At 47.9% G+C, this 137,685-nt stretch overlaps 1 protein-coding gene and 1 long non-coding RNA gene across 7 annotated transcripts; both read right to left on the bottom strand.

Annotated features, from left to right (window-relative positions):
• Positions 1–16,640: 16,640 nt before the first annotated feature.
• On the bottom strand, positions 16,641–50,989 carry LOC128345377 (rap1 GTPase-activating protein 1-like). Of its 4 annotated transcripts, none has more exons than XM_053297245.1 (10): positions 50,848–50,989; positions 46,916–47,045; positions 46,513–46,668; positions 34,040–34,143; positions 27,764–27,878; positions 26,790–26,919; positions 26,556–26,636; positions 25,525–25,610; positions 20,142–20,210; positions 16,641–18,302 (listed from the first exon to the last, which is right to left on the bottom strand). In XM_053297245.1, exons 3-9 carry the CDS (start codon positions 46,536–46,538, stop codon positions 20,183–20,185), a joined length of 570 nt encoding a protein of 189 aa, XP_053153220.1. In that variant the 5' UTR covers positions 46,539–46,668; positions 46,916–47,045; positions 50,848–50,989; the 3' UTR covers positions 16,641–18,302; positions 20,142–20,182. The 4 variants fall into 4 exon arrangements, with proteins under 4 accessions (XP_053153220.1, XP_053153221.1, XP_053153222.1 ...); XM_053297246.1 differs by having other exon boundaries at positions 16,641–17,810; XM_053297247.1 differs by lacking the exon at positions 25,525–25,610 and having other exon boundaries at positions 16,641–16,796.
• A 10,177-nt stretch (positions 50,990–61,166) lies between these two features.
• On the bottom strand, positions 61,167–82,179 carry LOC128345381 (uncharacterized). Of its 3 annotated transcripts, XR_008316412.1 has the most exons (4): positions 81,935–82,179; positions 80,172–80,331; positions 68,953–70,937; positions 61,167–62,094 (listed from the first exon to the last, which is right to left on the bottom strand). It is a non-coding gene; the product is annotated as an uncharacterized LOC128345381 (long non-coding RNA). The 3 variants fall into 3 exon arrangements; XR_008316410.1 differs by lacking the exon at positions 81,935–82,179 and having other exon boundaries at positions 80,172–80,492; XR_008316411.1 differs by lacking the exon at positions 81,935–82,179 and having other exon boundaries at positions 70,813–70,937; positions 80,172–80,475.
• Positions 82,180–137,685: the final 55,506 nt, after the last annotated feature.

Raw genomic sequence — 137,685 nt, 5'->3', positions numbered from 1 at the left:
AATTTTTTTAAATCGTGAACTCCCTGAACCGTCGGTGGGGTTTGGTCCAAGGTCGGACCAAACCAGGGAGAAGGGGGGTTTGATTTGACCACAGAACCATTGGACCGAAGCCCTTTCGAACTGTTCGCACATCCCTAAACTAGATCTGGACTGGACATAACCTTCTGAAATTTGACCACGGAACCATTGGACCGAAGCCCTTTCGAACTGTTCGCACATCTCTAAACTAGATATGGACTGGACATAACCTTCTGAAACTAGATATGAAATGGACATAACCTTCTGAAATTTCTTGCAAAAATCTGATGGTAACTCATCCCTACTTTGCTAAGCTTTGTATTTGAGAGCCAGCATGGTATAGTGGTTAGAGTGCTGGACTAGAACCGGGGAGACCCGAGTTCAAATCCCCATTCAGCCATGAAACTAGCTGGGTGACTCTGGGCCAGTCACTTCTCTCTCAGCCTAACCTACTTCACAGGGATGTTGTGAAAGAGAAACTTAAGTATGTAGTACATCGCTCTGGGCTCCTTGGAGGAAGAGCGGGATATAAATGTAAAATAATAATAATAAGCTGATTCAGAAAAACTACTAGAAGAATATAAATGTTCATGATAAGTAGCAAATTGATTGGAAATATCATCTGACAGACAAAATATTTGATTTCATTCTTGCAATCTTGAGTCCATTTCTGTATTTAATCCTCTAACTAACTGTGATTAATTTGTGGGATTTATGTATGAGAGCTCTTTTATATGTTTCATATGTTGTAGAACTATATATTTGTATATATATATTTGAAAAGTCAATGATTTATAAAAAATATATAAAAACCTTCATTAGGCTCTGTTCCTATTCACCATAACATGCCATGTGCTCACAAAAGCCTCCATTGTCTGAGTGCAGAATTTGAGGTTTTCTCCTAAATGTTTGCAACATTAACAATATTTGCATGTGTTTACTGATATCAGTGTGAGTTGTTTCAAGGGGAATATTTCTCTCTTTTTCCTTGCATTTGGAAAAAGTCGATCCGATTCCCTTTGCTTTCACACCGCATATGTATGCATATGCATAGATTGTACAATGCAGGTGTCGGTTTTTAGGCCTCTGACTAAAGCCTCTTTCTCCAGCTGAGATATAGCTTGGGAGTTGTCTTGATGACCTCATCTTCTGTGCCACAGCTTTGATAACTCTCTCTGTATGAGCACAGTCTTGCAGCTTTGCTTTTTTCTTTCTCACAGTCTACTTCAAATAGGCCATTCACCCAAAGAGATTGTGAGGTGCTCCAAAAGGCTCTCTCCAGACTGTGGGAGTCGGTGACAAAATGGCCAATGTGGTTCAGTGTAAGCAAGTGAAAAGTGATGCATATTGGGGCAAAAAACCCAAACTTCACATATATGCGGACAGGGTCTGAGCATTCGGTGTCTGACCAGGATTGAGATCTGGGTTTTTGGTGGACAGCTAATTGAAAGTGTCGACTTAGTGTGCGGCAGCTGTGAAAAAGGCAAATTCCATGCTAGGGATCATTGGGAAGGGGACTAAAAATTAAAATGCTAATATTATAATGCCCTTATACAAATCTATATAATGCCCTTATACCATAGTACATACAGTTCTGGTCACTGTATCTTAAGAAGGACATTGTAGAACTGGAAAAGGTGCAGAAAAGGGCAACCAAGATGATCAGGGGCCTGGAGCATCTTCTCTCTGAGGCATGACTACAATATCTGGGGCTTTTTAGTTTGGAAAAGAGCAGCTATGGGATGATATGGTAGAGGTTTATCAAATTATGCATGGAGTAGAGAGAGTGAAAGTTTTATCCCTCTCTCACAACACTAGGGGCCATCCTGTGAAACTGAGGGCCAGGAAGATGAAAGGACGTATTTTTCCGCACATAGCACATAATTAACCTATGGAATTCTCTGCCACTGGATGTAGTGACGGCCACCAGCTAGGATGGCTTTAAAAGGGACTTAGAGAAAATCATGGAGGACATGTCTATCAATGACTACTAATCTGGTGGCTATAGGCCACCTCCAGCCTCAAAGGCAGGATGCCTCCAAATATCACTCTCAGAGGAGTAACAAGAAGAGACAGGGCATGCACATACCTCTTGCCTGTGGGCTTTTTGGAGGCATCTGGTGGGCTACTGTGTGAAACAAGATGCTGGTGTAGACAGACCTTGGCCTGATCCAGCGGGGCTGTTCTTCTGGAGTCCATTCATAAGCAATTCCTTTCCAGTTATAACAAAACAATGCTTTCCCTTGAACATTTCAGAGCCTTTCTCAGTAGCATAAGTACTGTCAAGTGACTGACATTAAACTGGCTTCAGGTATGGTACCATATAAGCGTCTTCAACTCTTAGTTTAATGGTTTCTCCATTTCTCCCAGTTCCCAGTGCAACTTTGCAGGCCCTCTGCCTTCTGCAAATACTTGTGTTCCCTTTTCTAGATCAGGGGTTCCGAACCAGTGGTACTTCACATGTTGCTGAACTACAGATCCCATCATCCCCAGCTGCAATTTATTGTGGCTAAGAATGATGGGAGTTGTAGTTCAGCAACATCTGGAGTATGTTGAGATATGGTGAAACTCCACCTTTTTCTGGCTCCAGCGCCTACAGAAGCAAGAGGTGGACACATCCATGCCCTGGCAAGGAACTGGGCTTGGGAGTATGCCAACAGTCCAACGCAGACAGGAAGCTCATTTCCGAGCTTGTCATGACACTTGAGCCGTTCCTTCTTGCGATGAGCAGCTTGTGTGACGAGGTGGCTGCTCTTCTCCTGGAGAAGATGATGAGTGTGCTCCAGCCCTCCCTGACCACTGGGGAAGCACCTGCCCCCCTGGCAGGTCCGTTGAGGACTGGAGTGGTGGCATGGCTCAGCAGCAAGTTGGGTCAATTGGCAGAGCATGGTTTGGCCTGCCGATGTGACCCAACTGTGAAGGGCAACACCCAGGTGGAGGGCCCTCCGGGTTCAAGAAGTTAGGCAGGCAGAGGAGAGGAGGCTGGGTCTGAACCAGGAGGAGGGTGCTGGAGTGCCTACTTCTAGTGTGCAGTCCATACCCAGCAGCAGTGTCATCTCCACTTCCTAGTCCAGCAGCATGGTGTCCCTGGCTGCGCCAATGCAGCCAGCACATCAGTAGTAGTTGGAAGTGAAAAGCGACTCCTGTTTAAGTTACTGTTCTTCACTTCATCTTGTGGCAGCATACTCCAAAAACCCATCCCAAACATGATGCACGATGGTGCACCTCTCTCATGCCCCCCATTCTTTCTAAACGAAAAGGTCCCAGTTGCCTCCACCTTTTCCCTTCCAGGAAGGAGCTACACCCCTGAGCTCTTTCATGGTCCTTTCCTATACCTGTCCAAGCTCTAACATAAGCTTGGTGAGTTGGGTTGAGCAGAACTGCACACAATGTTCCAAAGGTCTCTGCACCAATGTATTTTGGCGGCTGTCTCTACTTAATTCCTCAGCCAGAAAGAAGACAATGCGATACCTGGAAACCTATTAGGCTGCCCCGGCTGTTCTGCAACCCTTCCCTGTCCCATTGGCTCCCTCTCCTCCAAATGTGTGCTTAAAGGTCTCTTTTTCACCTTCTCCCTGCTCTCTTCTAGGCTGCGAAGGGTCTGCAGTTGCTGCAGGGAACTGTGGAAAGCCTCCCCCACAGGTGACTCCAAGCCCCCCAGACAGAGGTTCTGGAAGAGGAGGAACTGGATTGAGCCCACTCCGGCTCCTCCTCCAACTGTGGCTCCTCCACCAACTCCAAAGGGGGCCAGACATCTTCGGGAGTCACCATCGGTGAGGAGGTGCCCCAGGCTCCTGGGGAATGGTTGGGACTGGGGGTGACACTTTGGGGGGGATGGGACAGCTAGTGCTTAGCAGACTGGCAGATTTGTGGGCCTTAATTTAAAATGTGTGGGCCTGAATTTCTTCTTCCCTTCCAGACTTGAGCACTGCAGCGCAGAAAAGAGATAGAGCTAAGGTAAGCTATCATTGAGTAAAGGGCCTTCCTCCACAGAGCCCAGGTCATTGCTGTGAGAGGCATTTGCCCCACAGGGGATCTGGGAGCACCCACCCTCTGCTCTGATCCCTTTCCCAGTTCTGCAATCTCCCTGAGAAGCAGCAGAATAACCCATGGAGGGGGTGGGGTCCCAAGAACTTGAAGCAACCCACGCAGTAAGGGTGTCTGGTCCATTTCCAGGAAGCCACAGAGAAGTCCTTCCATCACTAACAGCTCAATGCTTCTAATTTTCAGATCATCCGCTGGTGGAAATATTTGCTGGATTCCATAGTGGAGAAAGTACAAGATGCTGAATCAAGGGGCATTGATACATTGGAATTCAGCAAGGCGGAGGCTGTTGATGCCATTTTGGTGAGTGAGATGCAGCAGAGAATGACCAAGAGCAGGCTCAGTCTAAACCTGACTTCCAAGACTGTGTGTTTGGGGCATCATCTTGTTTGTTTGTTGTTCTATTTATTTTTTCTCTAAGTAAACTTTTGTTGAAAAACAGTGTGAAAATGTTTTTGTGGGATCTGTCCCAATGAAGTCCATGGGTACTGATCAACTCTTTTCTGCTCTTTACCTTCTCCCAGGAGCTAATGGAGAACATAACAATACATCCGGACCCTGGCTCCCTCTTACGAAGAGCCATGGACACGGTCACGTTGCTCAGGTAGACACATAGTCATCAGGGATTAAATAGGAGGGGGTTGTATCAGAAAAGGGCAGTGACAAACTAGACGAGATCTGTAACTGGATCTGCCCTTTTAAAAAAGATGGCAATTAATTCTAACGGGTTGGGTAAAATCTTGTTAAGTTATAAGGCTAGAGGCAGATAAGGCTAGAAGTAGCCTTATCTGCATCAGGGCCTCCCCAGGCCTGGATTTGTCATTTTTGAAAAAAGAGGAGAAACCATCACAGACCAACCGTTTTGACGCTTGCTTAGTTGCCCTGTTCCTCTTCTCGACATGAGCTTCCCTTGACTGAGTCACCAGCCTTGCTCACACTATGCAATCTTATATTTCCCCCCCTTCCAGCAAAATCAAGCCGGCTTTACCACAAAAACTCAAGTTGGCAGTGCTGCACGTGGCGGTGTCCGGGGCCAACTACCTGGAGCCAGGGACCCAGGTAAATTCTCACTGAGCTTTTTCCTCCTGCAGCACAGACTCCTGCTGCTTCTACTCCTGGGGTCCTTGAAATGGTTTGACTGCCTGCAGAGGTTCTTCCTTACATTTCTGAGATATAATGTGTAAGCTCTTCTTCCGGGATAATTGTGAGTGGCCTTTCCTACTTCCAAATATCCTGGTTCTTTCTCGGTCCAACTGGAATCAAACATGATACTGCCGTAAGCATGAGTGCTTTTCAGTATTGTGTTCTTAAGACAGGTTGTCTCTCCTACTCATGACTGATCTTCTCTTTACCCCCTAGAATGAGACCTTTGAAAGTCTCCTGAGGATGATCCGGGGGTTTCTGGAGGAGGCCCCCACAGTCTCCAACTTAAACAGCATCTTGAAGGTAAGTGCAATTTAATGTGCAATGTGCAATTTAATGTGTAATGTGCCCTATTCGGACATTAGGCAGTACATGTGTATAGGTGTCTGGACACTTGGACGTGATTTTGTGTACATGACTGTAGTTGCATTCCTTTAAAAAGTGAACCTGGATAGAGGCCCCTCCAAGGCATGGTCCAGATGGGAAGTGTCTAGCAGTGCCTGTCTTCCACAGCCTGTATGTATAGCTGTCCCTGTGTACACTTCTGCACCTGTGCACTGTCCACTCGTTGTCCGAGTGTTGAACATCAGGTGTCAATGGGGCTTCTGTCTTCATCCTTTCAGACATCTGCACCTGGTCTGACAGAAGGAAGCAGCAGACCCCATTCTCTTTGTTGATTTAGAGTATTTCTAGGCCACTTCCCAATTAGAAGCAAACTGCCTGAGAAGAAGGAGAAAAACATCAATCCAATAAACAACCCTTCACAAATATTTAAGATCTTTTAAACTTAATTTTGGGGGATGTTTGTACAGGAATAGATCACCCTTAAACTTGTTTGGGCCATCAGTCAATGGATATTCCTGTAATGGGGCAAATTCCTTCCGGGCTTAGCTCTCAGTAGCATGGCAAGGTATTATTTAGGCCAGTGCAGTGACTGAGCTGCTCTTTCAACCCACAGGAGCTCTCGAGGTACATCAGTGCCAAGGAGCCCCAACTGAAGGCTCTGGGCCAGGAAGCCTGCAGGTGCATTTTGAGCCATGCTGCCAGCCTGCCAGGTTTTGATGTAAGTACCCCTCTGTGGACATGGTTTGGCTCTTCTTCAAAATCCTCCGGGACCCCTGTCAGGTTCCAGGTTCAGAAGAAGACCTCCGATTGGTCTTTGGTCACACGGGGGCTGCCTGGCAGCACACCTGCTGCAGAAGGGCTGTTTCCATTGGGGCTCACCCAATGCCCCTTGGGACAGCAGCAGTGGCAGGAGGAACAGCAGAGAGCTGGGTTCCCCCTGTGTCTCTTCTGGCTGCCCAGTGCCCCAAAGAGCCACACTCCAGCTTTGGTAATCCTCAACTTTGCACCCAACTGTATCATCTTTTTGGTACTCATAGACACGGAAAAAGAAGTCCACATATTTAATAAATAAAATGCATCTCTATTTCTACAGCTCAAGACACTGAAGTATCCTTTCGCCATAAAGATAAAGAGCAGCATCCAAGGTAACTTGGGCTATTTCCAGGGAAGGGGGGGGCAGAACTGTATCCCTGTAGACCCTCCTTCATTGATTCAACATGCATGAGTCCCTCCTTACCTCTTATCAAAGTCAATTCAAATAAGAAAATCAAGTCTTTTCTCTTCTCTTCAGATGACCTTGTCTTGGAAGACTTTAACGAGGAAGAGGAGTTTGGTAAATATATGAGAATCAGAAAGGAGAGAGTGGGAATGATTGAATAGCCATTGGATATAAGCCAGAGACTTCATGTTTTGTTTTCTGTTTTGTTTTGTAGGATGAGAGATATGTTTTTCAAATGAGATGTGCAGAAGAAAAAGAAATTGTGTCCACAGCACAACAGCTAAACAAAGGTTGGTGCAGGGAATTGTCCAAGATGTGTTCTCCAGTTGACTGTATCATGTAAATGTGGTTTTTACAACTTTTACAACCCTTCCAGAGAGTTTCAAAAATCAAAATCTATCACAGAGAGGTAGAAAGAAGCAGCTTTTTAAAGGGAATCTCTTCCCCTCCAGATTCGTTTAGCCCCTTCCTTACTGATCTTCAAATCTCTATTGAAGACTTTTCTTTTTCACCAGGCTTTTGCCCTGCTTTTTGTTAGTTACTTTAGTTTTTAATTCAGGATGTAATTTTTAATGTTGTCTTGCTTGCATAGTTTTGTGCACCACCTGGAGTCTTCGGAGTGGGCGGTATATCAAATGTTTCTAATAAATAAATAAATAACAAATAGACAGAAATCTTCCCCTGTCTTTCAGATGTACCCTGATGAGGTCTCTCTCGATGCTGCCAAATTCAAGGAAAAAGCCACGACACGGCTGCATCAAGTGATGAATATCTGTATGTGAAATAGCCTTTAAAATTGCTTGCTGTTGGGGACAGGGGGGTCGACATTTTTCTAATTGGTTCTTGCATCTCTTCAAATCCACTAGAGACTTCTCTCTCAAACTGGTACAGAGGATACATGTGCAGAGGTGACAAATTCAGATGTAGCATCTTCAAGATCTAATAATAACACCAGAATTAATAAGTGAAAGAGCAAAGAAAATTAAAAATTGGACTGCTCCAGGCGACGATGAACTGCATGGCTTTTGGCTTAAACACCTAACAAGCCTTCATAAACCACCATCAAAACAGTTCAATCACATTTTGCAGGTGGTGATATTGAACAATGGCTAACAACTGGGAAAACTCATCTCATAATGAAAGACCCAGCAAAAGGTACAGTCCCAAGTAATTATAGACCGATAACCTGCCTGCCAACCATGTTCAAATTATTAACTGGAATAATAGCAGATGAAGTGATGCAACACTTATTAACTGACAAACAGCTTCCAGTTGAACAGAAAGGAAATTGCCCGAACACCAGAGGCACAAAAGACCAGCTGCTGATTGACAAAATGATTTTAGAAAATTGCAAGAGAAGAAAAACAAATCTAAGTGTTGCATAGATTGACTACAAGAAAGCCTTCGACTCCTTGCCTCACACATGGGTACTAAAATGTTTAGAAACAACTGGTGTCAGCCTAAACAATCAGATATTTATTTAAAAAGCAATGAGCATGTGGAGTACACAGTTAACAATCAATAGAATTAGAAGAGGCATTTTCCAAGGGGATTCACTATCCCCTCTCTTGTTTGTAATCGCCATGACCCTACTTTCACAAATACTAAACAAAACAGGCCTTGGATACCAAACATCTAAAACATCAAGTCAAATCAACCATCTGCTGTACATCGATGATCTGAAGTTGTATGGAAAGTCCCAGTCAGAAATCAAATCACTGCTAAATACTGTCTGTATATTCAGTAGCAATATAGCATTGGAGTTTGGACTAGACAAGTGTGCTGCATTAATAATGAACAGAGGAAAAATAAGAAAAACAGAAGGAATAGAACTGCCCAATGGAAGCAACATCAAGAACCTGGAAGAGAAAGAACATTACAAATACTTGGGCATTTTCCAGGCTGAAAACATTGCACACACTGAAGTTAAAAGAAAAATTGGAACTGAACACATCAGGAGAGTTAGAAAAATCCTCAAGTCTAAACTCAATGGCGGGAACACCATACAAACCATACACTCCTGGGCTTTACCTGTTATCAGATACACTGCAGGAATAATAGACTGGACCCAGGCAGAGCTAGAGACGCTAGATCGTAAGACCAGGAAAATCATGACCATCAATCATGCTCTGCACCCCCGCAGTGATGTTGATAGGTTATACCTCCCTCGCAGCTCAGGTGGAAGAGGAATTCTGCAAGTCCATCAAACAGTAGAGGAGGAGAAAAGAGGCCTTGAAGAATATATCAAGGACAGTGAAGAAGATGCACTTCAAATGGTCAATAATGAGAAACTATTCAATACCAATGAAACAAAGCAGGCCTACAAGAAAGAACAAGTCAAGAACTGAGCAGAAAAATGGAGAAATAAGCCCCTGCATGGCCAATATGTGCACAATATAAGTGGAAAATCAGACATCACCAAGACCTGGCAATGGCTTAAGAATGGCAACTTGAAGAAAGAAACAGAGGGTTTAATACTGGCTGCACAGGAACAGGTACTAAGAACAAATGCAATAAGAGCAAAAGTAGAAAAATCAACAACAAACAGCAAGTGCCACCTTTGTAAAGAAGCAGATGCAACAGTGGACCACCTAATCAGCTGTTGTAAAAAGATCGCACAGACTGACTACAAACAAAGGCATGACAAGGTAGCAGGCATGATACACTGGAACATCTGCAAAAAATACAAGCTACCTGTAGCCAAAGATTGATGGGACCATAAAATTGAAAAAGTTGTAGAAAATGAAGATGCAAAAAAAAAATTATGGGACTTCCAACTACAAACAGACAAACATCTGCCACACAATACACCAGATATAACTGTAGTCGAGAAGAAAGAAAAACAAGTCAAAATAATCGACATAGCTATACCAGGGGATAGCAGAATAGAAGAAAAAGAAATAGAAAAAAATAACCAAATACAAAGATCTACAAATTGAAATTGAAAGGCTGTGGCAGAAAAAGACCAAAATAATCCCAGTGGCAATTGGCACCCTGGGTGCAGTTCCAAAAGACCTTGAAGAGCACCTCAACATCATAGGGGCCACAGAAATCACCACCAGCCAGTTACAAAAAGCAGCTTTATTGGGAACAGCCTACTGTATATACTTGAGTATAAGCCGATCTGAATATAAGCCGAGGTACCTAATTTTACCTAAGAAACCAAAAAAACTGATTGACTTGAGTATAAGTCTAGGGTGGGAAATGCAGCAGCTACTGGTGAGTTTCAATAATCAAAACAAATGCCAATAAAATTACATTAATCGAGACATCAGTGGGGTATATTGTGACCAGTATCTACTTTATTTCAGGGGGACATTTTAGCATGGACAGATAGATGACTCGAGTATAAGCCGATGCTGATTTTTTCAGCACATTTTGTGACGATATCTATAAAAACAGCAACAACATTGACAATAAAATTCAGCCATCCCAGGTCCTTGGGAAGGACTCGATGTCTGGATAAAACAAACCAGTTAATAACAACTGTCTGACTGTGTAAATAAATAAATAAATAAATAAATAAATAAATAAATATTTCAGCCCTTTTATTGCACCTATTAACTGAACATTAAAATTAAAACAGGGACAGGGATCCAGGCACGGCTTTCTCACTTCCCTACTGCTATTCATCATCATTTCTAGCTCCACACTAGATCTTAAGTCAAGAAGAAGAAGAAGAAGAAGAAGAAGAAGAACAACAACAACTCTTAACTCACTGGCCAGCACTGACTTGTCTCTGACAACACTGAAAAGTCAGCAACTTTTCTCTCAGCCTAACCCGCCTCACAGGCTTGTTGTGAGGATAAATAAGGTTACCATATACACTGCCCCTTGGAGGAAGAGTGGGATATAAATTTACACATCTACGAAAAGACATATCAAATCACATGTCATGAACATTGATGTTGAGTTTCATTATTAATAATATGAATGTTTCATTGCTCTCCTTTTCACAAATGTTCCATCTGTGAGAATCCATCTGGCCATTTGTCTTTCAAACTACAAATTTCCACCATGGTTCTATTTCCCTGGTACACCACTGCAATGAGGATTGTATTTCTACATAAAAACATAAGAACCGCCCTGCTGGGTCAGGCCCAAGGAGGCCCATCTAGTCCAGCATCCTGTTTCACACAGTGGCCACAATCCTACAAAGCTATGTGTGGGAAATTATTTGTTTCTGCAGCTGAACACAGCTTTGAATTTCCTCCCACTTCCCCACAGCAACAACCCCCTATGCTCCACAAATCATCTTCTGAGCAGCAGGAGCAAACAGAACAGTCCACTTATTTTGCTTGGGCTAACTCTCTGCCTCCCCACATCCAACAATCCTCTTGCTTCCCTGAACACAATAGAAAAAAACAGTCCACTGGTGTTGCTGACTCCCCCCCCCCCGCCACACTCCTCCCAACTCCCCACAATATGAATATGTCACATATTTATATACTGCTTTTCAGCAAAAGTTCCCAAAGCGGTTTACATAGATATATAAATAAATAAGATGGCTCACAAAAAGACACCCCCCTTTTTGAGTAGCAGCAAACAGAAAGAAGCGTCCACTTAAGTTGCTTTAGCTGCCCCCCTTTCCCAAGTCCATTGCCTTTCCACTTCCCCACATCCAGCAAACCTCCCCACCCCCACCCCATCGCCCCTGCAATTGCCTGAGAGCAGCAGCAGAAAACATAAAGAGACAAGTCCACTGTCCAGAAGATCACTGAAAATCGGGCTGGGCTCCTCTAGCCCGGTTTTCAGTGATCGTCAGAATAGCTTCAAAGGAGTGTGCATGTAGTCATATTATATTTATAATTTAGTTGATGCTAAAGCATTACATTCCTCTTTGAAAGCTAAGGATTAATCTGTGGCTCAAAAACTGACAGATATGAAAGCTGCTGTGATCACGTACATCCCTCAAACATACACATGAAGTGCCGTTTGAGAATGGATCCCTTAACCTGGGCTGGGGCTCCCACTCACTGAAGGTCTTTGAGCAGAGACTGGACCGTCAGCTGTGCTGGGGATTCTCTAGCTCCGGATTCCCTGCATCATGCAGGAGATTGGCCTAGGTGGCCCAGGCCGACAAGGCCCCCTCAAACGCCCCCATTCTACACTCACTCCAGACAGAATCGATGCTTCTCCTTTGGTTTCGAATATCTGAAGGCAGGTCTCCTGGTCTTCTTCTGTGTGCCTGATTGGTCTCTTTGTATTATGATACCTCTTCCTTTAGTAGGATGCTTTTTGAATTTTCGGTTCCAAGTCAACCTCATTGCTAAACTGCTGTTTTTTCAAAATGTACCTTCTCATTTATTCTTCAGAGGAATCGTAAACGTAGACCCAACCTTTTTCCGGCAAGCTCAGGTTTCAGGGCAGGGTGCCCCCTCTCCTCCTGTGCCAAGGACACAGCTGCTGGATGGAACAAATCCTGCTGGATGGAACTTCTGATAAAACAAATGCAGACATCGACAGGTTGACCCATGGAAGTCTACAGCATCATCAGGCCCAGATCTGTCACTTGTTTTGAGGCTCTAGGCCCCATTGTGTGCAATCCAAGGTCAGCATCAGGACCAGATCAGGCACTGGGTGGAAGAAGGAGGAGCTACCACTGAAGATTTTACCCCATTTACTGATGGGGAGGATGGAAGGAGCTCCTGGCTGCCACCCATTGGGAGCCCAGAGAGCCATCGCGGTCAGTACAGGGCTTTGCCTCAGGATCCACTCCAACCTGGCGCTGGCACTGTTGCAATCCCATTATGCTTTAGCACTTTGATGTGCTAAAGCATAATGGAACCCTGCTGGATGGAACAAACCATTCCTGCTGGATGGAACAAAGTGTGGAACTGGCAGCAGCGTTGCCAGTGACATATAATACAGCTAGTATAATTATTTGATTAAAAGTGATTGTCCATGTAGTTCTGTAGTATAACTGAATGAAGTATTGATGTTGATAAGGGGAATTGGTCCCACTTGAAAGGTTGTTGGTATGATTTACTTCTGTCCAAAACAAAAGGTAAAAGGAATTGGGGGGGGTGTATGTGAAAGAATGCATGAGTGAGCAAAATACATACCAGCCCCAAAGACAGAATAAATGTTGGGGAGAAATGCAGATGACCCCAAGAAGGGCCAGGGAAGACCGGAATGAAATGCCGAAGGCAGCAGGAAAGGAGTTGCTCAAACAAGGACTATGGTCAGTCCAAGAGATAAGAACGGAGGCCAATACAGAACATCATATAGCTTCAAAGACAGGTAACCCTTGCTTCAAGGACAGGCAACCCTTTTTAAAGCCAGGCATCAACAGATGCTTCCCCAGAGAAGCATCGAAGATCGTGGGGCCCACAGCTTCTTCCAACACCCCATTTTAAAGACTGAACACCTTTTAAATGGGGCTGGTGAGTATGTATGTATGTGTGTGTGTGTGAGTGAATGGACTATACTTTAGCTAATGTTTAGGATGTAACAATAAACTGATGAACTAAATCCAGCTGTTGTCCGGGATCTGTTTTCTTTTTGGGACTTGTATTAGCCTTATCCGAAGCAATACTCCTAATTAAAGGTGACCCCCTTAAATATTGGTCACACCAGGGATGCCACGCTGTTGGACTGGGAAGAGGAGGGGGCGACGACCTACCTATACTGGTGCTCGGTGTGGAACATGCACTAGATGTAGGTGCATCAGCACCCTCCCCCTGGTTATTTAGCCTCCTCTGCTTTGCTTCACTAATGCACTCAACCAGGGTTGATGGCATTGCCCGTCATAGTTGGGTCAACACAGGCAGGCCAAAGTATGGTCTTCTGAGTCACTCAGTTTGTTGCATAGCTACTCCACCCACCCAGTGCTCAGCCAACCTGCCAGGGCTTTGCCCTCCCTAATGGTCAGGGAGGTCTGGAGTTCTCTCATCACGTTCTTAAGGAGAAGTGTGGTGGGCAGAGCCTGTCTAAGTGGTATTGCCTCAGTACACTCTTTGTGGCAAACAGTCAGGAGTGCCAAGACTGGCCCAGACATGAGTTTCCACTCCAAGTTGGAAAGGTCTCTCTCACACACACACCCCACGATTCTTTGCCAGGTTGTGGATGGCCACCTCTTGCTTTACCATGTGCTGGAGCAAGAGAAGGGTGGAGATCCCCCAGTTCTGAAGATCCCCAGGGATGAGGTGTCAAGGGAGGTCAAGCTCACGCTGCTGCTCACAGAGTATGCGCCTGCCCTTCTCACTCCAGTGATAATAGGTTGCAATCTTGCAGCACTTCTCCACAAGTGCAGCTGTGGAAGCAGAAGGACCACTAGGCTTGCTTCCCTGTTCCTTGGCCTCCTTGACCTCCTTGAGGCCCAGGGCATCTGATACCACCAAGTGCGGAGTGTGGGCCATACAGTGTATGGACACAGACTGCAGCTGGGAGACTGCCTTGGAGCCACTGTGAGTGACAATGAAGACGCGCCCAAGGTTTGGCTTCCCGGTTAGCCATTCCTCAGTGTGTTGACTGATGATGGCCACCAGCTTATCAGCCCTGTGTGTCATACCCATTGCCTGCACATGCAGCACAGCCCACCTGGGCCATGCTGTATGCGAGGGGCTGGCCACAGCAGCCGCACCAGATGTCCCTAGCGAGCAGTGAGGAACAGGAAACCAGTCTGCATTCCACTGAGGCTAGTCCAGGTCAGTTGTAAAATGCACACTGGGGCTGGGCCCTCTTGCCTCCAGTAGCCCCGACAAGAGCTCCCTGCATGCTCGGTACAGGGACAGGACTGAAGATGGTTCTTGAGGGGATCTGATCATCTGGGGCGAGTAGCTAGCGTGAGCTGACATTCTCCACAATCCTCAATGGTCTGGGTGATGAGACCTGGGTCTGGATGACCAGGAAGCTTGCCCGATCATGAGTGTGCCCACTGCTTGGCAGGCAATGTCCCCTGCTTCTCAGCAACTGGGGCACAGCCCTTGGCAGAGCTCATCAAAGGCACACAAATAGGTTGCTAGCACTGTCAGTAGCAGAAAGGACACCAGGGTGATGCCACAAGATGTGTCGCCGTGTCGAGGACGTCCCCAGATGCTTGACCACCTCCCCACTGCTGACTTGTGCCTTGTAGTGGACACAAGAAGCACGGTTTGGGGCACTTGGAGAGATGTCAAAGTGCTTCCACACAATGCTGGCAGCAGTCATCTTGAAGCCCTCCGTGATGGCAGTTTTACTGGGTCTGCCGGCTGCCCAGAAAACTTCTTGGAAAATGTTCTGTGGTTGCAGAACTTGATCTAAATCTTCTTTATTATCACAACCCAATGAAAATAGTTGAAGGCCTCTCTGCTTGTCTTTAGAATATCAGATTTGATCCGGGAAATGGGAAAGGAATGGTGAGATGCAAATGATCTATGAGGACTTACCCTCTTTATCTTCTTGAACCATGCATCTTGAAGATGTTGATTAGAAATGAGGTTATCAGTAAAAATAAGAGAGGGGGCTGTGGGGATTGGGGGTCGCGCAGCCCCTGGGAGTTCCAGGATGACCCACACAAGTGTGGGAGGTTTCTTTCAGCCTCCTGGCGGGGGTCTCCTCATGTGTTGCCGTGGCGCAGAGCCGTGCCGTGGCAACACACAATCCAATAGATGGGCTTAGCGGAGCACTTGCTCCACTAACCTTGTCTAAGGGGAGGGCTCCGTCAGCGGGTTACCCGCTTTGAGGACACTGGGCTCGCCTGGTGGTTCTCACGCTCGCCAAAAGTTGGGCTAGGCTCCCTTAGCCCACTTTTTTTGCAATCGTAAGAATCACCTCATTGTCTTAGAAGTAGAGGGTTAATCACTGGAGGTTGTGTGTTAGGTTCCCACACACCAAAAAAGACTAATAATGGGGGGGGGGCATAAATAAGAGAAATAAAGTACTCTACCTTGCTCTCCAGGTCTCCAGCAATGCCCACCCAAACCCCCCATTTCCACACACAAAATAGCTCTGCCGTGTAAAATAGTGGCCGGAAATGCCATCGGAAGTAATTTCTGGGTCATTTCTTGCCCCTCAAAATGACGAATTGGTGGATTTTAGTCTATTTTTGTACTACAGTTAAAGAAACCTTGTCTCTAAGACCCGTTCGCAGATATGTGGATCTGGGGTTGTTGAAACCGCGGATCATGAGGACCATCTGGGAACTCTTTTTTTTAGTCCTATGTGAAACTGTGCTGAGTTCTTAGGTCTTATCATTGTGAGGTATTCTGCAGCTGCAGTTCACAAAATGAGAGTGTAAAAGATTTTGAAGTTATTTGGGAGGTACTGAAACTAGTGGTTGACTTTCTTTTGCTATCCATGCCCCAAGTACTTCCTCAGTACTTCCTCAGCAGGGACACGAGCTACTTTGTGTTGGTGTTTGAGTTAAAATCAGGGATTGGGTGGTTGAGCACCTTCCTTTAGGTTTAGGAGATCCCCAGTTTTACTCCTCACCTACAGTCAACCCCACAGAGGTCTGCAGACCTTATCTCAACCAATTTCTAGCTGGATGGTTCAGATTATGAAGTTAGGTTTGAGGATTGCAACAAGTAGTATGAAGTTGGATTGCAACAATTATTGGGGTTAGAAGGTGCCTATTCTGGAAGGACGGGGGAAATTCCCCTTCAGATTCAAATGCCTGCCTCAGATTCAAATGATTGAAGTGAGCATTAGGAGCTCCCAGGGCCCATATTTCTGAAGGAAATATGAACTGCAGCAACACCTCTAGATGAAAAGCATCTTTTGGTTGTGACAACTCTGCTTTGACTGAACTCCCATATTTTGTTTGCATCTTGATGACAGTTTGAAGCAGCAGACAATCTGAATGGAATCTGTTAAATCTTTCAGACGCACAGATAATCCAGGTACTTGCTTAATTTTTATTCAATGCACAGCTTTTATTTTTATAGACAAAGTCCACATACTTTTCTCCAGCAAACATCGATTGAGAAAATATCTCTCTCTCTCTCTCTCTCTCTCTCTCTCTCTCTCTCGGATAGGTATGTTGCTTTTAATTGTAATGGAATGTACAAACTAACAACATTTCTTAACTGACATTTTCTTCAACCTATAAAAGAATGGATTTATCGTATAAGTTGAAATTAGGTCATATGGTACATCACAAGTGTTGTTTTCCTGGTTTTCTTGCTTTTAAAATTTTATTGGTTTTTGCAATATCTTAAATATTGACTTCCCACTCACCAGTCTGTGCGATTCAGTATACAAGTCAACCATTGCTATAATAATTGAAAACATATATCCTAAACATTACAAACTCAATTTTACTCTACCCGACCTGCTATTATTACTACATTTCAAACCCTGCTGAAAAATCAATATTAGAGAAATAGTTCTTTAAGTATAGTAAGAATGGTTTCCAATCTTCTTTAAAACATTCCAGGTTTTCATCCCTTATCAGTACTGTAAGTTTTGCCATCTCAGCATATTCCAAAATTTTTATCAGCCAATCTTCTTTGGAGGGCATTTCATTGTTCTTCCATTTCTGCGCATATACTATTCTAGCCGCCGTGGTTGCATACATAACAATTGTTAAATTTCTTCTGGAAAACTCTCCTTGCGTTATTCCCAGCAGGAAGGATTTTGGTTTCTTAGGAAATGTCATTTAAAAAATTTCCTTCAACTCATTATATATTATATCCCAGAAAGCCTTTGCCTTCCCACAAGACCACCACATATGAAAAAAGGTTCTTTCACAGTGTCCACATTTCCAGCATTTGTTTGGAACATTTTTATACATTAATGCTAATTTTGGGGGTGTTAAATACCACCTGTACATCATCTTATAATAATTTTCTTTTAAAGTATAACATGCGGTAAACTTTAAATCCATTTTCCATAATTTCCCCCAAGCTGCCATATCTATATTATGACCCGCATCTTGAGCCCATTTTATCATAGTCGTTTTAACCACTTCATCTCTTGTCTCCTCCAGAAGCAGCAGCTTGTACATCTTAGAAACTAATTTTTCATCATTTTCACACAGCTCCTTCTCAAATCTCGACATTTGATCCTCAAATCCAACTTTAAGATCCTTCTTATCGATTTCATTTAACTGATGATACTGAAACCAGATTTTGTACTTCAGTTAGGGTTTTTTTTTACTTACAGCCCTTTTCTTGGAAACATAACAAATCCCTATAGGTACCCCATTCAGGTTGCATATTGATCTCTTTACGTGCTAAAGCTTCAATTGGAGATAGCCATCATGGAGTTTTACATTCCAACCATTTTTTATATTTTACCCACACTCTCATTAGACTCCTTCTCACATAGTGATTAAGAAAATCTTTATGCACTTTACTTTTATCATGCCACAGATATGAATGCCATCCAAACCTTCTATCAAATCCTTTGATTGAGAAAATCTCATTCATCCCATTCATATAGCAGTCATTTGGAACACAGTCTTGAACACAGACATGGATAACATGGAATAAATAGTTAGCAGCTCAAGTTTCTCTTCTTTGGAGTAAAGACTTGGCAAACCTCTCCAAAAACATGCTAGTTATACTTTCGTTTATGCTCATGTTCCACGACATCTGTGCTTTGCTTCCTGTTTTTAAAAAGAGAAAAAACTCATTTTCTCAAAGAAAATGTTTAATTTTTCCTTCTTTATTTCTCATACTGATAGCCTGCTCTTCCTCTAAGGACTTCAGTGCAGAATACAGGGTTATTCAACTTTATCCTCACAACAATGCTGCAAGAGAAATTAGACTGCAAGGAAGAGAAATTGACCAGGGTGCTTTCCAGATGACACACTACAACAGTGTCACTACTGTCTGTTAAGTGTGCTTCCGTACTGCCTGTGTTTCAACACTGCAAACCCTGTGCTGTCAGAAAGGTGCCATTCACGTTTCTCATGACATCTTTAGGATTTTATCCTTCTGTTTTAGTCCTACAATGTTGCATGCGCATCACAAATAAATAGCTGTATTTTCCCGTTGTAGGAGGGTTGCGCAAGCTATTTTCATTTTTAAAATGATCCTGAAGCTGAAGCATTTTACTGCTGAACAGAGTGTCATCTGGAAAGCTCCCAGGGCATTTTCCAGATTACCCACTGAACAGCGGTAGTTGACTTCAGCTTAGCAAAATCGTTTTGAACTCGTAAATAGAGGTTGTTGTGCAAACTCAACACCAGGGGGAGCAGTCTTTTCTAGCTTGCATGAAACTTTTGCATCGGGAAAATACAGCTATCTATTTACAAGGTTGTAGCGCTGTATTGCAAAGAGAAAACCTGAAAGAAAGCATTGGAAATGTGGACGGCACCGTGCTGACGTGCAGGGACTGCGATGTAGAAACCCAGGCAGTGCGGAAGGACAATTAATGGCCATGGAGTTACACTGTTGTAGTGTCCAGTCTGGAAAGCATCCGGGAGGCTTTTTAGACAGCAGGCCTTACCACGAGGCTTTACTGCAAGTTTGGGGCATAACGGATATGCCGATGCAAGAAGAGGATTTTTTCACCCTGGACATAAACCGGGCTAGGTTCCAATATGAAGGGAAACCCCTGAATGGTGTGTGAAGTGCTCTCTGAAATTTTTCAGGCACTTTGGGTTAATTGGGCCGATATGTGGCCACACACTAACCCTCCCAAAGTGAAGATGCTCCCTGAAAAAGCTCTTGCTGAAGCTGACTCAGCAAGCAACTTGATAGAGCAGCAACTTAAACCAGGTCAATTTGATCCAGGTTAATCACTCTTGCCACTATACCTGACACCAACCCGATGGCATACATTCCATTAATATATATTTTAGGGGCATAATTGGATTGTCTGTGGATTGTTGCTTCATTTTCTGAATCTAGCTAACTCCGTTTGTGCTGTTTGTAAATATATGGCAGTGCCAGGAGTATTTCCTGCATTCCCAAGAGTAGAATGCAGTAGTTCAGGAATGTCGGCCCAGTAATGCGATGAAATGAAGATGCAGAGACAGTCACAAGCTTTGCAGGCTCGCACGCATAGCTGGCTCAAAATTCACCAAATACTTTAAAATTGCTTCCCTTGTAAACACAAAACATTCTTATGTAGATTTAACTAAGTCTTTATTCAGAAACAACTCCATTTTCTCCTTCTCCTTTCCCTCCTTTTTGTTCCTGAGGGCCCCCCCCCCAACACTCCCGCAGGATCCCCACTTGGACAAACGTCTAGTTAACAAAACATAACCATGACTAGATAGAATCCAAAAGATAGTGAGCGTTCTTATTCCACTAGATTCTAAACATCAAGTATTGGGCCATTAGGATTAACTGGGAAGAAAACAAGAGGTACAGATTATTTTTCTTTTGCTTGTGACAGCTAGGAGTTTAGGAGCTCAATGCTGGAAACAAAAAGCAACTCCAATTATTAAATAATGGGAAAATAATGGCTAGGGTATTATCAACTTCTTGAAATTTACCTCTTATGTAGAAGGGTGGATAAGAAGGAATAACAATAATCTCAATGTGTTGAATAGATTTCTCTTGAACTGTAATATAAGCAGAAATATGATGAATTATAGATAGAAAGAAAGGATGACATATTAAGTGGGGTAGTCATATATTTCTGGTAGTAGAATATTGAGACCTATATTGTTTCAATTTTGTAATGTTTTCTATTCTTTTCTATTTCACAATAATGTAACACATGAAATTAATCAAGCTGACATACACAGCAAGGAGTCACCAGTGCTGTTGGGAATTCCCTCTGGTAGGAGAAACCCTTATTCATGATAGCAGAGTGCACAGAGGCACAACACAGCGGAATTTGCTTAGGCATGCATGTATGCTGAGAGTAAAATAACTTGGAGCTAGTTCATAGTTTCAACCAATATCAGGAGTATTTATTAGAGAACTCAAGTTAGGAAAGTGAAGAGATAGGATCTCTATCTCTCTAGCTGGAAGCAGATGGATTCTGCATCTCTGCACACATGGTGCAGGGAGAGAGGAGTTTGCATGTTGCAAGGGAGAAGGAAGGGCGAGAAGAAGTGACAAGGGAGGCAGGTAGGAAGTGTCCCTGAGAGTAGCAATCTCAGTTCCAAAGGGATAGTGTCAGAGCAGTAGAATAGAACAATATCGGACCTCTGAAAAGTATACAGTGTACTGTGCTTGATTGGCCAGCAAACTCGCCTGACCTGACCCCATAGAGAATCTATGGGGCATTGCCAAGAGAAGGATGAGAGACATGAGACCAAAGAATGCAGAAGAGCTGAAGGCCGCTAATGAAGCATCCTGGTCTTCCATAACACCTCATCAGTGCCACAGGCTGATAGCATCCATGCCACGCCGCATTGAGGCAGTAATTGCTGCAAAAGGGGCCCAAACCAAGTACTGAATACATATGCATGCTTATACTTTTCAGAGGTCCGATATTGTTCTGTTCTACAATCCTTGTCTTCTTGGTTCCATGTAATATTCTAATTTTCTGGGATTGTGGATTTGGGGTTTTCATGAGCTGTACGCCATGATCATCACAATTATAACAAATTAAGGCTTGACTTATCTCGCTTTGCATGTAATGCGTCTGTCTCATATATCAGTTTCACCTTTTAATTTGCATTACTGAAATTAGTGGACTTTTGCACGATATTCTAATTTTCTGAGTTTCACCTGTATATATGTATGTACAGTGAAATTCCATAGATCTGAGGAGTCCCATGAATTATGAAATGGAACACACACCCCTTCTGCTATCATATGCTGGGCAGTGTATGGGTGACATTGTGTGCTCTTGACCCTTGTCCTTCATGGCTAATGAAGCTGCCAGGGAGGGGTAGGTAGATGGTTGGAGGTGATTATCAATGCCTCATTAAGGGAGGGCAAGATGCCATCATGCCTCAAGGAGACGATGGTGAGACCATTATTAAAAAAGCCCTCCCTTGATTCCTCCAACCTGAACAACTATAGACTGGTCTCTAATCTGCCCTTTTTGGGCAAGGTGATAGAGTGTGTGGTGGTGTTCCAGCTGCAGAGGGTCTTAGATGATACGGATTATCTGGACCCTTTTCAATCTGGCTTTCGCCCCGGATATGGGACTGATACTGCCTTGGTCGCTCTAGTGGATAACCTACGCCGGGAACTAGACAGGGGGAGTGCGTCCCTGTTGGTTCTGCTGGACCTCTCGGCGGCATTCGATACCATCTACCATGGTATCCTTCTGGGCCGCTTCTCGAGTATGGGAATCGGAGGTACTGTGTTGCAGTGGTTCCGGTCCTTTCTTGGGGGGAGGGTCCAGAAGGTGGTGATGGGGGACTACTGCTCGGCCCCGTGGCCGTTGGCCTGTGGGGTCCCGCAGGGTTCAGTCTTATCCCCCATGCTGTTTAACATCTACATAAACCCACTGGGAGAGGTCATCCGGGGACTTGGACGGAGTTGTCAGCAATATGCGGATGACACTCAGCAATATCTCTCCTTGTCACCTGATCCTAGGGAGGCGGTGGATGTCCTGAATCAGGGTCTGGAGGCCATGTTGGGTTGGATGTGGGCTAATAAACTGAAATTGAATCCAGATAAGACGGAGGTAATGTTGGTCATTAGGAGAGCCAATCGGGATGAGGAGATTTTACCGGTTCTGGATGGAGTTGTCCTCCCCTTGAATGGAACAAGTACGCAGCTTGGGGGTATTACTGGACCTGGCTCTGCTTTTGGAAGCTCAAGTGGAGGCGGTGGCCAGGGGTTCCTTTGCACGGCTTCGGCTAGTGCACTAGCTGCGTCCCTTTCTCGAGAAGGCAGATCTGGCCACAGTTACCCATGCCTTAGTCACGTCAAGGCTGGATTACTGTAACGTGCTCTACGTGGGGCTGCCTTGAAGAACATCCGGAAACTGCAGCTAGTGCAAAATGCGGCAGCTAGGGTTTTATCCGGAGCTGCCCGGTGGGAGCACATCACACCCATTTTGAAAGAGCTGCCCTGGCTACCAGTTTGTTTCCGGGTCCAATTCAAGGTGCTGGTTTTGACTTTTAAAGCCCTAAATGGTTTGGGCCCGGGATACCTGAGGGACCGCCTGCTCCCAAGGGTTGCTGCCCGCTTGACGAGATCATCTGAGGGGGCTCTGCTCCGGGTGCCGACAATGAGGGAGACACTGTTGTCGTGCACGCTGGACAGGGCCTTCTCTGTTGCTGCCCCCAGACTCTGGAATGCTCTCCCTGTGGCTATTCGCTCCTCAGTTTCCATCACAGCTTTTAGAAAAAAAAAGTCAAATCTTGCCTTTTTGCCCAGGCATTTATTTGATTCTCTGCTGCTGCTCCTTATAATCCTTATTGCTTTTATGCTTTTTGTTTAAATTTTTTAATTGGATTTAATATCTTGTGTTAAAAATTTTTTTGCTGTAAACTGCCTTGGGATTGCTTTAATGAAAGGCAGTATATAAATTTAACAATAACATAAAATAAATAAATATGCACATGTATTTATACTGCATAATGCAGCACCTGTTGGAGCAGGCCTTCTTACAAATCGGGTATAATCTTTGGAGTGATAAGGTTTTCAGTACTCAGTTTTTGAGGCCTGGAGTCTGAAGAGTGAATTTGGGACACAGACATTGCCTTCCTGAGAAGGCTTAGTTGGGTACAAGAGTCCTTCCATGTTGGATCATGGACACTTACTTTAGCTGTAATAAGGTTAGACAGAAAAAGCCCTCCCCTCTTGGAGATTACACCAGACAGCACTGCAGCAGAGAAGCCAGAAAGTGACCTCTCAGTTACCAGCAGCCTCCGTAAAGAATCCAGACTTGTCAACGTGTGTGGCGGGAGTAAAAAAGCACTCAGGTGACCAGCTGAGGAAGCTATACATGAATCATTTTTAAAATTTATTTTAAGCCCAAAATAGATTCATTATTTATTCATTATTATTTATTTATTTGATTTCTATACCGCCCTTCCAAAAATGGCTCAGGGCAGTTTACACAGAGAAATAACAACTCAATAAGATGGATCCCTGTCCCCAAAGGGCTCACAATCTAAAAAGAAACATAAGAGAGACAGCAGCAACAGTCACTGGAAGTACTGTGCTGGGGGGTGGATAGGGCCAGTTACTCTCCCCCTGCTAAATAAAGAGAATCACCATGTTAAAAGGTGCCTCTTTGCCAAGTTAGCAGGGGTAACAAGTGGGGCAAGTGGTTTCTGTAGAGATCTGTGTGGGCTTTTTAGCCAGGCTGAAAGAATCCCCTTCCACGGGGTTTTTCCTACAAGGAAAATGACGTTGCTCAGAGGCTCCCCAGAATGCTCATCCCATTGGAGGGAACACCCTTTGGTGCTGGAGGAGGAGGAGGAAGAGACTGTGGGTAGAAAGTAAGGAAGAACAACAACATGGCACTTACTATGAATGCAGCTGGGAGGCCAATTCACACACTCACTCTGGGCTGATACACAAGTCAGCAATAAACACTGAGGTCATTTGGACTGTTTGCAGGGATGCACCAATCCCATCACATGGCAAGTTTGGTCACCAGGGCCAAACTAGACGTGATTTTAAGCATCTTGTTTGCGTGGTGGTTTGTTTACTGAATAGCAGTTGCGCAAGCCTGCAACTTGGATTGGGATCATGATAAAAGGTAAAATCCCAATCCCTGCATACCACAACCCCATTCTGGACACCGGCCCCTGTGACTGCTATTTACCAAATGTCATGCAGAGCCAAGCAGCCTGTTAGCTGCATGTGGGCATATGAATCAATTGCTTGATATTCAGAGAGTAGAAAGATGGTGGAAGGATTTCAGAATCAACACTGTGGGTTCAATTGGGGCTGATCCTGCAAAGAAGAAAGCACTGCCTGTTAGGGCACAAGCAGCTAAGTGATGAGGTAAGTGATGGACTAAGTGATGGACCCTAAGTGATGAGGGTCCAGTGGGCTGGGTTTCCTGTATCCTCCTGATCTATGGAGCCCACACAATAGCCTGGCATCCATTGTGCTGCAAGACGCTCTGCTTGTCTCTTGCAAAGCCAGACCGAAAAATCAATATTGTGCCAGATCAGGAAGTATTCGGGGGTCAAAGAGCACATTGCCTGGAAAATGAGTTACAGATCAAAGAAGCTGCAGAGGCCATTCGAAAGCCTCCCTAGCCTTGGCTGCCCCTCTCTTGACCTCAACGTCTTACACTTCCCTAAACACACTGGGAAACTGACAAAAGGGTGCAACCAACCTTAATGACAGGAGACAGAAAGCAGCAAAGGCAGACACACACAAAACTAGCCAGTGAGCAGAGAGATGATTCAGAAAAGCGGCAAGCCACAGCAACACAGAGAGACGGAGCGGGGAAGGGCATCGTAAGGAACAGAGAGTTGGGGGAGAATTTAGCCAAGAGGTTCACCGAGCCTGTTAGAAGGATGCAGGAGACACCGTGAGAGAATGGTGCTGGGTAGGGATCAGAGCATATTCATCTTCTCGAGATATGGCCCACACAGTGTGGCAAGAGGGCCAAAAAAAAGGGATTGGGAAGTGCTGTGGGGCAAAGGAGAACACAGACCCAAAGAAGTTTTACTTTGGATTCCAGCCCACATTTTCCTACCAGGTTGTGTAGGAACGGCAGAGTCCCTTTCCCTTCCGTCATCTTTTCCCCACATGCCCTTATTCCCTTACCCTAGGGCACCAAGGCCCCCTAGGGTGTGGATTACCTGTGCATTACCCAGCATGCACTGAGACACCCCTCCAGTGATGATATCACACACAGCACAAAATGGAGGCCTGTGGAACAAGGAAGTGGCAGTTTCTTAAAAATTCTTCCCCTTGCCCCTGGTTTCCTAGATATGAAGAACCCACGAATCACCTCCCTGCCTCCTGAATGTCATGGAAAAAACGGAAACATACTGGGCTGTAATGCTGAGCATCCACTTTGCCACCTTTCCCCTTCTCCATGGAGCCTGCACCGCTGCCAGAAGGGAGCAGACGAGTAACTGAAAAGGAACCAAGGGTTTAAAAAAAGCAGGTTTTTAAATCAACCTATTTTGGGAGCTTTAGATTCATCCTTTTCCCCACTGTGACACTGAATCATAATCACCTGCTAACTAAATTTGCCCAAGACAGTCCCAATCTTCTGGTACTAGTCCCTGGAAAATTGCTGACCCTATTTATCTTTTATGGGGTAATTCAAGAGGTGTTGCTATTTTAAGGTTTCAGTCGCCTCCCTAAATGTCGGAGGTTGAAGGGAGAATCGGGATTACATCATGCCAATAGGCCAGGACACCCATGGGTCTTTCCCAGGCTGGTATCCTCCTTCCATCAGGGCAGCAAGGTTCCCATATGATTCAAATCTTCTTGTGCAATATAAAGATTCCTGTCATCATTGTAGTGTCATGAGGCCTGCCATGACTTTGCACATCAACAACACTGCCAGAGTAATGTATGAGTTGACCTGAACAATCTGTTGAAGTTTGTTTAAATTGAAATATCAAAATTATTCAATTAACAAATCATAGCATTGATAACCATTCATAAGCATGTACAGAATCTTGGACTTTCCCATTCCAATGTTGGACAAACAATGTCCATTTAGACACAAATGTATCCATTGTATCTGGATGGCTTTAAGAGGGGTTTGGATAACTTCATGGAGGAGAGGTCTATCAATGGCTACTAGTCAGAGGGCTATGGGCCACCTCCAGCCTCAAAGGCAGGATGCCTCTGAGTACCAGTTGCATGGGAGTAACAGCAAGAGACAGGGCATGCCCTCAACTCCTGCCTGTGGCTTCCAGCGGCATCTGGTGGGCCACTGTGTGAAACAGGATGCTGGACTAGATGGGCCTTGGGCCTGATCCAGCAGGGCTGTTCTTATGTTCTTATCCTTGCCCCTGGAATGTACAGTCTGACCAAGAACACACAAGAATTCCTGCTGTCTTTACCTGGTGAGCTGGTACTGCTGGGTGTACAGACATTATCGTCCAACCACGCACTCTGAGCCAGCGTGTCCTGCTTCTGGGGACCTTCAAGGGAACACATCAACTCTTGCACAAAAGAAATGGGAAAGAGGCCCCCATCACTAGATGTTAAGAGGGAGCTTTTAGGGTTGCTGTATCTACTCAGTTGAGACAGGGGAATTACTAGAGTGAAAGGGGCTCAGAAGACCCCACACTGACCGCCTCAATCTCCTCCTCCTCAGACGTTCCATTTTCACTCACTCTTCTGCAACAGCTCCTCACATTGGATGAGGAGTGGGACAGGGGCTGCATCACACAATATTCGGATGTCTGGCTGGAGGGGATTCTGCTGAAAGAACAGGAGCCCCAGTCACCCCCCTTGTAATAACACAGGATCAAAAAATGTTACATTCCCTTATAACAACGTAGGGATATGCAGAATGGATCATGGTCGGAACATTCTGACTGGGAACCAGCCATTTCAAGTGTTCCGAGCTCAGAGCAGAGTGCCTTCAAATGAGCTCAGAACAGAAGAACTCGAGCTCAAAACATTCAAGCAAAATGGCACTCTTCTGGCCTCTGCACACACATGGCAGCCATTTTTGTGGTCAGCACCACCATTTTGGAGTCGAAAATGGTGCTCGGAGCGTTCTGACTCAAAACAGGGTCATTCTGTCGGAACAACTGACACGACTGGTTGTTCTGACAGAACTTTCCAGGAATTTTGCATTCCATTCCGAGCTTGGGACAGAATGCAAAATCCATTTCACGCACATCCCTACAACAAAGCTTTCCTGTTGTATATAGATCTTAAAGTCTATTCTGTGAGAACAGAACTGCTCAAGCCTCTAGCTACTATGCTCAATGGCTGACATGGTGCGCAGCTTACCACCTCCATAAGGAGGATCCACTGTGGGGCTCTGCAGCCTTGAGAGGAAGTGCCAACTGGGGAAACCTGTGGAAACATAGCTTCTGCAGTTGCTGCCTCAGGGCAACCTTGGAGCTTCCTTTGAAGTCTGCGACTGCAAGAGCCCCACAACGCATCCTTACAGAGGTTGGTGGGCTGCACATCATGTCAGCCAATGTCTTCTGTATTGGTAGGTAGCAACACGGTAGGGATGACCAATTTTTCTATGCTCTACTGAAACCTTTTCCAGCCTCTCCCTTCACAGCAATATTTTGTCGGAACTCACTTGCACTTCCTGTTAGGGAATTCTGGGGAACTGGGACTGGAGGAACCATCTGACTTGAGGTCAAAGAAGGGTCCTGGACTCTCCAGTACCTTCTGTATTCTTTCAGCAACGTCTGCTAAGGAGAAATGAGAAAGAGTTTACTACACAGAGCCAGGAGTCCTTCCAAAAGAGCTAACAATTTCTATAAGGCTCATCAGCAGACGCTCCTCCAGCCCAGGCTGTGTAGGGACCATTTAGATTCTCCAGAAGCTCAAGGCCAGAGAAATTACTCCCCTTTTCACTAGTTTGACTAGTAATCTCAAGGATTCTTGACCCTTTTCTGTAGCAAACAGCACAATTTTCTATCATTATTCCTTGCACTACAAACATCGCAGCACTTTCCAGTTCTCTGCTTGTGAGACACCACAATTTTGATACGGGCTAATCTGTCAGAAGAGCCACATAGTCGGACTTCCGGTTGGATAGCTAACGAGGCTGCACGCTTCCCGACAGGGGAGACCGAGGAGGAGCAATTTAAGGGGGGTTTGAGGCTTCATAACCACCCCCCCCCCATGCCACCCTGGATTAAAGGGTTTGGATCAAGATCTCCCACAGATTCCCCCTGAGCCAGCTCCTTAATTTAGAGCTGTGTTGAAGAGCGCAGTTCTGTTTTAAGTAGAGCGGTGGGGGCTGGGAGACATCAAGCTCACTCCTCCATCGGAAATCCTTTCGACTGAAGCTGGTTGGCATCTAATCTCTACGGTTTGGATTTAATTAATTACTTAAAGTTCAAGAAGCTCACCTCTCAGCGTGATTAAGGATAACTTGCTGGAATCGCACCTGCTTTTGTTGGAAGGACTTCACAGAACTCAAGCCGTTGCTGTAAGTGTTCTGACTATAAATCAAGGAGGGAAATTCAATCTTCTTACTAAATGCTGGAATTCAAGAACTGAACTGATGTCTAAAAGCTTTAAAGCTTTTAAAAAAACCTATATTAGTGGGAATTACTATTGCTTTTCCCCCCCACTGCTGTTTGAGAAAGTCTATGAAAGAAGCGTTTTGCTGTTTGCTATTGAATATGTCTATCATCAAGTCAGCCAATTAAAGGAAGAAGGCGTTCCACTCTACCGTGAGAAAATTAAACTGGCAGTGATAAGATATATGAGTTGTGGTGTGGAGCTTACAAGGCCCGAAAATTGGGAAACAAGAATATAAACTAAGAGCCTTTGAGGATGATGCTGTGTTCTTTTTAGAAAACCCATTGGACAAGATTGGAAGACTCTTGGAAAAAATACAACAATTTGGCCAATTGGCTGGGTTTTATATAAATAAGACTAAAACGAAGGTCTTGACTAAAAATATGGATCAGAAATCTAAGGATAGATTCTCTGAAATAAGTGAGTTGAAATTGGAGAAGAAAATTAAATGTCTGGGGGTTTGGCTGACAAATAATAATTCTTTGTTGTTCTCAAATAATTATATTAAAATATGGAATACAGTGAAAACTGATTTACAAAGATGGTCTAATATGAATTTGTCTTTAATGGGAAGAATTGCAGTGGTGAAAATGAATGTCTTGCCTAAAATGTTATTTCTTTTTCAGACTATTCCTATAATCAAAACTTTAACTTGTTTTAAGCAATGGCAGAAGGACATAACTAAATTTGTTTGGCAAGGGAAAAGACCAAGAATTAATTTTAAGAATTTAACAGATGCAAAGGAAAGAGGTGGTCTTACCCTACCAGACATAAGGTTGTATTTTGATGCTGTTTGTTTGACCTGGTTGAAAAAATGGATAACATTAAGAAATCCTAGAATACTTGATTTGGAAGGATTTGATAGAAGGTTTGGATGGCATTCATATTTGTGGTATGAAAAAAGTAAAATACATAAAGACTTTCTGAATCACTATGTAAGAAGGAGTCTAATGAGGGTATGGGTAAAATATAAAATATGGCTGGAACCTAAAACTCCGCTATGGGTATCTCTGATTGAAGCTTTAGCACGTAAAGAGGTAAATATCCAATCACAATGGGGTACTTAGAGGGATCTGTTATATTTTCAAGGAAAGGGCTGTAAGTTAAAAAGTATAATTGAAGTACAAAATTTGGTTAGTGATTGGTTTCAGTACCATCAGCTAAACGAAGTTTATAAGAAGGATCTTAAAGTTGGATTTGAGGATCAGATGTCGAGATTTGAGAAGGAGCTGTGTGAAAATGATGAAAAATTAGTTTCTAAAATGTATAAGCTCTTGCTTTTGGAGGAGACAAGAGATGAAGTGGTTAAAATGACTATGGTAAAATGGGCCCAAGATGTGGGGTGCAATATAGAAATGGCAGCCTGGGAAAAATTATGGAAAACTGATTTAAAGTTCACTGCATGTTATGTTTTAAAAGAAAATTATTATAAAATGATGTATAGGTGGTATTTGATACCTAAAAAACTGGCATTAATGTATAAAAATGTTTCAAACAAATGTTGGAAATGTGGACACTCTGAAGGAACCTTTTTTCATATGTGGTGGTCTTGTAGGAAGGCTAAGGCCTTTTGGGACATGATATATAATGAATTAAAGAAAATATTTAAAATGACATTTCCTAAGAAGCCAGAATCCTTCCTGCTGGGAATAACACGAGGAGTGTTTTCTACAACTAACTTAACATTCTTTATGTACGCTACCACGGCGGCCAGAATAATATATGCACAGAAATGGAAGAGCAATGAACTGCCTTCAAAAGAAGATTGGCTGATACAAATTTTGGAATATGCGGAGATGGCAAAACTTACAGTATTGATAAGAGACCAAAATTTGGAATGCTTTAAAGAAGATTGGAAACCATTTTTATTGTATTTAAAGAACTATTTTGTAAAATATTGATTTTACAACAGGGTTTGAAATTTAGTAATATTAGCAGGTTGAGTAGATCAAAATTGTGTTTGTAAAGTTTAAATCTATGTTTTGAATTATTATTATAGCAAGGGTTAACTCTATAGTTGGTGATTCACGAGGAGGTGTGAGCGGGAAGTCCATATTTGTTTAATGTGTTGTGATTGATTATTGTTAAAATTAATAAAAATTTAATTTTTAAAAAAAAGAAGAAGAAGAGCCACATAGTCACATTTCCTCTCTGCAATTATGTGTTTAGTGGTACCATAGAGAGAGGAAACCTGACTGGTAGAGAAGAGGGTTGTTGTTGTTTTGTTTAAAGGTCATTTAAATCTCTCTTGGCTTTGTCCGTTTGTTCTTTCCAATTAAGCTGAAGAAGGGCAAATGCACTCTAGTCGTTAGGAGTATGCCAGAAATTGTTACATGTAGCCAGAAATTTGGCTTTGTACTGCTCCCCATTCTCATGGACAGTCAGACAAGACACAAGTTTGACATAATACAAGGTGGATCCGATTTAGATATTCCAGCCCTCATGACTGTAAGGAGAAGGGACACACACACACACACACACACACACACACAGAGAGAGACGTACTTTCTTTGCAACTAAAACTGAGCATTACTCTTGGAGAGCAAGGCAGGCCAGCTGCTGCAACTTTGGTTTGTAGACTCCACTGTCACAGTGGAGGGTCAAATGAGAAGTGATGCAAGAGAAATCTCTGTTACTTTAATGCTGCCGAGTGGGGAAGCTGGTCTTGTGGTAGCAAGCAAGACTTCTCCCCTTAGCCAAGCAGGGTCCGCCCTGGTTGCATCTGAATGGGAGACTTGATGTGTGAGCACTGCAAGATATTCCCCTCCGGGGATGGAGCCACTCTGGGAAGAGGAGAAGGTTTCAAGTTCCCTCCCTGGCTTCTCCAAGACAGGGCTGAGAGAGATTCCTGCCTGCAACCTTGGAGGAGCCACTGCCAGTCTGTGAAGACACTACTGAGTAAGCTAGATAGGCCAATGGTCTGACTCAGTATATGGCAGCTTCCTATGTTCCTAATTTAAATTTGACCAGAGCAGTAGCATTGAGGGAGCGGGAGGTGATTAACGCCTTCCCTACAGGCCCTTTGCTTGATCAAAAACATTCTATCCAGTTGGTTTTCTTCTGGCTGGGCAAGATACAGTGGCCGACATCCCCACTAATGAAGTACGCACACTTCAAGAGACTGTGGGGCCATGACGGGAGCCCTTACACAAGTCCCAGCCAGCAATGCGTTTCCAATCTTGCAGAGCCCTTCTGGAGTGCGGGGAGTGCTCTGGATTCTAAGGGCTCTGGATCAACAGGGTGCGTGCAGGAGGAAAGGGGGGAACTCTTCAAGGGCTCCCAACGTGCCCTTCAGTCCCTTGAAGCACACACACACTTTGTTAGTCAGGATGTCCGCTGGTGATCTGAGATGCTGGGAAAAAGTAAGCAGGGGCAGAATTAAGAATGGGGAAATAGCCCACGGGGAAAGGGCTAAACACCCCTTCTTCCCCCTGCTGCTGCTCTCATCAAACTTGGGAGTTTACACTTAGTTCAAAATAAAAAACTGAAACAGATGCTGCATGTGTCTTCAATGTCTTATCTAGTTTGCTCCACAGACTCTAGCTATTCTTATGTGTTGTTCACACTATGTGTTGTTCACATAATGAAAATAAATATGTGGTGGTGGTTGGACTTGGAAGGCCATATAATGCCTGAATTTTGCTATTTTGTTACTGCCCATGTAACAGGAATCTTAATTTACTTCTGTCGCTCTTGGAGCAAATGAAAAAACCTCCATTTTTGCCCATAGGTGGGGCAAAGGGATGACAACACACTTTTGGGAAGGGACTGTGAGTAAAATAAGGGTCATTCTGCCCCTGCTTACTATTACTGAGTATACTCTTAAACCCTAATCCATGAGATGACAGACGTATGACAGAGAAAGGGGGCAAGTTTCAGGAGCACAGTGTGGTGTTGAACTGCTGTACAAGTTCTTTCTAAAAACTCCTGAGACCCTTCCAAAGCTGTTTGCAGTGCAGCAAATGGGGCTATTATTAAGTCAGAATATCACTTTTCCCTGGCACACACACAAAAGACTCTTACAATCGCAGCTGCAAACTTTGGAAAAGCCTCTTTACTTAGCATAGCGTGCTTCAATCTCACCAGAAACTTTTGTTATTGTATAATTTGAAAGTAACAATCCCATTCTGGTCAGCTGCAAAAAGGAAAGGTCAAACTTTGCCACAAATTATAATACAGATTATCTATGTCCTTCCCGTCATAAAACTCAAAATCCCTTCACCATTTGAGAAAATTTGATTCTTTGGACTTATCTTCCACTTCTGCATCATTTTCCATCTCCTAGGATGAAAACATGTAATAGGCGGTTGTTTTTCATCCAAAAAGAAGGTGGTACAATCGTTATGATTGCCCATGACATGCACTGTCATTTTGCCACTGTTTGACCAGAGAAGACAGTGGGATAAAAGAGAAGAGCATGGAAGATTATGGGGAATGATCTTCTATTGGTACCACCTTCACCTCTCTTACGAACTATTCAGTGTTCCCTCTAACAGGGATTCCCAGAGGTTGTTGACTACAACTCCCATAATCCCCAAGCAGAAACTGTCACAGCTGGGGATTCTGGGAGTTGTACTCAACAACCGCTGGGAATCCCTGTTAGAAGGAACACTGGAACCATTGCCTTCTCTTCAGCCCCAGCCATTTGTTCCCCTCTCTCTCCCCCAAATCCAGACTCTCAGTTCCACCTGGTGCCATCTTATCCTATTTTATCTAGAACTGGTTTTCTAGGGGTTTTTTTTTCATGTCATCAATTTGGAAACAAGATCACACAATACTAACAACTCTCTCCGGTTATTGCTCTATTCCCCCCGCCCCCATTTTAATATACAGAAAAGCTAGCCAAGTCAGAGAACTCCTAAACATGTAAATAGCAAAAACCTGCACAAAAGTGCCACATGCAAGTTTTAAATAATTGACTACAGAAATTAAAACTGGACACATCACCTCCCCCAAATGCCCAGTGATTAAGATGCATACAAAGGGGGAGAGACCCGTTTCCCAGGGGTGACGTGTCACCAGCGAGTGGCAATCGGGAGCTGGTGCCTCTTCCGGTTGGCCTGAAGCTCTTGGGGGAAAGAGGGGGCCGACAGAGCCCACAGCTCACAACAGTGAGTGAAGGTTATGACTAAAAAGGATGAAGCCCCTCAGTTTAAAAAATGTCACCTCACTTCGGGCTCTGCAATGGTAAGCACCGATGACCACTCATTCTAGTAACAGCTCTCACAGAAAGAGGTTCGCACAACCCAGAGAGCTGCCATCATCACCCCCCGCCCAGCAGCCCCCGTTCTAGCCTTCCCTTTCCCTCGCACAGCCATACCTCTTCTCCTCTTGGATGTTCTCAATGCCAATGGCACTACTGCGTCTCCCATTGAAGCGGCTGCCCCGGTTGCGCGACGGGCTTCTCCCAGGCAGGGCAAAGGACTAGAGGGAGGAAAGGAAGGGAAGGAAACAAAGACAAGAGCTGGAAGAGGAAGACTAGGGGGAGGCCTGGAGTCCAGGCTCTGTCCTTGTACTGCTGTTCAGTGCCAACAGATCCAGCCCTGTCCAGTCTCACAAGGTACCGGGTGAGCAGGATGAGGGAGCGGCCAAGGGTTGACAGAACAGGAAAGGAGAAAGGGAAGAATCTCGAGAAAGAGGAGCACACTAAGGACAGAATGGAACAAACATCAGTAGTCAGAACTCCATAAGTATGGGGGTGGGAGAGTGACAGTAGCACAAACAAGGGGAGATATAGATCCAGGGAAGAGAACACACAGAAAGGTAGATGCACAGATCCCCAGAGGGCCAAGTGGGACACTCTGAGAGATGTGTAGTTGTGGCTGAAAATGGCACCCTGGTGTCAAGCTCCACCTTCCTGCCTAAAATTCACGAGAACTTCCTGAGACACGTCTCCTTCTCTGCCATAGCCAGAAGCCAATGAAGTGAAGCAGGGATGCGGAACGTGGGATGTCATGATGTAATGGCAGGAACAGTTCTACTCGGCAAGACTAAGGTGGGGGTGGAACTAGGTGTGTGAGGGCCAGTGTGTGTGGAGTACCTGAACATTTACTATAATCGTCTAGTTTGGTCCAGAGGATAAGAAAAAAGAAAAGGCGCAGCACATCCCATTGCCTTAAATCAATGTTAATCAAGGATGGCTGCAGACTGCTAGATGTTGGTGTAATCTGTATGAGGGTACACTTAAGCGTATGGTTTGGTTCTATCCAGTTATTGTGCCATTTTGGCTTGAAATTAATACGGTAGTTAATATGACATTGCAATTATCATTGCCTTTAAGGATGTTCACATATTGTTGGGGTACATCCCCAGCATATAGAATCTAGAACTATATCAAGAACTGTGGATTCTTTGCACTTGGGGTGTTGCCAAAAGGATTATAATACAACACTGGAAGGACAAATTCACTCCTGAATTGCTACTTTGGATTACTGGTATGTGTTCTCTGTCAGCATTTGAACGGGTCTTTCTTCATCGGCAAGGTAAAGGAGAATTTTCAGCGACCTGGCTGAACTTTAATTAACTGTTTATGCTTTGAAATATAAGATATATATTCTTGAAGAAGGCGATCCCCCCTCCCCCTCCCCCACTTTTCTCCTGCATTGGTTGTATCTTACTACGTTTAAGCTATGTTTATGGGTTTTTTCTCCCCGACCCCTTCCCCCCCCATTATATTCACATGCATTATTATCATCATCCTTGACCATGTTTATGTACTATAATCTCATTGCAAGAAAAGAAAGGAAAAGAAAATCAACTTGCCATTTCTCCTTTGGCTACTGCCCTTCTTGCACACGTGATATCGGCAACATAGAGGTCAGATGTGATTGAATGTTCTGGAGCCCTGAGGGCAGTGGTATCATGGCTTAAGACTAACTGTAAGCCACAGCCTCCGACCTAAGGAAAAGGTATTCTACAGCATGCACTCTACTACTAAAGGGAGGGACATGGTTCAGTGACAGAACACCGGTTTTGACTACAGTTCTCGGAGTCTTCAGGGACCATGCCTTGCTCAAATTAAGCCCTGTCTGAGAACAAATCCACACAGACAGGCTTTTCACATTCTGGTTGCTACTAAAGCCTCAAGCTGACTGGACTATCTCCAGAACAGCTTTTTCTTCACATGTAATTCAAGGCCAAAGTAGACGTGTTGCAGGAGTTCTGCAACTGGAACTCCAGATGACTTTTTCTCTTTCAAAAAGCAACTGCCAAGAGAGTGATTTGGAGCAGAGCTGTGGCAAGGTGGGACAAACTGTTAGGCGACCCCTTGTGCAGTTCTGTTCCAAATCACGCCACCCACCCAATTGTGGCTTTTTGAAAAAGATGTTAGGATTCCTGTCCTTCCAAAGCCTTGCCTGTGCAAGAGAGGAAATGCTCACTTGTCTCATTAGAAGCCATCCCAAACAAGCTCAGCCCAAATCTGATCAAGCAACAGTTACATGAATGCCAAGTGAAAGAACAGCTGCCAATGTAGCATCTCCAGCTAGTCTAGCTTCTAGACAGACACCACTTCATCACACTCAGCAGTCAGTGAGTCATTGAACAGACTGGCCCTGCTATGCAAACAATACCCATTGCAGATACAATATCCTCAGCAAATTGCCTGCTGTAAGTGGGGAAAACCCTGAGAAATTTTGCTACTCTTATAGAAATGTTTACTTCCCTCAGAACTCCTCAGACAGTTTCTCCCAGAAAATTTCACTTTCAAGAAATACGGTGGCCAAGGTCAACTCCAGGTCTGGGGGTGGCCTCAACACGTCAGCACTGAAGGGAGTGGGGTGGGGGGAGATTGGGGGTGGCAGCAAACATCCCTATTCTTCTCAAGTTTGCTCATTGCATGGGAGACTTCTTTACCAATTCTGGACTCTTAACAGGACAATTTAATGCTGCTGAAAGGCAGCTATACCCACAACCTGATGAAGCACTGACATTACATTTTTAATGCAGGTATTTTGTCTACCTGGATTCCGGGTGTCATTTCTTACTCAGCAGCACTAAATATTCTGAGCTATATGTTTTATGCAGGGGCCCATGTAAGAACAGATAGCCCTAAAATTCTAGAAACATTATCAAAACTCTTACTTCTCTCAAAATTCTTCAGATATTAGGTTTGGTAGGGGGGTTTTGCCCAAGCGCAAGCCTCCAAATGAGTTTCAAAATTTCACTTTACTATGTAAGATATATATGGGGGCTTAATCAATCGTCAATATATATTCAGAACCACCAAGCCTACAGCAAGCATCATTAGTTAGCATGGGTAGCCCTTCATAAGCTTTAAGCATAGGATATCTTGGCTGTAGGAAAAGGGGAATTAAGCAAAGCCATTGATATCGATGTGCTACTAGTAGTTACAGGGCGTAAATGGGAGAAAGAATGACAGACCTATCAGCAAAAACAATTGGTTGTCAGCACAAAAATATAGAGGGTGCTTGATTCATGTTGGGAGAGGATATATTGTAATGTTGAATAAAGGTAAAATGTGCCGTCAAGTCAATTTCGACTCCTGGCGCCCACAGAGCCCTGTGGTTTTCTTTGGTAGAATACAGAAGAGGTTTACCATTGCCACCTCCCACGCAGTATGAGATGATGCCTTTCAGCATTTTTCCTATATCGCTGCTGCCTGATATAGTGGAGATTCGAACCAGCAACCTTCGGCTTGTTAGTCAAGCATTTCCCCACTGCACCACTTAAGGTAGACGAATATCTATTTGTAATAGCCTATCACAGACTAAAATGGATTCTGTTTCCTACAGAAAGGAGGATTTTCTGAAAGTGGGTGGAGTATACAAGTACTGTCCACTGTAACCTACCACAGGCAACGGTCAATTGACTCTGGGTGTACTGTCTGTCTGAATTATGTTTGCGATTTTTATGGTTGTCTAATCTACATTTGCAATTGCTGTTTTGAAGTTGATAAGATAGAAATAAACTTTTAAACTTGATTTCTTGAGTTTGTATTCCATTCCTGAAGCAGTGGACAATTCCAACCCAACAGCCAAGGTCTGGTCAGGCAAGGCTGAGATGGAAAATTAACTTCAATAAATATATTAAACTAAATTCCTACATCTGCATTTAGGGAAAGAATTACTTTGGATAGATTGAATGTGAAGAATCAATGCCCCAAAAGGTTCCCAAGCAGCCGAGAGAGTCCTTGCTCGCCATGCTCAAGGAGGGAGGGGTCTCTAAAGTTTACAATATTCAACCCCATAGAAGTGAAGCATTCCCCATTCCTCAAGTTGTGTGTCAAAGTCAGAATCAGCACATAAATGATTCGGGTCCAGACAGAGGGGAAATAAGATGGGGAAATGAACACAGAGATGAACCCTGCTGCACTTAACGCAAACATGGAGCAACCAAGAGCTGATAATGTCAACAGAGTAGCAGGTCCAGGGGAATGAGGGGAGGGGACACTGAAGACCTGGTACTCTCCACACTGTGACCCCCACCTCCCCAATACCTTACCGCAGCAATGGCCTGGGGGCCCTCGGCGACACTCTGGTTGAGAGCAAGACCAGCAGTAGCCGGGCGGCTGGGCGGAGTGGATGGCGGCGGCTGCTGCTGCTTCCTCATGGCTATCCCCATGGTATCCAGGCTCTGGCTACGGCCCCGGATCACCCGCTGGAGAGAGGGCAACAGGGAGACAGACACAGACAGGTTCACAGACACACAGAAGGACATCATGAAGAGCACCACAAGACAGCGGAGGGTAGTGGGGAGGGAGGCCGAGGGAACTAAGGTTACATCGCCAAGACTCTAAGGTTACATCGCCAAGACTAAGGTTACATCGCCGAGGGAACTAAGGTTACATCGCCAAGACTCAGGCAGAGAAGGTACTGCTTTCTGAACCTCCTTGGACAGAAGCTACTTGGACTGATCTAATCCAGATCATCCTTAGCAGTGTTGCCAAAGTCTTTGTTCTCAGTCTCCTGCAAATAAGAGATACTCACCAACATAATTCCAATTCTCCAAAAACCCAACATCTTCCACTGCTATCTAGAGCCACCAGCACCAGTTGAGAGAGTAGGCTCTCATTACTGTAATGAAGATATTCCATCAAAAATAGAATCAAGGTTTTCCATCTAGAGTCAAAAAGGTGATGACTTCCCAGGGCATCCTTCACACAGCAAGCTTGACTGCAAACTCCAAGTTGTTCCAAAAAACTGATACAAAAAGTGGATTTTTTAACCTGGGATATAAATTGGGCTACGCTCTAATACACAGTGAAAACCCCGAATTGTGTGTGAAGTGCTCCCTGATAGCTTGTAGGGACTTCGGGATAAATCTGCCCGATATGTGAACGCACACCCTCCATTCCGGAGGAGATGTGCGTTCAGCTACAGGGCTTTAAAAGCCCTGTGTGAAAAATGCCCAGGCCCCTCAGAATCGTTCTACATGACCTGGTCTGCACATAAAGCAGAATGAGGAAGTGGGCTGCAGATGGAGCAATCACATTGTTGAATGCGCAGTGTAGCAGAGAGTGCTTTTTACTTGCAGAAAGTTTGTTTAAGGTGAAGGAGGATTCAAAAATCGCATCTTGCAGCCTCAAGTTATACAGGCCCAAGTCTTTCAGCCTTCTAAGTAGAGAGAACCCCTACCTTCTGAGAAATTTAAGTAGAACCTCAATTTTCCAGTTGATTTTATATTCACAATAACGGGTGCCATATGATGGAAGAAGGGTTGTGTGTATAAGGCTGTGAGAAAGCGAGACTAATTCTAGGCAAAAAACAGCAGCAAAGACTGAGCAGCAAAGGCAACTGGGCCCTCTCCTCTCTACCCTCCTTCTTGAGCTTCTTCCCCGCTCTCCTCGTCCCATACCCCTGCCTGTGTTTTGCGTACCTCCAGGGGTGTTGAGAAACAGGCAACTCTGTCATCTCAGGATTCTATATTCTGCTGGTTGTGGAAACCAGGCCCACACCATGCAAAATAAGGTGACAGAACTGATGTGGCAGAATTATGCCACTTTAAACTGCAGGTGGAGGATTGCATGTCTGAATGCGGCCCACCCCACAGCAAACAAAACAAAACCCGAACCATGCATGCGCACTTATAGGATATAGGGCAGTAAAAGTAAAGTTCAGCACAACCCTTGCCCTGTGACTCTAGTATACTAGATAGAGGGAGGTGGTTCTGTTTTGTTAAGTGAAAAGTCATTCAAAAGTTCACCTGCCACAGAAGTCATGCAGTCCAGAATCTTACCAGCTCTAGAGCCCTTTCCTGCTTGTACCCCAGTTCTAAGCACATTTGTGGTTCAGTCTCCTTGCTTTGAATGGAATCTGCTTTCGAGTGAAAATGCCCTTAGGACTGAAACTTTAGCCATGGACTATCATGTACAGCACAAGCAGAAAGCAGAGTCAGTGATTATACATATGGGCCATCAATAAGCACCAGACCTGAGTGGGACAGATCTTCTACAAAGGAGAGAAGAATTCAGGATGTGTCTATATTGCAAAAAGCCCCAAGACGGAGAACACTAAACAGCGGCAGGTTACAGGATGTGCTGTCGACGGCAGCACCTATATCACAAGAGCAGATGTCACGAAGAGCTTGTGGCCAGCCTCCTTGGTTTTTGTCAGCCCTGAGTTTCGCTAAACAGGGTGGCCAGCTCGGGAACTAATTTGGTGCCATTGGGAAGAGGTGCCTCTTTCCTCATATAGACATTTCACATGTTACAGGATCAATAATCTCATGCACTGGACAGGTTCCATTCTCACTCCAGGGGGGAAACAATGACATTTCTAAGGGTTCCCTGGGGAAATGAATATCAAACCCATTTAAGTCAGTGGCGTTGATATGGTCTGCCACTAGATTCAGTGCCCCCGCATTCCCCACACTCTACAGTGGTGCATCCCAACAATTGATACCCTGAATGAGGGTATTGATTATGCTTTTTTTTCTCTCCAGATCAGAGGCAGGGAAAGAGTCCATCATAGAAACAGACCCTTTGCCCTGAGCTGCTTCCCATCCTCATTTTCTTAGTGAAAAGCCAGTAATGCAGATTGCCTCATTGATTCTTGCCTGATCCCTTTCCCTAGCTAGAGCTAAGCGGAAATATCAGCATCTCCTGCAGAAGTACCACAGGGTCTGATGGAGCTTGTTGAGGGGTTTAAAATGTACTCTCTAGATTAGGGCTGCAGCCTTCCAGCTGTTGGAGTACAACTCTCATCATCCCTGACTACTGGCCACTGTGGCTAGGGATGATGGGAATTGTAGTCCAACAGCAGCTGGAGGGCAGGAAGTTGTCTGGCCCTGGTCTAGATATGTGCTATGGACACACCTGCAGTAGGAGGGCCTACTCAGAGCGCCACAATTCTGTGCAAGTACAGACAAGCTGCTAAGATCTGGTACTGGCAGGAATTCAGCATCCTGATCATCTCTGTGAACAGAAAAGCAGGTTTCAGAGCCTTAGAGCTGGCCAGATCAGTCAAGCAGGCAATGCCTACTCATGAGATACCCAAAGCCAGGCTAGGTAGAGGGAACGGGGGCAGAGTTGTCAGTAGAATGCTCGTGGGCTAGGAAAGGGGGCTCCAATGCCTTGCATGGCTCAGTGCTTCTAGCAAAATCAGAACAAAATTGTGCAGAATACGGGAATACATACTTCACCTTTGTAATGTACACATATTGCATAGGATGGGTTTCCTTAGGATAGGACATTTTTTGGCTTTTCTATTGCAAAGTATCTGCATTCCTTCCTACATCACTGTTTTCGGGATGATTATAACATTGTGGGAAACATAGCCATTGGGTGACTGGGCTACAAGTCTTGCTGTAAGTTTGGTCATCTTGATTACTGTGTATGTGTCTATCCAAATAAGAACATAAGAACAGCCCTGCTGGATCAAGCCCAAGGCCCCTATCTAGTCCAGCATCCTGTTTGGCCCACCAAATGCCTCTGAGAGGTCCACAGGCAAGAGATGAAGGCATGCCCTTTCTCCTTCTGTGGCTCCCCTGCAACTGGTATTTAGAGGCATTTCGCCTCTGAGGCTAGAGGTGGCTTATAGCGCTCAGACCAGTAGCCGTCGATAGCCCTCACCTCCCTGGATTTATCTAAGCCCCTTTTAAAGCCATCTAAGCTAGTGGCCATCACCACGTCCCATGGCAGAGGATTCCATAGATTAATTATGTGCTGTGTAAAAAAAGTACCTCCTTTTGTTGGTCCTAAATTTATCAGCATTCAGTTTCATGGGATGACCCCTCATTCTAGTGCAGTGAGAGAGGGATAATTATTATTGTGTCTAACCAAGGAGTCGGGGATCTAAACAGCAGAAGGATGTTTAATGTTCCATCTGTAAGTCTCTCTCCAGTCCATGGAATGCAATAGCCATCAGAATTGGAAAGGCGATACCTTCTAACTGTTGCCAGGGCACAGAGAAAACAATTTGGAACCAGTTTACAGTTTGAATCCCGGGCACTTTCCAGATTAGACCCTGCAACGGGGTCACGGCGTATCTCTGAAGTGTGCTTCCACACTTCCTGCGTTGTGACACGGCAGTCCCTATGCGGACAGGAGGGTGCCTGCCGTTCACATTTCCAGTGACTTGTTTTGAATTTAATCACTGCGATATAGTGCTATGACGTCGCATATCTGGTTCAAGAAAGTTGCTGTTTTTTCAGGTTGTTAATTTCTGCAAGACTGCTCTCCCTGCTGTTTACATTCCAAATACAACTTGCTGAACAGAGGCATTTTGCTGCTGTTGAGCAGCTAGTTTGGAAAGCGCCCAGGAGAAACAGGACGATAAATTGGCTGAAGCATTTTGGGACACACAGGCTCTCTCTAAGGTTCTGGCTGAGGGTTACTGGATCTGCTGTTGCTATAAGAACATTTGTTTGCTTTCATAATACTCTGCTTGCATTTTTGTAAATGAAGCAATTACTACCAAGACAAGAGAAGTCTCCTGTGTTCTTTTTCATCCAAAGGAAATTAAACCCTTTAGTGCTGCCCCTGAAACTCTGCACCTTTTGGGGGAGTGCCAAATGATTGCCAACCATCATGAAAAAGCAGGAGTTGCATGCTTCAGGGCATTACATCATTTCCTGTCCAATATTCTCATTTATTTCAAGCTCCTGCCTTTTACACTCCAGAAATCATCAAGAATAACAGATATGTGATCCCATCCCCGAGGCAAGGCACTCAGACGGTAGTGGCATCTGACCTCATCATGACTAGCAGGTAGGCTGCTTCCTGCCAAAACAATGGAGCCGATTTCTTCTTCCCCCATGCTGCTATTTAGAAGACTTGGCTGCTATCTCCTCTTAAAGTAAAGTTGTGCCATCGAGTCAGTGTCGACTCTTGGCAACCACAGAGCCCTGCGGTTTTCTTTGGTAGAATACAGGAGGGGTTTACCATTGCCTTCTCCCGCGCAGTATGAGATGATCCCTTTCAGCATCTTCCTATATCGCTGCTGCCCAGTATAGGAGTTTCCCATTATCTGGGAAATATACCAGCAGGGATTCAACCCAACAACCTCTTGCTCCCTAGGCAAGTTACTTCCCCACTGGACCATTAGGTTACTCCCTACTTGATTCTTTTCCTGGCTCAGTTAGCTCCCTCAGCTCCATCACCCTTGCATTGCAGTCTGGCTCACAGCGCTCTCAAGTCCAGGTGGAGCAGCAGGACTAGCAGGAGAGGTAGCGAGAGAAGGAGGAGCAGACCAGAACACGCTTGTAAGAACAGCATCCCTCCTCCCACTGATGCTCCCCCTCCCTCCCTTTAATCTAGATCCGTGGTTCCCAGCCTGGGTTCTTCCAGATGTTGCTGAACTACAACTCCCATCATTCCCAGCTACGCCCATGCTGGGAGTTTAGTTCAGCAACATCTGGAGGGACCCAGGTTGGGAACCACTGATCTAGTTCCTAATTTTTTGGTGTTGGTCTTGCAAAACCATTGTGTGCCTCCCTGTGCCAAGGGCAGCTGGGGCCTCCAAAATGTGGAGGTGCTACAAGCCACTCCCACACCTCCATCCACTTCTCTCTCCCCACTCAAAGCTCCTCCTGTCTGTTCCACCAACAGTACTGACAGCTAGATCAAGCCTCCATGGGCAGAGGCAGTATGCTGCTGAATACCAAATGCTGGGGACAAACCAGAAGGGAGGGCTGTTTCCCCACCTGCCTGTCTGTGTGCAATTGGTTAATCACTGCCGGTAACAGCCGGAGGCTCAGTCTTTTTTAAAAAACCAAAAAACTTAAGGGCAGAGAGAATGATATTAGGTGTCCCCCCACCCCGCACCCCTTTAAGGTGATAGTTCTGTGGTATTTGGTATTCAGCAGTTGGTCTTCTGAAGAATACTGTCTCTGCCCATGGAGGCTTGATTTAGCTGCCATTGCTTATGGCTGGAACAGGAGCTTTCTGCAGGAGAAGCTGCAACTGCCATGAGGGGCTTGTAAGTATGAAAAAATCATCTCTCTTCTTCAAGGATGCTTTTGACTTCCTCTTACCAGGCTTCTCTTTTCAGATGAAAAAGAAGCTTGGAATATAGAGGAATATCTACAACTACCGGGAGGGACTAGAAACCTCTCTTTCTTGCTGAAGTAAAGATTACTCGCAGAGTCTGCCCAGAAGCATCTGGAGAGAAGGAACTCGGTCCCCACAGACCTTTGTCCTCATATCTTCGGCCAGTGGAAGGAAGCCCCACAAGCATTTCTCCAGTCCTGGGCAGGGGCAGCTCCATCAAAGCCTGGGAAAGCAAGATGGAAACTGCCCAGGGGATGTCAAGGAAAGTCAGGTGGTGCCGTCGAGTCCGTGTCGACTCCAGGAGACCACAGAGCCCTGTGGTTGTCTTGGGGAGAATACAGGAGGGGTTGGCCATTGCCATCTCCCGCGCAGTGTGAGATGATGCCTTTCAGCACCTTCCTATTTCTCTGCTGCCCAATACAGGTGTTTCCCATACTACTCTTGGAAACATGCCAGTGGGGATTCAAAACAGCAACCTCGTGCTCCCTAGACACGTTACTTCCCTGCTGCGCCATTAGGTGGCTGCAAGGTGATGTGACAAGTTACAAACTTGGATGTGCCCAAAGGCTGTGGATGTGCCCAGCTCCAGGACACAACACTTTAGTTGACAACTGCGGCTGCTGCAAAGGTTCTTCTTGTGGACTCCCCCAGCATTGTACAAAACAGGGTATGAAATCCTCCAGCCTTGATCCCATTCACACTTGCAACAAGTTCCATGCAAATCCTCCCGCTCACAATGAGGCACTTTGCCTGAGGCTATCGTGGCATTTCTGTGTCATGACAGGCAAGGGCTGGGGTCCTGCTTCCAGGACCATGCACCCCAAAAACCTGTGCTGCCTGCTCCTGGACTGTAGTGGGAGTCAGCAACCAATGAAACCGGACTAAGTTGCTTACATCATGGCATGTGTGATACTTATATACCACTTTTCAACAAAAGTTTCCAAAGCGGTTTACACAGAGAAATAATAATAATATAAGATGGCTTATTTGTGGTTTACTAGGCAGTGCTCTAAAAATGCCTTGATAACTCTAAAGAGATCAGATCAGCTGCATTTCTCTTCACCAGGGAACTCCTTCAGGTCATTCTCACAACCTGTGAGCAGGGCAGGGAGGGTGCGGTCGGGGGGAGGCAGGATCGATCTGACCTTTTCCCCAGATGATCTTTACTGTTTCCGGGACTGCACGACTCACAGGCCCATAAATGCCATGCTCCTCATGGCAGCACAGCCATCTGGAGGCCTGGGGAACACAGCCTGGCCTCCAGAAACCCCTCAATGCATTGCGCAAGGAGCCAGGCGCATTGGGGGCATTTCCACCCCAGCCAGCCCCAGCAGACACATGACCAGGGTACCAGTCTACCCCGAGAATAGCCCCAGGACAGAAATTCGGCTACCCGGCAGGGCAGCGCCAAGATCGGCTCTGACCGCCGGTGCTCCACACAAGCAGCTCTATCCAGGCTGCTCGTGTGAACAGCCTCCTTAGCTTTTCCGAAGAGATCGCAGACCAGAGTGGCAAAACACCTCGGCAACCTCAGCCTCCCACTCTTGTTCCTTCCAGGATTTGTGCTGGGTGCTTCTGCAGCACTAAGAAACTAACCGGCCTGCCATTATCCAGGTTCTTGTCCCCAAACAAGAATGGGTCACATTATCACCAATCAGAGTCAGCGTTACCAGTGTGATCACAGAAGTCAATTCGGTACTTATTTAAGGATAGCAGAGGACAACAAGCAGCACGCTGTGCATTGGTGGAGAATGGCACACACATGATACACTGGCCATTCTCAACAAAATACACAGAACCAGTGAGCACGAAAGGCTTCACTTCCACATCTTTTAAGCAATGACAAAGCAATCTGATCCCTGCCTCTTGAGGGACAAAGTGCAGCTTAGATTAAGACCCTGTTATACAGGCAGATGACTGCCGCTCCCTGCTGCTAATACAGCAGAAGAGCCCCAACGTGGCCAGTAGGTGCCCTGGTGAGCTGCAGCAATGTCTGGGAAGTGGAATCCTTCCCGCGCTTTCCCATGGACTCCTCACTTTCCAGTGCTCCCTGCGTGCCTTCCCAGATGCCACTGGAGTTTGCCAGAGCATCCAGCGGCATCTTTAAGGGTCTCCACCACTGCGGGGAACAGCACAACATTGTGAGCAGGTGGGCAATGGGGATAGTCACTTCGGAAGGGTTCTTTGACTTTGGCCCGGAGGATTATCTGACTTTGGCTACTTGGAGCCAAATATTTACACAGGCCTAGTGGCCAGGAGCAAGGAGCGAAGGCAACGGAAAAAGTTCAGAGATGCAGCAGGTGCTACTTTTTAAAGTGTTTATGGCTCCCAGGTGTGCCTTTTACCTTGTAGAGAGTCTCCCCAAGGGCATGGTGATGAAGCTGCACTACCACATAGGCATGCAGGAAATTGGAGGCAATCATGTCAGGGACAAAGGGAGTATTTTCATCCTGGAAGACAATGGCCACAATATCGTTCCCAATGTGGCGCTTCCGCTGAAGCTGGAAGGAAGCACACAAGAGAGGGAGTTATTCTTCCAAACAGCAAATAGCCCAACATGGCCTACTTAACCCCACCGGCCTCCCATCTCAGTTGCAAACCAGAATCCATTCTAAAGCCCAATCCCAGCATGCTCCATCAACACTAAAATATTTATATGTCGCTACCAGTCTAGATGCTCATACATCACTCTCTCTTCCACCCCGCCCACAGTTTGCACCTCCCTAAGCGCCACGAATCATCAGGTACCTGCTGGGCATCTCCCTCTGTGAAGGGTAGCTTTGTAGAGACATGGAACATGATCTCCTTGCCCCGGAAATTGGTGTAGACAGACTCTGTTCCTGTCTGACCTCTCGTAACATCCAAGCCACCTCGGAATCTGAGCAGATCAGTCCCACATATTTCAGGAAAGGTGGGGGGGGGGCGAGGCAGAGCGGGGGAAGAGGAGAAAAAGAAGGGAAGAGTGAAAAGAAGCACTTTATTCAGAGATGGAAATACAAGTCAAGTGAGGGCACATTTTGTAAAATGCACGTCTACCAATTCTTCATAATGCTTCTGCAAGATTAAAGTTCTTGTTGGAAGTGAAGGACTTTGCGCTGTCTCATGTCTCAATGACATAGGAGGACAGACTAGTGGGTCAGAGGGCTAGAGAGGTCAAGACATTGGTCATCCTTTCTCTACTGCTCTGACATTATCCCTTTGGTATGTAGATTGCTACTCTCAGGGATTGACTTCCTGCCTGCTGCCTGGCCACTTCCTCTTCCTTCTCTTTCCTTTCTTTTTCCTTGCAACATACAATGCAAGCTCCTTTCTCCCTGCATTATGTATGCAGAGATGTAGAATCCATCTGCATCCAGCTATCTAGATAGAGTAGAGATACTATTTCTCCACTTTACTATCTAGAATGGAGTTCACTAATAAATGCTCCATATATTGATCTGAAACGATGAACTGGCTCCAGGTTATTTTACTCTTAGCATACACGCATGCCTGGGCGGACTCCGCTGTGTTGTGCCTCTGTGCACTCTGCTATATTAGAAGAGTATCTCTTACCAGAGAGAATTCCCAACAGTTCTTTCATTCTGAGGTATAACTGGGAATGCATTTGAGCACCCAGGTAAGTTGTGGGAGAGCATAATTCAGAATAACATGCCCTCATAATGGCAAATAAAAGGGATGGCTGTCTAAATCCAGAGTTGGAAAATAAAATGTGATCCAAGTAGCCATTTAAGATATAGATGAAAACTTGATAGTCCACTGTGCTGCAGAGGGCAGTGGACTATGGTTTTCATCTATATGTTAGATTCCAGAGCATTTAGCCAAGAAGGCGATAGCAATACAAAATGGAGCCCCTAAAGAAATATGGTTCTAAACAGCATAAGGAGAAGCAAGGATGGCATATCTTGATTCCCATCCAGACACGTCTTGGGAAGACAGAATTGCACATCCAGTCTGTAGTGCTCTGGCAGGGCAGGGATACTGACCAAAAAAACCCAAAAATGGGTTTTTCTCACAGCAGAGATTTCTCTGCCATTGTCCAGGAGGGGAGGTTCCATTTGGGTCAGCAGCATGTCTACATCTTCTCCCTTTTCATTTGGAAATCAATCTGGCTAAGGCACAAGAGGGCAGGTGTGTGTGCAGCCACCCAGACCTGGTTTGCATAACATAAGGCCCGGGGGCCAGATTCGGCCTGCAGGGAATATTTTACTGGCCCCCAGGTATCCTGCAGCAACATAGGAGCTGAAAACTGCCTTATCGCGCCATCCTATGCATGGTTTCTCAGAAATATGTTCCATGGTGTACCCAGTGAGGCTTACTCCCATGTAAGCATGCCTAGCATTGCAGCCTGAAAGCAACGACAATTTAGGGAGAGGAGAGGACTTGGCATATTTGGGGGGCCGGTTTGCACTCCAGGGGTCCCACTGACTGAGCAGGGACAGGACCTATTTTCTGGCCACTATTTCTTGGTTAAAACTATGGGTCTGTTGACAGGGGGAATAGGTCCACAAGTAACTAACGATATTTTTATTTTAAGGTAATAATGTGCTAAAAATTGACCTCGGCCCTTGCATGCCAAGTTGTGTATGGTTCTGGCCCACTAGGGCATTTGAGTTGTGCAGCCCTGACCTAGACTCTTATGACTTGCAGCATCTTCCAACTTCTTCCTTCCCCCCTAGTTCATCCACATACACGCTCCTGCACGCAGAGTGTTGCATATTTGTTTTTGGAAATATTTACAAGCTAACTACTCAGTACTCTGAGTAGGGCTGGCCCTATCATACACAGCACCTTTGAGGAGAGAGGAGTGCTTTTGGCATGCACACGCACACATACACACACACACACACCCCTCAGGTTGGTCTTTCAGTGTTGCCAAGTTGTGCAGCTTGTGCAAACTCAGCTCTTTGCACTTGCTTAAAGTTGACACCCTGGGCAACCAGTTGCCTTGCCCACCCCTAAGGCCGGTCCAGGTTCCAGTTCAGAAAGGTCTGGACCAGGCCATCTAGTGCCTGCCTGGACACACATGGTAGCACTAAGCCCATCACATCTTGCAGCTGCTGAGAGCTGGAGGTTCTCCAAGCTGATGATTAATAAATCAATTGAGAATGAAGGGCCATTTAGGTTTGTGTCACTTGCTACATAGGAACATAGGAAGCTGCTATATACTGAGTCAGACCATTGACCTATCTAGCTTCAGTATTGTCTTCACAGACTGGCAGAGGCTTCTCCAAGGTTGCAGGCAGGAATCTCTCTTTCAGCCCTATCTTGAAGAAGCCAGGGAGGGAACTGGGAAGTTGGAACCTTGTGCTCTTCCCAGAGCACCTCCATCCCCTGAGGGGAATATCTTACAGTGCTCACACTTCTAGTCTGCCATTCATATGCAACCAGGGCAGACCCTGCTTAGCTAACGGGATAAGTCATGCTTGCTACCACAAGACCAGCTCTCCTCTCCTCTCTCCTTGTTCTTTCACACTTCTCTGCTTCACACATTGGTGCTTCACGATTTAAGATTTAAGCAATCTAACTGAAAAAACAAGCAGAGTTCTGAGAATGATGATCTGTCGTAGATCATGGTTTTGTTTGCTCCACTTGTGACTACAAGTAGGCTTGTGACAATAAAAGATCTTCCTGTGCTGCCTTTCTTCTTTTATTTTGCCTGATCAACGGAGATGGATTTTGGGACAAGTTATTTCACTTTAACGAGTATTGTTATAACACTTTGACCGTTTTTAAGAACTTCTCCCAGTGACCCTACAACAACCACCCGCCGTCAGATTCCTGTTATTAAAGCAGAACTTTAAAAGAACCGCTCTTTGTCCGGTTTCTGTGTCAAACTGCAGGTGGCATTTGCAAGCAGAGGAAGCGTGTGATATTCAGCCCTGAGCAGTCTCTGAGATCCAAAGCACAGTTTGGATTATAATCAGCATTATTATTCAATACTCTTGATATTGCAGATGGGGACTGGAAGCTAAATGAATCTAAACTACTATCTTAGGAGGCCAACCAGTAAGTCCATATCTCAACTTAGCTATGACTGAGAATTTCTGAGTTCACAGCCCATGCTTTTAGGGCCATGTTTGTGTGCGTGTCAATGTAATGCGCCGTATGGCCCCGCAATTGTTGTTGTTGTTTTAAAAGTTAAAACAGTATCTGACAGGCTGCCCAGAATCAGGACAGTGACGTCCAGCAAGGGGATACGTAACCATTTCCCTTCACGCTACAGTCCCAGTGAAGATCATCCACCTGAAGCCAATGGGAACTTCTTTCCCAGGGCGAAGAGCAGCCTTAGGGAGGGCCTGATCTGGATGGGAACTGTGGCAGCGGCAAAGAGTTCAGCCCTGTCCCACACACCATGGCCCCAGGCCAGACTGCCCTTCCCTGCTGTACAGCTGGCACACAAGGGCTAATCGCATGCTTGTTCTCACATTCATTTATTTACCATACTTATATACCACCCAAAACTCACGCCGCTACACGTAGTTCGGCCCTTAGTTCACTGCCAGCAATGCCCCCTTCCCTCAGCCTCCTTGCCTGCGGGCTGCCTGTCCTTTAGCTTCCTTATCTCCTCAGACCTGTCCCCTGTTTTTAGCCATCCCCCAGGTGAGGCTTTAATTTTTCTGGGCTGGGCTGAAAATTGCTCAGACAGACAGTGCTGGAGGCATCAATGCAAAAGTACTGACCCGCGGAAGTCCTGCAGCTGGATTCTGTCCCCAAGGAGATCTAAGAACTCTAAGATGCCTAGAGACCAACAGATTGGAAGAGGTCAGTCTACATACCCCTACTAAAGAAAAGAGACTTAACAGATTGCGAAGACCATCGCGCAATATCCTTAATAGCACATGCTAACAAAATAATGCTCAGGATCATCCAATGCAGAATAGAGCCCTACGTAGAAAGGGAAATGCTGGATGTTCAAGCTGGTTTCAGAAAAGGCTGAGGAACAAGAGACATCATTGCTGAAGCACCCTGGATAACTGAGAAAGCCAAAGAATACCAGAAAGAACTCAATATGTGCTTTATTGACTACAGAAAAGCCTTTGATTGCATCGACTGAGAGAAGCTGGATTGGAAGAAGATGAGTGTGGTTGTTTGTTTGTTTGTTTGATTGATTTATATACCGCCCTTCCAAAATGGCTCAGGGCAGTTCACAACATGATAAAAACAATTAAAACAAATTAACAATTAAAATCAAACTATTAAAACACAATAAAACCAATAAAACAGCTAAAAGCCCTGAAAATCAGGGCAACAGTTTAAAACAGTTTAAAACAGTTAATCATTTCAAACTCTGGAAGGCCAGGCCAAACAGGTAGGTTTTAAGGGCTCTCTTGAAGGACAGCAAAGATCTCAAATTACAAATTTCTGCTGGGAGTGCATTCCATAGCCCAGGAGCGGCTACAGAGAAGGCCCGCCTCTGCGTCGCCACCAGACAACTGGAGACGGCAACTTCAGACGGACCTCCTCAGATGACCTTAATGTGCGGTGGGGATCATGTAGAAGAAGGCGCTCTCTTAGATAACTCGGACCTAAGCCATTCAGGGCTTTAAAGGTAATAACCAGCACTTTGTATTTTGCCCGGAAACATATCGGCAGCCAGTGTAGCTGTTTCAAAACAGGCGTCATATGGTCTCTCCGGGTTGCCCCAGAGACCAATCTGTTTTAAAGTTGGAGGAAGAAACATCAATAACCTGCACTACGCTGATGACACCACCCTGATAGCTGAGAATGATCTGCAAGCTCTAGTAATGGAAGTCAAGGAGCACAGTGAAAAAAATGGGACTGCAACTAAATGTAAAGAAGACTAAACTAATGACAACAGGTACAGCAACCAACCTCAGAATTGACAATGAAGACATTGAAGTGGTAGATAGCTTCTGCCTTTTAGGATCGACCGTCAACAGTAAAGGATCCAGCAGTCAAGAAATATGCCGCAGACTAGCACTTGGTAGGGTTGCAATGAAGCCCTTGGAAAGGATATTTAGATGCCATGACGTGTCTACACCTACAAAGATTAGAATTGTTCGGACCGTGGTTTTTCCCGTGACACTCTATGGATGTGAAAGCTGGACTTTGAAGAAGCAAGACAGAAAAAGCATTGACGCTTTTGAACTTTGGTGCTGGAGAAGACTTTTGAGGATACCATGGACAGCCAGGAAAACAAACACATGGATCATAGAATCAATCAATCCAGAATTTCCACTCGAGGCACAAATGACCAGGCTCAAACTATCATACTTTGGACACATTGTGCAAAGACCCAGCTCCCTGGAGAAGTACATAATGCTGGGGAAAGTTGAAGGAAAGAGAAGAGGACGACTAGCAGCAAGGCGGATGGACTCGATGACAACAGCAATGAATGTGTTGGAAATTCTCTGTGGTGAGAGAATCCCTTTCTCATTATAGCAGAGTGCACAGAGGCACAGCACAGCGGAATTTAGTTAGGCATGCGTGTATGCTGAGAGTAAAGTAACTTGGAGCCAATTCATAGTTTCAAATCAATATATAAGGCATTTATTAAGGAACTCTATTCTAGATAGGAAAGTGAGGAGTTAGGATCTCTAATCTATCTATCTATCTGGATGCAGATGGATTCTGCATCTTCTCTGCACACATGGTGCAGGGAGAGAGGCTTGCCATGTTGCAAGGTAGAAGGGCTGTTAGGGGAGAGAGAGAGAGAGAGAGAGAGAGAGAGAGAGAGAGAGGAAGCTAGTCCCTGAGATTAGCAATCTACATATCCAAAGGAATAGTGTCAGAGCAGTAGAGAAGGGATGACCAATGTCTTGACCCTCTAGTCCTCTGACTCACTAGTCTATCCTCCACTGTCTGAGACAAGAGACAGTGCAAAGTCCTTAACTTCCAACAGAATGCACCACTGAGAGACCTTAAAGGCCAAGTTGAAGACAGATCATCCTGGAGAGAACTATCTATGTCATCACTAAGAGTCGACACTGACTTGATGGCACTTAATCAATCAATCACCATATATTAATCAGAGGAATCGAAGCTAAGTTTCCAAAACTTACAGATGCAATAAGGAGAAGTGAAATTGCAAAACTTGCTGTGTTCCCTACAATCTTTGCACCCAGGGCTTCAATGTTAGCAATGCAGCATCTCCATCTCTATATAAACATATCAGCTGAAAAGAAGCAATGAATGTTAGCCACTGGCTAACATCAGGGGCTCAAGGAACACTTGGGCGGCCAGAGGATGTAGTCCTGCCAGTGGCTCCTCAGCCCCTGTGAGGCAGGGAAAGGAGCTCATTGTCAGGAAATCAAGGAAACTAGCCAACCCGCACAGAGCATCTGTGTGCTCTTTGGGGCTGGCTGTTCCTCCCTCCCTCCTGCCCCACTCTCCCTCTCCCTCCCCCCTATGTCCCACACTCTTGCCTCCTCCCCTCCCTCCTACCCCTCCCCTCCCTCCTGCCCCACTCTCTTGCCCCTCCCTCTCACACCACTCTCTTGCCCCCTGCCTCCCCCTCCCACCCCTCTCACTCACCCTCCTGCCCTCCCTCCCTCCCTCCCACTCTCTCTTGTCCTCCGTCCCCCTCCCACCCATCTCCCCTGCCCTCCCACCCCTCTCTCCTCCTCCTGGCCCAGTCTCTCCTGCCCTCCCTCCCCTCCCACCCCCTCTCCCCCTCCTGCCCCAGTCTCTCCTGCCAAAGTCTCTCCTGCCCTCCCTCCCCTCCCCCTGCTCTTCTCTCCTGCCCCACTCTCCTCCCTGCTCCAACCTCTCCTGCCCTCCCTTCTGCCCTCCTCCCTCCTCATCCTACCCTCCCTCCTGCCCTTCCCCTCTCCCCCCTGCCCCACCCTCTCCTGCCCTCCATCCCTCTCCCCCCTGCTCCCCTCTCCTGCCCTCCCCCTCTCCCCCTGCCCCTCTCCCCCTGCCCCACCCTCTCCTGCCCTCCCCCTTCTTTCTGGATTGCCTGTAGGAGTTGGCGATAGAGGGCACTGCTTTGCAGTGGTTTTGCTCCTGCCATTCCAGATGGTGGAGCTTGGTGGTGGTTGCTCTTTGAAATGGGAAGTATTGTATGGAGCCCCTCAGGGCTTCATTCTGTCACCTATGCTTTCTAACATCTACATGAAACTGCTGGGTGAGGTCTTCAGGAGATTTGGTGCAGGGTGTTATCAGTATGCTGATGACACCCAAATCTATTTCTCCTTATCAGTCGTCGTCATCGTCATCATCATCAGGAAATGGCATTAACTCCCTAAATGGCTGCCTATGGGCAGTAATGGGGTGGGTGAGAGATAACAAATTGAAGCTGAATCCAAGCAAGATGGAGGTGCTCATTGTGGGGGATTGGAATCTGAGAGATGAGTTAGATCTTCCTGTGCTGGATGGGGTTACCCTCCCCTAGAAAGGACAGGTATGCAGCTTGGGAGTGCTCTTGGATCCAGGCCTCATCCTGGTATCTCAGGCGGAGGCTATGGCCAGGAGTGCTGTCCATCAACTTGGGCTGATTCGACAGCTGCGTCCATTCCTTGAAGAGAATGATCTCAAAACAGTGATGTACCTAGTGTAAGGCCCAATCCGGTCAATTTTATATTGAATTAGCGCATAGATAGGTTAGCCATATTGTATTAGATAGATGCTTAACTTGAGTCTGTTTGCTCGACACAGTTTAGGCCTTGATCTTGGCATGAACCCGTGAGTGAACGCCAAGTTCCCCTGTTCCAGCAAATTTTCCATGCTGTCAAGAGCAGCCCCCATCTAGAGCTTCTGTCTAAAACTGGAGAAAATCGGCCTGTCGGCTCAGGCACACTTCCTCATTTTTCAGTACCTCAGATCGAAAGTACGCCAAGGCTCGGTGTTCCATTTGAAGGGGGGGTCACTTGGCCCACGCCTTGTTCCTTTTCCACATCTCCCCTAGACAATGATATTAAATGTCAAATGGAACAGGTTAGCCGAGGGTCATGAATGGTCAAGACCCCTTCTTCATCCAATCACTATTAGATGCGTAGGTGGGAAAGGAGAGGATACTTAAAACCCTAATTTGAGGATAGAAAAAAGGGTCTCTCTCCCTCAGGGAGGGTGGCTCAGGCACGGCACACAGGAGGAGGAAAGCAGGAAGTTGATCCGATCAATCAATTTGACGGCACCAAGCATCTAGCAAAAAGAGGAACAAGTCGAGGTTCCCTTGGGGTATAGTATATTGTGACCGCAAGGGTCTGGCGGATCTGTCAGTGTCTCTAGGCTGTTAGTTTTGTGACTGCTTTGTGTGAGAGAAATAATTTTACTGCATGCTGTATGCTGTGATTCATCTAAATATTGGTAAGAAAATAAATCTGTTTTGATTAAATATAATCTCTTCACTTCTCCTCGTGTCTTCTTGGGTCTTGGGATTCTTGGCAGCCAGTACCATCAGAAAGGACCCACGTCTATGAATGTGGGGATTTTTGGAGCCCTCATTTATTCCTGGTTGCAGGAGTTTTGGGGGAGTCAAAAATCTCTTACACTCGTACGAAAAATTCAGTTAGTTCAAAATGCGGCAGCCAGACTGGTCTCTGGGGTAACCTGGAGAGACCAGATTATGCCTGTTTTTAAAGAGTTGCACTGGTTGCTGATATGTTTCCAGGCAAAATACAAAGTGCCAGTTATTACCTTTAAAGCCCTGAAGGGCTTGGGTCTGGGTTACATTAGAGAGTGCTTTCTTCTGTATGATCCCTATCTCACGATGAGGTCATCTGGAAAGTTCCATCTCCTGTTGCCACCGGTACGTCTGGTGGCGACTCAGAACCGGGCCTTCTCTGCAGCTGCTCCTGGCCTATGGAATGCACTCCCAGCAGATAGCCACAATTTAGGCTCGCTGTTGGCCTTTAAGAGGGCCCTGCAAACTTGTTTGGCCTGGTCTTCCAAGGTTTTTAAATTGTTTGGGCGTGTTTTAATTGATTTTAAATGCTTTTGAATTGTTTTTATATTGTTTTAAGTACTGTGTTTTAGATGGTGTTTTATGTCTTTTTAAATTGGTTGTGCACCACCCAGAGCCTTTGGATGGGGTGGTCTATAAATGTAGTGTATAATACAAAATTTAAAAAGCATTGATCCAGTTTTCTCCATGTGCAGATTCTTTGCTGTTTAAGAAGATATGATTGATCAGAAAAGCTCTTTCCACATTCCAGACATTTATATGGCTTTTCTGTGTGTACACATTGATTGATAATTAAAATAATTAAAATGTTCACATTCCATGCATTTATACTGCCTCTTGTGTGCATTCTCCAATGGGCATTAAAGTCTGGTGTGCGATTCAAGCTTTTCTCACACACTGGGTAGACACTCCTTTTCATTCCTATTTGTTTTGCTTGCTGAACTGGAATTTCATGAAAGTTGTCCCCCTGGCAAGCCATGGATTTCCCCCTTCACATCTCTGGTTTCCTTCTGGCTTTTGGAGTTTCTCTTGATTGCTGAATTGCCTTCCACCTTTTGAAGCTGGTTTCTGTCTGACGATATTGCGTGCAATCTGTTATCATTCTTGCTGTCCCACCCACTGGTTGCCAGAGAAGCTACATTCCCCCAATCCTCCTCTCTGTGCAGGACTTCTTGGCCTGCTTTTAGCAAAGCTGGGTCCTCCTCAGTGAAATGCAAAACCATCTACTTCAAGGGTATTGGATCCTGAGCTGGCTGCACAGCAGCTGTTTTTGTGCACCTCCAAAGAAGAGATGTCATTCCATTACCCAGTGAGGTCTGGTCTGCTGAGAATGAAGAGACCCCAGATTTTGATTCCAATTTTAAAAGGCCTGCTGCACAGGAGCAATGGTATTCTTTTAAACATTATTCTAATGACTTCCATCTGCTGGACTTTGAAAAAATGGAACAGGAGTCATTCCATGAAACTGATTGGCATACGATTTAGGACAGACAAAAGGACTTACAGGTGAACCCCATTATCCACAGATAGCGGCGTATTGCGGCAATGGGAATCCGGGGCTTAGGTTCCTGGAGGCTGGGGAAAGGGCAAAAATGGCAGGAAATGAGGGGAAATAGCAAAAGTAAGTGCCCTATCAAAGTCTCCAGCCTTCCAGGAAAACCGCCACCCCCACCCTCCGCTAGTCCCAAATTGGCCATTTGTCTTCTTTTTTAAAAAGAGCCACAAAATGGCTCCTACTCCCAAAATGGCAGCCGGAAATGACTTTGGGGATCATTTCCAGCCACCCTGGACATGCAAAATAAACCCGTTCTTCACCTGTTTTCCCTGCGTAAGCCGAGGTCGGCTGTCAATCACTTGACAGCAGAGACACGAAAGCATGGGTGTTGGATCTGCAGATAGCGAGGTTTCCCTGTATTCATGCACACAGCAGCACTTAATCAGTCTTTGGAATTTGCTGCCACAAGGTGTATTGATGGTCTCTAGTTTAGATGGCGTTAAAACAGGATTAGACAAATTCATGGAGGACACATCTATCCGTGGATATTGGTCTTGAAGGCATACCTCCCTTCTTCCACTGTTTCTCCCCACAACTGGCATTCAGCACCCTACTGAGCCTAGAGATAGCATATAGCCTCTCCCTCCTGCTTGTAGACTTCTGGTTGGTCATGGTGGGCAACAGGATGCTGGGCTAGATAGCAGGGCCAAATAAATCAGCACTGATTTGATTTGGGGATCACCTTGGTGCTTCAGATGTGTTCTCAATTCAGTTTGATGCTTCAGGGGAGCAATCCAATTTACTTTGGCCCTGTTTGATGGAATCACTTCAACTCGAGCCTAAGCTTTGGCCTGCCTCCCTTCGCCCTCACTACTCCCCAAAGCCCTGCACATTCCACAGGACTTCTTTCATCCTATGCTTGCTACGTGGCGTCTTCTTTCAGTCTTGAATGAATACCAAAACAGACCACCTCTTCAGAGCTTGGAGCAACATGTATGGGCTTCTCAGATGATCCAGGTACTAATCAGGACCCAAGCAGAAGAATTGGTGCAGCGTCGTGGTTCCAACCACAAGCTAAAAACCCTTGGCTGCAGTGTTCCCTCTAAGAGAGATTTCCAGATGTTGACAGCTCCCAGAATCCTCAGCTGCAATGGCTTTTGCTTGGGGATTCTGGGAGTTGTAGTCAACAACATCTGGGAATCCCTCTTCTAGGGAACACTGCTTGGTTCCAATCTCCACTCAGTCATGAAGCAGACCTTTGGCAGCCCATTGTCCACTAGCCATGGCTCCCCCAACTGGCAATATACTAAACTATCTTACAGGGCTATTGTAGGTATACAACATTAGATGGATAAGATGGGCAAATGTTTTTACTTTTATTCCCCCACCCCCACCTCCGGCTTTCCTCCAAGGATCCCAGAGCAGAGTACATGTTATGTCTGTCCTCACAACGAGCCTGGAAGGTACACCCACTGAATTTCACAGCTGCACAGGAATTTAAACTTTGTCTCCCTATTCCTAGTCCAAAACCCTAAGACCTACACCACACTGGCTCTCAACACTGAAAAATATGCACAATATCACATCTGAAGGTGCCTCCGTACTTTTATGGGCCTGGAGAGAGTGCAGAATTGGAGACACTGAAGTCTGAAGCTACCTCGCACATGAAAATGTGTGCTCTACCACCCAACTAACTTTCAAGAGCTTCTTCACTAATTGTGGTATTAAATTTAGGCTTACAGGTACGAATGTCATTATGTGCACTTGCTCTGGAGTAAGTTATTAGTCAGTAGTAATTGCCATAGAGACAAAACCATCTCCACTAATGGTGGAATGAAATGAGTGAGTGGATGTGTTTTTCCTTTCCACCTATTGAAGGCACTCTCCAGACTAGAGCCATAAATGCTCCCTGATGGCAGACACACACCATCTATGGAAACCATGTGCTATTTTATACCAATAGACCTCGCCCATTCTGGTCTTCCGTTTTTGAAAGAGAGAATTGTTACAGAAAGCGGCAAGTAATTCTCAGGGAAGCTTTAGAGGGGATTTTGCTGCACTCTGGTTTATCCAGAGAATCCAGTATAATTGTAGAAGCAGCAGCAGGCAAAGGCTAGTTAGGTTAAATAGATGAGATTATGAGAGAGATTGTCACGGTCTGGTCTCAACCAGCCCCATGATCTGACCAGCTTTACTGCTGCTGACCCCAAGTGGAATTCCTTATGTTTCCTGGCTGTCTCCACTTGGCAGCCCATCAGCCTTCCGTCTCTCACTCAATCTAGGCAGGGTGGTGTGGCATTTAAGCCTGGGGTGGAGAACACAGACAGAGACAACACCAGAATTTAATCAAGAGGTGAAATCTTTACTTGAGAGGGAAAAATACCAATTTGAACGTAGCTTTTGCAATGTTTAACAACCATAAGAGCAAAGAAGAAGAAGAAGAAGAAAATGAGATAAGCCCATCCAGCAATTATCGGACACTCCACGCTGGCCCTAAGAGGCACCTCACCAGCAGCTCTTCGTCAGCCCACTTGGCTTCCCTGCAAGCCTGGCTCTCTCTCTCTCTGCTCAGCGCTGCCTTGTCTGGTTCTGCTGCTATCTGTTCCTCCAGCTGCTCCAAGAGCAATCCAGCTCCTCTGTGTGATCTTCAGCTCTTCTTTGCGATTCAGCTCCTCCAACTGCTCTCCTGCTCCCTAAACTGTTCCAACCTCCCCTTTGAATCCCTGGAACTCTGCCCACCTCCTGAGGGCGCTTTCCAGATTAAACCCTAAAACAATGTCTGATCTGTTCAGTGTGCTTCCATACTTCCTGTGTTGTGACACCGCAATCCCTGCATAATTTCAGAGTGTAATCTGGAGAGCGCCCTGGATTAGCCAATCAGGGCAAACACAAACCAGAACTTAGGGGGGGTGGGGCAGGGATGAACACCAGCCAGAAAAACAACCCTGGGGTAAGGAAAAGGTCAAGGTTTCATCTACTCCAGCAACGCAAGTGGGGAATGGACAGCCATTTTAAATATAAATCAAAATAAAGACCAAGCAAACCTACAACATGGAGTTTTTGGCCCCATTCTCCACAGAAGTCAAGGAGGATATTGTGGGGACTGAGTCAAATGCTTTGCAGAAATCAAGGCACACTTTGTCCACAGCATCCCTGTCCTCTACCAAACTAGTAACTCTGTTAAAAGAGGAGGAGAGATTACTCCAGTGTGACAAATTCATGCTAGCACCTACTAAACACCAGATTCTCTTTTTGCTGTGCTCACAGACAGACTGCTGGCAATACTTGAAACATTCAGCAAAATCACTGAGTAACCTTTTCCTGGATTGTATCACTTCAAGCTGCAGATGTGTGATTTGTGCATCCCTCCCCACAGAAGATCCCTGCACATCGAAAAATAGCTCTGAAGGGAAAGGGTTAGACTGAACCAAGAGTGCACATCACCCTTGACCAATTGAGCAGTTTCCCCTGCATTTTATCACACCACCTGCCAACTCCTGGCAACCACAGAGCCATGTGGTTGTCTTTGGTAGAATTGGGAAGGGGTTGACCATTGCCATCTCCCGGCAGTATGAGATGATGCCTTTCAGCATCTTCCTATATCGCTGCTGCCCGATATCGGTGTTTCCCATAGACTGGGAAATAGCGGGGATTTGAACCAGCAGCCTCTTGCTCCCTAGGCAAGTTTCTTCCCCACTGTGCCTCTAATAGCCCATACCTATCCACAAAATAAAATTAATGAGGTGCTCCTTAAGATTTTTCTCTGTTTGCACCCCTGAGTTGAACACTTGTTCCCAACATGCTATTTTTTAAAAAAAAACTATTATGAGGGAGAGCATTTAAAAACCCTACCTTCCACTTGCAGCCTGAAGTGATACAGTCTATGCAGAGCTTTGCCACTTGATTGTGTGAGTATGAACCAGACTCCCATTTGTGGAGTTGGAGGAGCAGAAGACCTGGCTAGAGCAGAAGGAGCAACTCATGCTTCTCCTGAATTTCGGATTCTGCCTCTTTGTAAAGCTTGCCTTTGTGGATCTATAGCTCACACTCAATGCTACTTGAGACTGTCTTGCAAGCGTTCTGCCATGAAGTCCCTTTGCACCCACACCCAGAAATAAACGACAGCACACAGGAAATGGGTTGAAACTAGGGCCATCACTTTATTGACTCATTTTAGCAGAGAACTAGAGTGTAGCTGGGGGAAATCGCACCTGCCACCAATGGGGTGGGGCACTACATCCCCTCCTCGGACCTGCCATGGTGACCAAGGGGCTACACTATTTAGCGGCACCACTCCTAACATCCGCCAGATCAGAAATCCCTTCCAGTGCAACAGTGCAGAGTAGGCAAAAAACCAGCCACCTCCAGGCCAATCCGGGTGGATGGGGAAAATTCCTACTCGGCCCCAAATGGCGACCGGCTAATCCCACACTGTCACCTGAGGGGGGTGAGTGGATGCCAAGGTGTCCCTGCAGAAGGCCAAGAGAGGGCGGGGATCGCTTTCACTAGCACACCCTCTGCCCCCCTGCTTGGCCTTACAGAATGGTTCACTGTGGGGTCCAGCCTTGTTTCTTGCACCCTGCCAGGACTGGACGTGACATTTGCACCCTGCACTGGATGCAGAGCCAGGGGAAGGGGTGGGGTGGGGACCCAGACTCGGAATCAAGAGATGGGACAGAGGGAACGGGTGCAAACCTGGGCTGCAAGTTCAGTAACTAGTTTGAAGGGAGCTCTGTAAACTAAGGTGTGGATTCCACTCCTGGGGTGAAGTCGTTTCCCGGGAAACTATGCCCCCTCTTTGCAAAAGCCTCATGACCTTGAGTGTACACGAGGCTTTTGCAAACCTAGTCAAAAAGGGAATGGGCATCTGTTGTGGGGTTGCTCTCCTCAGCCTCTTCCTGCCTTCTCTAGGGCCCACCATTCCGCTCAGCCACCGGAGAGATTTGTCATTGTGTCAATGCATATTTACCCGGCCGAGGCAACCCTCAGCACTCGCGTTGATAACAGTGCATCAGAAGCAGGATGGGATCCTTTGTTAGATGTTGAAAGGGAAGCTCTTCTTTGCTGGTATAGCCGAGAGAGAAGAAAAAGGAAACAAATGTGAGCTACTTAAGTGGTGTTTTCTTCACGACCCTCTGTTTCAACTGCCTGGTTTTCATGTTGATTTATTTATCCGCCCCCCCAACAAGCCATTGCTCAAAACGTGATGGTTCTCTTCATAAGAAGATCTGGATTTACATCAGGGGACTGTATTTGTTATTGCAGGTGTGGCCAGCCTGAGGTTCTCTAGCTGTTGTTGAACTCCCATCAACTCATGCCACAATACAAGGGGGCTGGGGGTGATTGGAGGACAGCTTCTATCATCCCCAGCCAAGCTTTATGGCAGGGGGTGATGGGAGCTGTAGTCCTGAACAAGAGAAGCTGGGGATGATGGGAGTTGTAATCCAACAAGAGCTGGGGAGCGTCGGGCAATCTCTAGCCTCTCGGCTTCCTCTGTGCCATTTCTCTTGCTTTTGGATGTCTGCTCTGTAGAGAATCAGTTTGCTGCCCTGCCCCCTCTTAACACCACAACTCCACCCGGCCAGAGCCTAAATGCTGTGAATAGATAGACCCACCCGCTGCCCCACAAAACCACACATTTATTTTATTTAGCATATTTAGCATGAGGGCTCAAGTGGCAGCTACAGCAAACAAGCAGCAGAAACATGAAACATGTGGAAAGAGACTACTACGGAAACATCTGTCAAGCTGGTCCAAGAGAAATCAAAGGGCAGCAGAGGGATCCAATAGGCTGTACAAAAATTTAAAGATACCATTTAAGAGAGAGGCAATTTAAAGTACAAAAATTTCACATACAAAACTTCTGGGGGACATTGCCCAAATAAAGTTGAAGGGCCCCAAATATAGTTCCAGGGGAAACAAGAAAAGGGAACGAAGGACAGACACAAGAATTGAAATAAAATAAGACAAAATGAGAATGGAAATAATACTTGGTACAACCTTGGTTCATGAGTTAGCGAAGTCCTGTCCCACTCCTGGGAAAACAACTGGAAAAGCCTCGTGGGGTCCGGCAGGAGGAGGGAACGCCAAGCCTCGTGGGGTCCGGCAGGAGGAGGGAACGCCAAGCCTCGTGGGGTCCGGCAGGAGGAGGGAACGCCAAGCCTCGTGGGGTCCGGCAGGAGGAGGGAACGCCAAGCCTCGTGGGGTCCGGCAGGAGGAGGGAACGCCAAGCCTCGTGGGGTCCGGCAGGAGGAGGGAACGCCAAGCCTCGTGGGGTCCGGCAGGAGGAGGGAACGCCAAGCCTCGTGGGGTCCGGCAGGAGGAGGGAACGCCAAGCCTCGTGGGGTCCGGCAGGAGGAGGGAACGCCAAGCCTCGTGGGGTCCGGCAGGAGGAGGGAACGCCAAGCCTCGTGGGGTCCGGCAGGAGGAGGGAACGCCAAGCCTCGTGGGGTCCGGCAGGAGGAGGGAACGCCAAGCCTCGTGGGGTCCGGCAGGAGGAGGGAACGCCAAGCCTCGTGGGGTCCGGCAGGAGGAGGGAACGCCAAGCCTCGTGGGGTCCGGCAGGAGGAGGGAACGCCAAGCCTCGTGGGGTCCGGCAGGAGGAGGGAACGCCAAGCCTCGTGGGGTCCGGCAGGAGGAGGGAACGCCAAGCCTCGTGGGGTCCGGCAGGAGGAGGGAACGCCAAGCCTCGTGGGGTCCGGCAGGAGGAGGGAACGCCAAGCCTCGTGGGGTCCGGCAGGAGGAGGGAACGCCAAGCCTCGTGGGGTCCGGCAGGAGGAGGGAACGCCAAGCCTCGTGGGGTCCGGCAGGAGGAGGGAACGCCAAGCCTCGTGGGGTCCGGCAGGAGGAGGGAACGCCAAGCCTCGTGGGGTCCGGCAGGAGGAGGGAACGCCAAGCCTCGTGGGGTCCGGCAGGAGGAGGGAACGCCAAGCCTCGTGGGGTCCGGCAGGAGGAGGGAACGCCAAGCCTCGTGGGGTCCGGCAGGAGGAGGGAACGCCAAGCCTCGTGGGGTCCGGCAGGAGGAGGGAACGCCAAGCCTCGTGGGGTCCGGCAGGAGGAGGGAACGCCAAGCCTCGTGGGGTCCGGCAGGAGGAGGGAACGCCAAGCCTCGTGGGGTCCGGCAGGAGGAGGGAACGCCAAGCCTCGTGGGGTCCGGCAGGAGGAGGGAACGCCAAGCCTCGTGGGGTCCGGCAGGAGGAGGGAACGCCAAGCCTCGTGGGGTCCGGCAGGAGGAGGGAACGCCAAGCCTCGTGGGGTCCGGCAGGAGGAGGGAACGCCAAGCCTCGTGGGGTCCGGCAGGAGGAGGGAACGCCAAGCCTCGTGGGGTCCGGCAGGAGGAGGGAACGCCAAGCCTCGTGGGGTCCGGCAGGAGGAGGGAACGCCAAGCCTCGTGGGGTCCGGCAGGAGGAGGGAACGCCAAGCCTCGTGGGGTCCGGCAGGAGGAGGGAACGCCAAGCCTCGTGGGGTCCGGCAGGAGGAGGGAACGCCAAGCCTCGTGGGGTCCGGCAGGAGGAGGGAACGCCAAGCCTCGTGGGGTCCGGCAGGAGGAGGGAACGCCAAGCCTCGTGGGGTCCGGCAGGAGGAGGGAACGCCAAGCCTCGTGGGGTCCGGCAGGAGGAGGGAACGCCAAGCCTCGTGGGGTCCGGCAGGAGGAGGGAACGCCAAGCCTCGTGGGGTCCGGCAGGAGGAGGGAACGCCAAGCCTCGTGGGGTCCGGCAGGAGGAGGGAACGCCAAGCCTCGTGGGGTCCGGCAGGAGGAGGGAACGCCAAGCCTCGTGGGGTCCGGCAGGAGGAGGGAACGCCAAGCCTCGTGGGGTCCGGCAGGAGGAGGGAACGCCAAGCCTCGTGGGGTCCGGCAGGAGGAGGGAACGCCAAGCCTCGTGGGGTCCGGCAGGAGGAGGGAACGCCAAGCCTCGTGGGGTCCGGCAGGAGGAGGGAACGCCAAGCCTCGTGGGGTCCGGCAGGAGGAGGGAACGCCAAGCCTCGTGGGGTCCGGCAGGAGGAGGGAACGCCAAGCCTCGTGGGGTCCGGCAGGAGGAGGGAACGCCAAGCCTCGTGGGGTCCGGCAGGAGGAGGGAACGCCAAGCCTCGTGGGGTCCGGCAGGAGGAGGGAACGCCAAGCCTCGTGGGGTCCGGCAGGAGGAGGGAACGCCAAGCCTCGTGGGGTCCGGCAGGAGGAGGGAACGCCAAGCCTCGTGGGGTCCGGCAGGAGGAGGGAACGCCAAGCCTCGTGGGGTCCGGCAGGAGGAGGGAACGCCAAGCCTCGTGGGGTCCGGCAGGAGGAGGGAACGCCAAGCCTCGTGGGGTCCGGCAGGAGGAGGGAACGCCAAGCCTCGTGGGGTCCGGCAGGAGGAGGGAACGCCAAGCCTCGTGGGGTCCGGCAGGAGGAGGGAACGCCAAGCCTCGTGGGGTCCGGCAGGAGGAGGGAACGCCAAGCCTCGTGGGGTCCGGCAGGAGGAGGGAACGCCAAGCCTCGTGGGGTCCGGCAGGAGGAGGGAACGCCAAGCCTCGTGGGGTCCGGCAGGAGGAGGGAACGCCAAGCCTCGTGGGGTCCGGCAGGAGGAGGGAACGCCAAGCCTCGTGGGGTCCGGCAGGAGGAGGGAACGCCAAGCCTCGTGGGGTCCGGCAGGAGGAGGGAACGCCAAGCCTCGTGGGGTCCGGCAGGAGGAGGGAACGCCAAGCCTCGTGGGGTCCGGCAGGAGGAGGGAACGCCAAGCCTCGTGGGGTCCGGCAGGAGGAGGGAACGCCAAGCCTCGTGGGGTCCGGCAGGAGGAGGGAACGCCAAGCCTCGTGGGGTCCGGCAGGAGGAGGGAACGCCAAGCCTCGTGGGGTCCGGCAGGAGGAGGGAACGCCAAGCCTCGTGGGGTCCGGCAGGAGGAGGGAACGCCAAGCCTCGTGGGGTCCGGCAGGAGGAGGGAACGCCAAGCCTCGTGGGGTCCGGCAGGAGGAGGGAACGCCAAGCCTCGTGGGGTCCGGCAGGAGGAGGGAACGCCAAGCCTCGTGGGGTCCGGCAGGAGGAGGGAACGCCAAGCCTCGTGGGGTCCGGCAGGAGGAGGGAACGCCAAGCCTCGTGGGGTCCGGCAGGAGGAGGGAACGCCAAGCCTCGTGGGGTCCGGCAGGAGGAGGGAACGCCAAGCCTCGTGGGGTCCGGCAGGAGGAGGGAACGCCAAGCCTCGTGGGGTCCGGCAGGAGGAGGGAACGCCAAGCCTCGTGGGGTCCGGCAGGAGGAGGGAACGCCAAGCCTCGTGGGGTCCGGCAGGAGGAGGGAACGCCAAGCCTCGTGGGGTCCGGCAGGAGGAGGGAACGCCAAGCCTCGTGGGGTCCGGCAGGAGGAGGGAACGCCAAGCCTCGTGGGGTCCGGCAGGAGGAGGGAACGCCAAGCCTCGTGGGGTCCGGCAGGAGGAGGGAACGCCAAGCCTCGTGGGGTCCGGCAGGAGGAGGGAACGCCAAGCCTCGTGGGGTCCGGCAGGAGGAGGGAACGCCAAGCCTCGTGGGGTCCGGCAGGAGGAGGGAACGCCAAGCCTCGTGGGGTCCGGCAGGAGGAGGGAACGCCAAGCCTCGTGGGGTCCGGCAGGAGGAGGGAACGCCAAGCCTCGTGGGGTCCGGCAGGAGGAGGGAACGCCAAGCCTCGTGGGGTCCGGCAGGAGGAGGGAACGCCAAGCCTCGTGGGGTCCGGCAGGAGGAGGGAACGCCAAGCCTCGTGGGGTCCGGCAGGAGGAGGGAACGCCAAGCCTCGTGGGGTCCGGCAGGAGGAGGGAACGCCAAGCCTCGTGGGGTCCGGCAGGAGGAGGGAACGCCAAGCCTCGTGGGGTCCGGCAGGAGGAGGGAACGCCAAGCCTCGTGGGGTCCGGCAGGAGGAGGGAACGCCAAGCCTCGTGGGGTCCGGCAGGAGGAGGGAACGCCAAGCCTCGTGGGGTCCGGCAGGAGGAGGGAACGCCAAGCCTCGTGGGGTCCGGCAGGAGGAGGGAACGCCAAGCCTCGTGGGGTCCGGCAGGAGGAGGGAACGCCAAGCCTCGTGGGGTCCGGCAGGAGGAGGGAACGCCAAGCCTCGTGGGGTCCGGCAGGAGGAGGGAACGCCAAGCCTCGTGGGGTCCGGCAGGAGGAGGGAACGCCAAGCCTCGTGGGGTCCGGCAGGAGGAGGGAACGCCAAGCCTCGTGGGGTCCGGCAGGAGGAGGGAACGCCAAGCCTCGTGGGGTCCGGCAGGAGGAGGGAACGCCAAGCCTCGTGGGGTCCGGCAGGAGGAGGGAACGCCAAGCCTCGTGGGGTCCGGCAGGAGGAGGGAACGCCAAGCCTCGTGGGGTCCGGCAGGAGGAGGGAACGCCAAGCCTCGTGGGGTCCGGCAGGAGGAGGGAACGCCAAGCCTCGTGGGGTCCGGCAGGAGGAGGGAACGCCAAGCCTCGTGGGGTCCGGCAGGAGGAGGGAACGCCAAGCCTCGTGGGGTCCGGCAGGAGGAGGGAACGCCAAGCCTCGTGGGGTCCGGCAGGAGGAGGGAACGCCAAGCCTCGTGGGGTCCGGCAGGAGGAGGGAACGCCAAGCCTCGTGGGGTCCGGCAGGAGGAGGGAACGCCAAGCCTCGTGGGGTCCGGCAGGAGGAGGGAACGCCAAGCCTCGTGGGGTCCGGCAGGAGGAGGGAACGCCAAGCCTCGTGGGGTCCGGCAGGAGGAGGGAACGCCAAGCCTCGTGGGGTCCGGCAGGAGGAGGGAACGCCAAGCCTCGTGGGGTCCGGCAGGAGGAGGGAACGCCAAGCCTCGTGGGGTCCGGCAGGAGGAGGGAACGCCAAGCCTCGTGGGGTCCGGCAGGAGGAGGGAACGCCAAGCCTCGTGGGGTCCGGCAGGAGGAGGGAACGCCAAGCCTCGTGGGGTCCGGCAGGAGGAGGGAACGCCAAGCCTCGTGGGGTCCGGCAGGAGGAGGGAACGCCAAGCCTCGTGGGGTCCGGCAGGAGGAGGGAACGCCAAGCCTCGTGGGGTCCGGCAGGAGGAGGGAACGCCAAGCCTCGTGGGGTCCGGCAGGAGGAGGGAACGCCAAGCCTCGTGGGGTCCGGCAGGAGGAGGGAACGCCAAGCCTCGTGGGGTCCGGCAGGAGGAGGGAACGCCAAGCCTCGTGGGGTCCGGCAGGAGGAGGGAACGCCAAGCCTCGTGGGGTCCGGCAGGAGGAGGGAACGCCAAGCCTCGTGGGGTCCGGCAGGAGGAGGGAACGCCAAGCCTCGTGGGGTCCGGCAGGAGGAGGGAACGCCAAGCCTCGTGGGGTCCGGCAGGAGGAGGGAACGCCAAGCCTCGTGGGGTCCGGCAGGAGGAGGGAACGCCAAGCCTCGTGGGGTCCGGCAGGAGGAGGGAACGCCAAGCCTCGTGGGGTCCGGCAGGAGGAGGGAACGCCAAGCCTCGTGGGGTCCGGCAGGAGGAGGGAACGCCAAGCCTCGTGGGGTCCGGCAGGAGGAGGGAACGCCAAGCCTCGTGGGGTCCGGCAGGAGGAGGGAACGCCAAGCCTCGTGGGGTCCGGCAGGAGGAGGGAACGCCAAGCCTCGTGGGGTCCGGCAGGAGGAGGGAACGCCAAGCCTCGTGGGGTCCGGCAGGAGGAGGGAACGCCAAGCCTCGTGGGGTCCGGCAGGAGGAGGGAACGCCAAGCCTCGTGGGGTCCGGCAGGAGGAGGGAACGCCAAGCCTCGTGGGGTCCGGCAGGAGGAGGGAACGCCAAGCCTCGTGGGGTCCGGCAGGAGGAGGGAACGCCAAGCCTCGTGGGGTCCGGCAGGAGGAGGGAACGCCAAGCCTCGTGGGGTCCGGCAGGAGGAGGGAACGCCAAGCCTCGTGGGGTCCGGCAGGAGGAGGGAACGCCAAGCCTCGTGGGGTCCGGCAGGAGGAGGGAACAAACGGGCGAATGGCCCTCCAGGAATGGGTGGCAGTTTAATATATGTTAAACATTTACTTACCTAAAACAGCAGGATTCTGAATTTATGTCATGAACCTGAATTTTAACATCAAGTCATTTGGGAGGCAGGAGGAAAGAACCAACGGGCAGCCGGCCCTCCAGGAATGGGTGGCAGTTTAATATATGTTAAACATTTACTTACCTAAAACAGCAGGATTCTGAATTTACGTCGTGACCCTGAGTTTTAACATCAAATCATTTGGGGTAATAGCATCTTAAATTCAGATCAATGTGTTACTTTAATGGCCTTCCCTTATTCGCCCTTAGTTTCAACCTTCCTATTTTCATGTTGATTTCTTTATCCAGCCCCCTTATACAAGCTGTTGCCCAAACCCTGATGCTTTCTTTCACGATGCTTTTCACCATGGATTTGCATCAGGGGACTATATTTGTTATCACTGTGTTGGATTACAACTCCCACCATACTAAAACTTCTACCATCCCCAGCCACCTGTTTTGATGGGGGTGATCATCTGTAGTCTCAACACAGCAGCTGGGGATGATGCTAATTCTAGTCCAACAGCAGCTGCTGAGCTACAGGTGGGTCATCCCTAGCTTCTTGGCTAATTGCTGTGAATAGCTATCCCTCCCCACCCCTCTAGTGCTTCAAGTGGCAGCTATTGCAAGGATTCAGAAGCAAGATGAAAGTGTAATGTCTGTGCAAGCAGATCTCTATGGAAATCTCTCTTGAGCACGTCTTGGGAGAAACCAAGAGGTAGTAGAGGGATCCGATGGGCTGTACACAACCCTGCGTTGTTTTAACCAAGAGTCTTTTCAATATGAAATATATAAATATTTTTAAAATAAAGCATAAGCATCAACTTTAAAATATTTGTAACTTCTAATATAACTTCTGTGTAATCTAACTTCTGACTTTTCAGGGCTCTTACAAGGACCCTTCCATTCCAAACATGCATGATTCCCTTTTGATCAACAAGACATGCAATACTCCTGCAAGGTTTTGTAGCTGAGGATGATGGGAATTCTAGTCCCAAAACATCTGGGGACCCAATTTTAAGAACCCTTGGCTTCTGAAATTTATATCTGCCCTTACTGCCGGGACCTCCAAATATGCAATTCTTCTATCCTCACAATAGTCCTGTAAAGTAGGTCAGGCTGAAGAGAATGACTGGAAATAGAAGTTGGACTACAACTCCCATCATACCTGACTGTTAAGAACCTAACAGCCCTGCTGGATCAGACCCAAGGCCTATCTAATCCAGCATGCTGTTTCCCCATAGGGGCTCACTGGATGCCTCTGGGAAGCCAACAGACAAGAGATTCTCAAACTTGGTCCCAGATGTTGTTGGGCTGCAACTCCCATCAAGGGAAGGGATTCAATCAGAAAAATAAATCCATGCATCATTGGTCCCTCTTTACCAATTATTGACATTAAAAAAGTGTTCACAAGTATATGTGCGAGTGTACCTCTATACTATCTATATCTGTACTTGGGATGGTTGTGTGTGCCTCTGCAGACATCTCTCCCGTGGGAAATTATTCTCAAGGCTTAGCTTAAATCTGCTTCCTCATAACTGCAGTCAACTTGGGGGGCAAATAGAATCAGTCTGGGTGTCGGGGGGGGCGGGACTTGCAGATCCCTTGCAGACTCAATGTGACGATCACAGAAGAATCTTTGCATTTTAGAGTGGGAAGGCTCCTTGGAGATCATCGTTATCTGGCTTCTGTCTGAAAACCATCAGCAAAGAGGAGCCCAGGACTCCATGAGGTGACCTTGGCAACCCTTCTCCCATTTGGGAAAGCATTCCTACTGCCTAGCCTAAACCTGCATTCTCGTATTGGCAGCGTTCAGTGCTGCACTCAGTAGCAACAGAGAGGAAGTACGCTCCTTTTTCAACACCTTTGATATCTGTGGACTGCTGTCTTTTCCTATGTAGCTCTCTGACAGTCTGGCCTCTGGAGGTGGTAGGAGTCAGACTTACCTCTCCATCTTCTGGGAAGACAAATTCAAGAGGTTCTTCAACACTGTGAAATAGAGAAAGATTTTTTATGCTTTGCTAATCTCTTAGGAGCTACTCAATGGCACAGCAGGGAAATGACATGACTGCCAGAGGTTGCCGGTTCAAATCCCTGGTGGTATGTTTCCCAGACTATGGGGAACACCTATATGGGGCAGCAGCAGGAAGGTGCTGAAAGGCATCATCTCGTACTGCATGGGAGATGGTAATGGTAAACCACTCCTGGTCACTAGGAGTCGATACCGACTCGACGGCACAGTCTACCTTTACCTTTGATCTCTTAGGATTTGCTACAATCTCCATATACACAGAGGAGTGCTAGACAAGGCAGGGGAGTTTTATGAAAGCAAGTAGTTTTAAGAAAATAAAGTTTAGCAATTAGCTACTAAACTTGACTCAATTAGCAGCTACCCCAGCTAACTGAGCAAAGAGACACCTTTTTAAGTGCTGATGCTCTGATATTTATATACCGATGGCATTTGTAAGGTAAAGTGTGCCGTCAAGTCAGTTTTGACTCCTGGCGCCCACAGAGCCCTGTGGTTTTCTTTGGGTTTACCACTGCAGGGGGCAAGCAACAGGTCCCATCTAACCCCAGCACAGCATCCCTCCAGTGGCTGTTGCTGGCTTCTGTCTTAGGGTTCTTTTTCGATTGTGAGCCCTTTGGGACAGGGATCCATCTTTATTTTTATTTCTCTGTGTAAATCGCTTGGGGAACTTCTGTTGAAAAGCAGTATATGAATATCCATGGTCATTTGGTGAGGCTTGATGTTTAGCAAATTTGAGACGGCTTTTGTATGTTTTCTTTATCTGAAAAATAGATTGGTGGGAGTGTTCTGAGCCCGATCTATACTGTCTGTAAATACTCTTCAATTGTTTACTTAGTGTCCTACAGCATGAGTCAAACCAATGATTAGTTGCTCTCTTACAATGAGCATATGAAGACTGTAACTTGCTCAGACATGCGAACTTTTGTATAAGAGCATCTTCTCATACTCTGGATATCAATCAGGCTGCACTCTAACGAGCAGTGGAAAAACCTGAATTGCGTGTGAACTGCTCCCCAATAACTTGTAGGGACTTCAGGATAAATCTGGCCAACATGTGAATGCAGCACCTCCATTCCAGAGGAGGTGTGTGTTAAAGGGCTTTAAAAGCCTCATGTGAAAAACCTCCTGGAATCAAACTTGACTGAATTTGTTCAAGAATTCTGAGAAAACAAACATAGGCTCACCCTGCATGGTTGAAAGTCTCCTTTGCTAATCTGCAGCGAGGAGGCCATTTTAATAATTAGTGTTTCTGGTGTGTTCTAGGCATTAAAAGTAGCACAAATATATAGTACTCAATGTCTATCACTATATACTGTGAAGTGTGCGTGTGTGTATTCAGTGAAATGTATTTCCAGGCAGCATACTTATTTTGAAATATCAGACTTAATCCTTGGGGGCCTGGGATGTGTGGAGGCCCTGGACTTTGAGGGGCTGGGGGCCCATTTTAAAATCTCATCTCTGGGCCCATTCCAACCTTGCTATGCCCCTGGTGGTCACTACACAAAACTTTCTGCACAACACCTGCACAGAAGAAACTTCCATGTAGAAAATGTGTCTCTTGTAAATTGACCCTGAATTTTCCATCCATGACTGGGATATCTGAGAGTTAGAGTCAATAATAAAAGAACAGCACACTGCTTGTGACAGGAAGGGGCAAATGACAATGATTTCTTAGTCTGGCAGGGGCTGGTTTTGGCCCTGCCAGAACTTGGCTGTCTGCTCCTGTTGCAAATGCAAATTCCTCTGTCTCGTGTGGCAAACTAATGTATCCTCCTCCCTCCTGGTGCCAAAGTAAGCACTAGTGTGGTGAATGCACATATACCCCATCATGAGCCAACAGTCATCACAAGACAAAGGCTGGCAGGAATCATTCACTGGTTTATAGACACCCCACCACCACCACCACCAACACCTTCTTCTTCCCCTATTTTGCTAGTGGCTATTTGGGCAGGTGATCCTCTAGGACAAAGTCACGGTTTTGTTTTTTGTTTTTTTAAAGCATGAGATGAGACCGAAAATGAAACTTGGAATCCTCACATAACTCCTGACTGCTGTTCTAAGTCTTTTACAGAGATGGCTCATGTTTTCAGGTTTTGATCAACAACCATGTCTAGATGGTACAGTGTTCTACTCTAGATGGTACAGTGTTCCTTTTAACAGGCATTTCCAGATATTGTTGACTACAAGTCCCATCATCCCTGTTTGGACAGGAGTGCAATTTCAGTGCTTGCCCTAGGCACTATTTCCCCTAGATATGCCCCTAGTTCTAGGCCCCTGATTGTCTTGGTTGCCCTCTTCTGCACCTTTTCCAGTTCGACAATGTCCTTCTTAAAAGACGGTGACCAGAACTGTGCGCAGTACTCCAAATCTCGCCACACCATAGATTTGTATAAGGGCATTATAATACTAACATTTTTATTTTCCGTCCCCTTCCTTATGGTCCCTAGCACAGAATTGGCCTTTTTTCACAGCTGTCGCACACTGAGGACACTTTCAATGAGCTGTCCACCATGACCTCAAGCTCTCTCTCCTGGTCAGCCACTGACAGCTCAGACCCCATCAGTGTATATGTCAAGTTGGGGTTTTTAAAATACGAATATGCATCACTTTACATTTGCTTACATTGAACCACATTTGACATTTTGTCGCCCACTCACCCAGTTTGGAGAGATCCTTTTGGAGCTCTTCACAATCTGTTTTGCATTTCACTACACTAAATAGTTGAGTGTCATCTGAAAATTTGGCCACTTAGCTGCTTACCCCAATTTCTAAATCATTTATGAACAAGTTGAATAACACTGGTCCCAGTACAGATCTCTGGGGGACCCCACTTCACACTTCCCTCCATTGTGAAAACTGCCCATTTATTCCTGCCTTCTGTTACCAGACCACATATGAACCTGTTCTCATTCAGCAAGGCCTATTCTTCTATTTGTTTAACAATTTTGTCCTTAAGTATGCTTTCCATCAATTTACCTGGCACAGAAGTTAAGCTAAGCAGCCTGTAGTTTCAGAGCCTGATTGTAGGGAGAAATTATGTATTTTTGCTAGGACCAAAGACTCTCTTTAGACCTTGAATCTCAAGACAGGATAAATACTCAATGGGTGGGGTGTATTTGAACATAGAAGGACTGTATTTCAGGATCTCTATGGAACTCCTAATGCCCTCTCCTCCCTCCAATAAAGCAAGCCACAAAGGGAGGGGCTGATTTGGATGACGTTTGTAGTGTGCAGGAGGGGTATAATGCTTCCCCTCAAATCCATAGCCCTAATGCTAATTGCTACCAGAATTTGTTAGCTGTTGAAGGGGAAATGCCCATAAGCTTTCCTTTCCGTGATGAATACTGAGATCTAAGCTGGTAATTGGCACAAGAGCAGAAGACTGGATCCCCATCCCTCTGCACCCTGGCCCCTATCCATAGCCACACATCCTGCAGCTACAGAGAGGTGGGCTGGTCATGTGGTAGCAAGCATGACTTGTCCCCTTAGCTAAGCAGGGTCCACCCTAGTTGCATATGAATGGGAGACTTGATGTGTGAGCACTGCAAGATATTCCCCTCAGGGGATGAAGCTGCTCTGGGAAGAGCAGAAGGTTTCAAGTTCCCTCCCTGGCTTCTCCAAGATAGGGCTGAGAGAGAGTCCTGCCTGCAACCTTGGAGAAGCCACTGCCAGTCTGTGTAGACCATAGTGAGAGAGATGGATCTATGGTCTGACTCAGTATATGGCAGCTTCTTCTGTTCCTACATTAAAAAAAGAAAAGAAAATGATGCTGGGAGTTCTAGTCACTATTGCACTGTTTTGCTAAAATGGAAATAAAAGTGGGGAAATAATGAAGACACTGGCTAAATAAGAGACAATCGAGCACTAATCATCCACCATGATGACTAGACGAGCAACAAAATTGGCTGAACTACCAGAAGTCCACAGCAACAACTACAATGTCAAATATTTCTATATCACTTTTCAACAAGAGCAACAAGGGTTTTAAAGGAACCCTTGCTAACTTGGCAAGGAGGCACCTTTTACCGTGGTGATTCTCTTTATTTAGCAGGGGGAGAGTAACAGGCCCTATTCACCCCCCGCACAGTACTTCCAGTGACTGTTGCTGGTGTGTGTCTTATGTTTCTTTTTAGAATGTGAGCCCTTTGGGGACAGGGAGCCATCTTATTTGTTGGTTATTTCTCTTTGTAAACCACCCTGAGCCATTTTTGGAAGGGCAGTATAGAAATTGAATTATTATTATTGTTATTATTATTATTATTATTATTACATAGAAAAAAGGAAAAAGATGGTTGCCTTTCCCCAAAAGGCTCAAATCTTTTAAAAAAAATCTTAACACAACAACAACATATGGCTTGTTCACAGAATAGTCTCAATCTAGGTTTAATGTGGGTTACCAGCATTAGTGTGATTGCATGAACCCATGTCAAGGTGGGAATCTCAGGTTAACACCTTGGTTCACACAATCACTTCAATGCTGGTAACCCACATTAAACCTAGCTTCAAATGACTGTGTAAACCAGGCCATAGTGGTTTACTACTATGGAGGGGTGTTATGCTGGAATTGGATAGGAAGAATTGCTCCACCCACTGCTCAATATGACCAAGTCACCTCTTGAAAAGGTGGTGCCTCTTTCCTCAGTTAGCAGGGGCAGCAACATACTAGGGATGTGCACAAACCAAGATGTGCAGAGGCCATGTGTGTGCTGCTTGTGCTGCTGCACCGCTGCGCCAGGGCGACTGGGGGGAGCGCCATCGCAGTAGGAAGCAGCATGGAGAGGTGGAGGAATAGGCAGACACCTGCTCTCTCCTCCCTTTTAAAGGGGCCAAAACGGTGCTGTGAATCTGTGCACAGATCTTGATTCATCCACATCCCTACAAGTAGGGATGGGCCCGGAACGGTCCGGACCTTGGCGTTCCGGTTCAGGTGGGGGGGTAGCTTTAAGAGCGGCGGGAGGGCTTACTTACCCCTCCCGACTCTTTCCCGCTCTGGCGCCGTAATGTTACGAGTAATTGGGGTGGCAGGATACCTCCCTGCCGCCCCTTCCCCGCTGTTGCTGTAAAACTCCCAGGAGTCCTTTGCGCGCGTGCACGTCACAGAGACGTGAAGCACGCGCACAATGTGCGCGTGTGCACCCAAAGGACTCCTGGGAGTTTTACAGCAACAGCGGGGAAGGGGCGGCAGGGAGGTATCCTGCCGCCCCAATTACTACTAAACTTACGGCGCCAGAGCGGGAAAGAGGCGGGAGGAGTAAGTAAGCCCTCCCGCCGCTCTTAAAGCTACCCCCACCCCAGTTCCAGACCGCAGTTTGGCGGTTCCGTGCACATCCCTACCTACAAGATACCTCCATTTTAAAAGATTAAACCTCAAAGGGAGGAGCAGGTGAGCAACCCCAACCCAAGAAGCTCCCTACACCTTGCCCTGGTGTGGACAGAACATAGTGGGATAAACCAGTGCAAGGACTGCTAGGTATAGGGCCCTAGTCTTGTCTCCCCGTGCCATTCCTTGCATAAGCTAACGCAAACTCGCATGAAAAAAACCTCCCAGCTAGAGATAGCCCTAATCAGAAAAGCCCTTGTTTCCAAGGAGAAAATCGGCCTCGCTTCTCCCTCAGAAAAGCTGTGCAGGCTGACAGGAGAACCCCCAAATAAGCTGTGGGAGATTCCTGCTTGGTTCCTAGTGTCCAGTCATGGCCTAGAGAAGTACCACATTTCTGACATGTAAATGAAGTTTCACTTCAGTCCCTTTACATTGTACCCTAACTACTGTGGATGTATGCAGATAAAGCATTGAGCTAAGGCATTCTTCTTATCCCCCCTCCCATCTCTCTGTTGCTATTGTTTTACAATGCAACTGTCAGGATTTCTAGGCAAGAACATATCTTTGGATGGGTCTAAGAGCAGTGTCCAGAGCATCCTTAGGGATGTAGCAATGTGCAGGAAGTAGTGCAGAGCCCACCATCTCCATGGGGATATCCTAATTTTCAACACAATCAAAGATGCATGGATTCTCCACATTCCATTGTGATCTGGGTAAGTGCCAGTTTCTGCATCATAGGTACTGTATTCACTAGCCCTGTACAGGTCTTATATAAGCATGGATGCTGTACCCAGCTACAGCATTCTCCAGTAGCACACCTCATCCTCACACTGACGTGTTCTTTAGCCCACACAATCTGTGACTATAGTATTGGAATGTTGTACTCATGGATAGTGTGGGGATGGAGTGTGGACGTGAGGGACAGAGCATATTCTAGAGCAGGGATTCTCAACGTTGGGTCTCCAGATGTTATTGGACTTCAACTCCCATAATCCCCAGGCCCAGTGGCCTTTGGCTGGGGATTATGGGAGTTGAAGTCCAATAACATCTGGGGACCCAATGTTGAGAATCTCTGCTCTAGAGGATGCTGTACTTGGTTTCAGTACATCTAGCACTGAAACCAGTACTAGTATTGAAACCAGTACATCTTGGTTTCAGCATCTACGGTTGATGTAACACCTGAACAGGACTACTGCACAGGGCTTATCTGAGCCAGGCCGTGCAATCCCTGTCTGGGACCAAAATGAGCAGGTGTGGGGAAGAGATGCTCTGGAGGCCCATGGGAGTTGCAGGGAGGGAAGGAGAATCGTGTGGAGTGTCTCTTGTTTCAATCTGCAAATCAACCCTATAGGGTAGGTAAGTCCCTCTGGCAGATGGGAAGCCTGAGGCCCTGGGGTTTTCCTGATAGAGGCAGCATCCAGTGGGGGCTGTCAGACTGCTAGTGCAGCCTCTTGGCCCTGTGCTACTCCAGTCTCCACGTTATGAAGAGGGCCTTGGTAAAAAGGAACGGGATGTTTTCTAGCCTCTCTTAATCTTAATACAGAGAGAGAGAGATTGACCTCTTTTCTTGGAACAATGGGTAAGTGTCTGCTGCCTATTCTTCTCTTTATGAAGATCTTTGTCTGAAGTTTAGAATTTGTGTGCACACTTCCTTCAGTTTGGGATTGGTCAAGATTAAGATTATGGAATATGGAGAAGGCAAAGAGGACAGTGCAATATAGACAGTGCCATATATTTCTATGGCAGGGTAAAGTGTGCCGTCAAGTCAATTTTGACTCCTGGCGCCCACAGAGCCCTGTGGTTTTCTTTGGGTTTACCATTGCAGGGGGCAAGCAACAGGCCCCATCCAACCCAGGCACAGCATCCCTCCAGTGGCTGTTGCTGGTGTCTGCCTTAGGTTTCTTTTTCGATTGTGAGCCCTTTGGGGACAGGGATCCATCTTTATTTTTATTTCTCTTTGTAAATCGCTTTGGGAACTGCTGTTGAAAAGCAATATATGAATATCCATCGTCGTATTTTTACATGATGATTATTATCCTCACAACCATCAGAGATGTAGTTTGGGCTGAGAGACAAGCACGTGGGCCCACAGTCACACACAGTGGCTTTCATGGCTGAGTGGGGGATTCAAACTCACGCCTCCCTGAGTCATACGCCAGTTGTCTTGTGGTAAACAGACACAACACAATCAGCACACCAAATGTGGGGTTTTACATTTCACAATTTTGTGTTTAATTCTGCTTTTCCAAGGTCAGTTTGCAGAAAAGAGGACATAAACGTGTGTCTTGATGGGCTGCTCCTGTTCCTCAATGCTAACATTCCTGCTATGATGATTCTGAACAGGCTGAGATTAATTTTAAAAATCAAAGTAACAAAAAAGGGAAATTCTTACTGAATCAGGAGTCAGTTTTACAGTGAATCTGTAAATTAAGTATGGGAGAGGAGGAGGTGTCACAGCAATAATGGGCTATAACTGCAGGGTAATTAACTGTATCTGCATTTCTAAGCAGATTAAAAGTTCAGCTCTCATTTGCCAATGAGGCTGCTGGGAGAATTATTTGGAGAATGTTTTCCAAATATTTTAATGCTCAGTAGGAATTACTCACAATTTCCTATTCCCACCCCCAGCCCCCGTGAGAATATACTGAGAAAACAGAATATTTAGGGCATATTCACCTCAAGCCTACCTTGGCACACAAATTGAGAGGCAGGCACAGGGAACCAAGGAGACACACAGGAATTCAAAAATGAAAACACAAAGCCAGGCAGTAAGTGATACTGAGTCCTTCTAGCCTGGTACATCAGTTAGGCAAGTCCTTCCTTTTCTGCTCCTGGGACACTGACTGGAGATGCTCCCCTCTGCCCCTGTCCTCCTGGGATTCTGGGGGGTGAGGGGGAAGAGCCCCCCTGCCCTTACTGACCAGCCCCCCCTGCTCACGGGGCCCATTCACTGCTACTGAGCATTGCGATCTGGCCCTTGTCTTCCACACAGCTGCAGGGACCAGGCCTTCCTGCATTCCCCTCCACACACTCGACTTCTGCAGCACTTTCCCCAAATCCAGTCCCAGGACCGCCTGCTAGCTGCCACCTCCTTCCAGTTTGCTGCATTTCAGTCAACTTTGTGCAAGATTTTTAAAATGTATTTGACTTAAATGGCAGAGAGACATTAAGAGAGGCTAAAAATCTATCAGGAAAACCCCAGGGCCTCAGGCTTCCCATCTGCCAGAGAAGACTTGCCTACCCTATAGGGCTGATTGGCAGATTGAAACAAGAGACACTCCACACGATTCTCCTTCCCTCCCTGCAACTCCCCACGGGCCTCAGGGGCATCTCTTCCCCACACCTGCTCATTTGGCTCCCAGACTGGGATTGCACGGCCTGGCGCAGATGAGCCCCACACCACCTACCCCAGTGACAGCTGGTTTAACTTTGGGGCCTACCTCCCCTGGGCCTCAGGGGCCATCTTGGAGCACTTGCTGGGGGAAAGAGCCCCAGATGCTCTCAGCATAGAGCAGAGCCATGGGGAGAAGGCAAGCCTCCTTTCCCCAATCTTTGGAGAGATTCCTTGGAAGAGACCAGGAACGCAGCATCACAGCCCAGCAGTGCTTGCCCCACAACCCAAACACAGCAGAGTTTTCCATGTTTCCCCCCACAGAATTCAGAGACACAAAGAGCACCTACTTTCTCTAAGACGGACCCAGCTTCTTCCCAAAGCCCTCTCTGTAACTAGGAGAGCTACTAGGACCGGCTGACCAGGAGTCTGGATGACTCATCTGGAAGTCCCTGCTTTGGATCTGGCCTCAGAAGACTTCAGGCAAACCCCGAATGCCTCAGTTATCCCATCTGTGACATGGAACCAACAAGACTCGCCTACCTTACAGGACTGTAGTATGGATCAGGAGACACAGCTATCAGGATCCTCCATTGCTTGCTTCGCCTTCATTCTTTTCCGATTCCCACTCCTTCTCCTGGGCACTTTTACTTTGGCACAGGCCCAGCTCAGGGAAGGCTGCTAGGCCAAGTGGAGACCAGGCCTAAAAAGAGGAGAGGAAGACAGTTTGGACAAGGACCAGAGAACTCCTGCAGAAAGGAACAACAGGGAAAGACCAAGGCCCCAGGAGATAAGCCAGCAGAGCCTGGATGCTGGACAGAGAGAGACTCAAACATTAGAAAACACAACTAAACATGTTATTGTAGCAAGGGCCATCTAGACTCAGCAGGGCTTAAATAGGGGCCTGCAGGTCTCCACCCTGTAGCTGGTCTCTCCAGCCCTTATTGGGTGCAGCTGGTTCAGGCTCTACTGTTCAAGAATCCAGACCTTTCATCTTGATTATGCCCTCATCACAGTCAGCTGTTTCCTTGCAGGATCCTGCATTCTCTTTGTGCAGCTTGACCTTCCTCCAGGTAGACAGAAGAAAAGACATAGGAACATAGAACATAGATAACTGCCATATACTGAGTCAGACCATTGGTCTATCTAGCTCAGTAATGTCTTCACAGACTGGCAGTGGCTTCTGCAAGGTTGCAGGCAGGAATCTCTCTCAGTCCTATCTTGGAGATGCCAGGGAGGGAACTTGAAACCTTCTGCTCTTTCCAGAGCGGCTCCATCCCCTGAGGGGAATATCTTGCAGTGCTCACACATCAAGTCTCCCATTCAGATGCAACCTGGGTGGACCCTGCTTAGCTAAGGGGACAAGTCATGCTTGCCTCCACAAGACCAGCTCTCCTCTTGTGCCCCAAAATCTTTCACGTCCTGCTTTGGTATCTCTATTTCTTTTGACATAAAGAAAAATCAGATCATCCAGATGTGTAAGCACTTAACCCACAGTTCCCGGGTCTGAATGACGTGCAGAGGTGTGTCTGAACAAGACCAGACTCCTCCCTCTCATGCAGGGAGGAGGGACCATGCGATCTCATCACTCTTTCCAGTCACACTCACGATCCACAATTATTACAAAGGTTGATATGTCATTTTTAACTAAAAGGAGTTAACGTTGCAAAAGGAATGAGAAGAGAGTTCCCTGTCCCAGAGGGGCTCACGGTCCAAGCAGCAGCTCCAGAGAGACGCCAGCAGTAGCCTCAGAAGGATGCTATGCTGAGTTGATTAGGGGGCAGTTGCTCCCTGCCCCCCCTACCCCGAAATATAAGCGAGACACCACTTTAAACAATGTTTTGCTCAGTTAGCAGGGAGGGAAGCCAAGCTGTGTGTCACAAGAAGGCCCGAAGATGTTTCCGTGTCCCAAAAGGAACTGCGACTTCGTCCAAAGGTCCCTCTTGGCCCAGGGAGCAGGGCCGTTTCCCAAACTGTGTGGCACAAGAGGAGGACCCCCCCCCCAAAGGTTCCCTGTTCCCAAGGGCCACATGATTGGAAAAAAGACACAAGGGAGGCCCTGGAAAGGGCGCTGTGCCGTGCTGAAGAGGGACAACTGCTCTCCCCCTGCTCAAAAGAAGAGTCTCTACTTTAAAAAGTGCCTCTCTTGGCCCAGTGGACCAAGGTCTAGCTAACAGCCGGATAAAGGAAATTCTACAGAAACCCCCTACGTCTCCTCCAAAGGGAACAGAGGGAAGCCAGGGTTTCCCTTGAAACTCCTCGCCACTTGATGAAACGGTTCACAGAACAGAAGAGAAGCCCCTTACCCTCCATAATGATCTTTATCCTGCACCTGGCACGATGCTGAAGGCGCCCAGGAGAGAAAGGCCTGCTGGTGTCCTTGAAGCCCTTAACTGCATCATCTGGAGATCAACCTTTCTGCTAATCCCGGCAGAGGAAAGCAGAGGCGAGAAGGAAGCAGCTCCTCTCCCAGCTCCTCTCTCTCACTCAGTGATGGGAACGGCTCCAGGGATGGCAGAAATCAACCCCTTTTGCTCCCACCAGAAACTTCTGAGCAGCTGACAGTTGAGAGAAGGCAGTTGGTAATATCACAGAGAGTGATGTCACAAAGAGCAAACAGGGTTCAACAAAAAATCAGCGAGGCACAGTTATAGACCGCTTCTCAAAAGAACTGACCACCCACAGGTTTAAAATAGAAATAAAAATATGTGTTATTGAATTCAAAAGAGAGGCTTGACTTGTATTTAAAGAAACACACATGACATTTCCACACGACACAGATCACGCAAGATGTTTCACGTGTCTGGCCACTAATACAGCATTACTGTCTATAGTCTGATTCAGACATTATGCGGTACGAGTGTACAGATGTCTGTACACCTGTTCACTTGTTTGTGTGAATGGCTGTGCCTGTGTTTATTTTAAAAGTGAACCTGGATATAGGCCAGGATATAGGCCAGAGAACAATTTGTTATGGGGCAGCTAACAAATAAAGTTTGTTTGTTTGTTGTTATTATTAGTAGTAGTGGTATTTCCTTCAAATCTGTTTCCTATTATGGTACAGATAGGAAGTGTGCTTCTGTACTGCACTCAGCATAACATGTGAATGACTGCCCTGTGTACAGATCTTTACCTGTGTACATTGTACACTCGTCGTATGAGTGTTGAACATCACATGTGAATGGGCCTTAAGTGTATGTGCTTAACTGACTAGATGCTTATTATTAGAGGAGACGGGGAAAGAAAGCAAGGGATGTTTGGGTTAAGTGGGGGGACATTAAAGTAAGAAGAGCTGGTGAGGACCACTCAGTGGGAAAGGAAGGTGCATAGGAAGGATCACGTCAATAGCTCAAGTCCTTTCCATGTCTCCTATGGATGAAGATGGGGGGACAAAGGAGATGGGAGTCTCCTTCCTTCAGGGTAAAGGAGCAAATATTCACCCAAAGAGCTTGTGGAACAACAAGGCGGAATTGGGTTGGATGTCAGTATCCACCCTAACTTACACCCTGAAGCATCCTTGGATAAGGACACCGACATTGCCACTGAGGGGCCCTCAGATGTGGAGAACCCCTACACAATTGGGAAATATTTAAGGAACTAGATGTAAAAGTGCCCAGAAAGAAGAGTGAGAAGAGGAAGAGAATGAAGGTGAGTAGAATACTGGGTCCCTGGGGAATTGTTGAGAGGCAATGGAGAATCCTGACCCTTGTGTCTTGTTGCAACTCATACAACAGCCCTGTAGGGTAGGTGAGTCTCGTTGGCCCTATCTCACAGATGGGATGACTCAGGCACTGGGGTATGTCTAAGCTCTCCTTATGCCTTTTGTGGAAGAGACAATATCTAAAGTAGGGACTTCCCAATGGGAAATGTGGACTCTTCGTGCCACAGTGACTCTCCCAGTGACAGGTGATGATAAGGTGTATCTTAAGTGCTATTTTTCTTTTTGAATTCTGCGAAGAAAACATGGAAAGCTTTGTTTGTTTTGATAGTGGGGCAAGCACTTCTAGGCTGTGATGCTGCATTCCTGATCTCCTTCAAGGAATCTCTCTAAGGAGGCCCATGATGGCTGGCCACACAGGAGCATTCATAGCATACCTGGAGCCCTGGAGTGGGCCAAACCTGGGAAAGGTGGCGGGTGGAGGAGCTCACCTGACTATTCTATGCTGAGTGCATTTGGCGCTCTTGTTCCCAGGAGGTGCTAAAAAATGGCTCCTCGGGCCCAGATGAGGCAGGCCCCAAAGGTTAAAGCAGTTGTTAGCGGGGTAGGTGGTTTGGGGCTCATCTGGGCCAGGCTGTGCAACCCCAGTCTGGGACAAAAATGAACAGGAAGGCGTCTCTCAATTAAGATCAGAATATTACTTCTCTTCTCTTCTCTTCTCTTCTCTTCTCTTCTGATGGCCTTGTCTTCGAGGACTTCCATGAAAAGGAGGAGTTTGTCTGATCGCCCATTTGTTTCCTTTTCTTTTTAATGCTCCTAAAGCTAGGAGAATAGCTGCCTAGAAGTATTATATGTTTTTAAGAATACATATCAGACATATTACATGATTGTTTTTAACAATGACTTTGAAATGGTTCCGTATTGTATTTTGTTTTTTCTTCACCCCTCCTCCCCTTTATTGATTAAAAGGTTAAAAGACCTTTTAAAAGACCTGGTTAAAAGATGAGGCCACCTGAAAAGATGACACTACTTCCAAATGACAGTCAGAAGAGCGCTGAGGACTAATGCAGAGAACGAAGAAGGACGTAGTTTGGGGCCTTCTTATGTGGACCAGCTCAGTCTTTCTCCTATTCCAGTTGGACTACTACAAACATGATTAATCTCCCCAAAGGGAAGAACTTTCACAGCTCTTCCTTTTTAATGAAACTCTTACCTTCAGCATCATTGATCTCAACTAGAAATTAAAATGTCTTACTCCCTGAAGCATATCACACCATCTATAGATGGCAGAAGAAAGATTAAAGCAGCAATCCTAAACATGGCTGCTTGGAAGTAAATCCCTTTGAAATCAATAGGGCTTACGTTGAGTAAGCATACTTCAGTTCAGGCTGTAAGATCCGAAACATTCCAATTCACAGACTAGCCCAGTGGAGCAGAACTTCTCAATGATTCTATAGACAGGCTTTTGATCTTGCTTGATTTGGGGCTGTGTTGTGTGGAATCCTATTGAATCGTTTGGAAGTCTTGTATATTATTGCATAAGTCTATATACACTGACGTTATGAAGAGGTTTGGAGAGAAGAGGTTGCAGAGGAGCTCTGTACTGACAGCAGTGCTGGATGATAGTCTTGACATCACATCTTTGATTGTACACACCATTTTCTTGGTGGGATTAATCTGCACATAACTGGGCGAGTCATGATAGCTACTGTTTTACCAGTGGGCAGGCAGGATCACAGTGTGACTTGCTCAAGACCACCCGTGAGTTTATGGCTGAGCACAGATGTCAGCCGGGATCCAGATCAACACTGCTGCCCCACCCCTCCCCACCCCCATTACACTTATACCCCACTCTTCCTCCCTGAGGGTAGAGTTCTCCATGTTATCCTTGCAACAGCCTTCTGAGGTAGGCTAGGCGGAGAATAGTGACTGGCCCACGGCCACCCAGTGTGTTTCATGGCTGAAAGAGAATCTGAAGCCAGGAGAGGTGGCTCAGTCATGCCTTATGAGAGGCTGTCTCCACAGGAGCACCAATGGCCATAGGGCTGGATTTGGGGCTTGCTCCTGCTCTCAGTTTACAATCCTGCTGGAGGCTCAGCACTTGATTAGACAAGAGGACATCTGGAACTTGGTGATGCTAGCACCAAGCCCTCTTTATTTCATGCCGAGACATTGAAGAGCTGGCAACAGACCTTTATGACCAATTCAGGTTTTCTGTTAGGCGACAACTCCAGAACAGCATTCCTTCCGTGACTGGCACTAGCTTCTCCCTTGTGCTTCTTTTTAGATTGCGAGCTCTTTGGGGGACAGGGGGCCACTTTCTTCTCCTTTTTGTATGTAAACCACTTTGAGAACAGTTGCCTTGAAACATGACATATAAATAAGATAAGTAGTTGTTTGCTTCTGTATTCCATTTCTCAACATCCTTCCTTCACAGAGGGGGGAAGCGCCAGTTGGACTTCCAAGGAGACCCTGACCTGGATGAAGCCAGCTCAGTTTTGAATAATATCATGGCTTGGGTTGCCCTCCGAACAACTTGAGTTGCCCCCGTAACGTCACGGGCTAGCGACGATCTCTAAACTGCACAGGCGTGCATCTCAGTTGCTTCAAGACACTCAGTTGCTTCAAGACACCGTCCCTCCCCCCTCGCTGCCACCCCTCAGCCACCATTAGAGTCTTTGGTTTGGTTTTTTAATGGAGCTTTGGTGGGGTGGGGCCCCCAAAGGAAGTTTTGGGGAGCCTCGCGTGGGGGTGGGGGCTCGTGGCTGGGCGGTCCGGATGCCCAAATTACCTTGGTGTGTCCCTAGAAGGATCTGCTCTGCTGCTAACACCAGACATGAATCTCCTGACCAATGACCCATTTAACCACTGCCACCAAGTAGACCTGTGTGTTCTAGACTGAATCTACCGCAATGGCCTTCCAACCTTCCGTTGCAAAAGCAAACTTCTTTCAAGGTAGTAAAGCCTATAGGCGTGGGGTGGAGTCCACAGAAGCTATCATTTTCCTTTCGCTATCACAAGAAATCTGACTTTGTGATTAGTTCACTTCAAGGTTGTTTCACACGTTCAGTACAAAACAACAACAGCAACAGCAACCAAAAGAGCAATGGGAACAGACAAAATGTGATCAAAAACGCATCCAAGTTAGATAGATCTCTGTCTTAACATGTGGTTATGAAATGTCTTGGTTTGACGTCCGGTCACAACATAGCTATGCATCTTATTGATCTTATTAGCAAGGCGCCAAAAGGAAGCTACCCACACCAGTTACGGTGTAGAGTGCAGAGTTGAGTTGTTGCCATTATGTGAAGAACACGCATGGAGATTGTTGTACAATCTAAACGAAAAAGATGTATAGGTGAAGTACATTTAGAGAGGGAAAACCTAGTCCTATCTATCAGCTACATAATGAATAGGAAGGGGGAGAGAGATGTTTCCATCTACTCTCTAAGAGGAAAGGAAGAGGACTGACTTTTGACTGGAAATAGCTGAGGAGTCGAGGCAGGGACCATAGAGTAGAGGCAAGCAGGGACAGGTAAGGAGACCCTCACTAACTACCTCTACTCCCAATACCCCAAGTGGTCATTAGGAGAGCTGGTGCAAAAGCTCGATGCACTGGAACTCCATCTCCAACTCGAAGAGTAGTAGCTTCTTTACAGTAAGTGCAATTTCTGACCTAATTCCAAAGGAGCATGGGAGTCTCTTGTGCAGAGTTGAATCTCTCTCTCTCTTTCTCTCTCTCTCTTTCTTTCCATCAAAGTTTCATGGTCAGCATCAAAACTTCCATTTGATCTAGAAAGCTGGGCTTTGGAACATGTTCATGACCATCTAACTAGCCTGGGACAAGTTTACCCTGTAGCAGAGGCCTGTACAGAGCAAGCCAGGCTGCACATGGGATATCTCAAGCTGTTTGAAGTGGCTTGTCATGCACAGAAATCACGCTTGATGTGGAAGAGGGGAGTGGACTTCAATGTTCTAATCAAAGAGCTGCATCTGAGCTGGCACAATACAAGCGCCAGTGGCTATTCTCTTAGAATGAGCCAGCCCTATTGGTATCCCAGGTATATTTTGGTGTACTTAAGCTTTGCCCATATATGGCAAAGCTTTTCTGCAAGCAAATCAGAGTGTGAGAAGTCAGACCAGATATTGGTTCTCACCAGGGAGCTGTTGCTGAAAACGGCCTCCAAGGATCTGATCTCCATCTTGTTGCTAACACTTAGAAGCATTGTGTACAACATGACAATTGAACTGCGATTTACAATGTGGTTGCTGCATTGTAATTTCACCGAGAACACATGCGCAAACCCAGTGAAGGTCATTCACTTCAAGGAGGCTGTTGTTGGGCTTTGTGATTATTTAGCAAAGCACCAAGGAAGCTACCAGGCATTGGAGAAGATCCTTTATCTTCTGCTTCTGGTGGAGAAGGAATGCCCCTTCTGGTTGTGGCACAGATTCTTCGGCTTCACGGACTGGCTCTTGCATCGTGAGACATCTTGCCTCTTTCACCTGGATCTCTGGCACAAGTTCTGGCACATCATCCCTAGTTGGCCCTTGTCTCTCATCAAAAGACACCACATTGCAGATCCGGACCTCTCCATTTGTACGATCAGAGGTTCTCTATCCCTTTTGGCCAGGCGAATATCTAACCAACACTCCCAGTTCACAGTTGCGATTGAGTTTGGTTCTCCTGGCCTTTGGGACGTATGCATAAGCTTTCGATCCAAACATTTTGACATGCTTTAGAGAGGGTTTGTGCCCAAGCCATCGTTCAGATGTTGTCTTGTCTATTGCTGTGGCTGGCAATCTGAGTTGCAAGGACTTAGGAACACATGGGAAGCTGCCATAGACCGAGTCAGACCAAAGGTCCATCTAGCTCAGTATTGTCTGCACAGACTGGCAGCGGCTTCTCCAAGGTTGGGAGAAGGTTGGGGTCCACCCTGGTTGCATATGAATGGGAGGCTAGCACTGTAAGAGATTCCTCTTAGGGGATGGAGCAGAAGGTTCCAAGTCCCCTCCCTGGCTTCTCCAAGATAGGAATGAGAGAGATTCCTGCCTGCAACCTTGGAGAAGTCGCTGCCAGTCTGTGTAGACAATACTGAGCTAGATGGACCAATGGTCTGACTCAGGAGATGGCAGCTTCCTATGTTTCTATGACATCAGAATGTATTAGCTCCAAAGGACACTGTGACTCTGTCTGTGCAGAAAAGCTGGGTCTCACCCCTTGATTAAGTAAGCAACACTGACCCCTTGTGGCAGCTTCTCTGCATGACTCCACTTTAAAGTCCTTCCTAAAGCCATTTCTCCCAAGCTCATTTATCACATGGATTTGCCTAAGTGCTAGTCTTTTAGGCCATATGGTCAAACAGTTCTTGTGTTTGCATGAGGCTGCAAGCCTGGCCTGTTCAGTTACACAGTTCAATTGAAAAAGCACATCTTTATGCATATAGGCTGTCATCATGAAATCATCCTTCTTAGCTGATGTAGCAAACTTTGTCCTGCAAAGTCACTTTGCAACTTTGATTGACTCCACCTCCCACAGAGGTCAAGTTACTCTCCATATCAGGGGCTAAGAGGGCATCTTGGATCAAAATCTTTTCCATTTCCCCATCCAATTGCTTACTAGACAGTTCAGCAGTTCACCTCCTGGCTGAATAACTATTGTTCCCATCAGCAAACCAAACAGCAACTTTGTCATTTTTGTCTAAATCTATCAACAGTTGAGGGGAATTCAGAATATTTGGGGGTAGTGCCTGAATCAATAACAAAACTATTCCTCTCATTTCTGGTTGCTACATTGAAAGACTTGTCTTTTTGAGTCAGTCACTCAGTGTCTCTCTCTCTCTCTCTCTCTCTCTCTCTCTCCCCTGTTCTTTCAATCCAACCTGCTGTTTGCTTCTCTGTCTGTGAAAAACAGGTATCCTCCTTTCTATTGTGTAGACAGACTATCAGTCATCTCTGGAGCTATGCTGACCAGGTTTTCCTCCTCTAGGTTTCTTTCTGCAGTTGCCGCCTTTAGGATCTGGGCAATGAGCATTCAAGCCTGGAGCACGTGCCTTTCCTGAGAGAAGTCCACCATCAAGTGTGTCATGTTGTCACTCACGTTGGGGTTCAAAGGCAGGTTGGAAGCTGGTGCCATTGTGACACTGAAGAGCAGACATCAGGAAACAGACTTCCCCAAGTCTTCAAATGTCATCAGGCAATGGCTATGCTGTTCACCATAATATCAGTTGTCAGCTCTACAGCCCTATGAAAGCAATGTAGCTGCAGCTTATAGCAGCGAGCAATGTTGGTATCCAAGCAGTTGTGGAAAGCTAAACAACACTTGAGATTGACCCTCATGGTTGCCCACTGGCCCTTTTTAGGACAGGGAACTCCCTCTACTTGTAAACCTCATGAGCTGGTGAGGACTCAGCCGTTAAGAGTTCAGAAAACTTTCGCTCTCCACCTGAAAGAGACATCCCACTTCTCAGAGAAGTTGAAGGTCACCCCTTCAAACCTGCACATACACTTCACTCAAGCCATTTCCAGACTTCTCTTCCTTGGGTCTGCACCCAAACGGACCAACACCAGCATCCATGAACTCATTCTTCTACCTGAAAATTGGCCCCTCCAGGTATGACTGATGCATTGCCTCCAAGCAGGTTTTGAAGTATGACTCCAGAGGCAGCATGGAGAAGACAAGCGGCTGCCTCTCTGTGGTTGACTGCTGCACTATTCCGTCAGTAGCCTCCTCCCTCCTTCACTTCCACGGGGTCTCCTCCTCTCCAAGCATGGGAAGGAGAGCCCTGCTGTTCCCCAAACAAGAGGGTCCAGAGGGAAGCCAGGCAGCTGTTCAGAGCTTCCTTCCACTTGGGGCATCAGCTCTTGGCTTTGAGACTCGGAGGGAGGGAGGGAGAATCCTGCTGCTGCGTCTTCCGCCACCCTCCGCTGAATAATGCCAAAGTCAGCGATGAAGAGGCAGAGTGGAGAAGGCTAAGCAGCCACCGACCTGCTCCACGCTGCCTCCTGGCAGGCAAGTGACAGCATCGCCACACTCTGGAAAGAGCAGAGAGCAGTGGCCAGAGGGCAGAGCCAGAAAAGTGATGTGTGTCCCCTCAGGTGAGAATCAGTGTCAGGATTGCGCTGAAGGAAGGAGTCCCCGTGTCGGGCTGAAACAAGAGCACATCCCAGAAACCAAGGTGGCTCTCGGGATGAATGGCAGTGGGCGGAGGTGGAGGGGTCTGCTCTGAGGGGCCTGTGGTGGTGGTTTTGCTTTCAACATGGTGGGGAAGAGAGTCCTCTGATTTCTCAGATCAACAGACATATGAACAGGAAGGGTGAGGTTTGGAAGAACTTCTACTACTACTACTACTACTACTATTGATATACCGCTTTTCGACACAAGTTTCCAAAGCAGTTTACGTGGAGTAAGAATAAAGGAATAAAGATGGCTCCCTGCCCCCAAAGGCTCACAGTCTACAGAGAAAGCTAAGATTGACACCAGCAACCACCACTGGAGGGTTACTGGGCAGGGGGTGGGTAGGGCCAACTGCTCCCCCGTGCGGCCTCTGTTCAATAAAGAGAATCAGCCCTTTGAAAAGGTGCCTCTTTGCCCGCTTGGCAGGGGATGCCTCCAAGTCCTGAAGCAACCACTAGAGGCAAGAGGACCAGTGGCCATTGCTGAGGCTCATGACACATCCTCTTTTATGACACCTCCGGGGCTCAGCTGCTCTTTGTGGGTGAGTTAGGCGAGGAGGGAGGAGGCGAGGTGGAGAGGAGTTGGAGAGATAGCGAGGAAAGAGTGTATTAGATAGTCTGTTTCTGTTTCTGTTTCTTTATTTATCCATTTATTTATTTAGCTATTTATCCATTTATTTATCCATTCAGTGTTACAGTTAGTGTTAGTGTTTGTTATTTTGTTGCTTGTTGTTTGTTGTTTGTTTGGGGTGGTTTTGTGAGGGATCTAGGGGGGGAGGGGGGACAGTCAGCTTTTAGGAAGAGGAGGGATAGTTAGTCAGGGGGGAATAGTTAGACAGGAAGGGAAATGGGGGAGAAGACGAGGAAAGGCTTCTTTGCACGGTGAGTAGGATTCCATAACAGCTTTGCCTTGCTCCCTCTGTTCCGGGCCAGGTCTGACTAGAGACCCCCGCCTGCCTGCCTGCCCACCTGCCCGATTAGGAAGGGCACCAGATCTGAAGATGCCTACTGTGACGTGCTTCACGGAGGTCCCGATTGTAGGGGGGAATAATTGAATCAACCCCTCCTTTAGCAGAGCAACCCGATGAAATGAGCTCAGAGTAGAGGAGGAGGCTGGGTCTAAAGCAGGAGGAGAGGGCTGGAGCGCCTAGGAGTGTGCAGTCCGGCACCAGCAGCACCACCTCTAAGTCCAGCTGCCTGGTGGCCCCTGCACTGCCTTCGGAGCCTGTAATTCTGCCTCCGTGTTCCACCCCTCCGCACCTTCGCCGGCCTTTTCTGCACCTTTCCCAGCTCTAACATAACCTGGCTGAACTGGGCTGACCAGAACTGTACCCCATATGTCAAAGGTCTCCGCCCCAAAGCGTTGGCGCAGCTGTCTCCACCCAATTCCTCAGCCAGAAGGAGGACGGTGCACCACCTGGAAGCCTATTGGGCTTCCTATATTGCTGCCCCACCTTCTGTTCTGCACTCCTTCCCTGCCCCATTGGCCCCCTCTCCTGCCAATGTCTGCTTAAGGGTCGCATTCTCACCTTCTCGCTGCTCTCTTCTAGGTTGCGAAGAGCCTGCAGATGCTGCAGAAAGTTCTTTAAGACCTCCCCCACCAGTGACTCCGAAAAGGGCAAGCCCCCCAGAGGGAGGTTCTGGCCACGAAGCAAGCGGGTTGAGCCCAATCCGGCACCACCTCCAACTCCCTCAGGGGTCACCCGGCAGTCTCAGGAGTCACCATCGGTGAGGAGGTGCCCCAGGCTCCTAGGGAATGGTTGGGACTGGGGCTGACTCTTTGGGGAGTGTGGGACAGCTGGTGCTTGGGAGCCCGGGAGCCAGCCTGAATTCCAACAAAGGGAATTCACCTTGCTTAATTCCTCATGGGAATTCCTGAATCCCCCCTCCCTTCCCATTCTTCTTCCCTTCCAGGTTTGACAACTATCCAGGAGGAAGTGGACAGAGCTGAGGTAGGGAACCATTGAGGAGAACGCCTTCCTCCACAGAGCTCAGGACATTCCTGTGAGAGGCATTTGCCCCATCCGGGATCTGGGAGCACCCACTCTCTGCTCGGATCCTTTTCCCAGTTCTGCAGTCTCCCTGAGAAGCAGCAGCTGCAGAATATTCCATGGAGCGGGTGGTGTCCCCAGAAAGGACTTGAGAGCAGCCCACCAAGTCAGGGTGCCCGCTCCATTTCCAGGAAGGCACGGAGAGTCCTTCCATCACTAACAGTTCAGTGCTTCTAATTTTCAGGTCATCTACAGCTGCCAGTTTTTGACATCCGTCATCCAGGATGTTAAGGATGCCAAGTCGTCAGGCTCCAATATGCTTTCCTATAGTAAAGAAGATGCCATGGAGGCCGTATTGGTGAGTGAGATGCGGCAGAGAATGGAAGGGAATGCCCAAGTGAGGGCTCAGTCCAAAGTGTGTGTTTGGGGATGGAGCTATCCCAAGGAAGTCCGTGGGTAGTGACCAACTCTCTTCTGCTCTTTGATCTCTGCCAGGAAATTATGGAGGATGTCAAAAAGCATCCGGACCCTGGGTTCCTGCTGCGGTTAAGCCTGGACGCCGTCACGGAACTCACGTATGCTTATAGCCCACGGGGATTAAATAGGAGGGGGTTGTGTCAGGAAAGGGCAGTGGCAAACCTGGCCAGATCTGTAACTGGATCTCCCCTTTCCCAAAAGATGGCCATTAATGTGAAGGTTTTTCTTTTAGAAAGAAATCTTCTTAAGTACTACGGCCTTTTGTGAATCAGGGCCTCCCCAGACGGGGAATGGTCATTTTTGAAAAAAAGAAGGGAAACCATCACAGACCTGTCGTCGTTTTTGACTCTTGCTGGGTTGCCATGTTCCTCTTCTCTAGAGGAGCTTCCATTGGCTGGATCACCAGCCCGCCTCACACTACGAAATCTCATCTTTCTCCCTCCAGCAAAATGAAGCTGCCTATGCCCTTCAGTCTCAAGGCAGCAGTCCTCAACGTGGCGGTGTCCGGGCTGAACCAAGTGGACCCAGGGACCCAGGTAAATACTGTACTTCTTGGGCTTTTTTCTCTTGCGAAGAAAACGTGATACCACTGTCAGTACCAGTGATTTTTCAATCTTGTATTCTCAAGACCGGTTGTGTCTCCTACTCATGACTGATCTTCTCTTTCCCCCCTCCAAGGAGAACATGGCATCCTTTAAGGATATGCTCAGGGGGCTGCTGGAGGAGGCCCCCTCTGTCTACAGCACCATTGGCATCTTGAAGGTAAGCGCAATGAAAGCCCTATTGGGATGTTAGGTAGTAGATGCGTGCAGGTGTCTGAACGCTGGTACGTGCATGACTGTAGTGGCATTTCTTTTCAAACGGAAACTGGGCACGGGCCCCTCACAGAACTGGTACAGAGAGGGAGTGTCAGGCAGTGCCTGTATTCAACAGCATGTATGAATTGAAGTCCCTGTGTCCAGATCTGCCCCTGTGCACTCTCCACTTGTGGTCCGAGTGTGCAACATAAGGTGTGAATGGGGCTTCTGTCTTCATCCTCTCTGACATCTGAACGTGGTCTGACAGAAAGAGGCAGCAGACCCCATCCTCTTGGTGTATTTAAGATACAAATAGGTCACTTCCTTATTAGAAGCCAACTGGCTGAGAAGACAGAGAAAACCATCACTCCCATAAGCAACTTTCAGAAATATTGAAGATCTTGTCAACTTTATTGGGGGCGGGGATGTTTATATGGAATTAGATCCTCCTTAGACTCCATTGGGACGCAACCAAGGGATGTTCCTGCAGTGGAACAAATTCCTACTGGGCTTAGCTCTCAGTAGCATGGCAAGGGATGATTTAGGCCAGTGCGATGACTCTGAGCTGCTGTTTCAACCCACAGGAGCTCCACAGGTATATTGAATCAGAGGAGCCCCGGCTGCAGGCTCTGGGCCGAGAAGCCTACGTCTACGTCCTGCAGCATGTGGCCAGACTGCCCAATGTGGAAGTAAGTACCCTGCTGTGGACATGGCTTGGCTCTGCTTCAGCATCCTCTGGGACCCCTTGTCAGCTTCCAGGTTCAGAAGAAGACCTCCCATTGGTCTCTGCTCACACGGGGGCTGCCTGGCAGCACACTTGCTGGAGAGGGGCTGTTTCCACTGGGGCTCACCGAGGAACAGGAGGAACAGGACAGAGCTGTCACCCACCCCCACCCCATGTCTCTTCGGGCTGCCCAGTGCCCAGAAGAGCCACACTCCATCTTTGGGATTCCTCAACTTTGTTCCCAACTGGGTCATCTTCAGTTCCTCACTGCTTTGGATATGGTGTCACGTTGACATGAAAGAAACATGTCCGTCTTAATTTCTACAGCTGACCACACACAAGGCTCTCTCCCGCATTGAAGACGACTTGATTCATCATTTGATTAAAAGCACCATCAAAGGTAATGCCAATTTCCAGGGAAGTGGGGAGGGCAGAACTGTCTCCTTGGAATCCCAGAATGGGCCTGGGTGACAAAGGTCATCATTCGTCCAAGGAGCCCCAGTTTTGCTCTGACCTCTCTGTGGCAGGCCTCCCAAGTGGGCATGTCTCAAACTCCCAACCCCTCTCACATGGGCAAACACGGTTCTTCTTGGGAAAGTCCTTGCAGCTAAACTGCGAGGTCTGGAAGCCATGCTTGTCTTCCGCTTTGGCAAGCCCAGTGCAAAAAGTGACCCATTAGAACCTCCTCATTTATTCAACATGGACCTGTCCCTCCTTAACTCTTCTCTTAGCCAATGGAAAGAAGAAAACCCAATCTTTTCTCTTCTCTTCCCTTCAGACGATCTTGTCCTGGAGGACTTCGACGAGGAGGAGGAATTTGAGAATGGTATGAGTATCAGAATGGAGAGGGTAGGAGTGGCTGAATAGCCATTTGAGCCGGAGACTCAATCTTTGGTCTTTTTGTTTGGTTTTCTAGGCTGAGAGAGAACAACCACTCCAACAATACTAGAACTTGGTTACCCAGTGGCAGTAGATTCAGGACAGACAGCTTTGCACAATGCATCTTTATGTTGCGGGATTCCCTTGGAGATGTCGGGAGTGCCACCGGCTTCGCTGAAGAATTACGCCAATTAATGGAAGATAGGTCTGTCGATAGACAGGTGAGCTCTGGGGAGCCCGGTGAACGATTGCAGGTATCCCTCTGAGGGCTGGATGCTGAGGAAAAACAGAAGAAAGAACAGGGAAAGGCAGAGAGGACTTGCCCCAGCTTGTGGCCCATTTTATCCTCCGATGCAAATCTCTGGAAAAAAGATGCTTTCCCCCTGCTTAGTTGCCTATGTGCCGTGAGCTTTTGGAGTTGCTTCTTGTGAATGGGTTGGTTGGTGGGTTGGGTATTTGGGAAAGTCACTTCTGCTGTATTAGGTTGACTGGCCTGGATCATGTGACATTCTTTCTTTCTTTCATGACAGGCTAGAACTACTGATGGATGGGCTAACAGTCCAAATTCCAAAACAGACATCCCACTTCCTAGAGGAAAGGTGTCTCTCTCTCTCTCTCTCATTTTATTGAATGTAAATACAAATAGCTGGCTCTTTCTTTCAGGTTTGAGGTCATTCAGTAATAAGTCTCCCCCAATGCAAACTCTTTTGAGGGTTACCATTTTATGTTTTGTTCCCCCCCAGTGTTATGGTAGTGTTGCATGTCAAAGTGAAAGTGGCTCTCATATGGAAACCCTGACACCTTCCGTGCACACGTAAGAACAGGATCACTGGTTCATGTTCCCATATGGAATTGTACACAAACATTGAATGCAGGTCTAAACCACCCAGGATCCACCAAGCCAAGTGTCGTCATATACGTTGGCCCACCCGGCCTCAATGAACCTCCTGTCTTGGCTGCTGTCTTTGACTCAGCAGATCCCCATTTCTGTCATCCTGATTCCATCCCTTCGGTCTTGTGTTCCAGACAGCAATTGTGTGTAGGATCTGTAGAGCTTTTGCTCAAATTCCAAGCACAGTGGTCTCACCCTACAGACACACCCTTCAGGTTACTCCTGAAATGGGAAACATCTTCTTTGGCTCTAATTTCATTTTCTGACATTAGAAACCGGATAGATCAAATTTGGAAGTATTTATTCTTTATAATTTATTCTATTTCTATACCGCCCTTCCAAAAATGGCTCAGGGCGGTTTAAACAGAGAAATAATAAATCATTAAGATGGATCCCTGTCCCCAAAGGGCTGACAATCTAAAAAGAAACATAAGACAGACACCAGCAACTGTCACTGGCGATACTGTGCTCGGGGTGGATAGGGCCAGTTACTCTCCCCCACTAAATAAAGAGAATCACCATGTTAAAGGTACCTCTTTGCCAAGTTAGCAGGAGTAGCTCTATTACTTCTTATGTGAAAAAGGTACATGATACAGAAACCCAAAATTGATGCAAAGCAAAGAATTCGTGGGACGGCAAAATCGTTTTTATTATGAACATTTTGCCTTTCCATGATCAAAATGATGTGGTCGCTAAGAGTTGACACCGACTTGACAGCACTCCATCCATCAATCACATGCGTGCCACAAAGAAGCAGTTCTTTTCTGCCCGCATTGCTTCTGCAAGCTCACGTTCAGCAGAGTTGTCTCGAGTTGTGAAAGGGTTAGTACATGACCCTCCTCCCTTGAATGAGTATTTGGATCCATCAGTTACCCACTCTGACATTTTAAACGAGATGTTTAAATGAAAACTCTCTTCATCCAACGGAACTAGACTCGACAGGTAGTGCAGAGCCTACTGTGGAGGTGTCCGGCAGCTCCTCTTGCACTGTGAAATTGGATCATTTTCCATTTGTGAGCACGGAGGATGTGGACAAGCTGCTTGGGAGACTTCACTTGACTACCTGTTTTCTTGATCCTTGCCCAATATGGCTTATACCATCTTGCAAGGAGGTGATTGGAGAAGGTCTTGGAAGCATCATGAATGCTTCTCTGAGGAAGGGCAGGATGCCTCCTTGCCTCAGGAAGGCCATGATTAGACCACTGTTGAAGAAACCTGCATTGGATCCCATTCTAGGCCTGTCTCCAACCTCCCATGGTAGGGCAAGGGGACTGAGAGGGTAGTGCCATCTCAGCTCCAGGAGTCTTGGAAGAAGGAGATGATCTGGGCCCATTTCAAAATGGCTTCCGGGTGGGCTATGGGGTTGAGAAGGACTTGGTCCTTGGTTGGGTGATCTCCAATTGGGAATTGACAGGGGGAGTGTGAGCCTGTGGATCCTTGTGGATCTCTCAGCCGATCCTTTTGATATCAGTGAATCATGGCACCTACTGGAGCGCATGAAGGGGTAGGGAGAGGGGTAGGGAGTGAGAGGCACCGCTTTGCGGTGGCTCCACTCCTACTTCTCATGTAGGTCCCAGATGCTGTTGCTTGGAGATTGTTGCTCTTCCAAAGGAGAGCTATTGTATGGGGTTGCACAGGGGCCATTCTATCTCCAATGCTTTTTAATATCTACATGGAACGGTGCGGGGAAATCGTCCGGGATTTGGAGCAGGGTGTTATCCATATACTGACACCCAAACCTCTTTCTCCATCTCAACTTCATTAGGAAATGGCCTAACTTCCCGAAAGACTTACCTGGAGTCCGTGATGAGCCGGATGAGGGAGAACAAACTGAGGCTGAATCCAAGGAAGACAAAGGTACTCATGGTGGGAAGTTGGGACATAGGAAGTGGCTTAGATCTGCCTGTTTTGGATGGAGTGACACTCCCAGAAAGAGCCCGTATGTAGTCTGGGAGTACTTCTGGACCCAAGCCTCTTCCTGGTCTCTCAGGTTGAGGCAGTGGCCAGGAGGGCTTTCTATCAGCTTAGGCTGATATGCCAGCTACGTCCATTCCTGGAGATAGACCAGCTGGAAACAGTGGCGCATATGCTAGTAACATCCTGCACTAGTGCCATGCACTGTACATTGGGCAGTTTTTGTCTGTAGTATGCAGAATGTATGTAGAATTCAGCAGCCAGGCTGGTTTCTGGGGCTTGGGCCTAAGATATTAAAGGAAATGCTACCTTCTTCATGAACCCTGCTGCTTCCTATTCAGATCATCTGGGGAGGTTTGGTTGCAGTTGCCACTGGTTCAGCTGGTGCTGACCCAAAACCGAGCCTTTTCTAGGGTTCCCCAGGACTTTGGAATACGCATCTTAACTAAATCAAATGTTTCTATATTTATTTCTATTCTCAGCATTTTTCACCGACTACGAATGAAAAGATTCCTCAGCCAATGCACACGCTACACTGTGCTGCCAATAGAGTGTCGACCGTGAAGCTCGTCACTCCCACCCTGATATCTCTATTGCCTAAAGTCCACAAAAAAGTCTCAGTCATCAGCTCTGATTCCAAAACAGCTGACTTGGGTATCTACAAACCTTAAGTCTGCACAGTGACTTCCGGGCCAAGACAGGGATCATTACCATCCCAACATAGACTCGAGAGACCGCTCCACTCCCAACAAGGGAGACCCCAGAGAAGTCACACCAAGATCACCCTCCGATCCTGAAGGTGACATCAACAAAGCACATATGGAGGATGATACCATCAACACTAGCTGGTCTTCTCAAGACCGGCCGCCTCCGGACCGAAAAGAGTCTCCTGCACCATACCAATGAGCGAGAAGAGACCCTACGTGATACCAAGGCTCTCCGGGCCACAGGGAATCCCCTCACCATCTGTACTCTCCAAAACACTATCCCATAGGATTCGGCATATTGCTACTGAGAACCTCGACACTGGGACTACTCTCCATCTGATCATGCCTGATCGTTCCACTAACTTCTTCGACGACAGATCTGGCATTGGTGATAGAGGACTCTATCTTCACCCTTGCTCTTGGGCTCCACATCGAAACCAATATCCGGGGAGATTGGACCATCCAGACGCTCGGTCCCGATCACATTCTCCTCAGCACTGCCGGTCTTGGTCTCAGTCAAGAGATAAAAGAACTCAACCACCTAAGCAGCCGGACCTTGACCCTCTACCACCAAATTCCTGAACTGAAGAATCCGCCTCAGAGGAAGATGCTGAAACAGCTCTGGACATCGCATGGGGTTCCACACCTTCAGATCCAATTGGAGATCCCAGGCCTCTGTCTCCCTCGGAGTACCTGAAGCTCTTTCAGCACCTGGAGCGAAGAAAGGGAGGGCCAAACTGAATAGCATGCCCTACCATTTTTGAAAAATGCTGGAGCCCAACTTGCCCTCATACATACAAAAAAGGATATTCCCAAGGAGGTGTTAATTCTCTTGGAAGGGTCAATCATGTGGAGCTTTGACTGCAAGAGGATGGATGGCAGAAGAATGTTCTTCAGAGCAGTGTAGTTATTGGGACGATTTTCAGCATTTTTTAAGTGCCAAAATGTCTTCAGAATCCGGTTACAGAATTCAGCTTCTTGAATCTCAGCTTTCTGTCCCTCTTTGAAAGAAAAAGCCAATTTCTAGCCCCTGTGATTTTAGAAAGGTACGCAAATGGTTCTTAAGAGGATGTTGATACTGTTGAAAGACCCCTGGGCCTTGAATGCTGAAGGACCCTGCTAACGGGGCAAAGAGGCACCTTTTTAACATGGTGATTCTCTTCATTTAGCAGGGGGAGAGTAACTGGCCCTGGACACATTTCCAGTCTCCAGAGGCCACAACTTCATGGCTGTGTACCCTTCCCTTTCCATTCCTATAGTCAACAGAAGCACAATAGATTTGTTCAAAGTGAGAGAAATAATGGGAAGTGGTTTAATTTGCACCAGTTATCCCATCGCAGAACTCAACCTTGCCTGTTGCAGAATTTAGGCTGTCGGTGCACACACAGAGTTTAGGCTGACAGCACACACAGTGCTGTCTGCATGCAGTTCTTCCACACAGCAGCATCATAAGAAGTTGTGCTCCAGTTCATGGCAAGGCTTTTTTAAAAAATGCATTGCGTTAACCCTCCTCCCCTTTATCTTACATAGGTCCCTGTTTTCCAAATCCACACTCTGTTGGACCGAGTTCATACAACTCAGGGTATGTGTACCGTGTGAAGCCCTCAAGTACATCGAAGCCAACCATAGAAGATACCTGTGAAGGCATGAGACTGGAAGACCTCACTACCCAATGTACATCCCAATGGGATCTGGCCCATTGATGAAAGGGAAGACGTCATTCAACTCTACTGACCTGTCTATAAGACACAACAACCTCCAACAGGGATGTCCAACTCAGGGTCCGTGGGCTGGATCTATCCTGTGGCGCTCCACTGTCCAGCAGCCGAGCAAGTCCAGCTGATTCCTGCTGTGAGTGCCGCCACATTCCCTGTCTTCCCTCTCGCCAGCACCGCTGCAGCGACCGCTGAGCAGTGGCCAGGAAGTCCATCACCACCTCTTATCCAGCCCTTCTTTCCCTTCTTTCCGCCATCAGGAAGTCATGGCCAGAAGAGGTTTTACCTTTGGAAATGCTTTCTTCATTTTGCCCAACAGACCCAATAAAGGATGTATTAATTGTGGGATTTTGTTTTCAGTATCATACAAAAATTGGTGTCTTTCACATTTTCACACCAAGCAAGGACAATACACGATTTTCATGTTTTATTTTTCTTTCATATGTACTGTTTATTGTAAACCTCCCAGAGACATACGTTTCGGGTGGTACAGAAATACGTTCAATAAAATCAATCAATCGATACTGGAACTCTGATCCTGGAATCTTATTTTCTCTCTCTCTCGGAGTAGTTCTTCAAACTGGCCATCATGCAAGCACATCGCTTGGAGCATGTGCAGGCAAGGCGTCAGCCCGGGCACTGCTGCTTCCGCTCCTTCCATAAAGAGCAACTTTCAACACATTTAACGGGTGGGGAGCAGGCCGTGCCCTTCCTTCCAGCCGCCCTGATTGATTGGGAAAGGAAGGATTGAGACTCATCAGCACAGGAAGTGCGGAAGAGTCAGATCAGGGGTCATAGAGTAGAGGCAGGTAGAATAGTTGAGGGAGACCCCCACTCACGACCTCTACTCCCAATGCAGATACAGGATCCATGGATAACTGGGTTTGAATTCAACCTGAGGACAACTTCAGCCATGCCCTTTTAATTCCACAATGCTCCCATGATATCTGTAAAGAAGATCCAAAGCAGGCCCAGGGAATGAATGAATGAATGAAGGGGTTTCCTTTCATATCACCATCTCTGGGAGGGCTATAAAGGGTTCTGCTTTATAGGCAAACCATGGATCCTCCTCCTTCATGGCCAGGAGGCATGTTGTTGCTGGCCCTAAGAGACACAAAAATCTCCTGAGCATCCTGGAAAGGGTGCCAGACAAGGAGATATCAGGGAGGGTCTTAACTCTCTGTAAAACAGACAAGGGAGCAATACATGTTGGATGGTTTCAATCTCCCTCTAACCACAAGGGCAGATTCTATCTTCCCTAGGTATACTCTTTATTCTCTCTGCCTGCACAGCCGACGGGAGCAGGTCATACCTTGCTCTAAAGGAAGCTCTCAGATAGCACGGGTTCTCTATACCGAATGGAGAATTGCACAGAAAAAGCAAGAGTGTCTTGCTGTGTTGAAGAATTGGTGGCTTTGGAGATTACAAACTTGGTCCGGGGGTGACCAGCTCCTGCCACATTCATCCTGAACTCTAACTTCAGCGAGGTGCGGTGAAGCATTGGCTGCTAGGTGCAATCCACCAGAGTGAGAAGCACAGAGACTTGCATAGACCAGCATGCCTACCAGGGGGAGGAGAAAGGTGTGTGGGTCTGCTGGCCCTCCCCTCCGCTCTGCTCTTTGGCAGCACAGGCTTGCACATGTGGGCTTCTTGCATGTTACTGCGGATGACACTTGCACCAAACCATTCATGGTCTTCTCTTTCATCTCCCTGACGCACCTCAAGGCTGTCAGACAGATCAAGGAGAGGGACAGTACACACTTCTTTGCTTGTAACAACAGTTTCTAACTGAAGTTGAAGATTCCAGTATGAAAGGCTCTCTTCTAATGTGTTCCTTGGGATTCTCGCCACTGAGTTCTGCATGGTGTCAAGACATGCTGCTCTGTGCTGGATTGACACATCTTCCTGATCGGTCTGTTGTATCTCATGTGGTAACAAACGTGGTCACATCTTCAAGAGAAGTGTAGTTTTGTATTCCACAGCAGAGCTAATAATAGCAACTTCCTTACAGTACGTTCAATTTCAAAAGGAGCACGGAAGTCTCCTGAGCAGAGACAAATGAAGAGCTTTATCTGTCCCTCCCTCCCTCTCGTAATGTCAAATACATCTCATGGACAGCATCAAAACTTCCATATGGCCTAGAAAGCTGGGCTTTGGAACATGTTGAAGACAATCTAACTAGCAGAAAAAACCAACGGTAGGATGTTGGTGTACTTGTTCCCAGGGTGGGTGCCAGACTCTTTTGCGCCCTAGGCAAACACATTGACACTCGACACTCTGCGCCCCCCTGAGGTCTGCACTCTGCTGCCTAGTTGGCCTAACGGTAGCACCGGCCCTGCTGGTTCCTCACAAGGGGGACACAGAACTGTAAGGCACTTGCATCTTGAGCTGAAGGTGCCTCCGATTAGAACACTCTTTGAAAGTGAAGATCCATTTGACATGTAATCCTGAACCTGAGAGAAGGAAACCCTCCAATAGAGGCCAGGCTGCTTGCTTCTTGCCAGTGATGATGAGAACTTGCTGCATCTCTGTGTGTGCACTAGACAAAGGGATGGGCAGTGACTGACTGATGTTGAATACATGTTGTGGAGGAGGTGCCGACTGCTTTGGCTGCTAGCCCAACCAGAGTGGTCTCGCTTGGAGATCGGTCTCACCATGCCCCCAATCCCCCTTAGCAATGCCAGTCTCCAGTTGTGATGGTTTAGTTCCCGAAGGAACCAGCAGTCTCACCACCCACGGGCCGGTGAGCATGGTGGCAGCCTGGTGTGGGATCACTTCAAGTTCTGCCTTAGTGACCATAGACATGCTTTCTGCACCTACTGAGTAGCAGGTACTGGGTAGTAGTGGGTAGTAGATACTGTCTGCACCTACATGGGTCAGCATGGGAAAGGAGCCCAAGCGTCTTGGGACGATAGTGGTGCTGCTGCACCTGCGACCCCTTTCACCTGCAGGTCCATTCTCCTGCTGGCAGCAATGGGTCTGGCGTGCCCTCGGCTAGCAGCAGCAGCTGCTGCTGCTGCTCCCAAGCCTCCAGGATGCGAAGGGCACTTGCAATAGGGGGCTCCCACCACACAGGCCCTGCTCAGGCCCATAGCCAGCCTCAGTGTACAACCTGGGACACACCCTGGCTACGGGCTCCTGCTGCTCCCATGGCGCTCTTGCGGAGAAGCGCCACAAGATAGCCGGCCATTTCCACCGGGGTGAAAAGGCTCAGTGCATGCTGAAGGAGAGGCAGCTTGAGCTGGACCTACCTGAACACCTGATCCCTCAGGAGGTTCCTACCCAGTGGAACTCTGACCTTCTTCTGCGGGATGGTTTGGTTGGGGGGTTTTCTGCTCCATGCTGTGCCTCAGGAGAGGCAAGGAAGTTTGATTCTGTAATGTCCTTTTCTCTGCACTGAGTGTAATGCTGTTCTCTTGTCGGTATAACGATCTGGTTTTGCTGCATCTCAGATCGACAAAAGCAGTACTTGGGTGCCTGCCTGCCTTCCTTCCTTCCTAGAGCTCTGGTTTGGTAGTCTGTGGGTGAGATGGTGTTGTGGGGAGAAAGGGACAGTGGCAGCTCAGCTCTATGTGTCTGTGTGTAATATTTCTTGGTGATTGCCGTGATGAGCTCTCTAGCTAGGGTTCCCTTTGAGGACGATCAGGAAGCTACAGCAGGTCCAGAATGCAGCGGCTCGCCTTCCCATGGGTGCCAGAAAATATGATGGGGTAACACCTCTCCTGCAGTCATTGCACTGGTTGCCTATTGGCTTCCGAGTTCAATTTAAGGTCCTGGTTCTGACCTTGAAAGTCTTGCAGGGCTTGGCGCCTGTCTACCTACAGACCCGCCTCTCCCTTTCCAGTTACATCCCTTCCGGTTAGATCGTCTCTAATGGCCCTTTAGTCGGTCCCTGATTTCCGAGAGGTTCGGGGCTCTAGGACCCGGGAAAGGGCCTTTTTGGGTGCTGCCCCACTTCTTTGGAACACTCTTCCCCTTCAGATCCGTCTAGCCCCTTCCTTACTGATCTTCAAATCTCTATTGAAGACTTTTCTTTTTCACCAGACTTTTGCCCTGTACTTTAAATATTTGTTTTTTGTTAGTTACTTGAGTTTTTAATTTAAAACGTGATTTTTAATGTTGCCTTCTTTGCATGTTTTTGTGCACTGCCCGGAGTCTTTGGAGTGGGCGCTAGATTAAATGTTTCAAATAAATAAATCAATAACTGGTTTCTGGGGGCACCAGAGAGAGTTGGGCATGATGGGTGCTACCCACCACTCAACCCATTTCCAATGTCTTCTTTGTGGTTTTATTGCTGTCTTACAGTTCTGTAACGCCAGCCCCCACCAACAGGCACAGTTACCATCCACATCCCCAGTCAGCTGGTGTGACTCCACAGACCAAGACATGGGTGACAGAGCATTTCTTCCTCCCCAAAGTTTTGCCCAGCAGCCAGGCTAGGTTTTGCCATTTGGTAGCAAGCCGGCTGTCTTACCGATGGATTATTGACTTGTGCTGTAACCAATCAATGGTAGCCAGCCTTCATTCCAAAAGACGGTGTCCCACCCCTCTCTGTTTCTTTTTCCATTCCAGGTCTGAGGACTGCAAAGCAAAAGAAAGAAAGAAAGAAAGAAAGAAAGAAAGAAAGAAAGAAAGAAAGAAAGAAAGAAAGAAAGAGGAGGTCAGGAACCATTGAGTAGAGGGCCTTCCTCCACCGAGCCCAGGACATTCCCCAACACTTGCTGGGTTGTCATGATGCTGTGCTCTAGATGAGCTTCCGTGGGCTGGATCACCAGCCCTCCTCACACGATGAGATCTAAGATTTCTTCCTCCAGCAAAATGAAGCCAGCTCTGCCAATTCATCTAATAGCAGCAGTCCTGCACGTGGCCGTGTCCAGAGTCAACCAGCTGGACCCAGGGACGCAGGGATATTCTTATTGAGCTTTTTTTCTCCTGCGCCACAAACTCCCGCTGCTTCCACTCCTGGGCTACTTGTCCCATTTGAGACCACTTGGGAATCTTTTCTATGTAAGGATGCCACAGTTTTGCTTTGTCCTAATATGTTCTATGAAGAAGGGAGAATTCAGTGTCAACTGAAAATCTCCCGGTTGGCCCCAACTGGAACCAGAAGCAAAGCCCTGTAGTGGTAACCAGTTCAGAAGATGGCGTTCCATCATTCCATCATTGGTTTCATTCAGAAAGACTGGCGTGATGCTTTCTTCTCAAGTCAAGTCCCATGGTTGTCTTTTTCTAGAGTTACATGGCAAGCTAAAGAGTTTGGATATTATTCTGTAGGAAATGTAACTAAACTGGTTCCAGGTGTTTGAACTGGTTGCCAAAACACTTTGGAAAGTGAATATTTGACCCCACACTGAACGGGAGAGTTCCCAAAGAATGACCAAGTTTGAAATGGTGTGACTCCCTGCAGAGGTGGTTTCTTACTTTTCTGAGATTGAATGTATAAGCTCTTCTTCGGGGTGAATTGTGAGCACCCTTTCCCACTTCCATATGCCCTGGTGGTTTCTTGGCCCAACTGGAATGAAACACAATACCACGATAAGCATGAGTGCTTTTTCAATGCTGCATTCTCAAGACCGGTTGTCACTCATATACTCATGTCTGATCTTTTCTTCCCCCCCTAGAATGAGAACATTGAGGTGCTCCAGAGGATGATCAGGGCTTTGCTGGAGGAGGCCCCCTCTGTCTGGAACTTAATCAGCATCTTGAAGGTAAGTGCAATGAAAGCCCTATTCAGACAGTCGGTAGTAGATGTGTGCAGGTGTCTGAATATTGGTAGGTGATTTTGTGTGCATGACTGTAGTCAGGCGCGTAACGATCATCGGGCAAGGGGAGGCAGTTGTCTGGGGGCCCCACAGCTTAGGGGGCACCCGAGAGACATGTCACGTGCCTCCCCCACCCAGCGCTGGCCCCAGCTTCCTTAAGTGTATTTTTTTAAAAAAAATTAAAATGTTTTAAAAAATTTCCGCGTTTGGTCCAGCTCCGGAGAGCACCGTCGCCACCGTATTTCCTGCCTGCCTGCTGCTGCTACCTCCGCCCACCCTCCACCCTTTTACCTAGTTCTGGGTCGGACGGGGCTCCTCCTCCTTCCCTACCCATTGGCTGCTGTGCTCGTGCAGAGAAATGCGCATGATCGGCTCAGCTGCTGCTGCTGCCTAGCGCGTGCTGCCGAGCAAGAAAGGAAGAGGTCGCCCGCCGCCGCCGCCGCCATTATTCCATCCTCCTTTCTTTCCTAGTCTAGGGGCTTTAGCAAAGACACAGGCAGCGCCCCGTGGAGTCCTGCTCTATTTCCTACTCTCAAGTAAGCTGCCCATGCGGGCGGGGGGCTGCGTCCCCTCCCAGGAGGACGCCATTCCCCACCTCGTGGCAGCCCCTGGGAACCGCCTGGCCTGGAGCCCTGGGGGCGGGCGAGCAAGGTCCTATCTCGATGCCTCCCACCCCCCAAAAACTAACCTTTTTCTCCCCACCTTTCTCCTCAGTCCTTAACCACCCACCACCCACCAGGCAGGGACCCTGCAGAGCCGCGGAACAAGACCCCCGACGCGGCCGAGGAGCAGGACGCGCGGGGCACCAGCAGCAACTGCAGTGCTGCCTGAGAGCGGGCGGCAGCTAGCCGTCGCCGTCGAGGATCCTATCCCTGCGCAGCTGGGCAGCTGAAGAGGAAGCAGCACCACCTTCAGAATCAGCAGCTTCCAGCTGGAGGAGCTGGAGCGTGCCTTAAGTTCCGCCGCTTCCACTTCCCTGATGTCTTCACCAGGTAGGCTGCGCTTTGGCTGGATGGAGAGGAGGAGGAGGAGGAGGACCCACTGATTGAATGTTAACTAAACTAAGAGCTTCAACGTGTGGAAACCGAGGTGGTCCAGCCCCGAGGTGGTCCAGCCTCCCTTTCAGACGTAACACCCTGTTCCAGTCAATTTCATTTACTTTTATTTACTAGAAATAACTGTTGGATTAATACGTGTAATGCACGCCATCCTGTGTGTCTAAAAACAAGGCGGAAAAAATGTAATTAGGTTTGGGGAAACAGCGTGTGTTTGGGTGTGGAGGGAGAAATGTGAGCAGCGGATTGGGTGGGTAAAGCTGTTGTTGTGGGTGCCCTCAGACGTTGGTTGAAGATGAGTGATTAAAACAAAACAAAGCAACAATCCCCCACTGCCAATTGGTATAGGGGGATTATTTTATTTATCACTTTGTCAGCCTTCCTTAAAGAGAGGGTGGGAGAAGAATCTCCGTTTCTCCTCCCCGAGCTGCCCCCTGGTTGGCCAGAAACGCCTCAATGCCACTTAGCAATCACCTCGATTAGTAAATGCAACAGCGGGTTTTCTATAAATAAAGAGGAGCGCACATCTCCTTCCCTCCCTGCAAAGAGGGCTGGAGGAGACTGTCACCTGTTGGGAGAAGGTTTCTGGCAGGGTGTGGGACTCCCTTGGGCTGCCTAGAAATGTCCTCCTCTATGTCCTACCACCTACTCCCATGTCCCATCCCACTGCTGCTGGTGAGGAAAATGCACTTTGTACATGTGCAGCCTCAGCTATCTGTCTGCTCAGAATGACAGCGTGCAGATTGGGAGCTGAAACAAAATGTTGCACTATATGCCCCTCCTGTCCCTAACAGGAGTCCACCTTCTCAAGGCTCCAGGGAGACAAGAAGGTGAACCTTTGCCTTGCAAAGTTATTCAGAGCAGGAAATGCGCCTTTTTTCTTTCTTTCGTTGCTTCCTGTCCTCTTGAAACATTCCCCCACTGTGCTCAGGTTTGGGGCTGGGTTCATCACACCACACCACATGCTGACCCCTGAGTCAAATTATGCCAGCCTGCCTTCTCCTAGCACAACAGCAGTGATAACAAAAGTGGAAATGGGCTCAGACATGCAAGTACTTCTGTGATCAAGATGGTGAATAGATATCAAGAGAAATAGAAATGTAGAAATGTATTTAATAGAGAGGAGTGCGCATAGCTCTCCTAACTTGAGACTTGGAGCTTCTCAGACTCTGATGATTTTAATTGTGAGAATGAACTCAATGAATTTCAAGTGCAAAAGTTTACAGATTAAAAGGTCATAATTTTCTAGGCCTGAGTTGAATCAAATGATTAAGGGATTGAAGGGGTGGTCATAATCTTGCCAAAATAACCACCTATTACAAGTGGTCATAATCATGCTGAAAACATTGCAGTTGTACATGATCAAAATAAAAAACCTTGGTTTGCCTTCTCATTCACATTTGAATGTTAAAGTGCATTGAATGCTGCTGTTTTTCCTAAACTCATAGAACTGGTCAGATCAAATAAAAGGACAGGGTATTTGGCATAATAAACTTCCAGATTTAAATAGCAGACTAAACAACCGGGAAGTGAGGGGAAACTCTAGGACCTGTCTGGCAATTATAGTTTGAAGTCCCTTCATTGAGAAACAAAATGAATGCATGCTGGCCTAATTTGCAAAATGATTTAGAAGGAATATAAATGTTTTTCTGTTTCTGTAGTGGTTAGAGTGCTGGACTAGGACCAGGGAGACCCGAGTTCAAATCCCCATTCAGCCATGAAACTAGCAGGGTGACTCTGGGCCAGTCACTTCTCTCTCGGCCTAACCATTTCTTTCTTTCTTAGTTAGCATATATGCATACCGCCTCAAACTGGCATTTTCGGGTGGTTTTCCAGGCAATTATATTGGTTAGAGTGCTGGACTAGGACCGGGGAGACCCGAGTTCAAATCCCCATTCAGCCATGATACTTGCTGGGTGACTCTGGGCCAGTCACTTCTCTCCCAGCCTAACCTACTTCACAGGGTTGTTGTGAAAGAGAAACTCAAGTATGTAGTACACCGCTCTGGGCTCCTTGGAGGAAGAGCGGGATATAAATGTAATAATAATAATAATAATTAAAGATTTATTTAATATTTCATGAGCTGAGCTTCAGATTATGCTTTTATTCAAGAGTTGATTGTTTGAAAAGTGCAGCTAATAAGTTCACTTGCAAACATTATAATATTCCAGGACCATGGTAGTGATTTATCTGTGGGTTAATCTTGCAGAGATGTCACAAACTGCTGAACTTGTGGAAGACAGCAGTGCGCCGAACTTGACTGCTGAAGGCGAGAATAAAATGAGTGAGTTTTAATTACATCTATATGGCTCATGATATCTTTGAATCTATCTAGCTAAGCAGCATAAATACTCTCACCTCTAATTCTTCTAGTATGTTTTAGGCATTAAAAGTAGCACAAAGACATAATATTCGATGTATGTCAGTGACTATATATTGTGTATGCATGTGTGTATTCAGTGAAAAATGTATTTCCAGGCAGGAAGCATACTTATTTTGCAATATTAGACTTAACTCCTTGGGGGCCTGTGGTGTGGAGGCCCTGGACTTTGGCCAGAGGTCCTGGGGAAAGGGAGACTCTGCACTTTTCCTATTTCACTTGCACTAGTAATGGAGTGGACGAGTGATTCTTCCTATTTCACTTACACTAGAAATGGAAACTCCAAGTACCAGCCATTCCAGTCTTACACGGAAACAGAAGAGTGGTGCTCAAAAACGTTGGTTGAAGAAAGCAAGGTTAGAGAAGGAGGCCAAGCTACCAAAAATCACATCATTTTTCATGAAGACCAGCCAAGGCACTTCACTTGAGGAAGATAAGGTGACTCAGACTGCAGAAACGGCAACAGTGAGTGCTATTTGCCATGGCTCAAGTCCTGTAGAGCAGGAACAAGGTGAACATGCAGCAGATATGACAACACAGCAGTCAATACCTACTGAGCAAGGTGAAGACATTCAAACAAGAGGACGTGAAGGAGAGACAAGAGAACATGCTGGCAAGGAATTTAATGTAGATTTGATCTCAAAAAAATTTCCTACTGACAAAGAACTCTACAGTGAACCTCTTAGTACAGCTGAAAAGATCTTCATTATTTCAAATGGGCCATGCCAACCACCAGGTCCATTTCCACAGCATGGCCAGTCAAACAGACGTTTCTCAAAAACCTACTATTCAGAATTGAGTAAAAGTGGCCTAAAACTGCAGCAGAAATGGCTGTGCTACTCGCCAACTTCAGACCAAGCCTACTGTCAACCATGCTGGCTTTTTTCTCAGGACAGAGAGGGAGGATGGGTGAGAGGAGTTCGTGACTGGCATAATCTGAAAAGGAAGATAGAAGTCCATGAAGGTGCTGTTGGCCATCAGGAGTGTATGACTGTTCTGGATCATTGGCGGCTGAACAAAACAGTGTCAGCAGAAGCAGAAGCTGCAATTAGGAAAGAGGCAAACTTCTGGAGGCAAGTGCTTGATAGAATCATCAATGTCACACTGACCCTGGCTACGTCCAACCTGGCATTTAGAGGTCACAGGGAAGATGTGAGCACAGGTGGAAATCATGGCAACTTTCTCTCCATCATCACCTTAATTGCAAAATATGATCCTGTATTGCAACAGTTGCTAAATATTCCAGAGCGACAAACAAAGTACCTGAGCCCTGCTATTCAAAATGAACTGATTGATATACTCTCAGAAAGCGTCAAGGAAGGAATAATAAAGGATGCCAACACAGCTGCATTTTTCTCTGTCATCATAGACACAACACAGGATGCTGGCAAGACAGATCAGCTCAGCCAGGTAGTCCGCTTCGTTTCTGTTGAGACCGACGAAAAGGATCAGCCAGTTGAAATAAAAATACACGAAACATTCTTGGGCTTTCTGGTGGTGGAGGATCAGTCTGCATCTGGCTTCACACAGACTATTTTGAATGCTATGGAAAGCAATAAACTGGACCTCCTAAAATTGCGAGGCCAAGGTTATGATGGAGCTGCAACCATGAGTGGTGTCTACAGTGGTGTGCAAGCTAGAATTCAGGCTTTACAGCCAAAGGCAACTTACGTTCATTGTGCTGCCCACAACCTGAACCTAGTCTTGAATGATGCAATGTCCAATATTCCAGAGGTAAGGAACTTCTTTGGAGTTGTGGAAAGAATATACATCTTCTTTGCACATAGCATCAAACGCTGGCATACATTAGCTCACTTAACATCTGGATCAAAAACCACACTGAAGAAACTTTGTCCGACCAGATGGTCGTCACGTCATGAGGCACTAGTAGCCCTTCAGTGCCGCTTCACAGATATCCTCAAAGTGCTCACTGAAATAATCCTCCTAAGCAAGAAGAAAGATGAAATCTCAGAAGCCAAAGCTTTGAAATCCAAAATGGAGCAGTTTCAGTTTGTCTTCCTTTCTGTGCTGCTGTCCAACATTTTAGGACCTGTTAATGCTGTTTCAATGATGCTACAGTCCCCAGAAACCGACCTCAGCAAAGCAGCAACCTATCTCCGAACCATTCACACTAATTTGCAAGAGAACAAAAATGAGTATGATTCCCTCCGCGAAACTGCAGCAAAAATGTCAGAAAAGTGGGGAGTATCCCAGGTGTTTGAGGAGCAACGCGTGCGAAAGGTGAAGAGGTTTCATGATGAGCTATCTGAGGATCAAAGGCTAACAAATGCAGAGGACTGTTTTAGAGTAAATGTGTTCCTCTGTGTGCTGGATATAGCTTCCTCACAATTGAAACAACGCTTTGAGGGCCTACATGAGATTGTTACTATCTTCAGTGCTCTTCACCCATCAACACTGACATCAGCAACTGATGAGGACTTAATTGAAGCAGGAGAACTTTTGGTCAGTAAATATGACACGGACTTGACTACCTCTCTTCCAAGATACTTGATACAGTTTAGAAATTTATTGAAAGAAGAGATTTCAAAAAAAACAACGATAAAGGAAGTTGCTGAACTGCTCATGATTGACAATTGTGGCCTTTGCATCAGTTACCCTGATATCTGCACAGCATATATGCTTTTCCTGACCCTACCCGTAACAGTGGCATCTTCCGAGAGATCATTCTCAAAACTGAAGCTCATCAAGAACTACATGAGGAGTTCCATGTCGCAGGAAAGACTCAGTGGCCTTGCTCTGCTATCCATTGAAAATGAAAGAGCAAAGAAACTGGATATACAAAAGATAATAGACAACTTTGCTGAACTGAAAGCACGCAAGAAGCCATTGAATTAAGTTCTGGATGGTGGGTGTGAGATATCATAGTTGGGATATGTGCAATGTGAAGTTCTTCATCAATACTGTTGTAATAGTTCTGTTATTTATACCTTGTAACTGTTGGGATGTATGCAATGGTTAAAGTTCTTCATTGATACTGTTTTAATAGTTGGTTCTGTTATTTATGTGTGCAGTGTTAACTGTTCTTCATTGATATTGTTTTTAGTTGGGTCTGTTGTTATGCACACCTTGTAACTGTAGTTGGAATATGTGCAATGAGTAAAGTTCTTCTGTTGTATTAGTTGGTTCTGCTGTGCTGTTATTTACACCTTTTAACTAGTTGGGATAGTTAGCAGAGTCTACATTGGGCCAGGAGAAGGAGAGGACGGTGGTGATGGGGGGGGGCCCATTTTAAAATCTTGTCTCTGGGCCCAAGCCAACCTTGTTACGCCCCTGACTGTAGTTGCTTCGTTTTAAAAGTGAACCTGGGCACGGGCCCCTCACAGGCCTGGTCCAGCTAGGAAGTGTCATGCAGTGCCTGAAAACAGGACTGCCTTTTGGTTCCATGGTTTCCATTCACCCCTGAGCTCGTTCATGGTACTTCTCTGCAACTTTGCCAGCTCTAACATAATCTGGCTGAGCTGGGCTGATCAGAACTGCACCCCATATGTCAAAGGTCTCTGCCCCAAAGCGTTGGGGCAGCTGTCTCCACCCAATTCCTCAGCCAGAAGGAGGACGGTGCACCACCTGGAAGCCTATTGGGCTACCTGTATTGCTGCCCTCCTTCTGTTCTGCACTCCTTCCCTGCCCCATTGCCCCCCTCTCCTGCCAATGTCTGCTTAAGGGTCGCTTTCTCGCTTTCTCCCTGCTCTCTTCTAGGCTGCGAAGAGTCTGCCGTTGCTGCAGGCGGCTGTTTAAGACCTCCCCCATCAGTGACTCCGCCAAGGGCAAGCCCCCCAGAGGGAGGTTCTTTAAACGGAAACACCGCGTTGAGCCTACTCCAGCACCACCTCCAACTCCCACAGGGGGCTCCCCGGCAGTATCAAGAGTCACCATCGATGAGCAGGTGCCTCAGGTTGGGACTGGGGCTGACTCTTTGGGGAAGGGAAGGTGAGAGAGCTAGTGCTTGGGAACCTGGCAGACTTGTGGGTCTGAATGAAAAGGCCTTTGGTGAGAAGTCGCTTCCCTTTGGGAGATGCTAATCTCTCATTATTCACATATGCTGGCTGACTTGGGCTGTAACCTAGAACTGGTAGCCCGCCTTAATTCCAAGAAAGGAATCCCCGTTTTTCAATTCCAAATGGGAATCAAAGTCCTTAAACCCACCCACCCCCAACTCTTCTTCCCTTCCAGATCTGACTACTGGAGTGGAGAAAATGGAAAGAGCTGAGGTAGGGATCCATTCAGAAAAGGGCCTTCCTCCCTAGAGCCCAGGACATTTCTCTGAGAGGCATTTGCCCCATAGGGGATCTGGAAGCACCCACTCTCTGCTCTGATCCCTTTCCCACTTCTGCATTCTCTCTGAGAGGCAGAGGCAGAATATTCCATGGAGGGGGTGGGGTCCCCAGAAAGGACCTGAGAGCAGCCCACCAATTCAGGGTGCCCGCTAAATTTCCAGGAAGGCACGGAGAGTCCTTCATCTCTAACAGCTCAATGCTTCTAATATTCAGGTCATCCTCTGCTGGGCTGAATTCTTGACGTCCGTTATTGACGGTATTAAGGATGCCAAGTCCTGTGAAAGTGAGATGCTGTCGTATGAAAAAGACAAGGCTGTGGACGCCGTACTGGAGAGTGAGATGTGGCAGAGAATGGAAGAGGATGACCAAGCGCAGGCTCAGTCAAAACCTGACTGCCAAAAGTGTGTGTTTGAGGCTGGTGCTATTCCAATGAAGTCCATGGGTACTGACCAACTCTCTTCTGCTCTTTGATCTCTGCCAGAAAATTATGGAGGACTGTCTGTGGCAGGCCTCCCGAGTGGGCATGTCTCAAACTCCCAACCCTTCTCACAGGGGTAAAAATGGTTCTTGCAGGCAAAGAAGTTGCAGCAAAACTGTGAGGTCTGGAAGCCATGATTGCCTTCCGCTTTGGAAACCCCAAGGCAAAAAGTGACCCCTTAGACCCTCCTCCATTTGTTCAGTATGTATAAGTCCCTCCTTACCTAAATCAATTAACATCAGAATATTACGTCTTTTCTCTTCTCTTCTCTTCTCTTCTCTTCTCTTCTCTTCTCTTCTCTTCTCCTCTCTTCCCTTCTCTTCAGATGGCCTTGTCTTCGAGGACTTCCATGAAAAGGAGGAGTTTGTCTGATCGCCCATTTGCTCCCTTTTCTTTTTAATGCTCCTGAAGCTAGGAGAATAGCTGCCTGGAAGTATTATATGTTTTTAAGAATACATACCATACCATATCATATCATATGACATGATTGATTTTAACAATGACTTTGAAATGGTTCTGTATTGTATTTTGTATTTCCTTCACCCCTCCCCCCTTTTTGATCTGTTATGATTTAATTTTTTGTTTGATTTATCTTAATAAATACAGTTTATTGTTCTTATTCTTATTTGCATTCTTATTCTTACTATTAGTGAAACTACTATATATCTTGAATTTCTGCCCAGACATTTACGAAGCAACATAACAGCTGGGGGAAGCACCGTGCCTTGTAGAGGTGCACCAGGCAGAAACTCATCTGGGGCATCTCTAGGAAGTTGATTGGGGAAGCTGCAATTCTGGAATGTCTGCCTAGACACAGCCCTCCCCAGCCCAATGTCCAGCTGAGAGATCAAGGCAAAGTGTGGCTGCATGGAGCCTCTTTTCGAAAGCCACCATACGCTGCCAGACTGTACAAAGTCTTGACAGCTTCTATGGTGCGGAATTTAACATGGCCACCTTTGCTTGGAATTTCCGTGCTTTTTAGAGTAGAACTGGAAATGGAAAGCATCTCAACTCTCCTCTGAAAGAAGAGGTTTTTGGATGACTGGAGAACATTGAAGCCCTATTGGGTTGCTGTATCTAAACCTTTTCTGATCAGATCAGCTTAAAGTTAAAAGACGAGGCCACCTGAAAAGATGACACTACTTCCAAATGGCAGTCAGGAGAGCGCTGAGGACTAATGCAGAGAACGAAGAAGGACCTAGTTTGGGGCCTTCTTATGTGGACCAGCTCAGTCTTTCTCCTATTCCAGTTGGACTACTACAAACATGATTCATCTCCCCAAAGGGAAGAACTTTCACAGCTCTTCCTTTTGAATGAAACTCTTACCTTCAGCATCATTGATCTCAACTAGAAATTAAAATGTCTTACTCCCTGAAGCATATCACACCATCTATAGATGGCAGAAGTAAGATTAAAGCAGCAATCCTAAACAGAGCTGCTTGGAAGTAAATCCCTTTGAAATCAATAGGGCTTACGTTGAGTAAGCATACTTCAGTTCAGGGCTGTAAGATCCAAAACATTCCAATTCACAGACTAGCCCAGTGGAGCAGAACTTCTCAATGATTCTATGGACAGGCTTTTGATCTTGCTTGATTTGGGGCTGTGTTGCGTGGAATCCGATCGAATCGTTTGGAAGTCTTGTATATTGCATAAGTCTATATACACGGATGTTATGAAGAGGTTTGGAGAGAAGAGGTTGCAGAGGAGCTCTGTACTGACAGCAGTGCTGGATGATAGTCTTGACATCGCATCTTTGATTGTACACACCATTTTCTTGGTGGGATTAATCTGCACATAACTGGGTGAGTCATGATAGCTGCTGTTTTACCAGTGGGCAGGCAGGATCACAGTGTGACTTGATCGAGACCACCCGTGAGTTTATGGCTGAGCACAGATGTCAGCCGGGGTCCAGATCAACACTGCTGCCCCACCCCACCCCACCCCCATGACATTTATACCCCACTCTTCCTCCCTGAGGGTAGAGTTCTCCATGTTATCCTTGCAACAGCCTTCTGAGGTAGGCTAGGCGGAGAATAGTGACTGGCCCACGGCCACCCAGTGTGTTTCATGGCTGAAAGAGAATCTGAAGCCAGGAGAGGTGGCTCAGTCATGCCTTATGAGAGGCTGTCTCCACAGGAGCACCAATGGCCATAGGGCTGGATTTGGGGCTTGCTCCTGCTCTCAGTTTACAATCCTGCTGGAGGCTCAGCACTTGATTAGACAAGAGGACATCTGGAACTTGGTGATGCTAGCACCAAGCCCTCTTTATTTCATGCCGAGACATTGAAGAGCTGGCAACAGACCTTTATGACCAATTCAGGTTTTCTGTTAGGCGACAACTCCAGAACAGCATTCCTTCCGTGACTGGCACTAGCTTCTCCCTTGTGCTTCTTTTTAGATTGCGAGCTCTTTGGGGGACAGGGGGCCACTTTCTTCTCCTTTTTGTATGTAAACCACTTTGAGAACAGTTGCCTTGAAACATGAGATATAAATAAGATAAGTAGTTGTTTGCTTCTGTATTCCATTTCTCAACATCCTTCCTTCACAGAGGGGGGAAGTGCCAGTTGGACTTCCAAAGAGACCCTGACCTGGATGAAGCTGGCTCAGTTTTGAACAATATCATGGCTTGAGTTGCCCTCCGAACAACTTGAGTTGCCCCCCGTAACGTCACGGGCTTGCGACGATCTCTAAACTGCACAGGAGTGCATCTCAGTTGCTGCAAGACACTCAGTTGCTTCAAGACACCGTCCCTCCCCCCTCGCTGCCACCCCTCAGCCACGATTAGAGTCTTTGGTTTGGTTTTTTAATGGAGCTTTGGTGGGGTGGGGCCCCCAAAGGAAGTTTTGGGGAGACTCGCGTGGGGGTGGGGGCTCGTGGCTGGGCGGTCCGGATGCCCAAATTACCTTGGTGTGTCCCTAGAAGGATCTGCTCTGCTGCTAACACCAGACATGGATCTCCTGACTAATGACCCGTTTAACCACTGCCAACAAGTAGACTTGTGCGTTCTAGACTGAATCTACCGCAATGGCCTTCCAACCTTCCGTTGCAAAAGCAAACTTCTTTCAAGGTAGTAAAGCCTATAGGCGTGCGGTGGAGTCCACAGAAGCTATCATTTTCCTTTCGCTATCACATAATTATGTGAAGAACACACATGGAGATGGTTGTACAATCTAAACGAAAAAGATGTATTGGTGAAGTACATTTCGAGAGGAAAAACCTTGTCCTATCTATCAGCTACAGAATGAATAGGAAGGGAGAGAGAGATGTTTCCATCTACTCTCTAAGAGGAAAGGAAGAGGACTGACTCTTGACTGGAAATAGTTGAGGAGTCGAGGCAGGGACCATAGAGTAGAGGCAAGTAGGGACAGGTAAGGAGACCCTCACTAACTACCTCTACTCCCAATACCCCAAGTGGTCATTAGGAGAGCTGGTGCAAAAGCTCGATGCACTGGAACTCCATCTCCAACTCGAAGAGTAGTAGCTTCTTTACAGTAAGTGCAATTTCTGACCTAATTCCAAAAGAGCATGGGAGTCTCTTGTGCAGAGTTGAATCTCTCTCTCTCTCTCTCTCTCTCTCTCTCTCTCTCTTTCTTTCCATCAAAGTTTCATGGTCAGCAACAAAACTTCCATTTGTTCTAGAAAGCTGGGCTTTGGAACATGTTCATGACCATCTAACTAGCCTGGGACAAGTTTACCCTGTAGCAGAGGCCTGTACAGAGCACGCCAGGCTGCACATGGGATATCTCAAGCTGTTTGATGTGGCTTGTCATGCACAGAAATCACGCTTGATGTTGAAGAGGGGAGTGGACTTCAATGTTCTAATCAAAGAGCTGCATCTGAGCTGGCACAATACAAGCGCCAGTGGCTATTCTCTTAGAATGAGCCAGCCCTATTGGTATCCCAGGTATATTTTGGTGTACTTAAGCTTTGCCCATATATGAGTTTGGTTCTCCTGGCCTTTGGGACGTATGCATAAGCTTTCGATCCAAACATTTTGACATGCTTTAGAGAAGGTTTGTGCCCAAGCCATCGTTCAGATGTTGTCTTGTCTATTGCTTTGGCTGGCAATCTGAGTTGCAAGGACTTAGGAACACATGGGAAGCTGCCCTAGACCGAGTCGGACCATAGGTCCATCTAGCTCAGTATTGTCTGCACAGACTGGCAGCGGCTTCTCCAAGGTTGGGAGAAGGTTGGGGTCCACCCTGCTTGCATATGAATGGGAGGCTAGCACTGTAAGAGATTCCTCTTAGGGGATGGAGCAGAAGGTTCCAAGTCCCCTCCCTGGCTTCTCCAAGATAGGACTGAGAGAGATTCCTGCCTGCAACCTTGGAGAAGTCGCTGCCAGTCTGTGTAGACAATACTGAGCTAGATGGACCAATGGTCTGACTCAGGAGATGGCAGTTTCCTATGTTTCTATGACATCAGAATGATTAGCTCCAAAGGACACTGTGACTCTGTCTGTGCAGAAAAGCTGGGTCTCACCCCTTGATTAAGTAAGCAACACTGACCCCTTGTGGCAGCTTCTCTGCATGACTCCACTTTAAAGTCCTTCCTAAAGCCATTTCTCCCAAGCTCATTTATCACATGGATTTGCCTATGTGCTAGTCTTTTAGGCCATATGGTCAAACAGTTCTTGTGTTTGCATGAGGCTGCAAACCTGGCCTGTTCAGTTACACAGTTCAATTGAAAAAGCACATCTTTATGCATATAGGCTGTCATCATGAAATCATCCTTCTTAGCTGATGTAGCAAACTTTGTCCTGCAAAGTCACTTTGCAACTTTGATTGACTCTACCTCCCACAGAGGTCAAGTTACTCTCCATATCAGGGGCTAAGAGGCCATCTTGGATCAAAATCTTTTCCATTTCCCCATCCAATTGCTTACTAGACAGTTCAGCAGTTCCTCTCCTGGCTGAATAACTATTGTTCCCATCAGCAAACCAAACAGCAACTTTGTCATTTTTGTCTAAATCTATCAACAGTTGAGGGGAATTCAGAATATTTGGGGGTAGTGCCTGAATCAATAACAAAACTATTCCTCTCATTTCTGGTTGCTACATTGAAAGACTTGTCTTTTTGAGTCAGTCAGTCTCTCTCTCTCTCTCTCCCTCTCTCTCCCCTGTTCTTTCAATCCAACCTGCTGTTTGCTTCTCTGTCTGTGAAAAACAGGTATCCTCCTTTCTATTGTGTAGACAGACTATCAGTCATCTCTGGAGCTATGCTGACCAGGTTTTCCTCCTCTAGGTTTCTTTCTGCAGTTGCCGCCTTTAGGATCTGGGCAATGAGCGTTCAAGCCTGGAGCATGTGCCTTTCCTGAGAGAAGTCCACCATCAAGTGTGTCATGTTGTCACTCACGTTGGGGTTCAAAGGCAGGTTGGAAGCTGGTGCCATTGTGACACTGAAGAGCAGACAGCAGGAAACAGACTTCCCCAAGTCTTCAAATGTCATCAGGCAATGGCTATGCTGTTCACCATAATATCAGTTGTCAGCTCTACAGCCCTATGAAAGCAATGTAGCTGCAGCTTATAGCAGCGAGCAATGTTGGTATCCAAGCAGTTGTGGAAAGCTAAACAACACTTGAGATTGACACTCATGGTTGCCCACTCGCCCTTTTTAGGATAGGGAACTCCCTCTACTTGTAAACCTCATGAGCTGGTGAGGACTCAGCCGTTAAGAGTTCAGAAAACTTTCGCTCTCCACCTGAAAGAGACATCCCACTTCTCAGAGAAGTTGAAGGTCACCCCTTCAAACCTGCACATACACTTCACTCAAGCCATTTCCAGACTTCTCTTCCTTGGGTCTGCACCCAAACGGACCAACACCGGCATCCATGAACTCATTCTTCTACCTGAAAATTGGCCCCTCCAGGTATGACTGATGCATTGCCTCCAAGCAGGTTTTGAAGTATGACTCCAGAGGCAGCATGGAGAAGACAAGCGGCTGCCTCTCTGTGGTTGACTGCTGCACTATTACGTCAGTAGCCACCTCCCTCCTTCACTTCCACGGGGTCTCCTCCTCTCCAAGCATGGGAAGGAGAGCCCTGCTGTTCCCCAAACAAGAGGGTCCAGAGGGAAGCCAGGCAGCTGCTCAGAGCTTCCTTCCACTTGGGGCATCAGCTCTTGGCTTTGAGACTCGGAGGGAGGGAGGGAGGGAGGGAGGGAGGGAGGGAGAAACCTGCTGCTGCGTCTTCCGCCACCCTCCGCTGAATAATGCCAAAGTCAGCGATGAAGAGGCAGAGTGGAGAAGGCTAAGCAGCCACCGACCTGCTCCACGCTGCCTCCTGGCAGGCAAGTGACAGCATCGCCACACTCTGGAAAGAGCAGAGAGCAGTGGCCAGAGGGCAGAGCCAGCAAAGTGATGTGTGTCCCCTCAGGTGAGAATCAGTGTCAGGATTGCGCTGAAGGAAGGAGTCCCCGTGTTGGGCTGAAACAAGAGCACATCCCAGCAACCAAGGTGGCTCTCGGGATGAATGGCAGTGGGCGGAGGTAGAGGGGTCTGCTCTGAGGGGCCTGTGGTGGTGGTTTTGCTTTCAACATGGTGGGGAAGAGAGTCCTCTGATTTCTCAGATCAACAGACATATGAACAGGAAGGGTGAGGTTTGGAAGAACTTCTACTACTACTACTACTACTACTACTACTACTACTATTGATATACCGCTTTTCGACACAAGTTTCCAAAGCAGTTTACGTGGAGTAAGAATAAAGGAATAAAGATGGCTCCCTGCCCCCAAAGGCTCACAGTCTACAGAGAAAGCTAAGATTGACACCAGCAACCACCACTGGAGGGTTACTGGGCAGGGGGTGGGTAGGGCCAACTGCTCCCCCGTGCGGCCTCTGTTCAATAAAGAGAATCAGCCCTTTGAAAAGGTGCCTCTTTGCCCGCTTGGCAGGGGATGCCTCCAAGTCCTGAAGCAACCACTAGAGGCAAGAGGACCAGTGGCCATTGCTGAGGCTCATGACACATCCTCTTTTATGACACCTCCGGGGCTCAGCTGCTCTTTGTGGGTGAGTTAGGCGAGGAGGGAGGAGGCGAGGTGGAGAGGAGTTGGAGAGATAGCGAGGAAAGAGTGTATTAGATAGTCTGTTTCTGTTTCTGTTTCTTTATTTATCCATTTATTTATTTAGCTATTTATCCATTTATTTATCCATTCAGTGTTACAGTTAGTGTTAGTGTTTGTTATTTTGTTGCTTGTTGTTTGTTGTTTGTTTGGGGTGGTTTTGGGAGGGATCTGGGGGGGAGGGGGGGACAGTCAGCTTTTAGGAAGAGGACGGATAGTTAGTCAGGGGGGAATAGTTAGACAGGGAGGGAAATGGGGGAGAAGACGAGGAAAGGCTTCTTTGCACGGTGAGTAGGATTCCATAACAGCTTTGCCTTGCTCCCTCTGTTCCGGGCCAGGTCTGACTAGAGACCCCCGCCTGCCTGCCTGCCCACCTGCCCGATTAGGAAGGGCACCAGCTCTGAAGATGCCTACTGTGACGTGCTTCACGGAGGTCCCGATTGTAGGGGGGAATAATTGAATCAACCCCTCCTTTAGCAGAGCAACCCGATTAAATGAGCTCAGAGTAGAGGAGGAGGCTGGGTCGCAAGCAGGAGGAGAGGGCTGGAGCGCCTAGGAGTGTGCAGTCCGGCACCAGCAGCACCACCTCTAAGTTCAGCTGCCTGGTGGCCCCTGCACTGCCTTCGGAGCCTGTAATTCTGCCTCCGTGTTCCACCCCTCCGCACCTTCGCCGGCCTTTTCTGCACCTTTCCCAGCTCTAACATAACCTGGCTGAACTGGGCTGACCAGAACTGTACCCCATATGTCAAAGGTCTCCGCCCCAAAGCGTTGGCGCAGCTGTCTCCACCCAATTCCTCAGCCAGAAGGAGGACGGTGCACCACCTGGAAGCCTATTGGGCTTCCTATATTGCTGCCCCACCTTCTGTTCTGCACTCCTTCCCTGCCCCATTGGCCCCCTCTCCTGCCAATGTCTGCTTAAGGGTCGCATTCTCAACTTCTCGCTGCTCTCTTCTAGGTTGCGAAGAGCCTGCAGATGCTGCAGAAAGTTCTTTAAGACCTCCCCCACCAGTGACTCCGAAAAGGGCAAGCCCCCCAGAGGGAGGTTCTGGCCACGAAGCAAGCGGGTTGAGCCGAATCCGGCGCCACCTCCAACTCCCTCAGGGGTCACCCCGGCAGTCTCAGGAGTCACCATCGGTGAGGAGGTGCCCCAGGCTCCTGGGGAATGGTTGGGACTGGGGCTGACTCTTTGGGGAGTGTGGGACAGCTGGTGCTTGGGAGCCCGGGAGCCAGCCTGAATTCCAACAAAGGGAATTCACCTTGCTTAATTCCTCATGGGAATTCCTGAATCCCCCCTCCCTTCCCATTCTTCTTCCCTTCCAGGTTTGACAACTATCCAGGAGGAAGTGGACAGAGCTGAGGTAGGGAACCATTGAGGAGAACGCCTTCCTCCACAGAGCTCAGGACATTCCTGTGAGAGGCATTTGCCCCATCCGGGATCTGGGAGCACCCACTCTCTGCTCGGATCCTTTTCCCAGTTCTGCAGTCTCCCTGAGAAGCAGCAGCTGCAGAATATTCCATGGAGCGGGTGGTGTCCCCAGAAAGGACTTGAGAGCAGCCCACCAAGTCAGGGTGCCCGCTCCATTTCCAGGAAGGCACGGAGAGTCCTTCCATCACTAACAGTTCAGTGCTTCTAATTTTCAGGTCATCTACAGCTGCCAGTTTTTGACATCCGTCATCCAGGATGTTAAGGATGCCAAGTCGTCAGGCTCCAATATGCTTTCCTATAGTAAAGACGATGCCATGGAGGCCGTATTGGTGAGTGAGATGCGGCAGAGAATGGAAGGGAATGCCCAAGTGAGGGCTCAGTCCAAAGTGTGTGTTTGGGGATGGAGCTATCCCAAGGAAGTCTGTGGGTAGTGACCAACTCTCTTCTGCTCTTTGATCTCTGCCAGGAAATTATGGAGGATGTCAAAAAGCATCCGGACCCTGGGTTCCTGCTGCGGTTAAGCCTGGACGCCGTCACGGAACTCACGTATGCTTATAGCCCACGGGGATTAAATAGGAGGGGGTTGTGTCAGGAAAGGGCAGTGGCAAACCTGGCCAGATCTGTAACTGGATCTCCCCTTTCCCAAAAGATGGCCATTATTGTGAAGGTTTTTCTTTTAGAAAGAAATCTTCTTAAGTACTACGGCCTTTTGTGAATCAGGGCCTCCCCAGACGGGGATTGGTCATTTTTGAAAAAAAGAAGGGAAACCATCACAGACCTGTCGTCGTTTTTGACTCTTGCTGGGTTGCCATGTTCCTCTTCTCTAGAGGAGCTTCCATTGGCTGGATCACCAGCCCGCCTCACACTACGAAATCTCATCTTTCTCCCTCCAGCAAAATGAAGCTGCCTATGCCCTTCAATCTCAAGGCAGCAGTCCTCAACGTGGCGGTGTCCGGGCTGAACCAAGTGGACCCAGGGACCCAGGTAAATACTGTACTTCTTGGGCTTTTTTCTCTTGCGAAGAAAACGTGATACCACTGTCAGTACCAGTGATTTTTCAATCTTGTATTCTCAAGACCGGTTGTGTCTCCTACTCATGACTGATCTTCTCTTTCCCCCCTCCAAGGAGAACATGGCATCCTTTAAGGATATGCTCAGGGGGCTGCTGGAGGAGGCCCCCTCTGTCTACAGCACCATTGGCATCTTGAAGGTAAGCGCAATGAAAGCCCTATTGGGATGTTAGGTAGTAGATGCGTGCAGGTGTCTGAACGCTGGTACGTGCATGACTGTAGTGGCATTTCTTTTCAAACGGAAACTGGGCACGGGCCCCTCACAGAACTGGTACAGAGAGGGAGTGTCAGGCAGTGCCTGTATTCAACAGCATGTATGAATTGCAGTCCCTGTGTCCAGATCTGCCCCTGTGCACTCTCCACTTGTGGTCCGAGTGTGCAACATAAGGTGTGAATGGGGCTTCTGTCTTCATCCTCTCTGACATCTGAACGTGGTCTGACAGAAAGAGGCAGCAGACCCCATCCTCTTGGTGTATTTAAGATACAAATAGGTCACTTCCTTATTAGAAGCCAACTGGCTGAGAAGACAGAGAAAACCATCACTCCCATAAGCAACTTTCAGAAATATTGAAGATCTTGTCAACTTTATTGGGGGCGGGGATGTTTATATGGAATTAGATCCTCCTTAGACTCCATTGGGACGCAACCAAGGGATGTTCCTGCAGTGGAACAAATTCCTACTGGGCTTAGCTCTCAGTAGCATGGCAAGGGATGATTTAGGCCAGTGCGATGACTCTGAGCTGCTGTTTCAACCCACAGGAGCTCCACAGGTATATTGAATCAGAGGAGCCCCGGCTGCAGGCTCTGGGCCGAGAAGCCTACGTCTACGTCCTGCAGCATGTGGCCAGACTGCCCAATGTGGAAGTAAGTACCCTGCTGTGGACATGGCTTGGCTCTGCTTCAGCATCCTCTGGGACCCCTTGTCAGCTTCCAGGTTCAGAAGAAGACCTCCCATTGGTCTCTGCTCACACGGGGGCTGCCTGGCAGCACACTTGCTGGAGAGGGGCTGTTTCCACTGGGGCTCACCGAGGAACAGGAGGAACAGGACAGAGCTGTCACCCACCCCCACCCCATGTCTCTTCGGGCTGCCCAGTGCCCAGAAGAGCCACACTCCATCTTTGGGATTCCTCAACTTTGTTCCCAACTGGGTCATCTTCAGTTCCTCACTGCTTTGGATATGGTGTCACGTTGACATGAAAGAAACATGTCCGTCTTAATTTCTACAGCTGACCACACACAAGGCTCTCTCCCGCATTGAAGACGACTTGATTCATCATTTGATTAAAAGCACCATCAAAGGTAATGCCAATTTCCAGGGAAGTGGGGAGGGCAGAACTGTCTCCTTGGAATCCCAGAATGGGCCTGGGTGACAAAGGTCATCATTCGTCCAAGGAGCCCCAGTTTTGCTCTGACCTCTCTGTGGCAGGCCTCCCAAGTGGGCATGTCTCAAACTCCCAACCCCTCTCACATGGGCAAACACGGTTCTTCTTGGGAAAGTCCTTGCAGCTAAACTGCGAGGTCTGGAAGCCATGCTTGTCTTCCGCTTTGGCAAGCCCAGTGCAAAAAGTGACCCATTAGAACCTCCTCATTTATTCAACATGGACCTGTCCCTCCTTAGCTCTTCTCTTAGCCAATGGAAAGAAGAAAACCCAATCTTTTCTCTTCTCTTCCCTTCAGACGATCTTGTCCTGGAGGACTTCGACGAGGAGGAGGAATTTGAGAATGGTATGAGTATCAGAATGGAGAGGGTAGGAGTGGCTGAATAGCCATTTGAGCCGGAGACTCAATCTTTGGTCTTTTTGTTTGGTTTTCTAGGCTGAGAGAGAACAACCACTCCAACAATACTAGAACTTGGTTACCCAGTGGCAGTAGATTCAGGACAGACAGCTTTGCACAATGCATCTTTATGTTGCGGGATTCCCTTGGAGATGTCGGGAGTGCCACCGGCTTCGCTGAAGAATTACGCCAATTAATGGAAGATAGGTCTGTCGATAGACAGGTGAGCTCTGGGGAGCCCGGTGAACGATTGCAGGTATCCCTCTGAGGGCTGGATGCTGAGGAAAAACAGAAGAAAGAACAGGGAAAGGCGGAGAGGACTTGCCCCAGCTTGTGGCCCATTTTATCCTCCGATGCAAATCTCTGGAAAAAAGATGCTTTCCCCCTGCTTAGTTGCCTATGTGCCGTGAGCTTTTGGAGTTGCTTCTTGTGAATGGGTTGGTTGGTGGGTTGGGTATTTTTCGATCTCCCCTTTATGATACTAGTTGGAAAGAAAGTCACTTCTGCTGTATTAGGTTGACTGGCCTGGGTCATGTGACTTTCTTTCTTTCTTTCTTTCATGACAGGCTAGAACTACTGATGGATGGGCTAACAGTCCAAATTCCAAAACAGACATCCCACTTCCTAGAGGAAAGGTGTCTGTCTCTCTCTCTCTCTCTCTCTCTCTCTCTCTCTCTCTCTCTCTCTCTCTCATTTTATTGAATGTAAGTACAAATAGGTGGCTCTTTCTTTCAGGTTTGAGGTCATTCAGTAATAAGTCTCCCCCAATGCAAACTCTTTTGAGGGTTACCATTTTATGTTTTGTTCCCCCCCAGTGTTATGGTAGTGTTGCATGTCAAAGTGAAAGTGGCTCTCATATGGAAACCCTGACACCTTCCGTGCACACGTAAGAACAGGATCACTGGTTCGTGTTCCCATATGGAATTGTACACAAACATTGAATGCAGGTCTAAACCACCCAGGATCCACCAAGCCAAGTGTCGTCATATACGTTGGCCCACCCGGCCTCAATGAACCTCCTGTCTTGGCTGCTGTCTTTGACTCAGCAGATCCCCATTTCTGTCATCCTGATTCCATCCCTTCGGTCTTGTGTTCCAGACAGCAATCGTCTGTAGGATCTGTAGAGCTTTTGCTCAAATTCCAAGCACAGTGGTCTCACCCTACAGACACACCCTTCAGGTTACTCCTGAAATGGGAAACATCTTCTTTGGCTCTAATTTCATTTTCTGACATTAGAAACCGGATAGATCCAATTTGGAAGTATTTATTCTTTATAATTTATTCTATTTCTATACCGCCCTTCCAAAAATGGCTCAGGGCGGTTTAAACAGAGAAATAATAAATCATTAAGATGGATCCCTGTCCCCAAAGGGCTGACAATCTAAAAAGAAACATAAGACAGACACCAGCAACTGTCACTGGAGATACTGTGCTCGGGGTGGATAGGGCCAGTTACTCTCCCCCGCTAAATAAAGAGAATCACCATGTTAAAGGTACCTCTTTGCCAAGTTAGCAGGAGAAGCTCTATTACTTCTTATGTGAAAAAGGTACATGATACAGAAACCCAATATTGATGCAAAGCAAAGAATTCATGGGACGGCAAAATCGTTTTTATTATGAACATTTTGCCTTTCCATGATCAAAATGATGTGGTCGCTAAGAGTTGACACCGACTTGACAGCACTCCATCCATCAATCACATGCGTGCCACAAAGAAGCAGTTCTTTTCTGCCCGCATTGCTTCTGCAAGCTCACGTTCAGCAGAGTTGTCTCGAGTTGTGAAAGGGTTAGTACATGACCCTCCTCCCTTGAATGAGTATTTGGATCCATCAGTTACCCACTCTGACATTTTAAACGAGATGTTTAAATGAAAACTCTCTTCATCCAACGGAACTAGACTCGACAGGTAGTGCAGAGCCTACTGTGGAGGTGTCCGGCAGCTCCTCTTGCACTGTGAAATTGGATCATTTTCCATTTGTGAGCACGGAGGATGTGGACAAGCTGCTTGGGAGACTTCACTTGACTACCTGTTTTCTTGATCCTTGCCCAATATGGCTTATACCATCTTGCAAGGAGGTGATTGGAGAAGGTCTTGGAAGCATCATGAATGCTTCTCTGAGGAAGGGCAGGATGCCTCCTTGCCTCAGGAAGGCCATGATTAGACCACTGTTGAAGAAACCTGCATTGGATCCCATTCTAGGCCTGTCTCCAACCTCCCATGGTAGGGCAAGGGGACTGAGAGGGTAGTGCCATCTCAGCTCCAGGAGTCTTGGAAGAAGGAGATGATCTGGGCCCATTTCAAAATGGCTTCCGGGTGGGCTATGGGGTTGAGAAGGACTTGGTCCTTGGTTGGGTGATCTCCAATTGGGAATTGACAGGGGGAGTGTGAGCCTGTGGATCCTTGTGGATCTCTCAGCTGATCCTTTTGATATCAGTGAATCATGGCACCTACTGGAGCGCATGAAGGGGTAGGGAGAGGGGTAGGGAGTGAGAGGCACCGCTTTGCGGTGGCTCCACTCCTACTTCTCATGTAGGTCCCAGATGCTGTTGCTTGGAGATTGTTGCTCTTCCAAAGGAGAGCTATTGTATGGGGTTGCACAGGGGCCATTCTATCTCCAATGCTTTTTAATATCTACATGGAACGGTGCGGGGAAATCGTCCGGGATTTGGAGCAGGGTGTTATCCATATACTGACACCCAAACCTCTTTCTCCATCTCAACTTCATTAGGAAATGGCCTAACTTCCCGAAAGACTTACCTGGAGTCCTTGATGAGCCGGATGAGGGAGAACAAACTGAGGCTGAATCCAAGGAAGACAAAGGTACTCATGGTGGGAAGTTGGGACATAGGAAGTGGCTTAGATCTGCCTGTTTTGGATGGAGTGACACTCCCAGAAAGAGCCCGTATGTAGTCTGGGAGTACTTCTGGACCCAAGCCTCTTCCTGGTCTCTCAGGTTGAGGCACTGGCCAGGAGGGCTTTCTATCAGCTTAGGCTGATATGCCAGCTACGTCCATTCCTGGAGATAGACCAGCTGGAAACAGTGGCGCATATGCTAGTAACATCCTGCACTAGTGCCATGCACTGTACAATGGGCAGTTTTTGTCTGTAGTATGCAGAATGTATGTAGAATTCAGCAGCCAGGCTGGTTTCTGGGGCTTGGGCCTAAGATATTAAAGGAAATGCTACCTTCTTCATGAACCCTGCTGCTTCCTATTCAGATCATCTGGGGAGGTTTGGTTGCAGTTGCCACTGGTTCAGCTGGTGCTGACCCAAAACCGAGCCTTTTCTAGGGTTCCCCAGGACTTTGGAATACGCATCTTAACTAAATCAAATGTTTCTATATTTATTTCTATTCTCAGCATTTTTCACCAACTACGAATGAAAAGATTCCTCAGCCAATGCACACGCTACACTGTGCTGCCAATAGAGTGTCGACCGTGAAGCTCGTCACTCCCACCCTGATATCTCTATTGCCTAAAGTCCACAAAAAAGTCTCAGTCATCAGCTCTGATTCCAAAAAAGCTGACTTGGGTATCTACAAACCTTAAGTCTGCACAGTGACTTCCGGGCCAAGACAGGGATCATTACCATCCCAACATAGACTCGAGAGACCGCTCCACTCACAACAAGGGAGACCCCAGAGAAGTCACACCAAGATCACCCTCCGATCCTGAAGGTGACATCAACAAAGCACATATGGAGGATGATACCATCAACACTAGCTGGTCTTCTCAAGACCGGCCGCCTCCGGACCGAAAAGAGTCTCCTGCACCATACCAATGAGCGAGAAGAGACCCTACGTGATACCAAGGCTCTCCGGGCCACAGGGAATCCCCTCACCATCTGTACTCTCCAAAACACTATCCCATAGGATTCGGCATATTGCTACTGAGAACCTCGACACTGGGACTACTCTCCATCTGATCATGCCTGATCGTTCCACTAACTTCTTCGACGACAGATCTGGCATTGGTGATAGAGGACTCTATCTTCACCCTTGCTCTTGGGCTCCACATCGAAACCAATATCCGGGGAGATTGGACCATCCAGACGCTCGGTCCCGATCACATTCTCCTCAGCACTGCCGGTCTTGGTCTCAGTCAAGAGATAAAAGAACTCAACCACCTAAGCAGCCGGACCTTGACCCTCTACCACCAAATTCCTGAACTGAAGAATCCGCCTCAGAGGAAGATGCTGAAACAGCTCTGGACATCGCATGGGGTTCCACACCTTCAGATCCAATTGGAGATCCCAGGCCTCTGTCTCCCTCGGAGTACCTGAAGCTCTTTCAGCACCTGGAGCGAAGAAAGGGAGGGCCAAACTGAATAGCATGCCCTACCATTTTTGAAAAATGCTGGAGCCCAACTTGCCCTCATACATACAAAAAAGGATATTCCCAAGGAGGTGTTAATTCTCTTGGAAGGGTCAATCATGTGGAGCTTTGACTGCAAGAGGATGGATGGCAGAAGAATGTTCTTCAGAGCTGTGTAGTTATTGGGACCATTTTCAGCATTTTTTAAGTGCCAAAATGTCTTCAGAATCCGGTTACAGAATTCAGCTTCTTGAGTCTCAGCTTTCTGTTCCTCTTTGAAAGAAAAAGCCAATTTCTAGCCCCTGTGATTTTAGAAAGGTACGCAAATGGTTCTTAAGAGGATTTTGATACTGTTGCAAGACCCCTGGGCCTTGAATGCTGAAGGACCCTGCTAACGGGGCAAAGAGGCACCTTTTTAACATGGTGATTCTCTTCATTTAGCAGGGGGAGAGTAACTGGCCCTGGAGACATTTCCAGTCTCCAGAGGCCACAACTTCATGGCTGTGTACCCTTCCCTTTCCATTCCTATAGTCAACAGAAGCACAATTGTTTTGTTCAAAGTGAGAGAAATAATGGGAAGTGGTTTAATTTGCACCAGTTATCCCATCGCAGAACTCAACCTTGCCTGTTGCAGAATTTAGGCTGTCGGTGCACACACAGAGTTTAGGCTGACAGCACACACAGTGCTGTCTGCATGCAGTTCTTCCACATAGCAGCATCATAAGAAGTTGTGCTCCAGTTCATGGCAAGGCTTTTTTAAAAACTGCATTGCGTTAACCCTCCTCCCCTTTATCTTACATAGGTCCCTGTTTTCCAAATCCACACTCTGTTGGACCGAGTTCATACAACTCAGGGTACGTGTACCGTGTGAAGCCCTCAAGTACATCGAAGCCAACCATAGAAGATACCTGTGAAGGCATGAGACTGGAAGACCTCACTACCCAATGTACATCCCAATGGGATCTGGCCCATTGATGAAAGGGAAGACGTCATTCAACTCTACTGACCTGTCTATAAGACACAACAACCTCCAACAGGGATGTCCAACTCAGGGTCCGTGGGCTGGATCGATCCTGTGGCGCTCCACTGTCCAGCAGCCGAGCAAGTCCAGCTGATTCCTGCCGTGAGTGCCGCCACATTCCCTGTCTTCCCTCTCGCCAGCACCGCTGCAGCGACCGCTGAGCAGGGGCCAGGAAGTCCATCACCACCTCTTATCCAGCCCTTCTTTCCCTTCTTTCCCCCATCAGGAAGTCATGGCCAGAAGAGGTTTTCCCTTTGGAGATGCTTTCTTTATTTTGCCCAACAGACCCAATAAAGGATGTATTAATTGTGGGATTTTGTTTTCAGTATCATACAAAAATTGGTGTCTTTCACATTTTCACACCAAGCAAGGACAATACACGATTTTCATGTTTTATTTTTCTTTCATATGTACTGTTTATTGTAAACCTCCCAGAGACATACGTTTCGGGTGGTACAGAAATACGTTCAATAAAATCAATCAATCGATACTGGAACTCTGATCCTGGAATCTTATTTTCTCTCTCTCTCGGAGTAGTTCTTCAAACTGGCCATCATGCAAGCACATCGCTTGGAGCATGTGCAGGCAAGGCGTCAGCCCGGGCACTGCTGCTTCCGCTCCTTCCATAAAGAGCAACTTTCAACACATTTAACGGGTGGGGAGCAGGCCGTGCCCTTCCTTCCAGCCGCCCTGATTGATTGGGAAAGGAAGGATTGAGACTCATCAGCACAGGAAGTGCGGAAGAGTCAGATCAGGGGTCATAGAGTAGAGGCAGGTAGAATAGTTGAGGGAGACCCCCACTCACGACCTCTACTCCCAATGCAGATACAGGATCCATGGATAACTGGGTTTGAATTCAACCTGAGGACAACTTCAGCCATGCCCTTTTAATTCCACAATGCTCCCATGATATCTGTAAAGAAGATCCAAAGCAGGCCCAGGGAATGAATGAATGAATGAAGGGGTTTCCTTTCATATCACCATCTCTGGGAGGGCTATAAAGGGTTCTGCTTTATAGGCAAACCATGGATCCTCCTCCTTCATGGCCAGGAGGCATGTTGTTGCTGGCCCTAAGAGACACAAAAATCTCCTGAGCATCCTGGAAAGGGTGCCAGACAAGGAGATATCAGGGAGGGTCTTAACTCTCTGTAAAACAGACAAGGGAGCAATACATGTTGGATGGTTTCAATCTCCCTCTAACCACAAGGGCAGATTCTATCTTCCCTAGGTATACTCTTTATTCTCTCTGCCTGCACAGCCGACGGGAGCAGGTCATACCTTAACCCTAAAGGAAGCTCTCAGATAGCACGGGTTCTCTATACCGAATGGAGAATTGCACAGAAAAAGCAAGAGTGTCTTGCTGTGTTGAAGAATTGGTGGCTTTGGAGATTACAAACTTGGTCTGGGGGTGACCAGCTCCTGCCACATTCATCCTGAACTCTAACTTCAGCGAGGTGCGGTGAAGCATTGGCTGCTAGGTGCAATCCACCAGAGTGAGAAGCACAGAGACTTGCATAGACCAGCATGCCTACCAGGGGGAGGAGAAAGGTGTGTGGGTCTGCTGGCCCTCCCCTCCGCTCTGCTCTTTGGCAGCACAGGCTTGCACATGTGGGCTTCTTGCATGTTACTGCGGATGACACTTGCACCAAACCATTCATGGTCTTCTCTTTCATCTCCCTGACGCACCTCAAGGCTGTCAGACAGATCAAGGAGAGGGACAGTACACACTTCTTTGCTTGTAACAACAGTTTCTAACTGAAGTTGAAGATTCCAGTATGAAAGGCTCTCTTCTAATGTGTTCCTTGGGATTCTCGCCACTGAGTTCTGCATGGTGTCAAGACATGCTGCTCTGTGCTGGAATGACACGTCTTCCTGATCGGTCTGTTGTTTCTCATGTGGTAACAAATGTGGTCACATCTTCAAGAGAAGTGTAGTTTTGTATTCCACAGCAGAGCTAATAATAGCAACTTCCTTACAGTACGTTCAATTTCAAAAGGAGCACGGAAGTCTCCTGAGCAGAGACAAATGAAGAGGTTTATCTGTCCCTCCCTCCCTCTCGTAATGTCAAATACATCTCATGGACAGCATCAAAACTTCCATATGGCCTAGAAAGCTGGGCTTTGGAACATGTTGAAGACAATCTAACTAGCAGAAAAAACCAACGGTAGGATGTTGGTGCACTTGTTCCCAGGGTGGGTGCAAGACTCTTTTGCGCCCTAGGCAAACTCATTGACACTCGACACTCTGCGCCCCCCTGAGGTCTGCACTCTGCTGCCTAGTTGGCCTAACGGTAGCACCGGCCCTGCTGGTTCCTCACAAGGGGGACACAGAACTGTAAGGCACTTGCATCTTGAGCTGAAGGTGCCTCCGATTAGAACACTCTTTGAAAGTGAAGATCCTTTTGACATGTAATCCTGAACCTGAGAGAAGGAAACCCTCCAATAGAGGCCAGGCTGCTTGCTTCTTGCCAGTGATGATGAGAACTTGCTGCATCTCTCTGTGTGCACTAGACAAAGGGATGGGCAGTGACTGACTGATGTTGAATACATGTTGTGGAGGAGGTGCCGACTGCTTTGGCTGCTAGCCCAACCAGAGTGGTCTCGCTTGGAGATCGGTCTCACCATGCCCCCAATCCCCCTTAGCAATGCCAGTCTGCAGTTGTGATGGTTTAGTTCCCGAAGGAACCAGCAGCCTCACCACCCACGGGCCGGTGAGCATGGTGGCAGCCTGGTGTGGGATCAATTCAAGTTCTGCCTTAGTGACCATAGACATGCTTTCTGCACCTACTGAGTAGCAGGTACTGGGTAGTAGTGGGTAGTAGATACTGTCTGCACCTACATGGGTCAGCATGGGAAAGGAGCCCAAGCGTCTTGGGACGATAGTGGTGCTGCTGCACCTGCGACCCCTTTCACCTGCAGGTCCATTCTCCTGCTGGCAGCAATGGGTCTGGTGTGCCCTCGGCTAGCAGCAGCAGCTGCTGCTGCTGCTCCCAAGCCTCCAGGATGCGAAGGGCACTTGCAATAGGGGGCTCCCACCACACAGGCCCTGCTCAGGCCCATAGCCAGCCTCAGTGTACAACCTGGGACACACCCTGGCTACGGGCCCCTGCTGCTCCCATGGCGCTCTTGCGGAGAAGCGCCACAAGATAGCCGGCCATTTCCACCGGGGTGAAAAGGCTCAGTGCATGCTGAAGGAGAGGCAGCTTGAGCTGGACCTACCTGAACACCTGATCCCTCAGGAGGTTCCTACCCAGTGGAACTCTGACCTTCTTCTGCGGGATGGTTTGGTTGGGGGGTTTTCTGCTCCATGCTGTGCCTCAGGAGAGGCAAGGAGGTTTGATTCTGTAATGTCCTTTTCTCTGCACTGAGTGTAATGCTGTTCTCTTGTCGGTATAACGATCTGGTTTTGCTGCATCTCAGATCGACAAAAGCAGTACTTGGGTGCCTTCCTTCCTTCCTTCCTTCCTTCCTTCCTAGAGCTCTGGTTTGGTAGTCTGTGTGTGAGATGGTGTTGTGGGGAGAAAGGGACAGTGGCAGCTCAGCTCTATGTGTCTGTGTGTAATATTTCTTGGTGATTGCTGTGATGAGCTCTCTAGCTAGGGTTCCCTTTGAGGACGATCAGGAAGCTACAGCGGGTCCAGAATGCAGCGGCTCGCCTTCCCATGGGTGCCAGAAAATATGATGGGGTAACACCTCTCCTGCAGTCATTGCACTGGTTGCCTATTGGCTTCCGAGTTCAATTTAAGGTCCTGGTTCTGACCTTGAAAGTCTTGCAGGGCTTGGCGCCTGTCTACCTACAGACCCGCCTCTCCCTTTCCAGTTACATCCCTTCCGGTTAGATCGTCTCTAATGGCCCTTTAGTCGGTCCCTGATTTCCGAGAGGTTCGGGGCTCTAGGACCCGGGAAAGGGCCTTTTTGGGTGCTGCCCCACTTCTTTGGAACACTCTTCCCCTTCAGATCCGTCTAGCCCCTTCCTTACTGATCTTCAAATCTCTATTGAAGACTTTTCTTTTTCACCAGACTTTTGCCCTGTACTTTAAATATTTGTTTTTTGTTAGTTACTTGAGTTTTTAATTTAAAACGTGATTTTTAATGTTGCCTTCTTTGCATGTTTTTGTGCACTGCCCGGAGTCTTTGGAGTGGGCGGTAGATTAAATGTTTCAAATAAATAAATAAATAACTGGTTTCTGGGGGCACCAGAGAGAGTTGGGCATGATGGGTGCTACCCACCACTCAACCCATTTCCAATGTCTTCTTTGTGGTTTTATTGCTGTCTTACAGTTCTGTAACGCCAGCCCCCACCAACAGGCACAGTTACCATCCACATCCCCAGTCAGCTGGTGTGACTCCACAGACCAAGACATGGGTAACAGAGCATGACCCAGGGACGCAGGGATATTCTTATTGAGCTTTTTTTCTCCTGCGCCACAAACTCCCGCTGCTTCCACTCCTGGGCTACTTGTCCCATTTGAGACCACTTGGGAATCTTTTCTATGTAAGGATGCCACAGTTTTGCTTTGTCCTAATATGTTCTATGAAGAAGGGAGAATTCAGTGTCAACTGAAAATCTCCCGGTTGGCCCCAACTGGAACCAGAAGCGAAGCCCTGTAGTGGTAACCAGTTCAGAAGATGGTGTTCCATCATTCCATCATTGGTTTCATTCAGAAAGACTGGCATGATGCTTCCTTCTCAAGTCAAGTCCCATGGTTGTCTTTTTCTAGAGTTACATGGCAAGCTAAGAGTTTGGATATTATTCTGTAGGAAATGTAACTAAACTGGTTCCAGGTGTTTGAACTGGTTGCCAAAACACTTTGGAAAGTGAATATTTGACCCCACACTGAACGGGAGAGTTCCCAAAGAATGACCAAGTTTGAAATGGTGTGACTCCCTGCAGAGGTGGTTTCTTACTTTTCTGAGATTGAATGTATAAGCTCTTCTTCGGGGTGAATTGTGAGCACCCTTTCCCACTTCCATATGCCCTGGTGGTTTCTTGGCCCAACTGGAATGAAACACAATACCACGATAAGCATGAGTGCTTTTTCAATGCTGCATTCTCAAGACCGGTTGTCACTCATATACTCATGTCTGATCTTTTCTTCCCCCCCTAGAATGAGAACATTGAGGTGCTCCAGAGGATGATCAGGGCTTTGCTGGAGGAGGCCCCCTCTGTCTGGAACTTAATCAGCATCTTGAAGGTAAGTGCAATGAAAGCCCTATTCAGACAGTCGGTAGTAGATGTGTGCAGGTGTCTGAATATTGGTAGGTGATTTTGTGTGCATGACTGTAGTTGCTTCGTTTTAAAAGTGAACCTGGGCACGGGCCCCTCACAGGCCTGGTCCAGCTAGGAAGTGTCATGCAGTGCCTGAAAACAGGACTGCCTTTTGGTTCCATGGTTTCCATTCACCCCTGAGCTCGTTCATGGTACTTCTCTGCAACTTTGCCAGCTCTAACATAATCTGGCTGAGCTGGGCTGATCAGAACTGCACCCCATATGTCAAAGGTCTCTGCCCCAAAGCGTTGGGGCAGCTGTCTCCACCCAATTCCTCAGCCAGAAGGAGGACGGTGCACCACCTGGAAGCCTATTGGGCTACCTGTATTGCTGCCCTCCTTCTGTTCTGCACTCCTTCCCTGCCCCATTGCCCCCCTCTCCTGCCAATGTCTGCTTAAGGGTCGCTTTCTCGCTTTCTCCCTGCTCTCTTCTAGGCTGCGAAGAGTCTGCCGTTGCTGCAGGCGGCTGTTTAAGACCTCCCCCGTCAGTGACTCCGCCAAGGGCAAGCCCGCCAGAGGGAGGTTCTTTAAACGGAAACACCGCGTTGAGCCTACTCCAGCACCACCTCCAACTCCCACAGGGGGCTCCCCGGCAGTATCAAGAGTCACCATCGATGAGCAGGTGCCTCAGGTTGGGACTGGGGCTGACTCTTTGGGGAAGGTGAGAGAGCTAGTGCTTGGGAACCTGGCAGACTTGTGGGTCTGAATGAAAAGGCCTTTGGTGAGAAGTCGCTTCCCTTTGGGAGATGCTAATCTCTCATTATTCACATATGCTGGCTGACTTGGGCTGTAACCTAGAACTGGTAGCCCGCCTTAATTCCAAGAAAGGAATCCCCGTTTTTCAATTCCAAATGGGAATCAAAGTCCTTAAACCCACCCACCCCCAACTCTTCTTCCCTTCCAGATCTGACTACTGGAGTGGAGAAAATGGAAAGATCTGAGGTAGGGATCCATTCAGAAAAGGGCCTTCCTCCCTAGAGCCCAGGACATTTCTCTGAGAGGCATTTGACCCATACGGGATCTGGAAGCACCACTCTCTCCTCTGATCCCTTTCCCACTTCTGCATTCTCTCTGAGAGGCAGAGGCGGAATATTCCATGGAGGGGGTGGGGTCCCCAGAAAGGACCTGAGAGCAGCCCACCAATTCAGGGTGCCCGCTAAATTTCCAGGAAGGCACGGAGAGTCCTTCATCTCTAACAGCTCAATGCTTCTAATATTCAGGTCATCC

The sequence above is a fragment of the Hemicordylus capensis genome, chromosome 2 (genome assembly GCF_027244095.1).
Source record: "Hemicordylus capensis ecotype Gifberg chromosome 2, rHemCap1.1.pri, whole genome shotgun sequence".
Lineage (NCBI taxonomy): Eukaryota > Metazoa > Chordata > Lepidosauria > Squamata > Cordylidae > Hemicordylus > Hemicordylus capensis.
The sequence above is the reverse complement of the archived record's forward strand: the minus strand, read 5'-3'. Positions and strand labels throughout refer to the sequence as shown.

Bases quoted from the DNA above. Each gene is read 5' to 3' on its own strand.
- LOC128345377 (XM_053297245.1), bottom strand. From the start codon at position 46,538: ATGCCCTTGGGGAGACTCTCTACAAG. The intron at 34,144-46,512 runs GTAAAAGGCACA...TCCTCCCTCTAG, and splicing joins TTGGGGAGACTCTCTACAAG to TCCTTTGCCCTGCCTGGGAG. The intron at 25,611-26,555 runs GTAAAGACAGCA...GTTCCTTTTCAG, and splicing joins CAGCAGTACCAGCTCACCAG to TTACTCGTCTGCTCCCTTCT.